General features: G+C 40.9%; 10 protein-coding genes across 11 annotated transcripts; 7 read left to right on the top strand and 3 right to left on the bottom strand.

Moving 5' to 3' along the window:
* Positions 1-8461: 8461 nt before the first annotated feature.
* On the bottom strand, positions 8462-19575 carry arel1 (apoptosis resistant E3 ubiquitin protein ligase 1). The gene is made up of 22 exons (XM_062440322.1): positions 19523-19575; positions 18507-18733; positions 17869-18037; positions 16237-16457; positions 15542-15613; positions 14985-15211; positions 14623-14860; positions 14302-14471; positions 13921-14101; positions 13451-13695; positions 13272-13349; positions 13042-13183; positions 12817-12938; positions 12637-12712; positions 11779-11888; positions 11489-11668; positions 11033-11158; positions 10441-10570; positions 10277-10335; positions 10097-10186; positions 9832-10007; positions 8462-9424 (listed from the first exon to the last, which is right to left on the bottom strand). The coding sequence occupies exons 2-22, from the start codon at positions 18652-18654 to the stop codon at positions 9322-9324; spliced, it is 3063 nt and encodes a 1020-aa protein (XP_062296306.1). The 5' UTR covers positions 18655-18733; positions 19523-19575; the 3' UTR covers positions 8462-9321.
* Positions 19576-19604: 29 nt separating this feature from the next.
* fcf1 (FCF1 rRNA-processing protein) lies at positions 19605-24420 on the top strand. The gene is made up of 8 exons (XM_062440235.1): positions 19605-19681; positions 20291-20355; positions 20553-20624; positions 20737-20885; positions 21007-21079; positions 21174-21261; positions 23936-24030; positions 24160-24420. Exons 1-8 carry the CDS (start codon positions 19679-19681, stop codon positions 24206-24208), a joined length of 594 nt encoding a protein of 197 aa, XP_062296219.1. The 5' UTR covers positions 19605-19678; the 3' UTR covers positions 24209-24420.
* Positions 24421-25048: 628 nt separating this feature from the next.
* Positions 25049-29262, top strand: vash1 (vasohibin 1). The gene is made up of 8 exons (XM_062440444.1): positions 25049-25170; positions 25519-25941; positions 26454-26542; positions 27025-27081; positions 27553-27627; positions 27950-28331; positions 28873-28982; positions 29190-29262. Exons 2-8 carry the CDS (start codon positions 25720-25722, stop codon positions 29260-29262), a joined length of 1008 nt encoding a protein of 335 aa, XP_062296428.1. The 5' UTR covers positions 25049-25170; positions 25519-25719.
* A 2860-nt stretch (positions 29263-32122) lies between these two features.
* Positions 32123-34775, bottom strand: angel1 (angel homolog 1 (Drosophila)). The gene is made up of 8 exons (XM_062440680.1): positions 34611-34775; positions 34437-34506; positions 33910-34352; positions 33578-33719; positions 33336-33515; positions 33201-33234; positions 32746-32909; positions 32123-32638 (listed from the first exon to the last, which is right to left on the bottom strand). The coding sequence occupies exons 1-8, from the start codon at positions 34758-34760 to the stop codon at positions 32478-32480; spliced, it is 1344 nt and encodes a 447-aa protein (XP_062296664.1). The 5' UTR covers positions 34761-34775; the 3' UTR covers positions 32123-32477.
* Positions 34776-37008: 2233 nt separating this feature from the next.
* On the top strand, positions 37009-41029 carry LOC134000433 (leucine-rich repeat-containing protein 74A). The gene is made up of 13 exons (XM_062439773.1): positions 37009-37117; positions 37389-37564; positions 37656-37763; positions 37883-37976; positions 38279-38328; positions 38419-38500; positions 38608-38693; positions 38763-38957; positions 39047-39142; positions 39345-39488; positions 39639-39743; positions 39980-40065; positions 40420-41029. The coding sequence occupies exons 1-13, from the start codon at positions 37009-37011 to the stop codon at positions 41027-41029; spliced, it is 1941 nt and encodes a 646-aa protein (XP_062295757.1).
* A 438-nt stretch (positions 41030-41467) lies between these two features.
* Positions 41468-43246, top strand: LOC134001343 (olfactomedin-4-like). Its single transcript, XM_062440909.1, is given in 6 exon segments — positions 41468-41521; positions 41621-41794; positions 41899-42111; positions 42194-42341; positions 42422-42987; positions 42989-43246. Coding segments are annotated over 6 exon segments (1413 nt in total).
* A 2033-nt stretch (positions 43247-45279) lies between these two features.
* Positions 45280-47041, top strand: olfm4.2 (olfactomedin 4, tandem duplicate 2). Its single transcript, XM_062440916.1, has 5 exons — positions 45280-45336; positions 45434-45601; positions 45711-45923; positions 46020-46161; positions 46248-47041. Exons 1-5 carry the CDS (start codon positions 45280-45282, stop codon positions 47039-47041), a joined length of 1374 nt encoding a protein of 457 aa, XP_062296900.1.
* A 3676-nt stretch (positions 47042-50717) lies between these two features.
* On the top strand, positions 50718-56410 carry rps6kl1 (ribosomal protein S6 kinase-like 1). The gene is made up of 8 exons (XM_062440507.1): positions 50718-50853; positions 51214-51338; positions 51683-51775; positions 51869-51916; positions 52376-52508; positions 55516-55598; positions 55713-55808; positions 55944-56410. Exons 1-8 carry the CDS (start codon positions 50718-50720, stop codon positions 56052-56054), a joined length of 825 nt encoding a protein of 274 aa, XP_062296491.1. The 3' UTR covers positions 56055-56410.
* Positions 56411-57030: 620 nt separating this feature from the next.
* On the bottom strand, positions 57031-64346 carry dlst (dihydrolipoamide S-succinyltransferase). 2 transcript variants are annotated; one of them, XM_062440309.1, is made up of 15 exons: positions 64205-64346; positions 63248-63281; positions 63086-63134; positions 62631-62692; positions 62461-62535; positions 62277-62332; positions 61685-61793; positions 61409-61576; positions 61146-61231; positions 60923-61020; positions 58920-59050; positions 58455-58528; positions 58268-58351; positions 57987-58154; positions 57031-57726 (listed from the first exon to the last, which is right to left on the bottom strand). In XM_062440309.1, exons 1-15 carry the CDS (start codon positions 64265-64267, stop codon positions 57592-57594), a joined length of 1392 nt encoding a protein of 463 aa, XP_062296293.1. In that variant the 5' UTR covers positions 64268-64346; the 3' UTR covers positions 57031-57591. The 2 variants fall into 2 exon arrangements, with proteins under 2 accessions (XP_062296293.1, XP_062296294.1); XM_062440310.1 differs by having other exon boundaries at positions 61409-61561.
* A 2534-nt stretch (positions 64347-66880) lies between these two features.
* Positions 66881-73588, top strand: prox2 (prospero homeobox 2). Its single transcript, XM_062440728.1, has 4 exons — positions 66881-68425; positions 70357-70464; positions 71973-72167; positions 73421-73588. The coding sequence occupies exons 1-4, from the start codon at positions 66881-66883 to the stop codon at positions 73586-73588; spliced, it is 2016 nt and encodes a 671-aa protein (XP_062296712.1).
* The last annotated feature ends 40182 nt before the right edge of the window (positions 73589-113770 follow it).

Below are 113770 nucleotides of genomic sequence, written 5' to 3'. Positions count from 1 at the left end.
CAAAATGATAAGGTCATAATATTGTCCTTCAACTGTTTCTACTTAACTGTGTCGGCCTCAAGATAAGATAACCCAGAAAAATCAATCACAGGGCTTGTATATTAAGACTTGCATGACAGGCCTTGCTATAAGTCTATTCTTTGTGGGACAGATTTCAGAACAAAATTTGGCTTAAAAACTTGCACATTTTGTTCCGTACCGGGTCTTAAGTTTGGAAATTATTGTCAAAAGCTACAGGGGATTTTATAATGGGCAAATGGAGAATGGAATGATAGGGTGTAGTTGATACTCACAAACAACCAAGTCTCTGTTTGTTGTTTGTAGATTGATCCAGAATATTTTAAGCCTCCCTCTGAAAATAAACAGATTTTGTGGTGTTCTTGCAAAACAAAAAAAAGGCAGATGCAGTCAGTGATACTATCCACAAAAGGCCTGGCTAATATTACAGGACATGATGCTTATATTCATATTAGTCCTACCCCTATTTCCAGCCAACTTATTGTTTTCATCTGACCAATTGATAGTATGTGATGAGACGTTTGGTAATCATTTGCTGGGGCCCGACGATCATTTAGCATAAAGACAGATTGCATGTTTGCAGCGAGGAGTGTGATCTTCTTATTAGATCACTGCGTCATCTTTTATGATGATAGATAGTGTCGTGTAGGGTCACTGTTTTATTGGTGAATTGATCAAAAAAATTACTCAGTGTGTGTCTAAGGCAAAACCACATCTGGAAGCAACCTGGGGGCTGTTAATCACAAACCTAAAAAGAAAATAGCTCAAGCTTCTTGTCATAAACACCCAGGAACTCCTTTAGTTGCATAACAACCTTTATTATGTAATTTTTATACTTAGCAAAAGACAGAAAATGGAACATTTTCATATTTATGTGGTAATAAATACAGGGTGTCTGTGAACAGTGACTGAAAACCTAAGTGATACTGTATATCTACTTGAAAGTTTATTTCCATGTGAAACCTCCTTGGAGAAGTCTTTCTGGGTGAAATCTTTGCTGATGTAATGTTTACTTTGCCACAAAAATCTTGCTGTTGCATTCTCTAATGACTGCAACAAGATCGCAGATCAATTCAGTGGATGGAAAATAAACCACAGTCCATGGACAATTTTGCATATCTGACGAAATTTGTATGTCCTTGTGGAGCAGTTGGCCGGTTTCGGATTTGAAACGATGACAGCTGCCTGGAATGGACGGCTTCAAAAATTGGGGGATTCCATCAGGGTCTGCGAAAGATGTTGGCAAATTGGGAGGAGAGATGCTGGGAAAGAAACAAAGAGAACGGGAAATGCAACATCTTAACAGCCAGTTTAATTGGTTATGATGACAGTGTAATGGCAGAAGATGCAATCAGAGTTCTTTTGTGCGTGCTCATACACATGCCTCTCACAGCCTGGACAATGTCACCAGTGTCACCTTCTTCCCTTTTCTCCAGCTTTATTCAAACGGAGCAAACCAATCAGAAGCATGTCAGCATGCTTCTCCTCTATTAGTGCAGCCCATGAATATGTATTTTCTTTGACTGATGTCATGCAGGCATTTCAAGAAAAACAAGCCTTTTCCATTTTAAGAGTCTGTTGCATTTTGTTCTGTTCATTTTGCTTTGATGTCTCTGCTGAAAACTGTAAAGCATAAATGCATTCTTTGTTTTGTCAGCACCACATGACTCTTATCTTTGAGTAATTGTTCAAAAGAAAACCCTGAGTACCTTCTGCTTGTAGCGTAAAAACACAAATGACTCTTCTCTTTGAAAATTACTCAGACAAGAATGAGTCATATTTCCCATCGTGTAAACTAATCTGTGAAGTCATGTGTACAGATGAGGAGGAGAAGCAAAAGGTCTTCAAACTCACATGGTCAAAAGGTATGGTTAAAAATACAGATTTGTTTACATGTTTCTCCCTGATATTCTTGGTGCAGCAGTGCAGTGACCCTTCATGGGGGATCCTTGTTTTAACCAGTCACCATTAAAGAAAAATATACAGGCAGATCCTTGCATAGCTCACACCCAGAGCAAAGCAAACACTCTCTGCCATGTCCGTGGCCTCTCTCATGTCCTCACTTGTTTCTTGTTTTTAATGTCCTCCCCAGAGTGTCCTGGATGGTATCCTCATCATCCCATTTGGGTGGCTGACACCGTCAAACAGGAAGGGACTCCTGCCATGACCCACAATGCTAACACAGAAAGCAGAGAGGAGCCTGGATGAGTTACATTATATCCTCTTTGGGCTGCCTTGCACCTGGGCCCAGATGATAATTTTATGAGAAAGGCGGACCTGCAGTTAAGAAAATATCACGTCGTGTAGCTTATTCCCCCATGAACCTAACTTTTACATATAGCAATGACTGTTAGGAGGAGTAATGTGAATCTGCTATTCATGAGAACATAGCTGGGATGAAATCAGGCTGAAAACATGCAGTTTCTTTTTCAAAGGGTTTAGGCAGCAGCATGCCATTATCTAAACTGAGAGCCGGGCACATTTGTAAGCGGCAGCTGATAGGATGTAGTCAATCTTTCTGTCAGTCTGAACAGAACCTCACCCTGTTCCTCTCTCTCACCAGGGTGGTCCCTACTTTACCGAGCATCTTTGGGATGACTTGGCAGAGACCGCCGCAGCAGACAGGAACTCGCCTCCTCTCAATCAGCAGTTTCCAGCAGGTGTGATGCACTTCTCTTCTCTTTCATCCACATCTCTAAGTCACTGGCTCCTGGCAGTCCCCCTTGAGTAAATTTACAGTATGTAGTGTGGCATGTGGTGCCAGCCAGCACTCATCTGCTGGCATCCCTGAGCCAAGCTAAACGTATGTAACTGCAGAATCCTTTTTTGGCCTGTTTTCACATCCTGTCTTTGATGATTCTTTCAGAAATTGTTTTTCTTTCAACTCCCTTCCTGACAGACCAACTTCACAGCACAGAGGTGAAGGTGATGTGTGGCTCTCTACTGTAAACACACTGTAAGCTGGCCATTGCTCATCTGTACACAAAAATAAATGGCACATGTGCCGGCCAGATGTGGTTACTATTGTTGTGGTTGCATGGTTGTGGTCACTGAAACCCATTTAAAACCTCATCCTCTTACTGGAGAAAGTATGAATGAATGAAATCCCCTCTGAGTTGACAAACTCCATGATGAGTTGTTGCTAAGAAGATGACTAAAGCTCTACAACAACCGCAAACCACAGACCAACACGATGGTTCATTCACAAATACTAAGCCTCAGGTAGTTTGGTGGGATATTGCAATCCTGCTAGTTTGTTAGGATCATACGCTGTGGGACAGTAATTCATCAGGCCGGATATGACCATTCTGTGGGTTTGCTTGGAAACAGAGCTTGGCCTGGTGAGGAGTTACAGTGGGATCAACCCAGAGGACTGGAGTTCTTTAATGACCTGCAGTGGTGTGGTTGGAAAATAGGCCAATGCCAGAATCATTACTGTCTCATGCCAACCAGGCTTTGGCACATTTCAAATCCCTCAGGATGGCAAGCATCCCTTTAAGTCTTGATTGTTTTTCTAACAGCATAACTGTTGGAGTAAGGATTAATGACAGTGACTTCGATGCTGACCCTATAAACCAGAACTATACAGTTTGAGCCATGGGCAGAATACTGTAAACCGCACCGTCCTTCTCCATGGTTCAGGAACTGTATGAAGCATTTTACATGCATGTACAGTTAAAAGGACCATTTGACATGGTGAAGTTTATGAGCAGACATGCAGGCAGGCAGATACAACAATGTCTACAGCTATGTTAGAAGCTCTGTGGGCACAGCTGTGATTTGAGCTAAATGTCATGCTGATGTTTAGCAGGTAACATTTAACATGTCACCTGGTCTTAAATGAGTGTGTTAGCATGTTAACATTTGCCAGTTAGCACCAAACAGCTGAGAATGATGAATGAATGTCAACATTTGGGAAATTGTTCGTAAACCAAAGTTTTGCACAAATTGAATTTTAACATGATGACGGTGCTGTTGATCAAAAGTTGGGTGACAAGAATGTTTAGCAAAACTACCAAATGTACATCAAATTTCATCACAATCTATCAGTTGTAGAAATATTTCAGTCCAAAGTGGTGGAAAAACCAACCAACAGACTGAAAAGAATTTGCCGTCCCTGTAACTGCTAAAAACATTTCTCCTGCACTGACTGTTGGCTGCACTTACACTGTATATGTACAGACAGACATTAAGATGAACCCCACTTCAGAGTCTATTCATAAGGCTGACAGTAAGGGCGGAGCACCACGGGGGTGTTCGTCAAACAGTTGAACAGTCTACATTAGAGACCCTGTCTTTACAGAGGAAATATAAGGACTGAAATGTTTCCCGACACATAGAATATAATACAGCTGCACATCCCAGCAGGACAACTAAACCCATGAATCAAAAGCTTTGCTCCAACATCATATATAACACAGACAGCCATCAGCTGGGGGACACTTAATCTCTGTATGAGCCGTTTTTCAAGACCGCTTGTGGCTGTAAGCTTCTGCTTGTGTCTGACCTCAGCTTTACACACGGACGTTTATATCATTTTCAAAACAAAACATGTGTTAGTGGTTCTGTTTCAGATAGAAAAATGTAATTTAATGAGGCCTTTTCATCTATGTGTGGCCGCCTTGTACATGTTCAGCGTGGATTCGCAGCATCCCAGCCGTGTTGAGAGGCAGGTCTCAGCACTTGAATCACAGAGGATTGATAGGCGCAACAGAGAATCTGTGAAATATCAAGAGATGGGGGAAAAAATTGCTTTAATCAGCAGTAGTATCCCATCCATACATTCCTTTGCTGTACTTAGTTGCCAGACCATTGTCATCACTGGGATGTACATTTCTTACAGCTGTTTTCCCCATAATCGTCAACAACGTCAATTGCAGAACCACACTGTCACCAGGCTTAAGGGGAGCCAATTAAGACCCAGATAGGGCAACTGCAGAATACAGCTGAGACAGAAATTCCAACCAAAAAAAGCCAAAAAGTCAAAATCATTTTATTCAACAGCCATTGCGTAGATGAAGAGAACTCTCGTTCTATGCTCTCCTCACTCTGGAGGAGTACTTTGCATACCTACACAGTGAGACCTGATGCTTGCCAGGGTTTTTGAGACCTGAGGGAGCTCTCACATGTAACATGAAGTCTACATACTATATAGTAAAGAGTAAACTTCCTCGGGAGAACTTCTGTCCAGGCTTGCTGCTGCTGGAGCGACGCTCTCCTGTCCTTCAACAACCCTGATTAAGATTGGCCTCTAAATCGGTCCAATCATCACAGATGATGAATACCCACAGCTAATCCAGTTGGCAGTTAATCACTGGCGTCCAATCAGGTAATGAAAACCTGCATTTTGGAATGGGAAGCAGACAACCCTATGGCTGTTCAGCAGGAAGGAGGGAGAGCAGTCATGTTCTAAAGATAGTCAAGGCGTGCCACATTTGTGTTTTCTGCCCAATGTAGATCACAGCGTGCGGACAATTATCTTTGATCAGAGAGACAGCCGAACTAATGGACATCTCCTAAGAGGCAGGGTGTCTGACTCACAGATGAAATGAGGCACTGTATATCATGTAAATTCTTTGGTTGAGATGAACCACCCATAAATTGACTACCATAGGAACTTGGCAACCCAGAACCCCAAAACCAAGCTGCAGTCAGGTTTGGACATGTTTATGGAACAGTACATGGGAAATTTGTCAGAGAAACATGTTTTCCCAGGGAATTAGTATCATCAGATGAATTTACAAATATGTAGGGTATTGTTGTTGAGCGATCTAGTGCAGGTTCTCTGGGGAAGGAGAGCTGCTCCAACATGGTACATTACTCTTAGTAAACGCCAGAGGATGACTTTCTGATTTGTGGTCCCTCTTTAGCAAGCATTCCTGGGGGAAATTTGAGAGAGCCCATTATGCAAATCCACAGGTGCATGCCAAGACCAAATAACTGGACTCCTGCCTCCAAGTACTTCAAGATGCCTTTCTGCCTGCTCCTGATAGTGTTCAGACCACAGTGTGAGGAAACGCGCCAGGAACATGTGGGTGTAGTGTGGAGAGCCATGGGGCCTGCATGTCCACAACCTTCGAGCAATTAAAAAAAGATTTTTACTTGTAGTCCTTTACAAGATACTGCACGACTCAAGAACATCTTGTGCTGATAAGGCTGTCAGTTGTGCCATCATCTCCATATGGTGAAAGGAGAGGGAGTCCTTGTTTTTCATTTCACTTTCAGCACTTAAGTGTGACACATTCCATACACAGGAGAGCTTTTAAAAGACTGATTTCATTAAGTCCTCAGCTGACGTGAAACCAGCAGGTTTGAATAAATTTTGTTTATTTTCGTGTGTTCATGAGGTATGTATTGTATGTGTGCGTGTGGGGAAATGAGAAAAGTCTCTAATGGAGGGGATTCAATTTGGCTCGCTCCCTCTTTCTCTGTGTGAAAGTGTGGAGGGTCAGCTGAAGACAGGAAAGCCCCTCATCATTTACTGCTGCTAAACTGTCCCGAGGGATGACAGCAGAGAAGACATGCATCTCCTGGTGAATTCATGTCCCATGTAGAGCCACTGCCCCCTTGTGTCTAAAATGTGCACTCTGCATGTCATGAAATTAAGTGGAACTTCTTGATGAGGAAGCAAAGGAATGTGTTCAAAAATGAAAATGTCATTTGAGGATCTTAGTTTACAGAAATGTGGAGAAAAGCAGCCAAAAACTTCAGTTTCTGCCTTCACTGTAACAAATACTGCACATACACAAACGATTACCACACATTCCCAAACTTGCTGTCACCGACCATGAGTGCTTAATGGTTCTTTTTGATTGAAGGTCTGTTTTTGTCTGGATTAAGAAGGCGGCAGGACTAGTAACCCAAGTGCTAGAAGTAATACATCTTCTTCTGCTCAACCCAACTCATATTATTTTGGGTACACCATACATGATCAGGACCACAGGCCACATCCAAGTCCAAAATCCAGGTCTGAAAAAAGTTGTGTCATCACTTTGACCCACCCTGCATAAGACAATACAAATATGCTGCACATACACTTCAGATAAAATGCTAAGAATTGAGTCCATCATTTTTTATTCCCATAAACAAAGGACCTGCAGTGCAGATAATCTTAAAACATTCATCAGCAGAGGCGTACCATTTAAAAAAAAGAAAAAAAGCACCCCAGCTTCAAAGTCATAGGCAAATATTTCACAATATCTACATTGCTAAAAGTTCCAAGTCACACTCAGGCCGTCTAATCTAGAAACCATCCCGACATAAAACAGAGTCATGATGGTCATGAGAAGCAAAACACTAAACACAGAAGATAGAAGAACATAAAACTGTAAGAAAGAGCTCCTTCATATTTGTTTATAACGGTCATATCTACTCAGGGATCCAACTAACACGTTATGATTAAACTACCTTTAGTTCTGATAAATATGTCAGCCATTGGTATTGGTGCTCAATTCCCATAAGCACTTAAAACAGGTCAACATTGCACAACCCAAATAAACACAGACCTATAAACCCACGGACAAACCCTGAAACACTTTAAAAAGGCCAGCTAAAGCACAAACAAACACTCATCACATCCACTTTGCTTTGCTGCGGCCAATGCAATAAATCCCAACCTGGAGCGACGAACGCAGACTCTCAGAATACTTAACGTCTTTGTCTTTGTCTCAGGAATAGATTTCTTCTCTTACTGCCAACTGTGAGACTAATGTGAAGAATATGACTGCATTCAGAGTGCTCTGTGGGTAAAATGAGCATATATTCAAATTTAAATACTACTGAGAGGAAGGATCATCCATTAAGTTTTGCTTCTGCCTTGACATAACTTCTCCTAATGCTCTACAAACAGCAGATGGGCAGCACACACGACTACAAATGGCTAATGAACATGTAAACTCTGGAACAGCAAAGAGACTGCTACACAATTGTGAACAGAAAAAAAGAAGAAATAAAGTCTGTTGGCTCAGGATAATGATGAGACTAACAACATTAAAAATAAATAGTTTTACAATAATGTAAAGAAACAAATGGTATATTCTCAGATGATATAATGTTTTCGTATACGGAGGAGGTGAGAAAATATGGCTACGGTTGTACAGTCAGAACTGGAAGGAGGCAACTATCAACAAACTACGTGTGTCAGAGGATGCATAGGTGGTATAGGAGATTCTGAGGTAAACCCATAAAAGGCTGTGAATGAAAAAGTACACAACATAAATAACAAAACTGCTTCTGTTATATATGAGCTCTCTGCAACTTCTACATCCAACCAATGCTCACATCCAGTTTACCCGCATGTATTTGTGAGTAAAGAAATATCATATATTACTATTATTGTATATATTATTGTTGTTGACAATACTTCTCTCACCTACGCACCTCTCTGGATACAATCAGAGGCAAAGGACATGAATAAGGCAGGTTAAAAAAAACAAAAACAAAAAACATAACAAAAACATTTACTGCTCCGGACAAACATATTTTCATTGGGTCAACACAATTGTTTTTTTTCTTCAAGACACAATAAGTTAAAAACATGTATAAACAATAGAAATTACTTGGCTTCTTTTAAAACCCATTCATCTCTGACAGAAAAAAAGTTTATAGAAATTATATAAACTCTCCACCCAGAAAACGTGCATCAATAAAGAAATCAGATCCCTTCTTCTTAGATGTCAAATCCAAAAAAAAAAAAAAGGTAATAAGATGAAAACCTATGTATACACACTACTATGTACAAGTATTGAAATAAAAGAGTGATATTATATATTTACATACACACATCAGTCCCTGATCGATTAAGGCCAAAGTGCTGTTGATGCACACGTCACCCACATCACACGTAGGCTGCTGTTGCACTTAAGTGTTCCTCAGTTTGCAAAATGCAAAAGAAGCAGTTTATACAGTAATACTCAAGGCCTTTGCTCTAGTGCCATTTGTCTTTCTAACATATAAAACTAAGCAAACTTCAGCATTAAGAAATAAAATTAGCCAAAAGCTCAACTTTTTCAGTAGTTTGTGGTTTCCTTTTTTTTTTTTTTTTTTTTTTTTTTTTTACAAAATGAGATATTTTATGTACATACAGTAGCACAACTGTTCATATGATGAGTCCCGATTCCAGCACGGCTGTCTGGGACTTCCTGTAACACCCTCTCATCCTGACAGAGTACTTAGAGGGAGTCTGGGTATTTTCTCTACCAAGAAGCCCATCTGGTAAATGCAGATGAATGCAGGGAACCAGTGCAGTGGGCAGTGCTGGTCTGGACTGGTACAAGTGGAAACACAGTGCTGGTGATGGAGGAGTCAGAGCATGCCGAAACCCTCGCTGCCCTCGCTGATGGCCAGCTTCAGCATCTTGTGTAGCTCCTCATAGGAGTCATAGGTAGGGAGGCACAGCTGGTTAAAACTAGACAGAGAAGAGGTGCAAACAGATAGTGTGCAGATAAAACATTTATCCAACATTTATAAATACTCTCCATAACATTTATGCAGATGTTAATATTTGAAGTATAAGTCAGGTGCTATTTTATACTTTACTTGCTGTAAACAAATCCAATGAAAACCACACAATAAAATGATCCAACATACAGCACTGTAACACTAAATGTGTATTCATTGACAAATTAAAATAGTTCCCAAAAAATGCACCATTTTCTCCTGTTTGAATAACATTTGTTAAAAACTACGGTGCTCAGCTGTTTTATGAATGTTTGAGGCTTTTTTAAGCATGAAACTAAATATTTGTGGGCAGTTTCTTTTATGTCTATGATAGGAACCAATGTGCCAGAGACAGGGTTGGGAAGTCACACTCACCAGGTGTGTGCGGTGGGCAAGGTGCTGTGTGTGGGAGCAGCGATGATCTGGAATGAGGGGCAGAGGGTGTTGAAACCTCCGGGGGGGAGCTGGGAAGATCCAGTGGTGAACTGAAGCAAACGAGCCAACTCTTCCTGGGTGAAGCTGGACACCACTGCCCAGAACCACTTCATCACCTGTGGAAACAGAAAATTAACATGCTCTGATATTTTTACTGGTACCCTGCTGTTAGACACAGTGGAGGCAGAGAATTTCCATGACTTACTTTCTCTCTGAAGTGCCACGATCCTCCAACAATCACAGCGTGGGCCTTGAAGTCCTGCACGTTTATATCACCAGTACCACACATCAGCAGCTGAACAGATTAAAATAAAAATAAATAAATAAATCGTAATCCAACGGTGTTTTAAAGATCAACAGGATTTAATTTAATCATCACACATACCTCCAACTCGTTCTCATCGAATATGGCTAACAGGTTTTCTGGAACCAGTTCGTTCAAACCTGCAATTGATCAGGAAATTACACTAATTATGCACAGATTACCGGAGATCTCCAATTAGAGGAATTGGCAAAAATGGCAGACTGCAGCTGTGCTGCTTTCCTTACCTTTCAGGAAATGTTCCACCTCATCTCTCACCTGACTAGCCAGCCTGTACTGGGCCAGCAGGTTGAGATAATGCATCTTGTTTTCATTGGTAACAGCGATCTGTGCTCCCCCTGATATCAGCTCCACCACCTGCAGGAGAACACGTGTCAGGACATAAAATGTCAGACAAAATACATAAAACAAACTCCTGTTACTGTGTTGGTCTCCAATAAATGGTCTTACAAGGATGTGTTTGGTTGTCACACACCTGTCAGGCTGATTATAATTACTGGGCAGTTAATTTAACAGTAAAAAAAAACATCTGTATGGTGCACAGCATATGTACCTAATTAAAAAGAAGTATGTTGAACTTGGATTCATCATGGGGTGTTAAACAGCCAGTTTTTGTGTGGGATTTTATATTGGAGCAACAAAAAAAAGGGGACCACAGATGCCAAACTCTACTTGTCCACCGCCACTCCCCCTCTTTAAATTCAATGAAGTGCTTGCCAAATAAGCAATATGGTTTCTTTTGTTTGGTTTATTGCTCCTATCTCTTGTGAAATTACATCAGGGATAAAAGGGGAGGTCCCTTCCAACATGTTGCCTCACCTTCTCCAGCTGTCCTGACTTGCTGTACTTCTCCTCGGCAAACACCAGGTCCATTTCACTCACGTCATTGTTTAGGATGAAGCAGACTTTAGTTTTGTAGAACTCCTGGTCATCCGTCTCAAAGTACTGCGTGTGGAAAATAAAATGAAAACACAGGAAAATGACGTTTTTAAATAAACATTGCATTTCGTCTTCTCAGTGGAAGGATAAAAAGATGATTGGGCCCGCTTTATTTCTGAGCTTTGAAATCTTAATGAGTTGGATAAACAGCAAAACACACTGGCTGGTTCTCCATGAAATAAATAATGCCAAGATCCAAATCAGGTTTCTTGGCTTTATGAGGAATGTTAAAGTGATGACACAGACCGGCTGACACCAGAAAGTAAACAATGAAAACATGATCTTCCAACTTCCGAGGTATAAGTCTTTTTTTTGGGAATGTGCTGTGTTCCATACCTTGTAGTTCATCCTGAGGCCAATGATTTGGGCCAAGAAGGAACGTGTAAAGCGAGCTCGGACCAGCTGTTTGTAGGACCCACCCTGAGCAGACTCATACAGGCACTTCCCTACAACACGGCCCGCAAACTCATACATCTTTAGACGCAAGTGGGGTGGTCGTTCAGCATTTGGGTGCACCTAGAAAATGAAGAGTAGCGTTCTTTGATTTTTTGAACTGTATGTTTAAGAGGACACTAAGCATCCAAAAGATGTTTGGAAAGAGGAGGTGGTTAACAAGACTAACTCACGAGGCCCTGGTTGTTGTCGCTGAAGCGGGTGAATAGCTGGTTGGAGGTGTCAAAGAGGGTCTTGCAAATCAGTTCAAACCACTCCCTTCGGGGTCCTCCCCAGTCCAGAGCTGAAGAGCAATGTCAGAAGGTTATATAAAGCAGTGTGATCACCTTAATGAATTACTGTTAAAAAAATAAAAAACTGAAACATTTCATTAGGATAAAGATATTTTGGTAATTGGTACAGTCCTGAATAGAGCCCGACTGATCTATCAGTTGATATTATTGGTTGATATTGGCCACAGATCACAGATATGTCCGTATCGCTGTGTGTTGTCCGATACTTGCTGATATATAAATGTATATATTTTTTAATGTTATATAGGCAGCATTTTATGAATATTTGATTATGTTTCTTAATTCAAGTTTAATATACAAGTACATTGTTTTTTTGTTCAATTTTTTTTAAACTTATAGTCATTTTTAATTTTTCAATTCCCAGTGAAGTTTAATGTTTCAGTGCACTGATGTAATTATACACAGTACGATTTATTGTTCAACTGTAAAATATCATGCCATCATTACATATCTTGATCACAAGAGTTTGATAACCACATTTGAGCAATCACTGCAAAAAATGTGTGTTCATGTATATACTCTGTATATGACAGCCAATACATCAATGTCAGAATTGTTTTTCCCCCTGTAATATTGGTATCAGCCCCAAAAAATTGATTTATTGGCAGCAGGCCCCACTACTGACAAAACGGAAAAACATTTAAAACGTTAAATGTTGACTTGGAAACTCAAAAATATGACACACACTGAAGACGAGTCTAATGCTCATTCAGTTATACGCTGATTTTTTTTGTTTACCTTCCTCATCCTGAAACACCACCTCAAAGTTCTTACTCCAGTCTGACACAGAGAAGTTCCTTGTAGCCTTCAGAGACTGAACAACAGACAAAAAAAAAGAATGAACTGTCAATGGAGCCCTGTGACCATTTATTATACAAGAAAGTAAATAAATTAGTATTTTTGACATAAAACACTCACTGAATCTAGAATTGAGTGTCGAGTGATTTTTAGGCAGGTCTTGGTGCGAGGTCTCTTGGAGTGGATGTGCCTGAGTTCACGTTGGAAGAAGTTCACCTTGTCTTGGAACGTTTCAGAGCCTCCTGTGGACGATATATCACATCACCATTACTGTCTCCATTAAACCAAATCAATATTCACTAAGTACAGCTGAAGGTCGAGTAATCACATTAGACTGAAACAAACCAATGTTTTTGTGCAGGAAGCGGATGAAGGTGGCAGCCATGATGTTCCTGTCTTTGCAACTGAGCTCCACAGGAGGCTGTATTCCATCATCCACCACTAAAGTTAGGTACTTATGCACAGGGTCAGGACCATGATAGGTAAACTGAAAAGAGAACAATAGATCCGGTCAACCCCCAAGCTACGGCAGGTCTGTTCTAAACGATTTTTGAAACCACAGCAGTTCTACTTACCTTCGTTCCTGGACACACACGAAAGGTAAAAAGGCGCCACGGAATGATTTTCAGGTAGAACTCCTTCACGGATAGTTGCTGTTTGACAAAAAAAAAAAAAGTCTGAGTCAACATCACAGCTTTTTAAATGATTACTACTTTCTCTTCTTATACCTAACCATTACATGCTTGACACTTACCTTTGGCGATATGTAACAATACACCTTTTTGGGTTTCTTGACTTTCTCAGGTTGTCCCTCCACAGGAGAGTCATGCTCATCGTCCTCCTCTCCCATGGAGGGCCTCCTCTGAGGAGCCATTAAAGAGGAGGATGGTAATTGCCACGAGGAACTGCTGTAGTTCCCATTGCTGTAAAGGTACGCTTCAAAGTAGATGCTGATGCCTGGAGTGGACACATTCTTCTCCACGCAGGCCTTCTCATTCTCTGCAAGCCAGGGAATACGAGACTTAGGCTTTAAAGCTTAGAAAGAAAACAACTCTAAATTGAAAAGTGATAACATCTGTAAGTAGCATTATTACTGAAGATGATTGCCTTCCCGCTTAGTTGAAAATGTGGATATAAGTATTAAATGTTAATTAAATGTCCAAATTTTACACCAAACCAATCCCAAGCCTTCAAAATCAATTCTAACATGTAAAAGCGGCTCACCATTGAGAACAATAATGTCAAATTCCCCGTTGCTGAGCGGCTGGTCTTTGTAGGAGATGCGGGCCCTGAAACAGCCAGTCCTCCTCAGCGTCAGTCTCAGCAGAACCTGGCACTGCTGCTTGTTGAGTGAAACTGACTTACTGTAACACCCTTCCAGACTGTCATCATCCACTGTGCCCAGCTGGAAAAAAAGGGGGGGAACAAATATTAATCTAAGCTCAGAAATGAATGATTACTGCTAAGAATCTGTTCTGTCGTAAAGCAAAGTGACTGTGCAATTGCTACCAGAAGGGTGAAAATAAATGCTGGCTTTCATTATTTACAATCATCATCAGGAAATAAATCTTCAAATCACGGTATAAAGGATAATTGTTCCCTTACAGAGTGCACATGGACACTGTAGTTTGCCTCATCTGTGAGAGATGTGGAGTTACTGGTGGGGTTTCCGTATTCATCCCTGGGCTCAATCTGTAGAGTATGCTGCTGGCCATTTGTTAACACCAGGGTAGAGAAATGATAGGCTATCTTGGTTTTGGATGGGACAACTGTACCTAAAATGGAAAAAATAAATAATTAGCCAAAGTAAAGATTGTCTGTTGTCAGTGATAAGTGGCTGAACATTGTTTGTAGATCTTGTCAAATCAATTATTACACCAAGAAAAAATGTAGACTACATCTGAAACCCTTATAAATATATTATACCTGGCTGGAAAATCTTGTAGTAAGGGCTGTACGCCACATTGAGACCACCCAGCTTGACAGCAACCTCATAGCGTCCGGCCTTGCGTACTGTGAAGGCCACTTTGACTACGTTAGACTCTGGTTCTTGTAAAACCTCCTGTGTAACAGGGATGTCCAGAGCCAGTTCAATGTGGGTGATGTTGACCCTCAATCCCACGGGCCGGTGGGCTGGAAAAGGCTGGCCATTCTTATAGAACAGCTGAGAAGACAGAGATAATGAAGGATTAACACTGCATTGTAATTTTTTACTTTTTACATTTCAGAACATTCAAATACTGTGTCACATCTTCAGCTACAACACATGAGGAAACAAAAAAAATTACTTGGACTCTGAAGCTCATAGTCTGCCCCACTTCCTGCGGTTCCTTCCAATCCCAAGACACCTTGCAGGAACGTGGGTCCAGGTAGTTGCCCCGGACATAGTCGTAGATGCTGCGGTCGCCGCGTCGCCCTGGATCCTCATTCTGCAAGAAGCTGACCACCCTTGCCGCAAGCTCACAGAGGAACTTGATTGTGAAGACAAACGCTATGATGGAAACAGTAATTCCACCTGCCACAAGAAGGGATGAAGCACAGGAAACACATTACTGGAATGTGTTTTGCCACAAATGCACGCTTTTTATTTGGTTTTGAAATAAGTGATTTCACTGGTTAGTTGAGAAAAATATTTTAATACAGCAAAGATTTAAGTTTGCAAACAACAAATTTACAAAAAAGTCTTGGCCTATACATATATTATCACGCAATGTGTAAAACCGGTAGTACCTTGTAAGAGTTACAGCATATGCTTACAGAAAGAGTTAGGCTGAGACACAGTTGCACTTCCAGGAAGAGCAATATTAGCCCAACCCCCAAGCCAAACAGTTACAACACGACTCACCAATCACGTAAAACATGAGGTCCCTTATCAAGAAGCACAGCGCCACAGTACAGCCAAATATGAGAGCTCCAGCTGGAAGACAATTCATTAAAATTAATGAGTGAAATAAAGACAAAACACACTTCCTGCATTGAGCCTGCAGGACACATTTTGATAGTTAAACTTGATAATTACAAAACTCCAGAGCTGGACATTGTCACTAGTAAACTGATTTTACAACTTAATTGTGCAATTTAATTTAGTTTTTGGCCAGTTTTGAACAAAGCTAAACAAATTGCAGATGAAAATCCTTCTCTTTGCAAAATTACCAATAAAACCAGGTTATGGTTTGGTCCTGTGAATGCTGTAATTCAACAACATGCATATTCCATATTTATCCTATTGTGAGAGTACTGTGGGAGTATGCTGTGTTTTTGTCAGAGAGAAAAGACAGAAAAACAAACAGATGTTGGACTATTAAAAGGGATGACGGAACACTGAACTTCTCCATTACAACACTTTTAAGCTACTTTCAAAAGATCTGTAACTCTTGTAGTAAAACATTTATGGAAACACATAGCACCATTTAGCATCAGTAAATTCCCCTTTAAGTCTTTTGTCTGGCATTTACATGAACCTTGACAGCATGCAGGTGTGGCATACAACCTGAGCTGTAACCCTTTCACGGCAGAAAATAGTCTTTATGAATATCTCACCAATTGACCACTTCTCATTCAGACGCCTCTCAGCAAGGCTGTGCACCAGCCGGATCTCGTAGTCCTGGTCACGACTCCCCCTGGACGTCTGGAGAATCTTGATGCCTGTAGACAGCTTTATATAATCTTCGTAGTAGTATCCCCAGGCAGCTAACGTGAGCTGCAGTTGATAGTCAAACTGAGAAAGGTCATCGAGATTCATACAACCCAAAGTCTTCAGTCTGCAGTGGAAAGCAAAAGTGAAAGTATAAGAAGTAGTTTACTGACAAGGCAGGCAGCACTGCTTACTTATTTCACTATTATGGTCTGTGGTAATTCACAAAACAAACAGTATTTTTTGCTCAACTCTGCATGAGAGTAACCTCGATCTTATCAGCTAAAGGAGGAGCGTTGAGGTGCTGTGTCACGTTGCATATGGCCACGCCAAAAAGAGTTAATAGTTAAAAAATGGTGTTCATTTGGAAGATTGAATTACATGGATAAGGCTAGATGAGCATAATAGAAATAAACACTGCTTAGTTGATTTATGGTTAGCATTAAAACAACTTTAACAGACGCATATACATTATTGTGGCATTATTATCTCAATAATCACAGAAATAAGAAAAAAGTAATCTAGCAATATTACATTTTAACATGCATTTTAAATCTGTGACTTTAAAGTCTTAAGGTTTGCACAGAAAGATAAATGCGGGTTGTTTTTTTCCATGGACACTGGCTCTGGCATCAAAGTTAAAGCTACATCACTTTTTCCATCTTGCACTCTGTTAAATGTGGATTTGCTGCTGTGTTCAATTCAAAATGAGCGCTGTCTGATATTATCTACCTTGTATTTGCTGTTGATTAGTGTGATAATGATGGTATTTGAAAAATAAACTTTATCCTCATTTTATTGAGGGATGTATAACTGAAGTAATGACTTATATGAGTCTTCACTTCCACATTTACAGTACAATATCTTTAGCCAGTTAATGAGTGCAAGAACATCTTCAGTTACTACAGCTAAAAGCTCAACCATTGTTAGTTAGGATTTAAAATCCAGTCAATCAAAATAGCTATCAAGGCAGTAATAGGGTGCGCTATGACCTTCAGAAATATGAGTCGGTGTCGTTTTACAAATGTTGGACAGTTTTTCATAAAAACATGATAATATATATATATTTTAAATTGTTTTAATAATTGACCTTTAACAATATTACAACTGACTTAGTTCAAATGGGGGCTTGGCAAACAGGAAACATTTGATGAGGCGATAACTACAACCAAACTGGTTCTGATTGCATCTGTAGAGAGCATGCAACACACATACACAAACATCTGCAGTGCTGCAGGGTCTCACAGTTACAGTCTCTAAAGAATACTTTTTACTGCAGTGACCCTCTGAAACACTGCAGCCTTCACAGCACAGTGTCAGCAAACTCAGTTAGTAGTGAATGGAGACGCTGCCCTCAAGTGGACATAAATATAGTCTGTGTTAGCCAGCTTTAAGCATGACCGTAACAACATAACTAATATAAAAAACTCTGCTAGATAAATGTACAATTATGACATGCCAGCAAGTAATTGTCTCTGCAAAAGAAAAGCTACTCACAATTGTATGTGAGAAGAAAGTTAAGACCTGCCATTGCTTACGTATGGTAATAGTGCTCTAGGTTCTGGGAACAAAGCCACTCCTGGAAGGCAAAGTCTCGGAGCAGCTGGATGTGGGCCTCAGCAATTTCCCTCCAGCGCTGCTGTTCCTTCACCACCTCTTCCAGACGACTCAGTACACTCAGGCTTAGTTCCTCCAGTGTGTGTACATCTGGATGACACACAAACAGCACGTAAATAACACATGCACATACCAGCCAGCAAATCAGTAATGACACAGCACATGCTTAAACAATCATTATACTCTTTTATAATGAGAATTTAATGCTGCGCTGATTGTCTATGCATGCCACATGTATCTCATGAGTCTGAAAAGTCTGAATATTCTGTATTGAAAACCAAAATGATCAGGGTCAAATCATTAAGAAAAAATCTCACTGCATTTATCATAGCTAAAACCCAGTTAAAAATGACACATCCCTGGTGTTTCAGTAGAAACTGTCAGGTGCTGGGTACGCTATTTTAACCAGTAAATGTGCCTTGTCCAGCATGCATAACCTGCCCAGCAGAAGTGTCTTTGTGCATGTCACTAAGGCTACATCGGCTTCCTTCATCCTGGAAATAATCATCAACCAAGTTGTATTGGTAATGAAAATCTCATCTGAAGACAACCTGCTGACCTTCAAATAAGTGTCTGTATTGAGAAAGGCTATGTCCTTGGATCCATTCCTCAATCTGACTTTCTTTGCCTTTCTTCCAGCGCACTTCCCAGAAGAAGATCCACGACACAGAACAGAAGAGGAAGGTCAGGAAGAAGCGGCGGTCCATCAGACCATCTTTCAGCCTTCACTCAGACCCCTCTGTGCTCACAGGAAAACTGCCACTCATAAGGGGCAAGTCAAGTCTCCTACAGTGGAAGAAAAAAACTGCTTCAGGCTCCACAGAAGGAAACAGCTAGACACAAGCATTAATGATTCTAGCAAGGAACATTAGTCAAAGAAATGGAAAACAATTAAACCCGTTTTGGGAGCTTCAGCTGCTCTGCCAACTTAGCAAGGCATTAATATTTAAATGTGACCTCGCAGAAGTGTTGGCTGAAGGAAGAATAACATTACAAGTGAACCAAAACACTGAAATATGCATGAACAACTTGGCTAAAGAATGCTCATGAAGGTCTCGCTAGCCTCTGTTAACCCAGGAGACAAACCAACACCACACAGTCACAGAAAAGCACGATACATTACATTAACATTAAAATCCCTAAAAAAACAATGGTCCAGAGGATGCTGATAATGATGAGCTAGACGTGCTAGCCACAGTCATAAACAACCAGACCGACAACTAACTCACCCATCCAAACAATTAGCTTTAGTAAAGTTCGCGGTGCTTGAATAACATTTCAAAACATCAGAGAATACCATAGAAATGCTCAACTGCAATATCATCACTTCTCGCTTGTCTTGTTGACACCTCGACCTGCTGTTAGCATCGCGTTTGGCAAACTGCTACTAGCGGACGGCAGCAACAACAGCTAACAGCTACCCAAGTTAGCCAACAATGTCAGCGGGATATTAGAAAAGCTCGTCGCTGAAACTCGGGCGCTTATCAACATGCACGTCACTACACATTCACAAGACAAGACTTGTAATAACACAGCCACCCAGAGCAACGCTCTGTTATTGAAAAAAAAAAACACCTTTAATCCCGTGCAGTATCTACCTTCGTCTCTAGGCATTAGCTTAACAACCGGGACATGCGCAGAAAACTGGTCGATTTCTCGATGACGTCAGGAGCAATCGACACACACGAGGGGAAGGCAGCTAATGAACTCTGTCTTCTCAATATTTAAAGCATGGTATGTAATTTCTAACTGTGTCACGGCCACAATAGGGTTGTCTTGATAATTGTTACTGTTGTCCGTTAAAGTTTGATATTGTGTATATTATTAACGAGGCGTTGAAGCGTTTTGGTAGTCAAACCACCGAGCTAAGTTAGCTAGGCTAGCCTAGTGTTTAGTAAACTGTATACTGCTGCTCGTATGCACACAAGCATCAGCAGTTAAAATGAGTGTTCATCTAAATATATTTCACAGTTATGAATCTAAAGATCTAGGTCAGAGTTTACATTATTAGTAATATAATTGACAATGAGTAGTCGCCTGAAATTTGTTTTAATCTTTCAGTGTCCAATTAATGAAATTGGTGATTGTTTTGGTAAGTAAATAAGACACATGTCGGCTTCAGCAAGCGTCAGCTGATTGTAATCGAGCAAATTAATTTTCTGTATTTTCTATTTTGTTTCCTCAAAGTCCTTGTGACAGCATTGTGTGATGTTGTGGACTCACCTCTGTCTATCCACTTACACAATGTATATATAATTCCTTCTCCACAGTACACCACTACAGTATAAACTGTTAGTTGTGATCGTTATGTTCTAACCGATTTCTCTGTTTGTTTCAATGTAGGGGAAGCAGAAAACAAAGAAGTTTGCTGCAATGAAGAGGATGATCAATTTAAAAGATAATCGACTGTGAGTTGTACTTTGGTGTAATTGTTTTGTTTTCCAGCTAAAGTCACTTACTGATTAATCGTTTTTACTTACTATGGTCCAACCTTTTATCCCTGCTAATTCTCACCTCTAAATTTAACTGAGCAGATAGTTATTTATTAGGGTTGTTGTGATCTTAAAGACGTGTACAAGAACTAACTCCTTCTTTGTTTCTGTAGCAAAGAGAAAGACCGTGCCAAAGCAAAAGATAAAAAGAAGAAAGATCCCTCAGACCTTAAGGAGAGAGAAGTGTAAGTTGGCCACACAAAAGCTTGTCATAAATAATGGTTGATGGCTCTTTGACTTAATTGTTTGGGTTTTTTTTTTTAACTCTTTGTGTGTTTATTTTAACTCTTTGTGCAGGCAAAAGTACCCGTCATGTCTGTTCTTCCAGTACAATACTCAGCTTGGTCCACCGTACCATGTTCTAGTCGATACCAATTTCATCAACTTCTCTATCAAGGCGAAACTGGACATTGTTCAGTCTATGATGGATTGCCTGTATGCCAAATGTAAGGACTGATGAGCCCTTGTCCAATAATAAATATTTAAACGTTATTATAATAGTGTTTCAGTATGATAATTTAATGACATACATAATTTCCAAATTTGTTTGTATTTCATCCCATCCAGGTATCCCATACATAACAGATTGTGTAATGGCTGAAATTGAAAAACTTGGCATGAAATATAGAGTCGCACTCAGGTACAAGCAGCAGGATTTCACGTTAGCTGTGCATCATGAACATGAACACCTAGGTTGATCTGAAATTGACTTTTTTTTTTCTTTGATTTTGCAGGATAGCTAAGGATCCAAGGTTTGAGCGCCTGCCGTGCACACATAAGGGAACATATGCTGATGACTGTTTGGTCCAAAGGGTAACACAGGTAATTTACTTAAATGTGTATTTGAATCTTTACAATCATGTAACAATGGAATGTTTGACAATACAAAATACTTAAATTAATTTTGTATGGAAAACTAGACAGATGACAGTGAAAGCTTTTAATTTACACAACTTGCATTAACAGGCTGTATTGTAAAAACAGCCCACCTAATAAATGTTATTGGACTTCATGTTACTCATAAATATCTTCTTAACAGGTTATAGAGGTTTTCATACTTTTATTACTGGCTTTAGAATTTATGTGATGACCAAATGGCAGTATAATTTTCCATTCAATTCATTGCACTTTACTTCACTTCACCACAACTTTATTTAGCTCTCTACAGACAATTGTATACAGCAGCCCACCATCCCAGGTCAATAGATACATGCACAGTTCATAATAAATAAAGAGAAAGTAATGTTAATTATGCATCATGGGTGGTGTGCTTTACATCTTTTAAAATGTACCAACTTGTCTTATTCCTTCACCAGCAAGCTAGCAAGTTTAAAGACAACAGTTGGCCTTTATAGTTTTTACCTAAAGTAACTTTAAACAGTATTGGGCAATTCATTAAATGATGTTGATTATAACTTAGAAAAAGATACAATAAATTGGAGTCACACCTTTTGCAAAGATGACAGTAACATTCAAAAATCACCATATGAAGATGATAACAATAATAATAATTAAGTAAACATGCACATAGTCCACATAAGTAACATTTTAAAAGCAGTCAGTCCACCGTATTTTGTAATTTATTTAGACACCACTCTTCTTGGGTTCCAAATAAGTAAACATTACATCATGATGCAAAATAATGTGATTAAAAAGCAATGCATTAGCCTCAGACAGCTAAAATTAGCTTAGTTAAACTGCTGTGGAACTGTGCAAGTAGGGGTTGCTACTAGCAACAGGAAACTAAAATAGTTTACTATACTTAATAGTGAGCCAGCAAATCAAGACACATTATTTTTCATCATCATCATCAACTGTAGAGTCGCAGATTGTAATTTTCACATCTGTAAAATGTAGAGCTTTGCATTGTGGGATTGTTTGCAGAAACGAGTGCACATCCTATGGACACTACTTTATACATTCCTTTATGGACTTTTTGAGGGCACTATATAGTTGTTGTTGGCAACCTTCCGTCTCGGAAGACGATGGCATTTCTGCACTATGATTAGTCATTTGCTGTATTACAACGCCTGCTGTGATTGTATAGTCCAATCTTTGATCGACAGGCTCTATTGTGTTTTGTACAGGTGTAAACGGGTGCAGACTCAGTGGTTGCTGAGTCAGTCCTTTGGCGTCTGCATTCTTTCCTGTCTTTCCACTGCTCCTCTCGTCTCTCCTCGCCTTTCTTAACAGCAGCTGACACAGCGGCTCTCCAGACACAGCGGCTCTCCAGACACAGCGGTCTGCGTTTAGGGCTTCCCAACCTGCTGGGTCAATGCCGCCCGTCCACATGTCACGTTTGCAGGTGTCTTTGTAGCGCAAGGCAGGTCGTCCAGTGGGTCTGGAACCAGTAGCGAGCTTGCTGTAGAACATGTCCTTGGGGATTCGCATTCACATTTTGACCCAATATTTAGGTCTTCCTCAGGCTGATGGTCAAGCCAAAGTCTCTGCATGCATTTGCAAGGCAGTAGATGAGTCGCTGTAGTGCATCCTCAGAGTGCGCTGTAATAGCTCCATCGTCTGCAAAGAACTTCTCCCTTATTAAAACCCTCCGTACTTTGGTCTTTGCTCGAAGGCGGGCAAGGTTGAAAAGGCTGCCGTCACTTCGGGTGTGAATGTATATGCAATCTTTGGACTGACTGAAGTCATATGACAGCAGCAGGGAGAAGAATATGCAGAAGAGCGTGGGAGCAAGCACACAGCCTTGTTTCACTCTGCTCAGGGATCCAAGGATGAGCCGTTGTACTGGACGATTCCTTGCATGTTTTCATGAAAGGAGGATGTATATAAATGCAATGTATAGTGGTTGTCTTTGTTCTCTGCATTTCTCCTGTAGCTGGCGTAAGGAGAATCATGCCAATTGTTGATCTGCCGGCCCTGAAGCCACACTGTGCCTCGGGGTACACTCGTTCTGCTAGTAGCTGCAATCTGTTCAGTATAACACGGGCAAAGGCCTTCCCAACAATGCTGAGGAGAAAGATTCCGCGATAGTTATTACGGTCGCCCTTGTTCTTATAAAGTGTAATGTTATTGGCATCACGCATCTCTTGGGGCACACTACCTTCCTCCCATCACTGCAGGAGAAGTTGGTGCAAGTGGTGTAGGAGAGTTGTGGTCCTCAACCATCCTTTCCTGGTTCTTAGCCACAGGCTAGGTTGTCAATAGCCCCGCTGAGTTCTTCCACAGAGGGTGGGTTGTCGAGCTCTTTCATGACAGACATGCTGGCTCTGGAGTACAGCTCCTGGTAGTGTCCTACCCACCTATCCATTTGTTTGTTTCTGTCAGATATGAACTCTCCACTCGCAGACTTTAATGGTGCACTTTTTAGTGGATACACTGTATTTGCACAGGATTCAAACCCTCAAATCAAATATTGGAAGGTAAATATATAGCACTATGTAGAAACCAGGGAGTGATTTCAGACACAGCCACTGTGTTGTTTTTGCACTGTGAGGAAGATGCACATTTAAAGAATATTAAAAACATATTTTCACAGCACAAGTGTTACATCCTGGCTACTGTGGACAGAGATCTAAAGAGGAGAGTCAGGAAGATCCCTGGAGTGCCCATCATGTACATCTCAAACCACAGGTATCACTATTCCAAATTGTCTTAAATATATGACATGTGTAAGCTCTCTCTAAAATGTGAAGTTTCATTTCTGAGTCATTGCCAGCTTCATGTTATACTAACTTTCTTTTTTCTCTTTTTATAATAAAGGTACAACATTGAACGGATGCCAGATGACTACGGTGCTCCAAGATTTTAATATTTCTACAACCGAGCTGGAGCTGTAAATAGACTGAAGTTTCCTGTTAAATTTCTTTTTTTCTTACTATGTATATTCAAGATATTGCAAAGTTTTGAAGTCTAATTTGGAGAGAATGGATGATTTCTGATATAACTACAAATTACTTTAAGTTTTGTTGTTCTTATGAATTTTTTGTTATTGGAAGTGAATAAATGAATTGTTGCAAAGCACATTGTCTTTAGCCTCTGTTTTTTCAGTACGCCAATGTGTGGAGGCATATCAACAAAGATGCTAATTTTCTATAGGAAAAGATAACCTCAGGTAGGTAAGTATTTTAGCAATTGTGTAACGTTTATAACCGTCTGTCTTTTTAATTATCCTATGTTTAGTTTAATTGTTCACATTTCTGTAGAAGTGTATTTTATTGCTCAAGAAAGAGGGAAGGAAGAGGTTAATATAGAGCCACACAACATTCTAATGTAATGTTAAGAACGGAGCAATATAAATGTAAAATTATGGTAAGAATTCAAATTTAGGTTTGTTTGTTTTGTTAATTTTAAAATACATGTTTGATTATAATATTAATTTAACTATATTGTTTACGTTCTCTGCACAGTACTGGACGCTTTTCAGCTGTAATCGTAAATAAAAACAAAACAAAATGTGTATATTTTGGCACCACTTAAAGACTATAACATTTAAACGGGGAGTACCTGAATGCAGCATTAGTCACAGCTGAGATCATCCCCTTCAGTAGAGAGCATGCGCAGTAGACTGAGGTCTGGGAGTGTCTGAGCGGCTCGTTGGACGTGAATCTAACCCGCAGTCACTGAAGCCAAGAGCATCTTCACGAACAATGAACCGGCTGGCATGAAGGAAATAATTTGCTGAAAACGGAGATGAGCTGGACGTCTGAGGAGGGTCGAGGATATTGGGATTGTCCAGCAGCAGTGACTTGCTGGTATGAATGACCTCTAACGGTACTGGGAGTTATAATTTGTAATACTTTGTTGTCTTGCACAATCAATCCTTTTATATGCTCTGATAGCAGTGATAGCGTTACATTGGCGGGCTTGTTTGCTTGTTGAACACTAACAGTATCGCCACTATAAGAGACTATCCTATGACTAATTCACCATATATATTTATTAACCTGAGTAGGCGATTGATGAATGGCCTGTAGTCAAATTGATTTATGCTGAGGTTATATTGCAAAGTCATTGGATATTCTAAAAAAAAAAAATAAAACATCTTTAAAAATGAATGTATGAAATCATTTGTGCATCTTCACCTGCTCCAACTATAGAGGTGCGTTTTATTCACAGCAGATCGCCTTTACAGTAAAGACACCATCTTTACTGAAGCCTTTTTGAGACACTGATGCTGCTATAAACTGCTGGATGTCATATGTTGGCCATCTGTTGTGGGAACCTACTTAAACCTGCAGGCAGATTAACCAGTGAAAGGTCCAAGGCATCAGTCAGGACATTTCTGTGCCAGGACTCTGCCAGCTTCCTTGCAGAAGAGGGATGCTGAGGGCCACTGCGGGCTCAGTAGAGGAGAGAGATGAGGAGCAGGAGGACGAAGGCGAAGAAGAGTTGAGGGATGGAGGAGTGCCTTTCTATGTGAACAGAGGAGGCCTCCCGGTGGATGAGGAGACTTGGGAGAGGATGTGGCGCCATGTGGCTCGAATCCATCCTGATGGTGAAGCTTTGGGGAAGGGGATTCGGGGCGCCACTGACCTACCCAAGGTAAAATTGTAAATATGTAGAATGTAGTTCCGACTTATTTACATATGACTGGAGTATCTGGTTCTATATTGTGCACTTCACACTTTCCACCTGAAACTTACTCATAGTTGAGAAACAATTTACACCCATGTGTTGTGGAGAAATATGGAGTTCTAGTGCTACTATGCTGTCTGACACGATCACGTGCCTCTAAATCCACTATAAATGGTTATTACTGCAGATTTATTTATTTTTTCCCCCTCCAATATCATTGCTAGTCAAACACAATGCATGTTTTGTCAGGTCCACTCTGTAGAGCATGTTTGTTTGCTACAGATGTTTTGAAATGCAGAAGAATGGTACCATTTATTCCATTTTCATGAGAGAGGCTGAAGAGCAATTAAGATAACCTTTCCATTAGTAACACTGAATAGAATAGAGCGCAGAGGTCAAGAAAAGAAAGACTACATTTTCCAGCTGCAGTGAATATAGAGATTGTATGATGGCAGTTGTTTGGATGCTCTATCCCACAGATTCCAATACCGAGTGTGCCTACATACCAACCTACCACCACTATCCCACAGCGCCTGGAAGCCATACAGAAATACATCAGGGAATTGCAGTATCCTTTGACTTAGTTGGTAAAAAAGTGTCTGGTTAGTACTTCAATGGGCTCAAAACAATAATTATTGAGTATATTTGAATGTTTGTGATATAATTTACACTCTATAGATTTGTGTGTCAGTCACTGAAACATGCCTCAAGCAACATTGATGATTCAGATTCAGTAGTACACTAGTAGTCCAATAATATAATGGCAGTATAATACTAATAGATTGCCTTTTTTCTCATCCCATTGACCCATGTTTTGGCATAGTTTGATGAATATGGGCCACAACATGAGAAAGTAGGCAGCAGTGGATACTATATTCTATATTAAGCAATAGCTTGATTTTGATCTATAATTAACCAACCAGTTATGAATATCACAAAGCACTCTGGTTGTTTTTTCTCCTCACTACATACAGCAGAGTGTTCTCCCAGAGCAGTTTCATGTTGCTTCACATTGTTCTGTTACAGCATGACCTTAACTCTGTCCTACAGGTACAATCACACCGGGACACAGTTTTTTGAAATTAAGAAGAGCCGGCCTCTTACTGCGTGAGCATACTTTATTTTTACTGAAGGACTGAATAACAGTATTTGTGCTTGGCTTGTTTTTTTCCCTGTTTCATTATCTAAATGTTCAACAAAGAGCTGGAGACTCATAAAGCTTTATGGCAGCAGTCATGGGATATCAAGAACCATTTTTGTTGATTTCTTATGGTTTAGCCTGTGCTGCTGATGCATGATGCACGATGCTTTACTTCGGGGCTTTGGGAGTAGGAACAGACGACAAAGCTAGACAAGATCTGTGTTGCCAGCAGAGGCCTGGAACGTTCTTTGCCTGACCTCGCTTTATTAGATTTAGTAGCACACAATTTATTACTGTTGCTCATGGAAAATAGTTTTCGTTTGACTGCGTGATCAGTAACAGCGTGCTCTTGTCATTTGTAGTGCATACAGCAGTGTGTTCTTTTGTCACAGACATACGGAAACAGTAGAATGAGCTTGTTCAATTTTTCTGCATAGGTTGATGGACATCGCTAAGGAGATGACACGCGAAGCTCTGCCAATCAAATGTCTGGAGGCGGTGATCCTGGGAATGTATCTTTACAGCAGCAGATCATAAGCTATGATGTCTTCAAATTGAATTGTTGTAAATTTGCATGATCATCAAACCTATAGCTTTTTTGGACATGTGCACCAAACAGAAGTGGTGGTGAGAAAAGTGTTTTCTGACCAACTTACCACATATTGTATTCCCTAAATGTGCTCAAAATTTTGTTTAATCTAGCAGAAAAAAGCAGAAATGTATTCCACATATGGAAGCAGTAGACTAGTAACAGGCATGACAAGGGGAGCCAAATCTACATTTATTTGACAGGATTCTTTCTCATGTCCATTTCCTTGATCAAGCTTGGTACAGTTACCTCACCAACAACATGCCTGGTGTGGAGCGCTTCCCCCTCAGCTTTAAGTCTCATTTCTCAGGAAACCACTTCTACCACATTGTGCTGGGAGTTCACAGCGGGGGACGCTTCGGCGCACTGGGCATGAGCCGGAGGGAGGACCTCATGTTCAAGCCCCTGGAGTTCCGAACACTGATGGACTTGGTGCAGGAATATGACGGAGCCTACAGGAACTACTGGCACACCTTGCGAAAGGTCAAGATCGGCCAGTACGTGTCCCACGACCCTCACAGCGTGGAGCAGATAGAATGGAAACACTCGATACTAGATGTGGACAAACTGACAAAGGAGGAGCTGCGGAAGGAGCTGGAGAGACACACTCGAGACATGAGGCTGAAGGTACAGTACAGTGGATGTTCAGACAAATAGCATTTAAGTATCTGCAGTCTCACTTAGCTGCTGACACCAGTACAAGCCGATGAAGCTCTTGCAGGACGAAAGACAATCATGAGGAAATATAATTAGTCCTCAGCAGATGGACTGCCCTTCCTGACTCCGTATTAGATTTCTTTTGACATGCTGTTTCTTCAAACCCGATGACCTGCTATCTGAGGAGCTATTTCTCAAATGATCTCTCTCATCACCTCTCACACTAACATAATGAAGGCAGCCTTGATGCTGAGCTCTGCTTGTAATATAACTAATGTGATGGCTTGACTCTGCTCTGCTGTGCTTCATGCATGGCTGGCTCAATCCATCAATAGCTGATCATTTACAGTGAGTGCTCTGCACAATCACATTAAAGACACAGACAAATTTCGGCCAGAGACAGCACACAGTGAGGACATGAGCATAGTTCAGTTCACCTGTGTGATGTTTTAGAGTGATTGGAATCTGGATTAAGATTCTCTTTTTTGTGAATTGTTTTTCTGTTTTGCAGATTGGAAAGCCTGCACCCCCCTCTCCCACCAAAGATAGGAGGAACAGCATGGGGTCACCCCTAAGAGGACCAAGCAGCCCCTTGCGCAGGATCAGCCGTGTTGAGAGACGGTATGATGAATCAAGTGCTCTACATAATTTTATTTTTCACAAAAAATACAAAGATTATAGCAGACAATGAGAAATCTTTGTTGTCAATGGAAAGTATTAGGACTACAGCTGTCTTGTGATCTAAGGCAAAGCATAAGTAGCTTATGAATTAGTCACAGTTTCCTTCTTAAATGAATAAAACTGTTATTTGTGTTTCTTTGGTTTCAGCCCCTCCGGAGATAAGAAGGTTTTGGAACCAAAAGCATCTGGAGACTTGAACGGTTATCAGATTCGAGTGTGAAGAAGAATTTTTAGCTGGTGAAGTTATAACAAGGTACCGCTAATGTGTTTCATGAGGCCGCCGATTTACACACTGGCCTATTCAAAAGATGCAGTGTCGAATAGACAACCAGCAACTTTCCCTCCCAAAACAAAGTCTCATTCTGACTTCCAGTGTCTGTGTTATCAGAGGTTTTTTCTGGAGCATTTACTGTGTGTAGTAATTGGTGCTGGCAATGTTCCTAAATTATAAAAAAAAAAAAGGGGGTGAGGGGTCAGATGTGCAGTAATTTGTAAACATTTTTAACATCTCTGCTCAACTTCCCCAAAGCTGGGATAGACTACCACTCAGTGTAAATGTGCTACAGGACATATCATAGGTTTTTGTGGTGTTATTATGTTCAACAAAAGCTCTTATGGCTCGTCTTCAATCTGTATCGTTATACTGTAAGTGTGCAACATACATGTAATGTCATTTTAAATCCACTTAGGCTCTGCTGGGCAGTGATTGCTTGTGTAGTGACTAGTTTGCAAACTACCATTGTGCCTTGTATGAAAACTCAAAGAAAAGAAAAACACCTTTTTTATGTCCAATCTAATATAGTCATTGCCTAACTGAACACAAAGCAGTGTAATCTCTGCTCTTCTTAATTACTAAAAAATAAACAATCTTAGACATCAACACTCAGAGGCGAGCATGTTTGGCACACTGTTGACCGTGATAAATTAACCGAATATGGGATTGAATACACAGTGTATCTAAGTGTAAGAGTATGAAAGCATCTGTTGAGTGATAACATGAGGAACAGGAGTTATTCTGGCTGCTGAATATAAACACAATTATCATCATGACTGATGGCAACGCAGCTGACTGACCTCATCTGCATTCAATGTAGAGTAATGAGTCAGTTTACTTGTACTGTATAACTGCTTTATATATACATTGTTTCTTTTATTTGTAGCAACTTAATCCAATTTTTCACTAGCCTTAAATGGTATCCAAGCAACTGACTTCCATTTGAGCTAAGGTGTAAAGAAATTTGTTTACAGCACTTTTATCTTTTTCTATTTTTTTTATGGGGAACGGTGTCATTTTATACTTATTCTGTGTTGGTGATCACCAGTAGAGCACTTAATATTTGAAACACGCTCCTCTGAGTACTTTGCCACAGTCAACATTTTTATGTGTACAGTAGGTGTTTGTTTGCATTCCAATATTCTGTAACACAAGTTGTCTCGTACCATAAATTGATTTACAGGATCACAATAAAGGTTCACTATGATCGTGGCAACAAAGTCTTGTTTTCAATGTTAGTGTTGTGATAACAGGGATCGTCATGGTTAAGTATTTAAAAACTGTTGTTCATACCAAGAAATATACAGATTAGGATTTAATTAGTGGGTAATGGGTAATCAGTTGTTTGGGGGTTAAGTGCCAGTTTTCTGTCAACTAAGAATTCAAACTGAGCACAGAGCATCCAAATCTAAAGGGCAGTTTGTGGCTGGCACCGAGTCAGCTGGTGATGAGAGCAGACTGAGGAGATCTCTAAACACAACCCAAAGTTTACAAAAAGGAAACTTGTTGCTAACAACACTATAAATGGGAAGTGTAACCATTTGAGTGCTGCTGAGACTTAACAGCAACAACAGTCTGACCGAGCAGGACAGTTTCAACATGTTCGCCTTCTTAATCTCAGAATATCCACCAAGTTCCATTTAATAATTGAATGTTGAGTCGTTATCAGGATTTGCCGCAGTCATATAAATGAAAGCTATAGTGTGCTGCTCTTATGATTAGTTTTCTGTTAAATGGATCCCCCTATCCACCTCACAGCACAGCAATCAGCTAATGAAGCTTAATGGCTGCTGCATTTGATTAAAACCAGTCAGCAATGAACCGCAGTCAGGTGTGGGCTGTGATGGATCTCTAATAGGGCTGCATGTCATGAAATTTTGTCAGGTACGGTGAGAATACTGCGATCTTACTACTGCAAAACGACAGATGAAGGAGATAGTGGTGTCATGTGTGAAAGCGAGCTCCTTAGAATATGTGTTAATATTGTGACAGTTACCTTGGTAAATTATGAAGGTCTAGAAGTCATGAGCAAGATAAACAAACTCCCTATCCTCCCTTCCAGTGGACTCCAGATGTCGAACACTGACTTTCAGTGTTTGTAAGATATAGAAACAGAAGGCATGCCCTATTTGGAAAAGAAATCTACTGACCCACTTCCTTTACTTGCATACATTTAATGCCAAAGGGGGAATAAATACACACAACCTGACTCCTCTACATATTCAAGGTTTAACTCACAACTGACTGTATTATATTGAAAACATTGAAACAACACACTGAAGAGCCCACTGACAATGAGTGACATGTCTTACTGATGGGAATCACCTTCACAGACATTCTGTAACCCACGCACAACACAAAGCTCTCTTACTGCGCTCTCACGCATGAACACTCAACTATGTACATGAATTATTCATTCATGCATCAACCAGACACACACACAGACACATCTCCCTGACTGAGTGCCTAAGTGCAGTGGGATGGGAGGGGCAGAGCCAACATTCAGGTCACAATCTCAGCAGAGGACCAGGCAGGATACACACAGGCAGCCAGACACAAACTGCACATGCACATATCTCGCTACATCATGAATCCAGGAAAGAACAATAAATTACTTTTTAAAAGGCCAGAGAGCAAAATCAAAATGGGAGTCACAAATTAATGGAAAATATTTATTCAATATTTATACCATCTGAAAAAATAGAACTGACTCAAAATCAGAGAAATACACTTCTAGTTTCAAAAAGCAAGCTTAAATAAAATAAAAATGTGACAGAGCGGTTGTCACAGGCAAAGTAAACCGGCCAGTCCACTATAACACCACTAAGTCAAGTGCTGCTTTTTACACTATTACATCATCAATTATAAGATTTGTCATATCTCTGTCATAGCTCTGCACCATTTATCTGATGAAAAACATGTGGAACAGGGTTAAACACTGGCACTCATTATTTTCCTGGCTCCTTTGAACAAAAATAAGAACGTCCCATTTAGTTAGACAACTATGATCCCCTTTTGCCAGGATTGAACCGCAAATAATGGTATCCATACTAACAAAAACAAAAACCAAATGTGAACAGAGCGAGGCCCGGATCATTTGAAGAGAAACATGCTTTGCCTCTCACATCCATCTTGGTTCAGTTCACCCGCAGTCTGTTCTGTCATGCAGCGTGCAGGTCCAGCTGAAATTTGGCCAGAAGACTGAGATGGTCAGAGGGGAATATGTGGTTGGGAAGGCCTTTCATTGACCATAAAACATCCTCTGATAGGAGGGAGAGACAACTGATCAACTTCAGACCATTGCTCTTAGAGTCGTCACCAGCTAAGGAAAAGAAAGAAAAAGAAAATCAACACATAAGTTATTTACAGAAGCAAATGATTAATTCAGAGCTCTAAAATGTTAGCATACTGTCCTGTTTTGTGGCATACCTTTTTGATTAAAGGGTAAGATGCGTTTTGGGGAATAGAAGATGTAGTCGACAGTAGCTCCCATTTCAGAGTGCAGAGTCGTGACTTCTGAGTTGCCAGAGCCTGGGAGAATGTGTTTATAGACTGACTCCAAGTCCAACCGATGACTGATGGTGTGTCTGAACCTGTGAGACACAAACTCAATGACTAATATCACATCTGATTTCCACTTGACCTGTTTTTTCTTCCACTTTTCTATATGTAGTCCTGTTTTGTACATCATAACGTGACATGTAAAATGGTTGAATGATTAGACCAAGATGAATAAAGTCTGTTAATTACAGTAGCTTTAACATTTATTGTTTATTGTCTTCCTGTTTTCTTGCTGTGAAACTGAATAACCATTGGATTATGTTCATCAATGCATACAATGTCTAAGAAGCAGAAACCTTCGAATGACATGTAGGTAAACTGACCTTCCAACATAGGGCCGGTTTCTCTTTGAAGCATCTGCACACAATAACAATGAAAATTCAGATTCAGATTCAAACCACTTCTGTCATGTTAGAAAAACAGATGACTGTGTTGTGCTTCCTGCAGTATAATGGTACCTGGTGTATGGTCAGTCACGCCTGGGATTAGCTGCATGTCAGGTGGGATAAATGCATGTGGACAGTAGCGCAGCCGCAGTAGGAAGTCATGGCTGTACTGACGCATCCCTACACAAGACCAACAAATATTACGACAGGAAGTCTGACAAAGGAGCTGAAACACAAATCTGATATTTACACCTTGGATCAAGATTACAAAAGTGACAGTATGTACAAAACATGCTACAGCTTCTAACTCTGACCTGGTACCCGACTCTGGCTCTCATTCGTATCCTCAACTGTAACGTACTGGCAGCTGTCACTGACTCCCAGATCCCCAGGCCACAGAGGAGCAAACAGTCTGTGGAAAATAGCCTTGTGTGACAAATCCTCTTGACCTGATATCTGTTGGATATTAGTAAATACATAAATGGTTACAGAGGTAACTGCATCATTGCAGAAACCTGAAACAAAGAGCCAAATGTATCTATTTCACAACAAGTCCACAGACAGTCAGACAGTTGGAGCAGCTAGATATTTTCCAACTATCATGCCAAGCATTGATTGCAGTCAGTTGTTTTGTGCATTGTCTCACCATCCATGCTGGTAGACCCTGGAAGTACAGCTCCCCAGTGGTGATGAACTGGTACAGAGGCATGTAAGGGACAGAGTTAAAGTCCCCACACAGTATAACATTACAGTGTTCGCCTTTTGCCTTGCAGGACTTGACCACACTGTGGATTTCTGCCAGCATTATGGCTAACTGAGCCAGCTTTACGTCACCCCTCCTGGGGTTGAAGAGCAGGTGTGTGTTAGCCACACAGAGAAGTGGGCCCTTCGCTTTGACCTCTGATCCCTGGGGGACCATCGGCCGAAGCAGCATAACAATGCCCACGTTGTGCCGATTCAGCAGCTCCATGTTAGGCCTGAAGAACTCCAGCGGTGTGACTGATACCATAGAAAAGCAACTGCTTCGATAGCATGTAGCACAGCCATCTGTCTTGGTTCCTGTCCGCCGCTTGTATACACAGGTGTAGCCTGGATCAACAACAGGAAGACAATTTATGTGATGCCTTGATCATAATATCCTCCAACATTACTGTTTTGTCTCAGATGACATACCCATCTGAGTCAGGACTGGATACAGTTGTTCATGGTAGTGGTTCTCCTGAACCTCTTGGAGACACAGAACCTACACAAAGCACACAAACAACTCATTAGTGGAGTCCTAAAGATTGGAATTCATTTCTGAAAAAAAAGATGCCTTTATAGTTTATCTTGAATCATTTGACTTACATCTGGTGCCCATTTCTCAATTTCCTGTAAGAGAAGGCTGCAACGGTAGCTCCAGTCCAACACCTCCAGGGGGCAGTGTACATACAGCTCCTGGTTGGCCTCCAGCAGGTCCTGAGCAAGGATGTTGTAGGACATGACAGTAAAGTCCATTGAGGCCTTTGTGGATGGGAAGGGTATCAGGGCAGGCTTTGCTGCAGTGGCACTCTCATCCAGCTCCTCCCATACTCTCCAAATTACTAGGTGGAAGACAAGCACACTCAAACAAGTCTGTGCAAATTAACCAGTAGTTACTAAATACTTAAATGAATTAAATGTAAATGTAATTAAAGTAAAGGGAGATATCAGATTCTCACCTTCAAAAGGAACAGTCAACTCAGCTGGAGGGTAATAGCTCACAGCAGGAAATTGCCACAGCGGGCACTGCACTTCGTCTGCTAGGCCAGGTCCTGCAGGAAAGTGCCATCCAGTTTCTGTATCATGCTGCCCGCTATATGCAATGTTTTGAGTGTTTGCAAGTAGAGAGGCAAACACCAGGTCAGAATTACGTGCCCCGTCGTTTAGAGCCAAATATTCATCCCAGCATTCAGCTGATTCAGCTGCACTTTCAGTGTCAGTCACTAAGTCTTCAGCCCTGGGTATCTGTATTTGTTCCTGTACTGAAGGGGTTGTTTCTTGTATGCTGGGCTCAGCTGGGGTTACTGACTCTTCCAAGCTTTGTATTTGTTCCTCCACTGGATGGATGGTGTATTCAACACTCTCCTCAGCTGGAATTACTGGATAGGTGGTGTATTGAACACCATTCTCAGCTAGAGTTACTGACTCTTGGATGCTTGGTATCTGAGTTTTTTCCTGCACTTGACAAGTAATTGTTGGTATGCTTTCTTCTTTTTGCAGGGACTCAAACTGGGCCCCAAGTGCTTGCTCTGGACTAACATCCTCAGTTGCAATATCAGTTCCATCCTCTATGTTTTGCTTCGTACAGAACACATCATGGTCTATTTCTGCATCCTCTTTCTTGAGAGCTTCTACCTTTATCTGTTGCTGTGCCTCTTGCATCTCTGCTTCTCCCTCCTTCACTGCAGATTGCACCTGACTAAACGTTGTCTCTCTCTGCAGGACAGCCATCAGTTGTTCTTTGATTGTGTCAGGCCTCTTACAATCTTCTTTTACTGGACTTTGTGCTTTCATCCTTTCTTTCGTTTCTCTCTTCGACCCACTGCTTGGGTTGACTTGCTGGTCCAGCAGGGTTGTCTGAGACTGTGTGAACTTCCTGGTTGTGACAGCACCACCATCCCACACTGCGGTGCCATCAATAGCTGCAGGAGGTAGACCCTTCTTTGGGGCATCTGCAAGACAAGCTTTGTGTAAAATAACAGCAATGTATGTTTTGAAAGTTAAAACATATGGAGCTTTTTTCAATATCTGTCATTAAAATTGCCAAATAATGACAATTAGTGTGTGAATGCCACATAAAAAATATCCCACTGACTTGAACTTCACAGCAAAACATTCTCACATGGTAACATTTTGACGTCACGAGGGGCGTTCGCTCACTAACAGGTGCAAGCTAAAAAAGTGCAAGCTAACCCTCATTGCCATTAGCAACAACTGGTGAAATAACTGAAAAAAACACAATTTGCACTGCACTCATTTTCATAACAGACAATAGCATGTACCGGGAAACGTATCACAGTCTCACACGCTGCCGACAAACTGCTCAGTCAGCATCAACTACAACGCCGTTAGCTCCGGACGGCCAGCCAGTCAGGGCAACTGCTCACATAGTCCCTATTTAAGTAAGCTGGCAACAATACTTTCAAAGACTGACACCTTTGCAATGCTGCTGTAAGATTTACCTGAGGCTCGACCGGTCAGGTACCGCGCTAAAGGGTAGAGCCCATAAAATAACAAGGTGCCAATCATGCTGCTCTACTCAAATCAGCGCATGCGCGTTCTGAACTTTTTGGTGTTTTTTTGTGGAAGGTCAGGGGACATAGTCACATCTAACTAATGTTGTCTCCTTTGAGTGTTTTGGCTTTTGAATATAAGAATATTTGTAAAAAATAAAGTGATATTAAATAAGAAAAAATATTAAACGTAAAGCACCTTATAACATGCTTTCCTTGTATGGTGTATTCCAAATGCTACCTTTTATCAATCATATAGCCTATGCTTGGACCTACTAAACACCAGATTGTATCCACACTAATGAATAAATTATCCCCGGCACTACACATGACATGCTACCTGAAAGATAAGGTTACCTGCCGGACAGTACAGGCATTTAATTTCACAGCTCACACAACCCAGACGCTGCATAAACTAAGTGAAGACTGTGAATTCTCCTTGTGTCTAAGAAACGTTTTCAAAAAGGACAAAGGCTTAACAGCAAACAGCAATGTCAACACTGTCTTTTGAGTCCCTCTGCTTAAAAGATGATGATTGTCCATCTCCAACACTGTATCAAGGCTCTGAGGATGAGTTTGACACAGACTTGGAGTCGGATGGTAAGTACATTAAATCATTCTTGGATTCATTCTTGCAATTCTAAGGTTAAAAAAAAAAAGCCATTTTGCTGCTCTGATTGTAAAGCTGTACATTCATGTAAACATATACATATTGTTAATTCATAATATTGAGATAAAATCACTTCCAATGTCCAAAGGCATTGCAATTAATTGGCTTGTTTTGAGTGCTCTTGTAAAACATATGTTCATTACTGTATCTATACCAGGCAAGGGCCCATATAGGGAGACTCACATTCTTACTCATCCCCAGAAAAAGATGAGAGCAACAAGGAGATGTCTATAGCTGAAGTGTACTTGCAAGCATGCAAGTTGGTGGGTGTGGTGCCAGTGTCCTTATTCATACGAAACCTTGACTCTCCCACCATGACACTTACCCACCATGGGCTTGGACACTTGGGGTGCAAGGCACTAGCTATTGCTTTAGTGGTGAGTTTGAAATACAAGTATGTTATTGAATGTGACTTTTTAAAATAGAGCTTTTTTTGATTAGTTCTTTTTGTGTTTGTGTTGTGTTTAGACTGACATGCATATCAACACACTGGAACTGGCAGACAATAACATTCAAGCTGAAGGAGCCAAATACCTTGTGGAGATGTTGAGAGCTAATTTCACCATTCAGCATCTGGTATGTAGCACTGCAAACCTACCACTAGAGGTAGCACAAGTGCTTTTAATGTGACAGTATACTCGACTTTTACAGTGGAGGATTCTGCATACCTGTATTATTCTGTTTTTTTCTTTCAGGACTTGTCCAACAACCACCTGCAGTCTGCAGGAGCTGAATATGTATCTATAATGTTGCTGGACAGCATTTCAATAAAATCTATGAAACTTTCAGGTGATGTGCACATTTACACAACAAAGCTGTACTGGCAGTACAGCGATGTATTGAGACCAAGGTACACAGATATTTTCAAGAAGACAGATTTCAAGAACCCGAAGTGCATAATTAAAACAGTGAATCTCAACCAGCACACTGCTTTTCCCTTTGCTCTGACAAGGGTGAGGGTTGAAAGAGGAAAAAGATAGATATTCTTACAAGATCAGTAAATTTAACAACAACAAACAGGATTGACATTAATATTATATGTATAAGCAAGCTAGTTTTGTATATTCAAACAAGTAATATTTCTCCAACAGGAAATGGATTTGCTGATGATGATGCTAAATATTTTGCAGATGCCTTATCGGTAAGTTATTGTTATGTTTTACATCATTAAGTAATGGTAGGTTATTTGAATATTTTTACTGTTTTTGGTAGCTAATATTTTTACTTTTAGACCAATTCCAGGATAAAGCAACTAGACCTGAGCCATAATGAGTTTTGTGGTAGAGGAGGAGAGCATTTGGGACAGCTGTTGGGTATGTTAAAAGTGTGGTGCAATGATATGAAAAATGGCAACAGTAGTTGACTTAAGATCCTTTTTTTTCTTATTTTTTGTTACTAATCGTACCTTTATTTTGTACAGCAAACAACGAAGGTCTAGAGGTGCTTGATCTTAGTTGGAATCATCTTAGAATGAAAGGGGCTGTTGCTTTTTGTGCTGGACTGAAGGTATGGCTGATAATTGAATATTGAATTGCAATACAACATTTAATCATCATGTACCATCTCCATATTTAGGTGAATATGATGTTAAAACACCTTGACTTATCATGGAATGGTTTTGGGAATGAGGGTGCCCTGGCTATGGGAGAGGCCTTAAAATTCAACAACTCTCTGGTGCACCTCAACCTCAACAACAACCGTCTCACCAATGAGGGTGTCGGCATGCTGTGTAGGGGCCTTGAGGCCAACGATACTCTTCGAGTTCTGCTGGTGGGTGAATGTTGTATTCAGCCAACAACAGACAGACACACATTGTCAGGTGATGTGTAAAGTAATGTTTTATTCATACATGCCTGTAGCTTGCTTACAACTCTTTAACAGTAGAGGGAGCACTGGCCCTGGTTAATGTGGTGAAGAACACACCTAAAACTGCCCTGGAAGAGATCAACATATGTGTGAGTGTGGCACCACCACTGTCATGTAGTTTGATCACAGTTGAAACCAATCATATTAGCTGTTAATACATTTCAGTTTTGTGTTTATATTGATCAGGAAAAGATAGCATTATACAGTATTATTTTCCATCATACCATAACTACCAAATTAAGATTATTGAATACCCCGTATCTTTACATTTTTACCTTGTTATCTGAGCAGAATGTGCTGGTAAATGAGAACTTTGTGCATCTGCTGGAGGTGACGTGTCAGGAGCATCCCAGTCTGGATGTACAGTATGGAGGGGTGGGAGGGTTCATCGCTAAGAAGCCCCCTAAACGCATCGATCCAATGAAAGTCATCCAGGTCTGTTTGGTCACATGATGAAAACAAGTTATTATGAAAAATGTAATCTTATATTTACTACTCACATTTAAATCAAATGACTCTTCATTTAACATTTATAGTCCGACTCTATGTATTTCATTATTGTTAAAATGTCTATTGCTTTTGAAGGATTATCTGGATCAACGCAAATTACGCCTGTGGGATTTCTTTCGAAACATTGACAAAGATGGCACCATGCGAGTCCCTGTTGCTGACTTCAGGAAGGCAGTGCAGGTTTTCAGATACATTTGAATTTATTGAAGTTTACAGAGTCAGTAACATTTGCAGGATGCACTGCACTGATGAATTTCAGTGACAGAACAGTGAAATCGTCCACAATGCACTCTCTTTGACTTGAATCATTAAAAGCAAATTGTCAGGATCAGAGAATCACTGCTGCATTAAATGCAAAAGTAGAAACTTTTTATCTGACTCTTTTTCTTCTCTTTTGTTGTGTGAAAACTTGACAGCAATCGAGCATTCCTCTGGATCGATATCACATTGAAGAGCTGATTCAGAGACTTGATCGTGACAGGACAGGGATGGTAGACTACAGGTGAGCATGTCTCATACTGTATTTGATTATACTCACAGATGAGGCCCCCTTAATTGCTTCACATCATAAACTTATGATGTGTTAAGGTTCATCGTTTGAAAGCATTTAGTAATGTCTTTACTGTGCACTTTATGATAAGGGTTTCATGACTGTTTGACGACCATTGGAGTTGAACCAAGTGTTTTAGCTGTGAATTTGTCCAGATTCCAAGCTTGAATGATGCTTTCAAAATAATGTTGTAAAAAGGGATGTTTATGGCACAGAGAGAGGTATGTAGTAAACTGGTTGCAGTCTTATTTTGGCTCCACAAACCAGTCCCAGAGGTTTATAGGGTTATCTGATTTTTCTGTGCAGGGGATTGGCAGATACGAGGAAACAGATGATGAGGGATCACCGACGCCAACTGCGGAAGGTTGAGTCCCGTCAGAAGAAAGAAAAGCAGAAGAGTGACCGCATCCTCAAGACCTTCCAGAGCGCTGTGGAGGCAGTTACACCACGCAGCTCTATGGTCATATCTCCAGGAGGTGCCAAAGAGGACTCAAGTGGCCCACAGCACTTCTCTGCCACCCCTCTCAGTTCTTGGCACCACATTGTCATGTCTAACAGCAGTCGCTATTCTGTCTCTAACCTGAGCAATGAGCATGTCCACCTGTCCATGATAGGAGGCACCACGCCTTACCGTCCCACCAGTTCTCCAGCAATGCGCTCCTACTCCCAACCCAATTTGCTGGATGACTCCCCTCGATCGGCCCCAGGCAAATCCATCTCTGCTCAGGGTGTACGCTCTGATCCAGAGATGGGCCATAGCAAGCTCAGCCCCACTGCTAACCACCTGACCAGGTCCAGGCCTGCACTTAATGCCAAGCAACCAGAGGTTAAAGCCAAAACCAAGAAAGTGAAGAAAAAGAAAACTAAGAAACATGCAGCGAAATACTCAAAGACTCCTATACAAACTGTCAAGTGAACTAATTCTTTGAGTTCAACAGCATTAGCTGTGGAAGTACTTTGTTAGACGGTTAATAAATAATGATTGAAGAGAGACTGTGTCATTTGTATTATATGGTTTCTAATTTCAAATGTGCACATCATATTCAGAAATTCATTAATTCAACAGGACATTAATCTTTCAGTCAGTCATGGTTCATTCACATAGAGACCAAACACTTGGGAACTCTGTCAGATGGTAGATCCACCCATCATTGATTCTTTAAAGTCTGATGCACACCAAAACACTAAAGATTTAACTTCTGTTTGCTGAAGATAACACTTTTTTTTTTACATGTGCCTTGGCTTGTAATGCTGTGAACAAGGACAGGTGCAACATCCTGCAAGATGCTTAAACAGGTTATATAAACTCGAAAGGTCCAGCTATCTTAATCACAACCAATCTGACTGCACCAGAATGATCAGCACTCTGTATTTCTTAGGACTGCTGAGCTCCACAGTGGCCTGGGGGGTATGTATGGCATGACTTAGATAATCTTATTATCTTTATTCCTGAGACTCTACCCACATTAGATGTAAGCAGATCTCTCTTCATGTCACCCTTTCTTAGCGTGTAGGTCTGTGGAGTGATGGGAGTGCAAAGAATGGGACAGGAGGTGGAAGTGGGGACAGGTGTATCTGTGATGCCTTCCTGCCCAGTTCCACCTTTCCTATAAAAGATCTGGTAGTGGTAGAGCAGAGAGCTGTGGAGATCTCCCACAAACTGGAGCTGGAGATGGGCAAGGTATTCAGGCATATTTCAAGCATGGATTGATAAGTTACTTCAGACAGACCAAAAAGAGTGTAACTAATCTTTTCACTGTATCTTTTGATTACTTTTAATTTCAGCTGGAAGATTATGAGACCAAGATGACTGCATACGCAGAAATGATTGTAAATTTGACAGTGGAAATTGACAAAATGGAGAATAACCCTCATCACTACAATGACGTCAACATAGACAATATAAAGGTGGAGATTAAACAAGTAGAGGCCCTAATTAAAGAGCTTCAGCTTTCCATCAGAGGCTCCACCAGTCTCTTCGAGTCTCTACATTTGCAGGTAGGTCCTGCAGAACTGAAGACTTGATGGCTTGTTGATTTGTGTTGATCAATTGGCAAACTGTGTGTATGTTTACTTTCAGATCACAGTCATGGTGGGGACCCTGACCGAGTTGGAGAAGACCTACGACAAGAACAGGGTTTTGGCAACGCGCAGGGAGTACATCAAAGTGCAACTGCAACTGGAGGAGTGCGAGAGGCGCCACCAGGAGCTCTTCAACCCCAACATTGGTAAGCTATTTCACACTAAGTAAGTTTTACGCCCTGTTTGGACTCATTTAACTAATTTTCCTGTCTCTCTGGCATCGCAGGGTCTTGTGCACACACAGGTATCATCAAGGTCAGCAAGCCCATTGTGAGTCAACTAAATGCACAACTGAATGCTGGCTACAAATATGGAGGGTGGGGGAAAGATTCAAAGCCTATTCCTGACAGAGAGTCCATGTACTGGTACTCTGGTTACGGTAGTAGCTCCATTGTTGACATTAGGTTTTACACTAACTACAAGAATCTCATCTTGAGAAAGCACTTCCAGCATCACAACTTACAAAACAGCTGGACTGGCACAGGAAACAATTTCATAATCCGTGACAACACTCTGTATTATCAGATCAATCGCCCATTCGGGTTAGCCAAATTGAATTTCACCACCATGTCATATGAGTCCAGGGTGATTCCTAGGGCTAGCACCAGATTCTCCTACTCTAACTCCCCCAATCAGAATTTTGACTTTTCCGCTGATGAATCCGGCTTGTGGGTGACCTATGCCACAGAGGAGTCCAGTGGCAAGATGGCCATAGCCAAAATAAATGAGCTGTCTTTTGGGATTGAAGAGGAGTGGCAGACTAGTGTCTATAAACCAGGAGTGAGCAATGCCTTTCATGGTGTGTGGAGTTCTGTATGCAGTCAAAACAGTTGATATCAAAACTGAGGAAATATTTTACAAGTTTGACACCAAAACCAAACAAGAGAGCTACATCAGTATTCTCTTTGAGAGGTTTCAGGATAAGTATTCCAACCTGGACTACAATCCCACTGATCAGAAGCTTTACATGTACAATGATGGCTACTATGTTAATTACCATCTGTGGTTTAATAACACAACTGAAGCCACCGTGAAACCACCATTGATCTGATTTACTTAAGTATCACATTCTATGAAAGAGGCAATGATTGTACCTCCCTTTTTTTCTTGTATCACATCATTTATCCTGCTTCTGCTTGATTGTGAATAAATGATATCATATTTGATTGATAATAAAGGATCTCATGCATTTAAAAAGAAATCTGTCTTCTTGTGCAAATTCTGTTCTGATTTATATTGAAATGATGAAGCTCTGTTACTCCATTTACAAATAATTTCTTTAAACATCCATACCAAATAATGGCCTATCATTCATACTTGATTTCAAATGTGGTAATAATAAGATATTAATATAAAATAATTTGTTTTAAATAAAAAAAAGGCTTATTTTGATTTTTGCTCCATCAGTGCCTTTCGTATATAGCAATTCTAATATTGACAACAGCACTTTTGTCCCACAAATATCCCACAAATGTGAAAAATACAACAGAATAAAAGACACAATAAAACCTAAATTTATAGTATAATACTTCCTTAATGCCCTTTTAAATACATTTTAAATATTATAAGTGCAGGATAAAAACTGCACATGTATTTAATTAAAGGTTTGTGCTGCACACAAACCACTTTTAGTTTAATGTGTTAAGTATAAGTCTTGTTTCCATTGTAGTAGTGAATGTGCATTATCTTAAGTTCTTCACTTGTCTGGAAAAGTCATGTTGTCAAACCTTCATACGGTCTGTGATAGGACCCAACAGGAGAAGCTGTGACAAATGTCTTTCTTGAAACTCTCTTTCTTGAGTCTTGAAACTCTGCTGGAGGAACAAACACCATTGCTCTTCATTTATGTTGTATTTGGATAATGGTGGAGAGTGCTGTCTAGCACGTTGATCCAAAATCTCCCATATGATCCAGTTTGCTTTGAAACAGGGTGACTGTGAAGGCGTATGATTCACATAAATGTCATACTCATCAAACCATTCAGTGAGCGCTCACCCCTGTATTTGTTATGTTTTTCCACTCATTCTTTTTCCTTTAATTCTTCTCTTCTGTCTTAGGTGTAGAGGGAGATACAGATACCACAATACCTGGAGAAAGACCAGCTCCAAAACACTAATTTTCACAACTTTTTGGTCACATAGAAATTAAATCATTTTCATTCAAAAGAAACCATGGCAGTGTTTTGAGTTTATGTTAAATTTTTTTTTCTTACATATTTCAATAGTGTTTATATCAAGGGTTCAGTTTTATAGTTTTCTGTATACAACTGCCATACAAGCAAACGTTTCTTTCTGTTATCTTTTCTTTCATTGCTGCTTCTTATCTGGAATCATAAATAGAGAAAACTATACTGCTCACCCGGTAACAGGTTTAGCTGAGGTAAAAAATATCAAACTGAATAAAAAAAGCATTCACACTCTCAAATCTATGTAAGATAAGAATAACTGAGCTTTCAGTCAGAAACCTTATTCAAAACATGGTTCATGCATGTGCAGATGCTTCTTTCATTCAGTTTACTGCTGAAGTGGAAAAAATGGTCCGTCATAACGTGATTCCCTTGGTGTTGAGTCAGCATCTCATTTAAAAGTTGTTCCCTTGCGGTGCAATATTTCCTCCTTATGAACCACACTATTACTGTAAAGAGCACAGCCCAGGTCACATACATAAGCTTACAAAATGAATGAATCCTGTGCATCAGGAAGCAATACGTTGATGCAAATTAGATTCTTTGTAAGTTGACGACTTCATTAACAAATACACTCTATTGAGGCTGATTAATCATAAAAGACTGGTTTGTTTGAATGAAATAAAAAATAATGTAATACAATGTATCTACCAGACTGTCTGTCTCCTGTTATAAAAAACACTTAGACCGAGCAAACAGACCATAAACATAACAACGTGGTAACAGAAATCACTACATATGTCATTTTTCTCATCCACACCCAACGTTCTAAATGAATGAACACCTGTTCTTGTGTTGAGCTCAAATAGAAGGTGTCTATGATGATGTGATAAGACTTGTCTTTAAAAACCCTCTGACCAAGTCATCCAGGAGACAGTTGAGAGGTAAACTGAGACACGATGCTGCAGATTCTGTTGTTTCTCCAAGTAGCCCTCACTCCTGCTTTGGCCTGGATTGTAAGTGATTCTTACTTTCTATTACTAAAAACACGTTTTGATTGTTACTATCACTATCCTCTTTAATGGTGGTAAATATTTTTGAAACATTTTTCAGCCAGTGGAGGATTGGGGTTCTGGCAATGTGAATGCATCACTGGGTGAGTCAGGTCAGTGTTTTTGTCATGTGTACCTGCCTGACACTACCTTTCCTGTTGACCGGGTGCAGTACATGCAACAAGTGAGCAAGGATCTTATCCTGGAAGTGGAAATTCAAATGGACAAGGTACAATAAGACCTATCAAACAGTCTCACTGAATTCATACACTAAGACACAGACTGTGGTAAGACATTTTTATATTAATCTGTGTATTTGTTTCACCTAACTCTTGAAGATGGTGAGCTATGAGGCTAAGTTGTACGTCTATTTGAAAGAGCTGACAGACCTTACTGTCAGAGTGGCCATGCTGGAGAGCAGTTCTGACAAATACATCAAGCTGGACTTTGAGCTGCTCAGGATTGAGCTCAGAGAGTTTGAATTTCTGGTGTCTCAGCTCAAAGACTCCCTCAACTCCTCCTCGCCCATGTTTGACAGTCTGTTTACTGAGGTGAAAGAGACATCTTTTAAAAGTCCTTGCAAATAGCATGGCTCCTCTCATTGCTAGAACATTACATTTCAATTGAATTTATGTTTTTGATCCTAGATCCACAACATGACTCTCATTGTGAACCAACTGGAGTCTTACGACAAGAGCAACCTAGATGTGATCCGCATTGAGTTTGCCAAACTGCAAAAGAAGCTGGAGGAGTGCCAGAAGGACCAAGAGTTCATCAAGCCAGAAATTGGTAGGTCAACTAGTCAGAATATTTTGGACAATAGTTTAAAAATAAGAGATTTCCAGCCAACCTTTAATATTTTGGTTTCTTTCCAGGCAACTGCAATCAGACAGGAATCATTAGGATCAGCAAACCCACGGTTGTCCAACTAAACGCTCATTTGAATGCAGGTTATCAATATGGGGGCTGGGGAAAAGACTCCAAACCTGTTCGGGGCTATGAATCAATGTACTTCTACGGTGCCTACAGCAGCGCCTCAGTTCATGACTTCTATTTGTACTCTAACTATGAAAAGCTCATTCAACGATCCGCATTCAAACATCATGACTTACCTTATGGGTGGGAAGGAACAGGTAACAATTACATTGTTCATGGTAACACTATATATTACCAGCACAACACACCTCTCAGTATGACCAAACTGAATCTGACCAGTTCCAAGTATGACTATAGAGTGATCCCAGCTGTCAGTGAACAGTTCTCCTACAGTTACTCAGGCAATCAGCACATGGACTTTGCAGCTGATGAAAATGGATTGTGGGTGATGTATGCCTCAGTAGCGAGCAAGGGTAAAATTGTCCTTGCTAAGATAGATGAGAAATCTTTTGGCATTGAGGATGAGTGGAACACCGGCGTATATAAGAAGTTGGCTGGGAATGCTTTCATGGCCTGTGGAGTCATGTATGCCACAAGGTCTGTGGATGTGAACACAGAGGAGATCTACTACGCATTCAACACCAAGACTGGGGAGGAGAAGCACCTCAACATCCAGTTTAAGAAGTTCCAGGATAAGTACTCCAACCTGGACTACAATCCCACAGACAAGAAGCTCTACATGTACAACAATGGCTACTATGTGTCCTATAATGTGGGGTTTAACAAAGAATGATGCCTCCTCTACCGTATTGTGATTGATACGATTGATCTGTATTAAACCTCTTTGTCAATGTAGTTCTATAAAGCAAAGTATTGTACTTTCCATCAATAAAATCACACTGAAGCATTCAAATGACTGGCCTTGACTTTTTAATAAGTAAGATCAGGTATGTGTTAAAAATCCAATATGGCAAGTTGTTACTATGACAAAAATATAGCTAAATAATTACAGCATTCAACACAAAGCCACACTCCACTTTAAATTACTCTAAAGCAACACATGCTATGACAGTTTAGATAAATAGCATGATTAATCGTCTGCTGTGTTTCTGTACCTGTTTCTTCTTCTAAATAAAAATGGACGAAGACATGAGGAAAATACATGTGCCAATACAGTGTATGTCACTTATAATCAGCATGTGTAGATTTGTCATTGGATGGTAGATATAACACAATTTCAAATCCAGAAAGCGTTGAATAATGGATCCAAGCATGTGAATTTCCACTATTGATGTATTAGGAATATATATTTTCATAGTCAATGGCCCTGCCCAAATACTTTACTCACAATAAAGTCATACAGATATACTGTATGCTAAACATACATTAAATGATCACATATATTATGTAAGGTGACAGTATGGTGGCAAACTGGTATAATTAATCCCTGTTTTTGTCATTGATCAAACAAGTGACGATCAATATGAACTTAATTTAAAGGAACTGCAGTCTGCTGCTTGTACAGCACAGTTTAAAGGAAACTTGGACACAAAAATACAATTCTCACATGAATACGTACAATTCTAATATTGAAGAACAGGATGATCTCGGTATAGGACACTTTCTTACACTCATATTTTCAGGTTTTCTCCGGAGCGCAATGAAAACTCAAGATTAACACTGACCCATCTAGCCAATAGTATAATATAAATTCATGAGCCTGGAGAAAGTTGCCTCTAAGTCTCTATTTTTCTTTTGATATGAAGTATGTTCATTCAGGAAACTCTTAAAGCTTGATCGTAATGTGATTAGTCGCCATCAATTGTTTTTAGCTTGAAGTCATCTCAGGTCACATTTTGGTACTTAACATCATAAATTTAAGATAGACCTTCCTCCTGCTGTTGTGCTGCATGAGAACTGTATACGGGATAAAGTGGGACTACTTCTAGGAGAGAACAAACACACAAGCATAAATCATACAACTGCAGTAATACCAGACTCGTGTGTACAATATGCACAGCTGCATTGATCTCAAGGAGGCTAATAAAACTGCTATGACTTGGACTGATGTCACATGCAAGTGCAAGTGTTGTAAAAACCTGCAGATAAGAGCCGCATTCATATCAGACAACAATCAGATAGTCACAATGCCTATAACTGTACTGAGTCCTGCACTGGCATGGCTTATAAGTTATGAATTCTGTGTAATACTGAAATAAAAAAGTTTTCTTGCAGTCGGTAATTATTGTGTTGTTCATGGAAATGCCGTATTTAATATAATATATAATATAATTGCCATTGCACACTCTCATGGTGTGTGTATGCGACCATGCCAGAAGGTCTAAACACAAAGATCTAATACTCATATGACACTAAAATTGGGGAGGAGAAACACATGATCATTCCTCTTCAGAAATTCCAGGAAAACTTTGTGAACTTGCACTACAGTCCCTCTGATCAGAGGCTCCACATGTACAACAATGGTTATAATGTGTTTAACAAAGAATGATGCCTCTTGTTCTTGATCAGCAGTGTTGTGCTTGATACAAAGGATCTTCTCTACTTTCCTCACTCTTTATCTGACACTCATATATGACATAGAAATACCACAGTTTTTCTTTTTTTTCTGCAATAAATCCTCATAATTGAATATTCAAAATAGTGTGTTTCAATTGAAAATAAAAACACTTTTTGAGTAAAAACAAACATTTGACAACATTTGAGAATGGGCATGTGACCTGTGCATCTCTGTAATACATCAGACCCTGTCCATTTGGCTTTTCGGATAAGGTTTCAACATCTGATACATCTTACCCCCCACCCTCTTTTCCTCCCCTGCTCTCCATGGGCCATGCTGGAGCTGCCACCCCCCCTCTGTAAGCTGGCCCTCCCTTGGGGGTAGCGACTCTCCTTTGTGCTATGGTGGGAGCCTGGCTCCATCTGGTACTGAGCACTGAGACCTAGTAGATTATGTATTCTGGGCAGGGTGATCCCTCCATTCATAGTGGATTGCAGCCATCAAAGAAATGCAGTCAATACAGTAATTATTCAAACACATGGAATGTGTCATATGCGCTGTACAGTCGAAGCACAAAGCACAAATCCATTTTGGATGTAGAGTGCAGGGTTGAAAATGGCTCTCAGCCTGTGCACAAAAACAGCACTGTCTCTTTAAATCAGCTAGCATCTGTCAGCACGGGGGCGGGGGTGAGGGAGTCTGTGTGAAATTGTGAGATAGTACCCTAAAGTGACATCACACTCAGCCAATCGGCAGCCTCGCCTGAGCTCTTTCCTCCTCCGCTGCTCCTGGGATGAGTGTGTCCAGGCTGCTGAAGACACGGGCTGCTGCTGATGCTGCTGCTACTGGGGCGGAGGGTCCTGGGGATGCTCGCCTCACATTAGGTATGTGTGCGTGTGTGCACGCACGCCTGTTTTCTCTGCTGTGCGTTTATTTTTCTATTTTGAATTGTTAACCCATCGACTATGGCAGGTTGCACACTTAAGGAGATGATGCATGATAATGGAGGAGACTGAAGATGGCTTTGTGTGTTTCATAACACTCCTGAGATGATGTCGCCTCCATGACTGTAACCAGGATGGGGTGTGTATGTGTGTGTGATGTTTGTGTTTTGATGAATATAGACAAAATGAGCAATGTGTTTTACATGAATTGTAGGTTTGAGGTCAGCATTTGCATTCAGTACCTGACTGATAATAAGTTTGCATAATGTCAAAGCTTTATTACATGATACTAGTGATTTGAAAGATTATTGACAGCAAGGAGTATGCCCCTTCATCCAATTCTTCTCGTGTGATTTATGTGTGGCTGGATATCTGTGTGTCTATAGGCTTGTGTGGCAAACATAGACACGTTTTTACAGCATAAACTATAGGGATAACACAGTATGATTTGGTCTGAACCTTCTCCAGTGATACTGTAGGTTTGTGTCATGCTTTAGGCATAGTTAATAGTATTAAATGCAGACAATATCATGTCTCAGTGCTCTGAGTCATCTCTTTGTCATCTTGGACATTTGCAGCATCCCTTCTTTCCATTCATCAGAAATAGTAGGCAGAAGCTTGTACTCACTTCCTGTACTGGTCTGAAGGTTAACTCTTTGTTTCCACTGGCTTAGATCATCATGCTCTGCTGCAATGACCTGAGCCTTGGAGTCACTGGGGGCAGACACACACCGAGCCCAGTGACAACAGACAGAGATGTATACTGCTGTTGTTAAGAAAAGGGAGCAAAGGTAAGTCACAAGCTAAACAGCAACACTTGACGATTACAGTGTTAGAAAGTAGAGCTGAAAGATTCAGTTTCTGTTTCTAATTTCATGAAACGGCTATTCATACCTCAGCTACCTGCCATGTCTGAATTTAAAACACCTGGACCAGCGTTCATTTCTCATTTTCTGATGCTGTGTTCAGGTCCATCTGGATCTTGACAAGCCCAAAACCAGGCAGCGATGGCAAAGAGAGATTACCTGGTGGAGGCAGCCAAGCAGATCCGCATGGCACTGGACAGCGAGGTCAATGAGGACTATGAGGCCGCTTTCAGTTACTACAAGAATGGGGTGGACTTATTGCTGAATGGGGTTCAGTGTAAGTGGACAACATTTGATCTTGCATGTCGTTATTGTATGAAAACATGTTTATGTGATAACTGTAAATGGAGAGGAACTGAAAGAGGTGTGTCTGCAGCACATGCCAGCAAGACATGTGATGGGAAAATGTGGACGAAGTAAAAACAGGAAGTCCCAAACCAAAGGTTAAACACAGATTTCCTTTCTGGTTAGGCATTACATCCACTGTTTAAACATTCAGTTGTGTTACCAATCTTTATCATAGATTAAAGGTCAGCAGGTTTAGTCAGGACTGTTAAGATTTATTCTATTCACACAGACAAGTTATGAGTGCTATTCTTTCTTTATTGGTGTCTGAGAGAATTTAACTGTCTAACAGTGGACCCAAACAAGGATCGTCGGGAGGCTGTGAAAAGGAAGACAACCCAGTATCTGAAGAGAGCTGAAGAAATCTTCATTACACATCTCCAGGACAACCTAGGGAAGGGGAGCTCTCATTTAGGGGTAAGACCAATCTTGTAACACTTAAAAAAAGAAAGAAAAAAGAAGCAGATCGCATTGATTACTTGAAAGTGTCCCTCCTTTGTTCTAAATGTATGGCATGAATAATTTAAGTCTAGATCTTAGGCATTTTTAGAGCCAGTGGATGACTCACAATAAAAGATTCCTGCATTCCTACACAAAAATAGCACCTTCTGCATTGCCTTTTCTAGATGAAACATTGAATTTTTGTCTGTTTTGTGACTTGTTCTATTTATTACTCTTTTCAAATATCGTGGACAAAAGGCAATTCTCTCTTAAAAAGATGCTTTGCTGTAACTAATATTGTCCTTTGCTTTTATCACCAGGGTTACAGCAGTCTGAGATTCCGTCCAATCAGACACTTGAGTTCACCTGTAGAGGATCTTGAGATGTGTAAGGTGATTGGAGTGACTGATAAGGTAAGACAGACTTTTGCGTAAACTAACACTTGTGTTTTAACATCAGTGTTGATTTGTGTTTTGGCACTGAAAATGTTATTTTTTATTCCACAGGTCCTGATTGTCCAAAGTATGGTCAATAAAGAGACATTTGTTGTAAAGGTGAGTATTCAGTACTATAGGCTCGTAGAGGGTACAAAATGGATGGGCTTTGCTCTATACTATAACGGATAAAAAGAAACAGAGGCCAGTATCTGTACAGTGCACTGAGATGTTTTGGGGTAGTCGTCTGGCAGCGAGCCAGCCTATGTATTCTGTAGCAGGCCAGTCGATGGGGGCTCTCTCCATCCTGTCTCCCTGAGTATCACTCGCCATTGATCTGCCTGATGGTGCTCCTCCTATTGCCCAATGCAACTGCACCTCAAATTTCAGTGATGAGTGAAACATGGTAACGGAGAGGACTGACTCTCTAAACGGGCAATCCAAGCAATCATTAATCATTTTCTTCTGTCAACCATGTCCATATCAATACATTTTTGTTTTAATACATGCATTTTGCTCTTTCTTAAACCAAATTGCGTGCTTCCCTTCTTAAAAATATCAATCTTTATGTGTTTGCAGAGTCTGGTCAAGTCCAGCTGGGAGAGCAGAGATCAGCCAACCATCATTCCTCAAGGGGTGCCATACATGGTGAAGCTGCTGAGGTATTACGTCAGTGAGGATGCTGTGTACCTGCATCTTGAGCATGTCAAAGGTGAGTTGTTAAGAACTCCTCTCAGTGCTGTGGGGACAGTATTGTATTGCTTATATAGTATTGCTTGCAGGGGCGCAACTACCTACTTTCTGAGGGGTATGCAGATACATTGCAGGCGCCCCCTCCCAGCATCTTGCTAATGCAATTTTTCAATATAAATAATATTTAGAAATGAATCACTTGGTATCAAGTGGCTGTTCCTACACTTCCACCTAATATTAGACCAACCTGTCGCCTTCTCCTGTGTGTCCTGATTCTTTCTTTCCATGCTCACACCTGAATAACATGAACTTTGTGTTAAGGAGGTTTCAAAAATACAGCAGTCAAACCACATATAGAAAACATGAAATTTTAATTTTAAATGATATCCTTATTGGATATCAGTTACTGATTGGACGCTGCATCTGATCAGACTTATCAGATACATCACAACAGCACTGTAGTGTTATATCCGAGTGAAGACATTAAACTCAAGTGTATCACTCTGAAGTTCTATAATTTATTTGTTTTATGATTCACCATGTAGTTAAAAACAATGATAACTGTCTGAACAACAAAATAACCACAAACAAGTTCCTTTATTTTTCTTGTCATGATCTATTATATTGTAAATACTGATCAGTACACAGTTGCAAGACAGTAACCTGTCGTTTTATTAGTAGCTTTAGCTAATCTGAATATTTACAAGCCTCCTCTTGATACACTGACATAACTTACCTACTGTATTTAAACCACTTTGAAAAGCTTTTTTTCATCCCTACGAAATATTTCTCTTTCTCCCTCTTCCGTTTTCTGTTTTGTGCTCCCGCTTTATTTTCCTCCTCTCCATGTTATTAGGTCCCTGTCATCAAATGACAACACGATTCAAATGAAAACACTCGAGGGGGCGCGCACCGGAGCGCCTGTAGTGTGGAGAGGTTAACGGAGGGGAGGCGATTAACGGAGGGGCGCCTAATCAGTGACGTGCCTCTGTTATTGATCATATCATTTACTACACATGCACAAACGCTGTTATATACAGAAAATGCCGACTCGAAATAATGTTCCCTCCATCGCTTTGGCGCCCCCTCAATTGTGGCGCCCCTATGCGTCGCATATAGTGCATACCCACTTTTTGCGCCACTGATTGCTTGTAAAGCATCTTGAGATCTTTGTAGACAATTGTACTGCTGCACTGTAGCATTATTTGTCCTTTTCCTGATCTAGTTTTTCTACCCTGGCTGTCCTAGGTGGGAGGCTCTTCTCCAAGCTGCATAAGCTGAAGAACGAGAAAGCCAAGGAACACCCAGAGTGCTTCACTTCTGGCCAACACAGCATCAAGCTGAAGACCAGCTACACCTCACCTACAATCAGCACAGACTACCAGCACAATAACAGAGAGGGCATCAATCCAGAGAAATTAAGCGATGAGAGTCCTGATACAGACTTCACAACCTCATGGGATGAAACTCAGCAGCGGCTTGAGAGCTGCGGGACTCACTCCTACATTGAGGAGACAGGTTGTCTGCAGAACACGCGCTCCGCAGCGTCATTTTATACCAAGCTTGATCGACTAACTCTGCTTTCTGGCCCAACAAGGACACAGGTCGACACTCGCATCCATCTACCAGCTCCTACTTTGTGTTTGCACTCCACTGAAACTCAGGAAAAGCCTGCTCTTCCTCTTGCTTGTGCTCGTGTTAGTCAAGCTCTTGATGTCATGTCAGAACTCAATGAAAAGAAAGCTGGAACTGGACTGATAGAGTGCAGCTCTGATTTTGAGGTAGCCTGGAAAGCTGCAGATCCAGCACACAACTGTGAGAAAGTAAACCCCTATGCAGTGACTGACAGTGATTCACATGGCACATTAGGACAAACTGCACCTCATACAAGTCAGACCTCATTTATAAAAGCAGGGTCACCAAACAGTGAAAATAATGGTTTGAGTTCCTCCCCTGCCATTTTGCATCTTCCTCTCCATTGCCAAACCCAGATCCGTGGCAGGGCATCATGGGATACAAACGGCTCTTACCAAGGATCTGTTTTAAGTGTAAACTCTGCAGACGTGGATACAGACAGCAAAGAAGTAAAGCAGGACAACAGCAGCCCCACCACAGAGGAAAGAAATGGAATGGTAGTCATCAGGAGCACAGACAGAGCAGTATTTTCTGACCACACAGACACAAAGATCACCTCAGAAAGCCCCTGGCCTTTCTCTGCTTCTCTCTGCCACAGCACTGCAAGAACACAGGTGACACTGACAGCTGTGAAATACGAAGGGGGAACACACTTCAGTGAGGCAAGAGAGGGTGTAGAGGAAGCCTGTGAATTGCTGAGTCCCGCACAGAAGGTGGCAACTGCAAAAGACCCTCTTGGAATCCCACCCCACAGTAAGAGAGAGGATGCTTTCCTCAAATCAGAGGGATTAGAGGGACAAGAGGAAGACCAGATTATTGAGGTGGATGGCTGGTGCCACCTACCCAAGTTCCCTGCCAAATCCTCCACACCCACAGATAAGACAATGCAGACTTACTGGGGGCTTCCTGAGGCAGAGGTGCGTGTCTGGGGAGCACAGATCCTGCTGGCCCTGGAGAGTTTGCATCAACAGGGAATCCTGTGTCGGGATCTTAACCCCAGAAACGTTCTGCTCACCAGCAATGGTGAGTTTAACAGATTACTTCAAAACACTACATAAGAAAAAAAATTGCTGCTTTAGATTTTTAACACTGATTTTTTTTCACAGGAAAGGTGTGTTTGACATTTTTTGGGCAGTGGAGCGAAATTCAGTCAGAGATTTGCTCCAAAGCCATGGACCAGATGTACTGCGCTCCAGGTACAACTATCTCAGGGCTGACCCCAGTGGTTGTTCCCTGATGTAAACTGCCACCTAGTGGCAAGATGTAGTTTGTCCACTTTATTCTACATGAGATCAATGAAATGGAAATTTATTTAAGACATTTACAATAACAAACACATATTCCAGACTTTCTGTGCATTAATACAAATTAATATAATTGTTTGTCAGCAGAAATCGGAGGGGTGTGCAGGGTCACAGAAGCTTGTGATTGGTGGAGTCTTGGAGCCTTGTTGTTTGAACTTCTAACAGGAATGGTAAGTGAAGGCTCTACAAGCATGTTATGATCTGTTACTGTGTCATTCTGCACCATTCCGGCAAACTGTGCTATTTGGTTATGGCTTTATACACTCTGCTCACTGTGCCTGCAGCCTCTGTGGCAGCTCCATCCAGCTGGAATCCACTCCCACACCCAGCTGCTCATCCCCGACCACCTGAGCACTGCAGCTGCATCCCTGCTCACTGAGGTCAGGTTTAAGGCTTGAAACACATGCAAGGCTTCTTATCTAAATATTATGCTTATGGACAAAAAACTGTTTAACAAACACAGTGACAAAAGATATGATTTGTCTGACGGTTTCCAAACTCATTCTACTCTACAGCTGCTTCAGTTTGATGCCGGCTATCGCCTGGGCTCTGGAGGTGGAGGTGTGTGTGACATCAAGTGTCATCCTTTCTTCAGCAGTGTTTCTTGGAAAGCACTGAGCTGTTAGCAGGTGTGGCTGCTACACCTTTGATCCAATCATGCTGCGCTGGAATTGAAGATGTGCACTCTCCTGAATCCAAGCATCCTAGTGTGGCCAAAATGGATGCAGCACCAGAACCTGGTTTCCTTTGCATTTCTGTGCTTCCCAAAGAAAAATGACAATAAAAACTGAAACGAGAAAAGTGATGAGCCATGTCCCTTCCAAAATATCAAACACATGGATTTATTCCTTCACTTTCAACATATCAAGAGATTCTTGATATGAAAACTTAACACATTTACATACATTTGAGGCAATTTTGATAGATACATTTTAATACTTTATATCCCTGCATATAAATGTATCATTGTCAACATGCATGATAATTGATGCCACCTAAAGTCTGACAGTGTTTTGGACTGTCTGTCATCAAATGTAAAAAAAAACAAACAAGGGTGTTACGCAATAAATGGTTTCCTGTGTATATCCCTGACATTTTACTCAATTGTTTCAGCATGGGTCACAACTGATTAATAGGCCAGTGCATATGGACTAGTGACTCAAAGACCTTTTTAACTTTATTACTGTAGAAATGGAAATATAAACCCCACACCTGAAATGAGTCATGACCTTGAACAGGCAGCATCAAGCACATCCCACTAAAGGAAAACCAGATTACTGCACGAATAGAGAAATTCATTTGATGTCTTATGATGTAGACACATTTTCTGGTCACTAACTGTTTGAGTTGAGAGGCTCCATCCAGTTCATTGAGTTTAGCTTTTTGTGTATATCTTATCTAACGAACAGGATTTTTATGTAGCAGTTTAAACTTTTCATCTTTTATTTATTGTCCATATCTCACTTATAAAGAGACATATGATCTGTGGATTGTCATTGGTTGAAAGGCCTGTAACGTAATCTCTGTCTTGGGTCTATTCTTGTTCATTTATCTACCCGGATAGTCAATACAAAAGCACAAAAGACCAAAAACAAACTATAGTTGAGTAATGCAGCTTTTATTGTTTAAAACTTTCTTTTTTTTCTTAAATAGTCTTTCTTACACAGCACAGAGATTTATCCTCTTTTTTGTGAAACAGATGGCAAAAAAATCTCAGATTTCTTAACTTTGGACATTTCAGAACATTGTTTCTTAGTTTCTAGACCAGTATGTGCTCATTGTTCCTCTCCCATAATAATGAAATGATACTATGGTTCAGTTTCATCTATGTTTGCCATTCATCTCACAATAAGCTGAACATGTTTCAGTTGTATGTAGAAAATTACATATGGTGCACATGAATTATAGGATATCCTTTTGATCTAGAAACCAGCACCACTGAAACCCCAGACTCCAACATTCCCCCACAACAGTGCCTCAACTCCCTATCACTGCCAGCCTTACATATGTCCATTGCACAACCAACTGATCTTCAAAAATCATTTTTTCTAGTTAACCAATACAACAATACATCAACTGCAATTATGGTCATGTTCATCAGGTAAGTACAGCCACTGTTTGTGACGGGTGGTTTGTTTGGTGGGGCCTGGAATTAATGAGGGTTCACATGTCAAGGAGCAGCACCCTGGGGTCTTCCACAACTGTCTTGATCTTGCGCAGGAAAGTGACGGCCTCTCTTCCATCAATGAGACGATGATCATATGTCAGGGCAACATACATCATGGGACGGATCTCCACCTAAGGAAGAGAAAATCACAGACAATGAAGGTATAATGTAATTTATGAGTATATTCTTTGATACTGTGATACTGGTCAGTGTGAAAATCCTGGGTCAAGACTACATAAAAATACACTTGTGTTTCTGTGTATACACACACAATTATAATTTAATATCTGCAAGTTCCACCTTTCAGTTTCCATGTGTGAACAGTCTTTTGCTAAAGGCTAATTTCTGAACACTATTATGTTTCTGCATGTTGAACATTGAGGAAACAAACCTTGCCACCGACTGCAACAGGCCTGTCGAAGATGCCATGCATGCCTAAAATAGCAGACTGTGGTGGGTTGATAATAGGTGTGCCAAACATGGACCCAAACACACCACCATTGCTGATGGTGAAGGTTCCTCCATCCATGTCCTCAACAGCCAGCTCATTCTTACGGGCCTACAAAGATACATCCACAATTACAATTATTAACATTAATCATTAATCTGAATGACAAACATGACATAATTGTTTCATGACATCAAAATGTTTCAGGATATGTAAAATATTACCTTTTCACCCAACAAATTGATGGTCTTCTCAATATCAGTAAAATTCATTCCCTCTACGTTTCGGATTACCGGAACAACCAGACCCTGAGAGAGAAGTCACATGACTGAATTTTCTACTCTTCACATTAGAGACAAGTGGGCTATCAGGCACTTGCACTCAGCATTATATATAATCCACTTGTCTTACCTTTGGTGTGGCCACAGCCACACTGATGTCGACGTAGTCCCTGTACACTATCTCTTTGGTTGTGTCGTCAATTACTGGAAGCACAAATATTGCACACAGATTAAAATTGTAAATAATCATTACATTTGCCATAAAAAATACTTTCCTTTTCACATGTACTCTTTTCTGTTACACATAAGTAAAACGTTGAGGAAAGTGAAACCCAAAGACTATTTATGTATTTTAGAAACCCAGCAATACAGACCACCCCTGCTTCATTGTGGTCTGTCTTAAATAGGTCAGGGTGGTATAAGGGCAGTAAATAAGTTGCTGTTGGTTTTGAGGTTTGGTGCTGAAAGATACCGAAACCTGAATCTTTTTCTTCTCCACACACACTTCCAGTGACTTGGTACAAAACGTGCAAAGACACACTCAATTGAACACCACAAAGTGAGGCATGACAGTCTTTTAAGGTAACATCTGTACCGGCATTGACAGCAGGTTGGTTAGACAGAGCGTAGGCAGCAGCCTTCACAAACGCAGACATGAAACCCAACTTGATGTTATGCTTTTTCAGGAAGGCATCTTTGTAGGTCTTCCTCATCTCTGAGATGTTGCTGCAGGGGAATGGAAAAACAGATAACTTGGCATTAAGGCAAAACAAGTAGGGTTCTGGCTTCTGGATTTGATAGAAGCTAAAAGATATTCAGCAGGTCGAAAAGACTCTGTGGATTTCATTATACATTCATGCAAAACATGGAAAGTACAGCAGTGCTTATACAGAGTCATTACTTAAGAATGACTCTTGCTTTTAAAATGGCATTTAATCACAAGGACTGGCAAGATTATTTTATATTCCAGATGTCAGTCACACCTGTGACTGTAAATCACTTAAAACTGTAAAGGCAAATAATGTATGCTACTTTAAACTGATGGGTTGAAAATAGCTGCTACAGATTAACGTTTTTTCTTCATATTTTATTAATGTACTTGACAGTACAGTAGTTTAAAATTGGTTAGTTTGTTGTTGTATGTGCAGAAAACACAACAGAAATGTATGATTTATGTATATTAAAAAAATATCTATCTAGCTTTTGCTAGTTAAGTATACTAAACTCTAATTTATACTAAAAAAACTCCATGAAAATATTTTTTCTAATACTGTAACCAATTTATGATGAGCGATAAAGGTCACAGATATGACAATTACTGCTATAAAAAAATGCTGATACAAATTGAGGTAAATTAAAGCTATTGAAATTGGCCTGCTAATCATTTCACCATTGCTCATTTTTCTCTTGTATCTCTCTTTTTAATTGTTTGTTTTCCTGTCTCTAACCCTGTTGAAGCTCTAGGGTTTCTCCGCTAACATAATTAGCCCCTCCCAAGACACGGACTCTCCGAGAAAGGAGAGAAGAAGCGATAAAAATCTTCACTTTCTAGAGCCTGTAAATCTTATTGGGCTGTCATAAAAGCCCATATCGGTTGAGGCAGCTATTCCACTCAGAGCGCAGGTCTCTGTGGGCCCCCACAGATGCTTCAGCCTCCTGTTCTGACTAGCTCCTTCGGCTCCAGATGAGCCCTAGCCTGGGAAGTCTTCCTCCAGACCGTCAATGTCAATCTAATTAGGATACATAGAAAACCCTGAATAGCCGAAAGCTGACACCACACATTTGCGGGGAAAAGAAACCCTCAAAGTGTTCTCTTCAGCACAGGGGGCAAGTGCAGACAATAACATTTCCTTGTAAATTAATAAAAACCTGTTTTAACAATTCTTATCTTCGTTTTAGATGGCATTACGACCAAATATTTACATTCCATTGTTTAAGAGGATATCGGGTTTCAAAAAGCTTTTCTATTGGGCAGATTCCAATCTATAACCATTTGTGCAAGTGTTGTTTTAGCTTTTAACACAGATACACACACATGGGGCTGCAAATGATGCTTATTTTTTTATCGATTAATCTGTTGATTATTTTCTCCATTCATTTAATAGTTGTTTGGTCTGTAAAATATCAGAAAATGTTGAAAATTGTTAATCACTGTTTTCTAAAGCCCAAGGTGACATCCTCAAATGTCTTGTTTTATCTCAACCAACAGTCCAAATCTCAAAAATATTCAGTTTATTATCAGTGAAGACATTTAATAAAGGGAGAATTTGGACAGGTTTTGTTAAAAAACAACTCAAAATGATGAATCCATTACCAAAATATTTGATGATTAATTCAATGGTTGGCAGCTAATTCATTGCAATTCTACACATACAGTATGCATACTGTATGTGTAATGCACACGAATGCACTGCTACAAACATGTTTATAAATACTAGATCAGATTTGGACTTGTTCAATCTATAAAGTCTGTATTTTTTCCTCAGCAGCTTCTATTTATACGTGATCTGATAATGCAGCGGAGCACATTTCTCATTTATAATCGAAAATAGCATTGAGGGCTTAATAATGTAGGTCAACCAATTTAGAATTTCCTACCTCATGTCGACCTCATTAAACGTAGTCAACATCGCACAGGTGTTTTGGGCTTCCTTCAGTCTCTGGGCAATTCTCAGTCTCATGCGGTTCATCTTAACCTAAAATTGGGGGGGGGACCAAAAAACATGAGTTATCGGGCTCAGCAAACAGACTCTTACTTTAGGCTACGAGACTATTAAACACATCTAAAATTCATTCAGGTGTTGTGAGTGTTGCACTTTACCCTGCTCTCTGTCCTGGCTGCTTTAGCCCCTCCCTCTGCTGGGGCTGCTGCTGCAGCTGGAGCAGCAGTGGGCTTGATGGCTGAAACTATGAAAAAGACATAAAGAAGCAGTTAATATCTTCAATAGACAGCAGTGAAGCTGTACTAGTGAAAACCCTGGCCTACAGAAAGAATGATTAATCATGTATGCTAGAGGTCAAGAGCACAGATGTCAAGCAAAAACAGTTCTCACATGATAGACCGTCTGTCTCATGACAACTAACCTGGTTTGGTGGCCATAGCATGTGCTGGCACAGGTGGCACAGGGGGCATAGTGGTGGGAATGGGGCCCACGGCTGAGGGAGGAGGAGGTGGAGCAGCAGACGGTGGTGGTGGAGCTACAGCGGCTGGGGCCTCAGCTTTTGGAGCTTCTGCAGCTTTGGGAGCAACATCTAAAAAGTTACACAGGTGAATAGTGAGAATAATACAGATTTATTCATCAGCTTACATTATTATGTTAATATTGTAATGTTTCTTTATTTAAATAAAGTATTAAAGACCTCCTTTTCGAAGTTTGAAGAGAGGTGTTCCTCCTTCAACCTTCCCTCCATCAGGGACCAAAAGCTCCTCAATCACCCCAGAAGCAGGAGAGGGAACCTGTACTGATGTCTGATGACAAGGAAGAACAATAAAAAGGTCAAAATATTCACAAGTTTCAAACTGTAAAAAGTTCAAGGACAATTTTTTAAATACTGCATGCTTCTGTGATTTTGCTAATGGCAATGTGATGAATGCATGCATTTATTTAAGTGTAAATATTAAATTGTCATCAGGAGCTAAATGTTTTATAGACAATTATTCAGAAAAAAAATCTGTTTTGTTCAGTATTGTGTACTAGCTGAATTTGAGGCACACATGTTCAGTGCTCTAATACAGCCAGGAGGAAAGGACACAGTTTAGTAATAACCTGCCCCTTTTCTTCTAATCTCATACCACTCATCACCCAACAATGAGACAAAACATTTTAGAGGGTAAAACAGGATGTTATTTTCAGAAAAATCAACATGTCCTAATTCTTTCATTAATGTTGTGACCATACCCTGCAGGGTGTTAAACCTTCTTAAGACAAACAATCACAAACATTAGCTTTACCTTATCAGTTTCAATTTCACACACCACCTCATCCTCTGAGACGCTGTCTCCAACAGCTGTAAGGAGAGAACTTTGTTTAAACATTTGAGAACAAACTGATAACCTTTAGTTTAGTTTGGTTGTGATTTGGCTGGCGTCTATATCAGATGCAACTAACATAAGTACTAAGGACATTAGGAGTTACCTTTTTCCCACCTTACGTCCCCCTCTGTGACAGATTCCGCAAAAGCAGGGGTCTTAACTGTAACAACTTCATCTCCTAATAGATAAAGACAAGTTAGAAAAAGTTTTCCTCACTCCACACATCACAGCCTGTGCTTCATATTCACAGAAGTGTAAAAATAAAAGACCTACTGTAGGCTACAGATGTCCTGAAGTACTGGATTTGGAAGACGCTGGACCGGGGATCAGATTTTCTGAAGACAACGGAGGGGGGGGGGGGGGGGGGGGGGGGGGGAATTAAAAATAAAGTAGTATTAGAAATTTGAGGAAAAAATGCAAGCCATGTATTCTACAATTAAGTTGATTTAGATTTGTCTTGGATGAGGTGTGACATTGTCAGTCTGAGGTTTTTCTGTGCATAGAATTAAACATGCCCTATTTGTCCACTTTAGTAAATTATTAATATTGGGGACAACTGCTGGCTGTGAGAAGCATGTCATTCATGACAGTATATATGTGGTAGGGCTATTAAACTGTGCTACACCTGACGACTGAAGGGCTGAAAACTGTCAATGTCACCAAATAAATAACTCATTCATGATACATGTCTCTACAAAGAGTGCTCTTTATTTTATGTGTATACTTACACAGTGTTGTTAGTGTTGTTGAAAGTGATAGAGTGGCTAGCTGATATAGCTGTGGGAAGAAGGACAAGAAGAAGAAGCATGTAAATAACTTCTTACAGCAGGATTATCCAAAAGCAAAGATTGGGATTTAATACTCCTTCTCTTGAACAGAAGCACACATACCTGCCGTGGCCTGACGGGCTAACGCATTATTCCCCTGTTAAGAGACACAGTCAAGCATTACATGATGTCTTTTACTGACTTTTTAAAGTGAAGCTTTGTGCAAAAAACTCTTCAACATTTCACAATCATAAGATGTCTAGACAAAAACATGCACTGGTACATTGGTTAACACTGACATCAGGTCAGAGTAACAATTCCTCCTAGTGATAATAGTTAACTGTGAAAATTGTACATAAATAAACAGAAAGACTTCGGTCAAAGGTCACTACTACGACCTCTGATATAATCAATGAAACTCTCTGACAAACAGGTAGCTTGTATAGTTTTGCACGAGAACTCAAACAAGCAAATGGATGAATCAGATTTTTTTTGTGCAGCTAATAACTCAGCAGTTGCATTAAAGCTTATTACTCTACTCTCAATAACAATCTGACAAGTGGACACTGGGTCTTTATTGACATTTGACTGCACTAAAAGAAAAAGAATATCTTCTTCTTATCTTCTAGCTACAAACATTGCACATTGCACAAATAAGAAAACCTGACTAAATACCCTTACTAAGACAACTAAATATCCACCAAGTTAACTAAACTGGGCGTTGTTTCCTTTCATAAACCACACTTTGACCTCAGTGTGACAGCTACACTACCCGTACATTTAGCATGTTACCATGCTAGCTACATCATATGTGTAAAGTTTGTGTTAACTTTACATGAACCGGTACTTTCCTCTTAGGTCAAACACCTTTAACATTCATGTTGAAGCAAAAGAGCAGGGGGCACCGCTTTTAACTTTAATACAACCTGCACCAAAACACTTGAGGGGAAAGTGTCAGACTGTCCTTGGCTCACAATGTTACGGCCTGGCCGCGGCCTAACGCTAATGCTAACGCTGATGCTAGCCTGGAGACTTGTTGCTATTGGCAACCGTAACGTTGTATTCGCGCTCGTTTCCTACCTGGCGGATAGCAGACAAGGAGCGACCAAAATTCCTGGTGAGACACCGGGAATGGGACAACATGGTGGCTGTGTGACTGCAGCCTGTCAACGGAAAGGAAGCTCCGGTCACACCGACAAACGAGGCACGGAGCAGGAATTGAGGAAGCAGTGTGGGATGAACCAAGTGCAGCGACCTGCGAGGGGGAGAGTCAATGTGGAGGGGCCCACATTGTCCTCACTGCCTATCTGCAGCGACAGGCTACTTAGAAACTATATGAAGAAATAAACATAAACAAATGAGTAAACACGGTAAAACTAAAAATAACTTTAATTACAGATAGCCTAAAACAATCTATATCAAAAACATGGAATAGAATATAAAGTAATACAAGATAATGCCTTCAAGTATATATTAGTAGTATAGTAGGCTTTAAATATATAGCCTTTATTAAAAAAGAAAAGAAAAAGTATACAATAGAGAAAAGAACATTTTTTAAAACTAAATAGGAAATAGATATATTTTTTTAAACTGGTAAAGCTAGACTGATTTTTTTTTAAATAGACTTTTACCTGCTAAGATGCTGAAAGAGAATACAAAATAGGATTTAAAAAAAATCAAGTCATTTGTATATTATTCATAATTTAAGTTGTTGTTTTTTTAAACTTGCTTTAACTTTTGCACTTTTGATTTTCACTCATTTCTACTTTGTTTATATACCTAACCCTAACCCTTTGAAGTACCTAGGGGCAATAAAATGAGGAGGTAACACGTGCATCTTGTATGCATGCAAAATGATTCATAACTGATAAATGATGCATGCACGTAAAATACAAATTCACTATTTCCCGGAGCATTACTATTTTTATGATATTCAACTGTCACTGCAACACCTTACCAACACCTTCCCCCGGTTGACATTATGTGGGTGATGTGTTCATGGCCACCTCATTGCCTTTGCGTAGCCACGCCCCAGCGGCTGGATGCATCGACTCTGCTGCACTGATACTGTTCAACTCGCAGTGTACAGCAGGCCATCAGCTCGGCAACACGTCCCGGCGCAACAGGTAAGGTCCCATCACCGCCGCTCAGCCTGTCTCTGTTCAGCGTGGTTAACCTGCAGCACTGTGAAAGTGTGACAAAGTGCATGCATGCAGATCACTGCGTTTCAAATCTCATCTTTTCAGTGCAGTGCTTTTTTTTCTCGGTTTGTTTGGTTTTGTTTTTTTTTTTTTTTATGTTTTCATGAGATTGATTGTTTCTAACACTGTCACGCAATCTTTGGCAATACTGTAAAAACTGACAACTATTATCACATGTTTGGTAAGGTTTTTGGTTAAACTTCTTTAGTGTAAAATTAATGTTTCAGGGTTTTTAACTCCAGAACATATGTTTTGCTCGTTGGGATCATGTTATTTCTTATAGGATAAATAATCACATCACTTTATACCTTCATTTGTTTCACAAGTTAATGCCTAATTTTTTAATTCTTCTTCTTGGGCATCAAATAATTCCCCATTTAAGATAAAAAGGAATAAAGCCTATCTTGCTGGAAATTTAAAGAAGCTATAGTATGGTAGAATAAACTTTGAAATTACCACTGCTGCCCACAAAACTATTACTTTATTAAAACGATTATTGTAATAAATTATCCAAAACCTTCCCTTAGTGAATTATTTTATCCTCATACAGTAGTGTGATCTTCCTGATTTTATGTTTATTTATAATAAAACTAGATAATAAAAAAAATACATAAGTGGGCTTCTTAAGTTTTGCAAATTGCTGGAATAGAATCCAATAATGTAGAAATAGAAAGTAGAGTCTTCTCTTTTCAAATCAATCTATTGAATACTTGATGTATTTATAATAAGGTCAACATTGCATTTGCAGCCCAGTGTGTTAGTTAATTCTGTGTTATGGCACAAAAATGTTTAAAAATACACACTCAAAGGGCGTAAAAGCCAGTGGCTACACACTCAAGCAATTTAGGTTTTTTTACGTCTTTTTTTTACCATTGAAGATCATTTTGGTCATTCTTTAAGTCAGTAGTAGTTTTTCTTGATATTTTCTCCTCTAAATAATGCATACACAGTGCCGTTTCTTGTGCATGGCCCATGGCTTTCATAAGATAAAATTGCCTACCTTTCATGACTAAATCACAATTGTTCTTTTTATGCTTTGTGTTAACCATTATTGCAACCCCAAGATGAAAGGATACAGAAGAAGGCACTCCCTTATTGCTTAAGATCAAGGATTCTTTTTTGATTTTTTTTTTTTTACCAAGGATCTTGCAAATAACGTAGGGTTCTTTGATTTTCTATCATATGTTACAGTAATTTTGCTTGTTAAAGTAACAATTTGAATATCACAAATCTAATTTCAAGTTACAGACAAAACATTACCTGTGAAGGCTCTATCTATTACATTCTGATTAATATACTTTATCTTTGCACATAAGCAAAGCATTAAGAGACACTACGTTCTACTGTTGTAGCTGCACACAGCAAATAATAAAACCATATATAGAAATGTATGAATGAGGACTAGGGCTTCACATTTTTATTATTTTTTGAATGTTGTTTTTCCCCATTATTTATTATCTTAACTGTGTTTGTTTTTCTTTCTTTTCAGATTCTTGCATTTAAACAGATTTTTCAACGTGTGTAGCTGAAGCATTTACCAGTCCTCTCGGTGAGCATGAACCTCAGTCTTCCCGACCAGAACATGCATAGCTCCAGCGAAGGCTACCTAGAGGACGACAAACCTGATGTCATGTTGCCTTGCTTTCGTAGAAACATGTGTGATGAGCCTCTGGCCTCGTACTCAAATGGATCCATCATCTCTCAACTCCTCCGCAAGACCATCCACAACAAGAGGGCACTAGATGAAAGCCATTTCTTCCTTTCCAGCTCCACTGCCGCTGACTCGGGTCAGGAGGACCAAAGCAGTGTCTCCTCAAAGGACAGCACAGCAGAAGCTTCTTCCCCTGGTGGCCATGTCCCTACAGGGTGCAGCCCAGAGGGGGAACACCCCATCACAGACCACCTGCAGGCAAAGAGGGCCAGAGTGGAGAACATCATCAGGGTCATGGCAGGCTCCCCCAACAGCAGGCAGCACGGTGACAGTGAGAGGTCTGACACGGAAGCCAGGGAGGCCCGAGAAGCGTACAGGGAGAACAAACGCAAACAGCGGTTGCCTCAGCACCAAGAACACAGCGTTGGAGGACCGGCAAGCAGAAGACCTGGTAGCAGCAACAGTGATAGCTGCAACACCAAAGATGAGGAGTGTCACAAGCTGAAAGAGCAGCTCCACAGCATGCAAAGGCTCCTGCGTCAACTCCAGGAAAAGTTTCTTCAAGTTTATAACCAGGAAGATCCTGAACACGATGACCGAGATGAGACAGCTGCAGCCATTGAGTGTGACACCCTGGGGGAAAGCACAGAGTCGCATTACATCAACACTGAAGATGATTTTGAGAGGAAGAATAGCAGAGTGACCTCAGAGTGTAAGGACAGAATGAAAGTAGTTGGTTATCTTGTGCACCAAAGAGAAAGTCAGAACCTGCAGGAAACCTTGAAACATGAGCTCTCCAGGGCTGTGAATGAGTGTGTGGACAGAGTGTTCAAGAAGGTTTCGTCACCAGGACTGGATCTGTCCCCTCAGCAGCGCATGTGCTCATCCCCAGAAATGCAGATCAGCATGGGTGCAGACAGGAAGAGCCAGCAGGCCAGCTCCATCCAGGAACAGCCCCAGGCTGAGGAGGCTGCAGTCAAATCCCGCTCTTTGGAGTATTATGAAAGCTCCGAGGCCCAAAGCTCACAGGACCAGACAGAGGCGCTGTCACTGGTGGTCCGCAAACCGACAGTGACCCCTCTGGGCTCAGTCACGCCGACCGTGAAGAGGCCCTATGCAGTGCACCAGACACCATTTCAGTTCAGCTACAGCACCCCTCTGCACGATAGCCAGATCCTGGAGCACCTTCTCAAGTACGGGCCCCATTCTAACTTTGGCGGTCTCCCATGCATGCCCCCATCAATGGACAGAACCTCCCCAGACTCAGTGGACCTGCCCTGGGAAACCATTGCAATGAGGTCCAAAGTGACATCCAGCCACCTCGGCCACCATGCTCGTCCCTCCGCCCTGGGGCCAGTGACGGTTGACAATCTGTGTCTCCCTCATGTGAAGATCGAGTGTGGTGAACTGCAGAGCATGGCTGAACGAAACCCATACATGTCTCTCAACATATCCTTTCACTTAAAATGATCAGTTAAACCAGAGAGGGTTTGCTTTTCTTTCTTTCTTTCTTTCTTTTTTTTTTTTTTTTTTTTTTTACATTTTCCTGATGCAGGATTTGACCACACATAGCTGTTACTGTGTTTAAAATGAAGAAGTATCTCAAATAATACTCTTAGATAATACTGTTTTTTCACATAGGTCCAAAACAATGTTCAAAAATCCTCTGACTTAGTTGTGTAAATATTTCATTAAACTGCGTACATCCCAAGAAAGAAAATCTACCTGCACAAACTCTGAAGTCAAATCATACTCTTCTGTTTTCAACACGGTATGTTTGGTTCTATCTTAGATATACTGTATTTACCTTTTTATTATATACAGACTCCCTATATTTCAGCCCTTCTATTTGAACAATGACTGGTTGAGCTTCATTGCTGCATGGGCAGTTCCAGTAACAAACTTCAAGGAGAATTTTTTCTTTGATCTTGCTAACCCCATAGAAAATTATAGCATCTTCTTTAATCTGAGCAGAGTAATGACTTTAAGTCTAGAAAAAGACAAATAAAAAGGAATACTAGGCTTTGATAAGAATTGCCAGGAACAAAAGCCAATTTTTCAAAGGCAGAGAAAGCATCGGTTTCTGTTTCAGGAAGCATCGTTTTTTCAGACTTGAAAAGGTGCAGGATCTATTTCTCCATCATCAGAGTGATAGGGGTGCATCTAAAAGGTCACATCTGAGTGCTGGTGGAAACCACAAGTGCCTCCCAACCATAACACTTGAGCTCTTGTCTTGAGCATTTGTTGTTGGATACCTTTGACAGAATGTACATCATTGAAATAGAGTACAAGATAACAGTATTTTTCCTCATGCTCAGAAAGAAAATCACTCCGTGACATGTTGATTAATTCAGGGACCATTTTTTGTCAAATTTCTTGGAAAGTCGAATAGCATTTTTTAAATTCTCAATTCAAAAAATCTCAATATGATGTAAATATTATCATAATAATATCAACATTATATCAATTAAATTAAATTATTTTATTTTCTGTCGCTTGTCACAGAGAAAATGATTCTAAACAAATGATCCTAAAATAGTCCTAGACGTGTTGTTTTGTTGATCCTCTGTCGCAAGGCATTAGAGAGGAATATTACATGGTGCCTCTCAGGATTCGCTTTATCTTTACAGTGCAAAGAGCTCTGCTTCTCTTTGAACAATACCACATAAATCTTTCATCCCAACTTCCTTATTTCAAAGGTAGGGTTCCCTAATAAATGTATGGTGTGGTGACCTGATAAGGAAATATTATGACCTAAGGCGTGCTGCTGCACTACAGAGGAAATTCTCCTTAGCATCTTCATTGCCATAGGGGAAAAACTTGAGAAGGAATTGCATTTATTAATACTTGTAGCAATAGAAAATATATGTTGTAATATACGTACATTGACCAAATGATTACAGCATCCTCCGTTAAACCATTGAAATTAATTTTAATATTATACACAAAGGTGAGACACTATAATTACTAAAATATGTATGATCTGTAACATAATTTTACAGAGTTTCCCATTTTTGCAGGATTTGTCCATGGTAAAATATAAAGCAACATATGTTGTCTTCAGTTCTGTGTAACTATATCTGAAAATCAGCTCCATTTTTTCAAAACATTTCCAAACAAGCTGTCTTAACTGCCAGGCATGAAGTGCTTTGCTCTCTAATTAAAAATCCCTAATCTAATTCGTACTTCTGTTTTGCCAATAAGCACATGTTCGAGTCATTATTGACTCCCTGGTTAATGCCGAGCTGTTCTTTAGTGAAATTCGATTTAGCTGAAGATCGAGGCAACACAATACTCTGGTCTACTATCACTTTGCACAGGATTGTATGCGTTGTGTTACATTTAATTGTCAGCTCTTGTGCCTTAACCTAAACGTGAACATCCAGGAGGGTCTCACCCCGAGCCATCTGAAGAAGGCAAAACTCATGTTCTTCTACACCCGCTACCCCAGCTCCAACGTACTGAAAACTTTCTTCCCTGACGTCAAGGTAACTTTACATTACGTATATGAAGAAATTTCACTTTTTAATTGAACAAAACAACCTGCGGAATTGTTTGTCCTGCTTTTTAACACCCCGGTATCTACTTGTCAGTGTGTGTTTGGGACAGAAAAATCAGCAGTGTGTCGGAGGAGAGAAACAAAAACGCAGAGGGTTTAAATAACAAAGCCACTGAGCTGCTAGTATGTCCTGGGGGCAGAGGGAGATACAGGGGCATTCTCTCTTTAAAAAAGCCACTCCAGTCAGCAAATGGAGTGACAAAGGACTCTGTAGGCAAGGCATTGCTATTGAGTGTCAACAGAGAGTTGGTATTAGAGACTTGCAACCAGGCAGTGAGCTGTGAGTGCTGGCCCTAAACACAACATCCTGTGTATTTTGGCCTTGGTCTCGTGTCATGCCTCCTCTTCTATCTCCTCTTTTATGCCATCTCTCCTGTCTCCTTATCTGTGTCCTGTTGTTAGCTCGCTTCATTCATCCTTTTTATCTCTGTGCCGTTCTTTTCACTCCTATATAGGAACATTATATCCTTCCTGCTCGTGGCACATAACCTACTCTCCTGCCTCCCTTCCAATTTTTCTCCAAACAACTCTCCTGTCTCGATTACCTCTCTACTTTCCCTTCCATCTCCTCTCCTATCTTGTCTCTTTCCACCACGGCCCTGGATCCGTGCGCCAGCGTGGGCCCCTGCCTCCCAATCTGCTCTGACCCCCGGGGTCAGGGGGGAGGATGCTGTCGCTGCAGCCTGCGAACGTCTCCTCCTTGCTTACAGTCCCGTGGTGGGAAGTGGCACTGAACAAAAGAGCATCTAATCCCAGTGTCTGATTCCATCCTATCAGCCCGAGTCAATGAGAGGGAAGCTTCCTTCTGTCCTTATGCTGCCGCTTTCTCACCCACCACACCAGAGGGAAGAAGCGTCTTTGATGCCTGCCCAGCCCTTAGGCATTTTTTTCGGTCTTTCTGGATGACGAGATAGAATAACAAGACTAATGTCAAGACTGAGTTTAGAAATACAGAGCCCTGACAGATGTTTTTTCACCCCGGACATTGGTGGGAAAAGATCAGAGCAATTAATGGGAAAGAGTGACAGACCATTTAGGTGGAATTTTGCCCCACAGGTATTAAATGTGAGTTTTCAGTCAATCATGAAAAGGGTTTCTAATGCCACAGCCTCAGAAGGCCATTTGATTTTTTAATTGGAAAGCATCGAGATAAATATTTTTTTAATTTCTGTATGCTTTCATTGAAGTCTAAAATTGAAATCTCAAATTACTTACTTCATTTATCCCCTAATGGATTATCTTTGTTTTCATTTGCTTTCTTTATATGAAGGTCAAAGGTCAGAACAACACAACTTCTTAGGGATTCATTATCGAGACCCTCCAGCTAGACAAATTCTTATTAAGGCACAGGCTTCATTTGGGCGTCCCTTTAATCCACTGCTGTAAATGTATGAATATGATATTAAAGTCTGTTGCTTTTTTTCTCTCTGTTTCTAGTTCAATCGCTGCATCACCTCACAGCTCATCAAGTGGTTCAGTAACTTCAGAGAGTTTTACTACATCCAGATGGAGAAGTTTGCCCGCCAGGCCATTGTGGACGGCATCAGTGATGTCAAAGATATTACAGTCAGCAGGGACTCAGAGCTGTTCCGGGCACTCAACATGCACTACAATAAAGCCAATGACTTCCATGTAAGTGTCACTCATTAGTCATTCCGGTTTTGTGCTAAAGTTTATATTGTTTGTATTATTCAGGTGATTTTTATTCAGCTGATAGGTCGGCTTAAATTATTTTCATTTCTACTCACCGTCCTTTTTCCACAAGGTAATGCACCTTGTTTTTTATGTGTTTTTTTTTCTCTCTCTGCATAATTCGAGAAAAAACATTAGTCAGACCCCATATCTTGGAGCTGAAACATTCATCCCAGTAGTTACTAACCTGCTATGTCAGACCTACTGCATGTGTCTGTGGTCACGTATGTCCTCGTGCTGACCTGTGTGTCACACTGCACCTGTGGCTGGCCAGCCTTTACTGCCATTATCTAAACTCCAGAGTGATGCTTTATCAAACTGTGGGAAGAGGAAGCCGCAAAATCCCACTAAAACAACTCAGGATTAGAGGACCAGTACGCCTGAGCGAGGCCGAGATTGCTACTGATGCGGAATGCTGAGAAAGACGCTGTGGATTCCGAGGGAGAAGGCCGCTCGGTGGGAAAGGGCCGGGTCCGTTTTCTTTACCTTGGGACCAAGACATTCCTTTCCCAGGGATGCTTTGTGTCAGGAGATGAGGGGAAAGAAAAATAACTTATGCCAACAACTGTTGTGTTAACTGGCCAGTGGATGGGAAACAAGGGCTGCGGGGCGGTTTTCTCCCAGCATCCCTTGCATCTAGACCTCATTTGATGATGTGTTTTTATTGATCCTGCTATAGTTACGGGCAGAGATGGAAGTCACGCACAGATTTTTACCTCAACTTTAACCACAACACACCCTTATCTCACCCAAACTCTTTCAAATTTTAACCATTTGAACTTTTTACTAAAAATGTAACCATCTCTTAGTTTATCAACCAAAAATAATTATTTTAATCTTCAGTTTTTGCCCAAAATCCCAGCGTGCTGTTGTGAGGAAAACTCACTCTTCTTCAGTTGTTAGTTTAGGTTCAAGAAAACAAAACTAGCTAATCAAAGAGGCCTCTAATTGAAAGTTAATGATTGCAGCATTGCATGTATCGTATGTGCGCAGAGAACAAAGCGATGAGCTCCCTTTCATCAGTTTGAGTGTTTGAAGAATTGCACTACAGGTCTTCATAAATTTCATAAATCTTTGACTTTGAATAAACTGAAGACAGAGCGCTTCAGTATGTCTGTAAAACAGCATTACATCAAGTGGTTTTTCACCATTTACTTTAATTCTAAGTCTCCGTGTTTTCCCTCTCTTTCCAGGTGCCAGACAGATTCCTGGAGGTGGCTGAAATTACCTTACATGAGTTTTACAATGCCATCTCTGCAACCAAAGATTCAGACCCCTCCTGGAAAAAGGCCATATACAAGGTGATCTGTAAACTGGACAGCGACGTCCCAGAAGAGTTCAAGACATCTTCCTATTTATAGGTTGAGGTGCAGAAACACAACATAAAGGTGGATGAATTGGTGATATCCGAAGTTAGTTACTCTACAGTATTATTTCATCATTTCTTGTAGTGCATTTGAGGTGAAATGTAGATGTTGGATTATGAACTATTTTGTAAATCTGTAAAAAAAAAAAAAAAACAACAACAACAACGCACACACCATTTTAAAAGTTAAGAAACAATCTACAGTCTGATATACTCTGTGTTCTACTTTTACCAAGAAGAAAATATTGATGAATATTAAGGCTCTTGTGGTTTATTTTATTGTTTAGTGTTTACTTATATAATCTGCCTCAACGCATTTAGAGAATTATTGAGTTTGTAGGTGTGTAAAATGTTTACAAAGATGTACTCATTCTTTTCAGTATTATTATATCGATAGTGTAGCCTGATTTAGATTGTTGAACTGGAAGAGTTTTGTTTTTTTTCTTTGGCAATTACCGTCAGTATTAGTTTGCAAAGTTTTTGCATTTCATTTCATAGCTGTGTGTTGTGTAAATGTACATGCGCTGGTGTTGTATGTTGCATTATGTTCTTTAATTATGTTGTAAACTATTAGCTTGACAGAAGGTGCATGTGAAAATAATGCAAGTGACTGTCATGGGTTTTATTATTATGTATAAAGGTAAGGCCTTTGCTCATGTAAAGTACAATCATTTTCAGATATTTCAGTTGCAGACATTGTACTGGATGATTATTGAAATTAAAGATGCACTAAATTATAATATAAAACTAGTGTGTTATGGGTTTCTTTTGCAAAAATGACATTTAACATGTTTTCATGTTTATGAAAAACAAGACACACCAGGTAAATGCTTTATTTTTGGTTGTAAATGTTGTACTCTCCAGTGAAAATACTCTGTCCCACTGCCGAGCCCCTAAGGTGCCTCTAATCCACGTCCAGCAGCCAGCTGTTAAATGTCCCCCAAACTATGCTGTTCACATTGTTCACCGAAGCCAATTCAAGTCAACTTTCTAAGGCCTGCATTCATTGTGCGGCCGCTGCGGATGCGGACAACTGCCATGTCTTAAAAACAGCCACAATGCATTCCCTCCTAATGACTAATGCCCGAGGTGACCTCATATCACAGTTGTGCCACCAAAGCAAAATTCCACAAACCCGTTGACTCTTTCTTCCAGGCACCCACTCAAAGCACAGTGATCGCAAATGCACACACACACACACACACACACACAAGTTCGGTGACATCACAAAAATCACAGATGGACAACTTTTGATGCCTTGGGGTTAATATAGACCAGTCAATCACAGCAGAAAATTAAATGTGATAAATTGTAAAAATTGCTAAAAGGTACCTTTAGAATAAAGACAGGAATGCACTGTGCACAATAACAGGGACCACTTTTATAAAAGTACACAGTTTCTTGTCACTGTGTTACAATGTCAGTGCCCAAAACCAAACATTTAATTGGAAAACCTGTTAGGCACCCAAGCACCAATTACATCAGAAATGATAACATTAAGGAAATTAAAACATTAGTTGGATTGGTTGATGACAAAGACTGGAGACAATAAACCTCACTAATCTTTTAATAGACATTTCTTTTCAATTAGATCTGTCTTCTTCAGTAAATTGATTTACATTCTCAACTCAATTAAAATGCCTCTGGTTGAACCAAAGTGCTTTGCTCAAATTAATTTGTACGTGACATTTTCTGAACAAGACTTGGTAACCTCTGATATAATGAAAGAAAACAAAGAAAATACCTTCAGTTGTTTAACTGCCTCTGGCTGACAAGGCTTCAACTTCAACAGTACAATATAAAATTATGTTGTTAGATAGTCTCGTATATAACAGGCCGTGCTTTGTAATGAAGATGGAAAAGGCAGCGGAACAAGATAAATTTAAAACAAAAACAGAATGTCAAACAACAATTTATAAATGTACATTTATATGAAATGCCGATGTTAATGAAGCTGTAGTCTTCACACTGAGATAGAACAAGAAGGAATCCTGCTGACTGAGAAAAGTACAGACAGATAAAAATTTTTACGCAAAACTATGACTAGAAAAGCCAAATCCAATTATTATAAAGAATCTCTTGCTCATTTTAAAAATCCTAAACAATTAAGGAATATAATCAAAACTGTAAAGAATGCATCTGATAAAACTTCACTTTATCAGTCAAGAGTTAACAATGTTTTATTGCATGATCCACTTTTAGTTGCTTAAGCAATAAATCAGTATTTCTCCTTTATCATAATGCCTGACCCTTCTTTTGGTGGCGATTTTAACAATATATTATCTAGCCACAGCTCCTTCACTTTCAGTTGAATAACAACTGTGAAGGTCCAGGGTGCTATTAACAATCTACAATTCAGTAATAGTCCTGGGTTAGATGGCATTGAAATCAGTTTCTCAAATGATTGTCACATTCTCATGTAGCCTTTATTTCCTCTTTATGATCTTTTTAACATGTCTTTATACACTTGTGAAATATCTGCCATATGGAATTTCTCATGTATCTTCCCTTGCACAAAGTGGGTGATGTATTTGAACTCAATAACCAATTTCAATCATTTGTTCTACTGCAAAAATATTTGAAAAACTAATTTATGATCACTTGTCATATCATCTCAAAAAGTATAATATCGTATCACCTTTCCAATCTGATCAAATTTCTCCACAACAACAAATGGTATTTTCTCTGTGTCCAATGAAAGTAAATTATCAGGTGCAATTTTATTGATTTGACCAAGGCTTTCGATCTGGTCAGCCACCATCATTTTTAAATAAATGTCACCCTCAGTGCTTTACTTTGGTTCAATTCCTATCTTCATAACAGAAAAAAATGTGCTTTCATACAAGGAAGCCAATCTGATATATTAGCACAACCACACGGTGTGCCTCAAGGCTCAACTCTTGGTCCACTTCTCTTTTCCATCTTTATAAATGACATCCCCTCAGTTTTGTCTGGATGTTGCCTTCAATATGCGGACAACTCAGTAGTAAACACTGCTAAAACTAATTTATTACAGATTAAATCAGTTTTGCAGACCGATTTTTAACATCCTACAACACTGGCTCACAGCTAATAAATGAATCCTCAATAAAAAATCACACGCTATGCTCTTTGGTACTGACCAAAGCATTAAATCTAAATCCAAAGCTTATTCATGTGTTATTTCTTGTATAGATGGTACACCACTGCAAAGAGTTAAACACACCAAATACCTAGGCCTATTACTACTCCAAACTTTCATTAAAATGTCATAGTAATCAAACTCTAGTATTAGTGTTCTTTAACAATCCAGAAATTGTTTTTCTTTTACTGTTAGAAAGAAGTTTGCATCACAACTAATTTGATCAATATTGCATTATGCTGTTGTTATATATCAGGCCACATCCAGAACTAATCTTCTTCCTCTCTAATAGACTATGCGGATTTGCTCTTGCATGTCCTTACATTACTCATCATTGTATAATGTATTGGAGCGCTCCAATCATAAGAAGACAGTGACATTGGCTGCAGTTTATTTGTAAATGTAAACATTTCAATTACCCTAACTATTTAAAACAGCACATGTACCTATCTGCTTCAATTATCAAATGAGACATTCTACACAGCTCTTTTCTCTGTCCAGTTAATTTATGGTTTAGTCTATAGTTAAGAAAGCCTTTATGTTTAAAGCTCCATCTGACTGGAATAATCTACCTGTAAATATTCTATCCTTATTATCTTTCCACTTGTTCAAAAATGCCCTGTTGTCTTCATATGGGATCAGTCATATAATAATACCTCTAATCATATTTTATACCTTCATTACTTAATGCTATCACAGACTTTAATTCTTGATTTTGTATGTCTTATCATTTGATATTTTTTTATGTAATATTTGTTAAATGTTTTGTCTAATTGTGCTTTTTATTGTATTATTGTAATTTAGGACCACCTCAAAAACTAGATGGTACATCTCAAGGGGTTAGTTCAACTAAAATAATTCCTCAAAAAAATGACATCAGAGCTGTTAAATAACTGAGTAAAGATATGCAACAGTAGATGGATGCATCAGATCACAGAAAAGAGTAACAGCATCATCTAGTGAATCTCTGCTGTAATACACAGTGCGCAGCATGCCTCAGAATCAGATGACTCATCTTTGACAGTGGAATATGATATTCTTTGGTGTGTATACTGAAGACTGAAATGCATTTAAAATCATTTACAATTCAGACAATACAACATTTTTAAGGGAAATCCACAGTTTAAATCTGTGTTTGTGTCTATTAAATATGCAGCATCAGATTGTGTTGTGTACAATAATCACCACACAGGGGTGCACTTGTCAGTGTAAAGAAACTGAACAGCTGCCAGGGGAATTCAGTTTTTACTTGAAGCACAAAGTCAGGGAATGTGAACACTGTTAAATCTATTGTAAAAGATTTTTCCATCACTAATATCGCAGCAACAAAAAGTCAAAATCATGTTGTATATATTTTTGGATAAGAAAAGTGTGGCTGATTGTGTGATTTTCTGTTCATGTATGGTGTAATACTGAGCGAAAAATGAGGCAGTGTCTCTTTAGCAGGGTCCTAAAAAGACAAAAGCAGGATCAAACACCCCTGAGCTGAAGATATAAGGAGCTGGTGGACTGGGAGCACTGGGACAGTCTCCCTGTTTAATCTCCAGTCTCATGCTCATAGATATGGTTTTTTTGGCACAGGAGGGCGCAGGGAGCAAAAGGAGTTTAACTTGAGAATGGAGGATGCTGACTTTAGGCTGCCCTTCAGACAACCACTTCTTGGTGTAGTTTGGTGTGATCACCAGTAAATCTTTATTAATTTTAATTGGAGCCCCCATTTAAAAGAGCAATTAAAGCGGATTAATCGAGCCCATCCCGTATAATGTCTTCTGTTAATTAGTTTGTCAGCACTGTTTTAATATCGCTTAATGACTTCATATTTCAGGGATGACATTAAAGGGATGCTGAAGGAAAAGAAATGGCCTTATCACAATGCACTGCTTTAATGGGAGATGTCCCCCGCCAGCGGGCAAGGTCAGGCCCGGGTCCGCTGGGGAGGAAGAGGCTTCAGGGTGGCATCAAGCAGCCACCTCCAGGGATACACTGCCTCACACACACTGCCACACAGACAGTGTTGTATATGCAATCTTTCTCATGCACAAATCTCTTTGGAAAAGGAACAAATTGAGCACTGAGGATGTTTGTCAAATCATGTTATATTCTGCTTATCATGACACTCTGATGAAGGTGTTTGGTAACAGTGGATTAGAGCTGCAACGATGTGTCAATTAATCTATTAGTGGATGAGTGAAAATTAACTATTTTTATAATCGATTCATTGTTTTGAGTCTGTTTTTTAAAGAAAAAATGACAACATTGTCTTATCCAGCTTCTTAAATGTGAATATTTTGGCTTCTTTAGTCCTCTATGAAAGTGAACTGAATATCTATGGGTTATGGACTGTTAATTGAAATGAAACAGACAATTTAGGCTGTATATTGGGCTTTGGGAAACAGTGGTAAACAATGTTCACTATTTTATAGACCAGACAACAAATCAATTAATTGAGAAAATAAGATTAACCAATAATGGCAATAACCATTCATTTCAGCTCTACAGTAGGGGAGTAAGGTTGCAATTTGAGACAGCTCCACAGAATTTGGTATTTTTCTTGATAAAAATCCATTTATATTATTTTTGCTTTTTGCCTTTATGTACTATCATGAAAAGAGACAGGAAAGTTTGGGAGAAAGAGAAAAAAGGTGATGTAACTCAAAACTCTCAGGTCAGATTGTCAGAATGTTTCATTCACACAAATTGCTGCGCAGTCAACTAAGAAATGCTGCATGGGAATCATAAGGATTATCTTCAAATCCACACTGACTAACAGGTACAGCTGTGACACACTGGTGCTCATTAGGGACAGAGCAAAAGTGCCAAAGTCATTTCTGTTTTTTATACATTTTTGCTACTTTTTTGACACAGATATCCATATCATATTTCACAATAAGTGGCTATTGCTGTTCCCAACATCATATCTGTATGAGATGGTTTTCTCATCCCTGACATACATGAAAACTGAGACTAGGAATCACTTGTCGTAGCTGCTCTCTCTTTTAGTTATCTCCCTTTTTATTTTGTGTGTATTTAAGTTCAATATTTATCTACACACTCTAGGACAGCAGCATAGTATAAAACTGTTTATTTCTTTTTTCTAATTGAAGGAGAACATCCATATTTTATTTCACTTAATAGTGATGTTAGTTCATATAAGTGCATATTTTTCATCAGTGTTATTTGGGGGAGGGCATGACAGGGTGCCATTGAAAATAAATCTCTATGAAGGGGTTTGAAAAAGCTTGGGTGCCACCAGAAAACAAACCAAGGTAAACATCCACAGAGAACTGCTGTTTAAAGGACCTTGGTCATTCTCTGCTCTGCATTAATAGTTTGGTGTTGGTGTTCTGTATATTCCTTTTGTTTGAAATGCCAGATGTTTAAGCATTGAGAATCTGAAAAATGCTCCTCTGATGGATGTTGACACAAAGTTCAACTCCCTTTTAAACAGAAATGTGATGTACTTTAACAATGCTTGTGCATTAGCCTGTGATGCTGCTGTCACAGTCACACTGAGCCAAAGGTGGCAGCAAGAAGTTGATAAAAACCAACAGCACATCCTCCTTATTGCAGCCCTGGCTGGCGTGCATCCCTACTAATTTGAGTGTGCCCTCGCACCTCCACTCTCCTCAGCAGATTCATAAATCTCATTCCCATTATCCCGCTAATTAGCCGGGATTACAGGAGCATGTAATGCCCCCGCTTCCCAATAGATTGATTGGAGGACGGTCTCTTTGTTTTGAAATCACTTCCTGATTGATGTACAGAGCCCTAGTTTGCAATTGTAATGGCCCAGATGTTAACAATCAAATGCGTTTCCGCTCCAGGAAGTAACAGTCTGTCATGGAAGAGGAGCCAGCCGAGCGTGTAACGACACATCACAGGAGTGTGGGAAGGAGGGACTGCAGAGGAGGGGATGGTGGGGATGAAGAGATGAAGGGTGGGGTGTGTGTGTGTGTGTGTGTGTGTGTGTGTGTGTGTGTGTGTGTGTGTGTGTGTGTGTGTTTGGGGGGGGGGGGGGGTTATGTACTGGAGCCCTGGCTTGTATTGCTATAGGGAGAGGGCATAAAGTCTATGCCCATTCTTCCATCTGAGCTGAACCTCTGCTGTATCTTTGCTGTGTTTTTGGCCTTTCTGGTGCTTTGTTCTGCATTAAAATGTGGTTCTCTATTTGGTTCTTTATTAATTCTCTTCAAGTCCCCCTTTTGGTTTAGTTATTTCAACAAAAATGAACATATTTAAATGTTTGTATAAACTGATTTTGGATTAGAGGACATACAGAATGCTTTTCCAAAACTTCATCTGCACATCAGTAGTGAAGATGTCAAGGGGCCACAGTTTTCTCAGTGGCCCCTCTCTGGAAACGATCCACTTTGCAAACAGTAGAGGGCACTATTGTCTAACCAAACCGACTTGTTCGCTTTTCCCCCTTCATTTCTTTTTTCTTACCCTTCACCAATAAATCACTTTCCCGGATAGTTAATGGATATAGAAGCAGATCATGAGTGAGCTATCTGTGGGGCGATAATTTAAGTGAAGATCCCCACACTGATTGCAGTGAAAGGTTATTTATTTCAACAATAATGCAGGACACAAAGGGGGGAATCTGGGCAAGATTACCAGCTAGGGTATGCTAGAGTGCTCTTCTCCAATGGAGCAGCGTGTAAATTGGGTTCACTTTCCCCAATGAAAATACAGACTGCAGTTTATTTCAACTTTATGCACATGGAAGGCTGTGCTTCCCTCTCAAGGGTGACTGGGGAGTTTGAGATGGCTGTGCATAAGAGGGGAGGGTGAGTTTAGACCTTGAAAAATGCCCCTTTTGTCCCTGAGTCTCTAGAAGGCTGAACTATTGAGGTATGGTCCCCCATCCACAAGTTCACAGTCTCCTCTAATTAAAAAGCATGATGACAATACAGAAACGGTCTAAAGCATACTGGCCTGAATAATGGACGGAATAAGCACAGACTTCTAAATGGGAATGAGGTAAACTGCCTGTCTTTGTGTATGCATGAGTATTATGTACACAGTGATGCTGGACACTATTGATTGGCTGTGTTGGTGGAGAACCGCAGGGCACAGGAGCCAGCTCGGCACAGATACTCCAGTTCTCCCCTCATGCAGAAAAATGCATGATTAAGGCCCAACTGACATGTCTAAAAAGTCCTGGAGAGAGAAGAGGAAATAGCTCCATATGCTACCCCATGTGGTCACAGCATCCCGAAAGCATGGCACCGCTGACTGTCGGTGTCTGCATCACGTCCAATAGTCTCTAATCACTGGGGACTACAGACAATGCCACTGGTAAACACATATCACAGCATAGTGTAGGAACTTAAAAGCCAAAGCTCAGCACACTTGGGTATGCAATGTATACTTTTACATGTCTGTCATGCTCCAGGCTTTCAACTATGCTGTCAGCCAAGATATGCATCAGACATGGATCCAATGCTGTGTGAGATATAACCATTGGGTAAGGGATGGGAGCCCTTGAGCTGCATGATAAGCACTGTCACAGAGACATAACATATGTATCTATGCTATGCTTTGCTTAACGCTCCAGCAGGCTTTGGTTGGCTTTACCTGGGGTGTCAGGTGAATTCCTCTGCTTGTTGCCAAAGCTCGGGAGTGAGAGGATCAAAGCGGCAGTAGCTGAAGCAGTGCATAGAATGAGCAGGCACACATAGCCAAAAGAGGTACAGTGCAGGGACTCCAAGGAATGAACTCTCCAGGGGGATCTCTATCCCCAGATGGGCCTTCAGATCAACAGACTCCTTCCTCAGGGTGAAGGAAGCTAAGCAGCCCTCCCAAGGAGGCCTTCCACCCAGATGGGTGGATCACAGGTCAAATAGTCCCAGACAACTGACTGGGGACATTTGGGAGGCTGGTCCCAGGGGGACAACATGGGACAAGAGGGAACCTGCCTGGGATTGGCAGCTGCAGCACTCCGTCCTGGCCTAACACACCCGAGGGTGTACCTGCTGCTCAGCTTGTGCCCCAGTGGCATGTGACAAATGGTGACATGCTTCTGCTCCCCTGCTTTGTTAGATCAGTTGCCCTGATTGAAAGCAAAGCAGCAGGCATCTTTCAGATCCATATGTCTGCAGAGAGATGGGCAGAATGGAACGAGAAAGGGGGCAGATTCATCTGCAGCTTTAGCGAACGCTCAGATAAATGAAAATAAAGTGATATCATTCTAGCGCATAAACATATGCAATTTTTTTTGCAATAATGGGGTAGTGGAGACGAGCATATGCGCTGCCATCATTTTATTTACATATGGATGAGTCCATTTTTGTTTTTATGCACACCACTCTTTTCATTAAAATGTACGGCTCAAGTCATTCAAAGAAGGATCATATTTCATAGAGGAATAAGGAGAGTTCCAAAGGATTTTGAGGGAATAAAACAAGAAAGAAGACAACTGAGCCAGGCGTTCCACTGAAGTTCCAGCAGCCTTTATTAAAAGTGTGGCATGATTGATAACCTGTCAGTCATCAGAATAATCACGACCAATCCCGTCTCTCACAGCCAGCTCTGCTTCCCGCCCTCATCCTTTATGCCCCTATCACCCCCAACACATCCACTTGCCATTGAAAACCTGTAATTGAATGAGTTTTTGTCATTATTGTGATTAATCATATTAATTTGAACTAATTAAGAGATGGTTCGAAGTTATGACAATTAGATTAATGAAATTAGTTTTAACTTTTTTTCACCCAACCTAATAAAAAAGGGAAAATCAGACCAGGACTGTTATGAAACAGTTGGCAATCTGGATTTTGGGACTAATTGAATGTCTGATTTTATTAATGATGAAATTTATAAAAGTCCTTGAGGGGGAAATTAACGCAGATTCAGCTTCTAAGAGTGGAAAATTAATTAAAATTCCTGGAGATATTCCTGTCATTAAAGGCACAGGCCCTGTTAACCCTGGTCCTACTGTGAGTGGCTAGTGTGTACACACAGGGGTTCTCCACAGTGACTGCAAGGAGATATGTGGGGTTTTAAAGGATGACAAATAAGCTTTAATTATCCCTGATGTAACTGAGGTTTTTAAAGGTTCAGTGCTGGAACTTGATTGTACAGTATTTGTTCAGGTCTTCTTTCCCTGGAAAACAATCTATAGCCTTTACCTTACTAGTAGGTCTTTTGGGATCTTCTGATCAGGACACGTTGGTTGTTTCTTGCTCCAGGCTTAAAACTAATTTGGACTTTGTAGTGGCTCACTACTGGTACCATTACTTGTCTCCTTGCACTGTTGCACTGAGCACTGTTGACACATTTAAAATAACAGCTCAAAAAATTTACCATTGTTTAGTTTTATGAATGATCAGTAGCATGGTGCTATGGATAGCAATGGCAGTATGTTGGTCTGTTGGTTGACCACTTTGGTCCAGACTGAATACTTGTCAACTGTTGGATGGATTCATGGATTGCCATGAAATTTCAAACAGAAATTCATTGCTTACGGAGGTTGAGGTCTAATGACTTTGATGACACCGACCTTTTCTCAAGCACCGCCATGAGGTTCTGTGTAAAATGTCTCAATGACATATTGAATAGATTGTCATCATATTTAGTACAGACATTCTTGTTCATCTCAGCATGACTTTGATAGCATAACTTTAATTTAGCACCATCATCAGGTCAAATTTAAATTTGTCCAATACTTTGTTTTATCAATAAATGGGTTACTGCACTGCATGTAAAGAACACTACCTACTAAATGAATGATTAGATATACAATTACCAGCATTCATACTGAAATACTGAAACAAAAACTTGCTAATGCATGATCAGAAATTCTTGCAAATCTAGTATTCATATGGGCATTTGTTGTATATACAAAATCCACATTCTATCCCAGCTGGCACTGCGCATCAATTAAATGACAGAAAGACGTAGAACAGACATTAAATTCTAGTTGAAAATGAAAATTGGGTTTATGTCAAAACCCAATGTTGGACTGACGCCAAGCTCCAATATTACACAGACGTTGATTTTTGGTTGAAAATTTAAATTTGGTTGATGTCAAAGCCCAACATTGGACAGATGTTGAATTTGGTTGAAAATTAAAACAGGTTGACATTAAAACCAAACATTGAATCAACGTCAAACTGTAATGTTACACAAACATTGAATTTCGGTTGGAAATGAAAATTGGGTTCATATCAAAACCCAATGTTGGGCAGATTTTTAAAAAATTGTTGGAAAAGTGACGTCAAAATCCAACATTGGATTGAAGTCAAGTTCCAATGTTACACAGACATTGAAAGTGGAATCAACAAAAGTTCAGTGGTTTAAATGACAAATACATGCAACAGGTTATCAAAATAGCCTTTTATTTCAACATTTTTAAAGAACCTGCTAACCTGCTTTTTTGGATTCAGAAACCGTCAAGCTCCAATGTTACAGTGGAGATGAATCTACAACATTTTGAAAATGAATGAAAACAAAATTAATTTCACAAAAATTAACAAAACTTTAAGGTACTCAAACCATACTTTTGGAAACAGCGAACACATTGAAATGTTAAACTTAGGAGAGTCTTTCAGAAAAGTCTTTTACAATGTTTGTCTCTCTGTGAGTAATATGGGATGAGATAGGCTACAACAGTAAGCAGTAAAATACATTAGGCTGCTGACATTCTTAAGGGCCATGCATATTTAACACTTTTTTTTCTATGTTAATGTATAATGTTGACTTAAAACTAAATTTCAACCTCTGATGATGTTAGAATTTCACGTTGTGTTGACATTAATATTATGACATGCAGATTGATTTTGGTGGATGGATTTTGGTCATATTCCTGATGTTGGCATGGGATGTTTTGATGACATTGGATTTTGATTACCTGAAACCAACAACGTATCAACATCAACTGTCGTCACCTGTCACAACCTACATAAAACAAAATATCAGTCTAAAAATGATGGTTGCCAGCTGAGATGCAGTTGGGACACACTACATACTAAATTTGACATCATATTTAGTATGAATAGTATGTTAATATGACATTCCAAACACAGTCATTGCCTGCTGAATATCAGTATATTATGTTATGAGCATGTTAGCATTTGCTTAAAGGACCAATTTGCAGTATTTAGTGGAATCTAGTGGTGAGGTTTCAGATTGCAACCAACTTAAACACCCTCACCCTTTTCTTCCAAGCATGTAGGAGTACAGCTTCACAAAGCCTCTTAGTCTAGTTATTCTAATTTTGACCCTTATATAGTGTATATATTTCATGGGTGATGCTATTGTCTGTTAATATGAAGCACTTTTGTGATGTCTGCTCAAGAAATATTGCTTTTTTAATAAACTTCACTCACTTTCTTCTGTAATGATCTTGGCTTCCACATCATGTGGATCTACAGCAGGAACTGCAGAAGTTGCATTTTGTTGTTGGACCATTAGCCAGGGTAGATGCAAATGAGTGATTGACAGGTTATCATATCAACTAAAATAACATTAGACATTGTGCAGTGATGGGATGATTCCCATTTTGACTTGTAACAGTGTGTGAGGGTTTTTGTTTTTTTAAAATATACTAATATCATTATTATAATATGGCACAAGTAAGAAGTGATACTTAATTTTCTTGCAATACCATCAAATAAAAATAGTTAATTTCCTTGTGAGTCAAACTGCAGTTTTTTTGGGTCAATTCCAAGCAATCCCTGTCCTGTTGCTTGGCCAGTGCTAGTGATTGACACCCAGGTCAACCCCTGCCACTCCGGGTGCAGTAGGGGTCTGACACTTGTGTTGCATGGGCTCTGCGCACTCCTTCAGCTCTGCATATTCACCAGCCTGTCTCCCTCTCTGCAGGCCAATTCATAATTAACAGCTGTTGGCTTGTCAAGAGTGGCCATGGCCGTGGCACACACACATATATTTATATTCACTGTGAAGACCCCCATGCCATGGATGGATTTCAGAGGCCATGAACCCATCCTCTTTCCCTGAATGATGGACACTCACCTGAAAGCTCAAATACATACTCAGTCAACCTGCTCTCACCATCCCACCACCTTCCCCTTCTCTCCCTCGCCATCTCTCTCGTGTTTTCTCACGCATTCAGTTTTTCTCCCTCTTTCCTTTTCTCTCCCTCCTGCGCAGTACCTTCTGCCACCATGTCAGGAACTTTTGCATTAAGTCCAGTCCGTCTGGCCTGCGAGGAGGCAGTATGAAAATGAAGTGTGGCCGTGGCTGGCCCTTTGCTATGTGTTTTTGTCATGCCTGTTTAGCTGAAGTTGAAATGTAAATATAGACCACGGGAGATCTCAGCTGCGATAGGCTGCTTGAAATTCTAATAAACAGGAAGCTGTCCACCTGTAATAAATGATACCCATAAAAGGGGGTGATTCCTTGAGCAGATAAAGATGAAAAGTAATTGTTTGTGCTCACACAAAATTAATCAGATCAAAACAGGGGCAATCATTTTAAAGAGACACCAGACCCATAAAAAAGGCAAAAGCTGTGATAAAGTATTGGCTATCAGGCATGCAGTCTGGAGGTTAGCATTACAATAATATGGAGGGCCAGTATTCATGTGGCTGGAGATAGGATTATTGCATATATTCAAAGAGGGGAAAATGTTTATGGTACATACAAGCCGGTTCACAAAGACATTCAGGGAACAAGGTCATAAGCAGTGGAGAATTTTACATGGTGAATATTATAATTTAATTCAAACGGATGCCACTAAAGTGCAAAATTATTTCAAATGTTTAAACACTTTACAAGAATAATATATTATTCCCTTCAAAGAGTGATTATAAATGACAATTCAATACATAATAATATGGTACCAATAAATAATGATCTGGGAATTGCAGAAACTTTTCAATAATTAATAGAAATACTAATTTGTCAGGTCAATTACTGTATCAATAATTTCTAAATGAATAAAAGACAAGGACATCTTTGCAATGCATTGTACCTGATGGCATTTGCCTATCACCATTTTCACATTTGTATAAAACGAAGCCCAATATAAATGAGGTTTGTATCTTGTTTGCTTTGCCATGGCTGCCATCACTCGTATTGAAATGAACACACTTGTGGTGCCAGCCAGAGGTGTTCCCCTTACCCAGATGCCACAGTGATCAACACACACAGCGCGTGCCATCCTGTCTGAGGGCCCAGATATGATAGACCACCTGGAAATAGAAGAGGCAACGCAAACATGGTTATTTTCACAGCTTTGATATGCTAAACACACAAAACCCACTCCGGCCAAAGGGCCAATTTCTGTTGCTCGGTGTTTAGCCATACGCATGGCGAGGACATAGAAGAGCTCTGTTCAGCTCTTATGCACTGGCTGTGGTCCTATGCAATGTGTTTACCAGAGAAGTGGAGAGAGACCCTGATGCACACAAACAACAATAGAGCTCAGTGCCCACTGGCCACCTTGGAGGCCATCCATACTCTATTTCTAGCATGAGGACTGTTCATTTGTACAATAATGACCATTTGCATACTTTCACAAATCTTCCTTTTTCCTTTTCCAAGCCCAATGTGATAACTAAATCCTTGCTCATTTGCATCTCATGTCAGTGATATATTCTTGTAGTATTTGATATGGTAAGAGATCAGTGTTGGAGGGTCAACTTGACATTTCCAGAGAACTTAGATTAAGCTCAAAATGAAACACAGTTCGCAAGAACAAGTCGGTCCTGTCAACTGACAATGACCTGCTTTTCTGTTTGAGTGCAGCGCTGCCAAACTAAAGTACAATGAACTCTGAGGGTGTCAAATAGAAGAGATCAACAATCCATTCAGCAGCTGTCCTAATTGAGTGGGTGATGAGGCAAAGGCTTTTCTGGAGGGTATTGTATGCTTTGGCAAGTGTCTCATCTAGTTACAGGCAAAAGATTGCATTTGAAAGTGAGGGGTAGCCAGCAGCCGAAGGCAGCACTTGTGTGAAACTCTTAACACCGACCAAATTCCCTGCTCTCTTTATTCTTGTCTGGCAGGTTGTAATGGAGTTAATTGTACAATAAAAGCTATTCTCTAAATCATTTCCTCTCTGTCCATACAAGATTGATCACGGAACCAATCCTTTCTACTGCTGTAATTTTCATATTTAATGAGCGTGACTCCAAAACTATTACACTAATTAGTCAAATCTCACATATCGGTAATGATGCTCGCAGTAATTAATATTGTATTTAATTAAAAAATGACCCATTTCAATGGCTTGCATACAGGCGTTGCTGGTTGGTTTGCCTGCGGGTAGGAGGGGATGTTGGAGAGGGGGTGTGTGCGGGGGGAGGATGGGGGTTGGGCTGTTGGACAGCACGGTGGAGATGGATAGAGAGCTAGAAGAGATGGGGAGAAGTGGGGTAGGGGAGTAGACAGGTGTAGGTGCTGTGAGTGTCTCTCTCTCTAGCTGTGCCACTGCAGATTTCCAGTTTCCTGCAGCATATGTCTGTGTGGTTAGCATGTGCTCGAAACCCCCTCTTTCTTTCACTGGAGGCAGTCAGCCTGTGTGATTTATGTGGGGCCCCTGTTCCACTGTGCATACACTGGAAAATCTCCAGTTTACACAAGAATTGCCTGAAAAATGAGATCTGTGACTACATTCTTTTCATTAGCGGCTTACGCTAGCGTGGAGCCTGGGAGCCTCTGAGCTCCTAATGATGCGCACACAGGCCCGTAGCCTCCCAGCTGCTCTCAGGCTCTCATTACCTACAACATTCGTGTCACAAACACTCTTATTTAATTTCCACAACAATTAAAAAGGAAAACAGTTGCTAAACTTGTGCTGCTTGAGGCAGCTCAGTGCTGCACGTTCAGTGGCTTAAACAAAATGTTTGTGCAACACACACACACACACACACACACACACACACACACACACACACACACACACACACACACACACACACACACACATACACACACACACACACACACACACAAACAGGCATTTTGATGTTCAGGTATAAAGAGAAGCTATAAACTACAGCTATATTTTGATATTGTATTCCATGCAATACACAGCCAAAGAGCTATAAGATAGGAAACGACGTTAGAATGGATATACTACAATGAAATGTTATTACCAAGGGACTCAGTTAACAAATACGCACTTAGAAAACAAAAAACATTTCTGTCTATGTGTATAGTGACAGATATTCTTTGCATGTGGTCTGTACGCCTGCGCTCTCACAAACACCACACAAACCTCTCCACCTCTCCAGCCATCAGTAACAAACAATGATGCTTTCGTCCCGGGCAGCAGTTCAGTTCTCTTATCTAAATAAGATTTAGCCTTCATTTAAACGGGGCCTCCATCAGTTTAGAGAGATGGCAGAGGAACAGTCAGCGGGATAGAAGACCTAGGGCACCTCATTTTATCTTTATTTATGTCTCTCTGCCTCGCTCTTTTCCCAGCAGCAGGACTGGGTGTGCACATGCCACCGCCGAGACGCACTCAACAATGTAATTGGGGTGATGAAAAATTATCGTGATTGGGGGCACTGCTTCTCTCCCTCTCAAATCCCCACCCCACCCCCACCACCCTGTGCTCCCCAGCCCACACCCGCTTCTCCCAACACCCTCTCCTCCCTGCCTTCCCCGACCAGTAATAACATCTCTGGGCCCATCTGTCACCATCTAATGTGACAAAGTTTTTATCGCATGTATTAAGGCGGCCAGATTAAAAAGTAAATACGGCAATCTCACCAGGCCCCTGCGCTGGCAGGTTATGGCGCATTTCACGGTGGCCTGAGCACCTCATCAGTGTTCCGCCGCCTGTGCCCCTGGCAGGGAAACAAACAGGCCCCCAGGGAGCAGATCCTGAGGGGGTGGAGGTAGAGGGGACCACGGTGGGGCTATGAGTGGGTTGCGGTTGGCTGCAGGGGGAAAAGAAGGGGATGGGAGGTGCTCGCCAAGCAAGGGGGATTGGGGTTAAGGAGATGTTAACGGATACCATTAATGTTATATGTCTTCTTCCCCAAGAGGTTGACGGCAGCCTATATTGCCCCTTTGTTCCCTCCACGTTTTCTCCTCTTGCTCTCCGTGGGTTAAGAGTGTGGAAGAAACCAGGAAGCTGGGTGGAAGGAGAAGAGGCATAGGGCCAACATACCCTTCTGAATAAGGATGTCACATAAACTAAACAACTAAAGCAATAAACTGGGTATTGATTCACCTAAACTTCATGCCCTTACCAGATGATTCTTTTGTGGTGTGACCATGCTTCAATTAGAAGCATGGTCACATTGTGACGTCCTCTGCTTCCCTGCATCTCTCTGCATCCGTGGTCAGTGGCTTGCTTCTAAAGTAGGGTGTTTTCCATCTGGCCCATCCATCCCGGCTCTGCACTCAGGAGGAACACACTGTGGCTCTCAGCACCGCAGCTGGCAGATGGGGAACTGAATGCAGTGTGCCTGTCAGATTAGCTCCTGTAATGGCTCATTTGGGCTCCTATGAGGAGATAATAGCACATGTGTTCCATACGTCTGTGCTGAGCTCCATTACACCACCAGGAGAACCCTTCATAAACACAAAATGCACACCTAAGGAGTCATCTTAACAAGAGACACAGAGTGGAACAGGGTAGTGAGTATTCTCTGGAAATGTATCAGCAGAGTACAAGATGACTTAACAACATCTACTCTGGAAGACTTTGAACAGCACTCTAAAGCATTAAAAGTGGTGTTTATTTGTGTCCCACACACTCTTAGGTGTGTTCATAATGAAGTGGCTGAGCCCGCTTTGAATAAAGCCTTAATGAATCTTAGCGGCAGCAGGCTTGGCAGAGCAGCCGACAGAACAGGGTGTGGAGATTGTCAGCAGAGCACCTGGGATAGCTGGGCTGCGTGCTGGGCTGCATGGCTGACAGGCTGGCTGCTGACAGCTTTGTGACAGGTCAGTGTCTGTGCCGGAGCGCTATCTGTAGCCTCCTCCAGAGGGAGAGCCAGCGAACATGTGTAGCTGTCTCTCTGCCTGTCATTAGGGGCTGCTTAGCGAGAGGGCCCCAACGCGCCACTCCAGTTCACAATTAACTTTGCAGGGCGCCCGGTGTGACAGACAGTGGATAGTGCAGGATGGTGTCGGGCCAACAGCGAGGACAGGGCGGCCGCTGTGCTGCTCCCGTCTGCAACAGATGCTAGTTCAGATGCCCGGGACCTCTGTGTCACTGACCAGTCTCATTGCCACTACACTCTATGGACCTGAGATGGCATTTGGACAAAGACCAGAAAATTCAATGGCAGCAAATACTCTATACACGTGTCTCACTCTGCATAATCTCTTCTTGTAGTGCAATGGATCACTGACAGGCTAGTAGAACTATATCTACAGTACAGTTTAATAGACTACACACATGGTGTAGGTCAACAAAGTAAAATGTCATGTGCTGCTCTCATGCAACATCTTGTTTTCCATCTGCCTAGACTGCAAGTCTGAACAAAATGCAGCTGCATGCATTATTGCAGCCTTAAATGGACACACTGTTCTGCACTGAGGCCTTCGCTGTCATGTCTCAGCAGTTCAGTGCGCATTTCCGTATGTGTTTGTGTGTGAGAGCGAGTGCATTTGCATTTGTTCGGCTGGACGTGATGTGCTGACAGGCTGCTGATGTCTGCCAGCCAGGCCACACTGCAGATGGAGGACACCCATGGTGCTGAAAAGGCCAGGGCCAAACACTTAGGAGTCAATTCACCAGAAAGGAGCCCACCAAGAAAGGTCAAGTGGACACATTACTGCATTCAGTGAGGAAGACATGGGCTTTATAGGGCGGAAGAAATCAATTCATAATCTTCTAACAGAAGGTTTTTCTGTGTGTGTGCGCGCGTGTGTGTGGACCGATACCTGCTATATCTCTTTCTTTCTAGATGTGTGTATCACAATGCTGTATTATTGAATGACCTATTGTGTATCAGGTCTTAACACACACAAACACACATTTTCAGTCACAACACTCACCTTATCCAACTCTAGAGTGTTGCACTGAGAATCTAAATAGCACAGTTCAGCTACTTGACTTACAAGCATTGACTATAATACCACAGGAAGGAGAAACAAAAAGCAATCTCTGAGCTTCTTAAAGGTTGAAAAGAGATATTTTACACACAGTAATGCAACACGCGCAGGTACACAGTACAAAGGGGGAATATCTAATAAAGCCTTAACAGATTCAGTTGGGTTTTTTTCTAGCACCTCAGTATTTCTGCCAAGTGGCCATCTATCATTGATCCCTGTAGCCATTGTGATCAGATATGTGAATGACCTCTCATTAAGTCAAATGCAGCAGATTAATCAGGGCCAATGGGTCCTGTTCAGGAGCAGGATGGGAGAAGGGGGAGAGACATAATGACTGGGGTATGAAATGAGATTGAGAGGAGGAGGAAAGGAACGTAAAGACAGAGGAGAGAAATGGATCATCCTTCTGAGGCAGAGAAAGGCGAGAGCAGAGCTGTGAATGAGTATGCAAACTGGCCGACGGATGTTACTGAATTACTCTCTTCACTCATTCAGTGTGTTATAGGAAACATATTACCTCTTTGTATTTATTCATTTCTCCAAGAGGTTCTTCCTCTTTTTTTGTTGCAACAAGAAGTCATGTAGAAACATATGTAAAAAATAATTATCTGATCTTTAATTAAATAACTAAGGGGAAAAAGTAGAGTTAAAACACAATCTGTATCAGTGCTTATTAGCTGTGATAAAAGATGATATGCATGAAGACCTTCATTCATATGTTATCTCAGTAGGAGAAATAGTGAACAATCTAAGTAGCCCTTATTTTATTTATTTGGATAGAGTATCTTTGCATTGAGACAGGTTTTGCTTCACATGTCAGATGTGATTTATCAGGCAGATTTATCAAGCAGATTTCACTTAACATCTATCCCCCAAATATACAGAACACACACTTAAATATATATATATATATATATATATATATATATATATATATATATATATATATATATATATATATATATATATATATATATATATATATATATATATATATATATATATATATATATATATACACACATATATATAGAGAGAACATAATATCAATAGCCCACAAAAACATTTCATAAATGATAACCAAGAGGATGATGCTTGGATGTTGGAAGGAATAACAGTAAAACCACAGCATCTGAAACAAAGGAGTTATGAAAATCAATGAGGATCTAACTTTTCATCTCAAAATGATTATAGAATATGTAATGTGTAAAAAAAAAAAAAAGGAAAAAAAGAAAAATGTGTATCTTATATATTTTTCACAAATTCATCAGTATAAAAACTTGGATTTTATGTTCTGCAGCTATTTAAGCCAAGAAAAAGGGTTTCAACTTCTAATATGTTCATATATAATATAAATGAATAAATATATATACTTTGACTTTAACAATTTATTCAGGTTTTCATGTAGAGATCCCATATTGAAAATAATATGAGTCAATTTCCTGTTCATTCCAATATAACAATTGTGTAAAGTGCTATCAGCTAATTCTGAGAAAATAGGCCATAATATCTTTTATGTTATGTTTAAATGCTGCAAAAAACATTATTTGAGATAAATTTAAACCTGTCAGACTTTGCTAACTACACCTGTTCAGATGTTTTATAACGTGTTCTGTCTATCGGACTGCTGACTACTTATAAATCTTTGTCTCATGCTTGTGTGTTTCTGGTCACCTGAGCTCACCCTTGCCCAGACTTGCGTGGATATTGACGGGTGGACAAGGTCAAAAGCCAGCGGCCTCCCACCTTCTTGTGCATAGCAATTAACATGGAAGCAGTGGGAGGGAGGGGGCCTGATTTCGCTACCCAGTCAAAGTGCCAATCAACTCTGATTGGTTCTCCTTCCTCTGGTGTGAATGCTGCTGGGGAATGGGCGGGGTGATGTGGATAGGTGGGGGAATTATGATTTGAAGGGTACCTACAGTGATGGCTTTTGGGGAAGGATGCATTCAGTCTTTTAGCACAACTCCCACTATTTAGCGTCTTTGTTTCGCAAAATGGTATTCCTGATTTAATTAACACTTCAATTAGATGTGATTGCATAAACACTCTGCTAATAACAGCAGAAACCCGCTTGTAAGCAGTGCAACATTTGAAGGAGTTTTTCTCATTATGGCAATGAGAGCAATCTTGTTACACAAATGATAATTAGGTGTCATTAGCACATACAAACTGGGTTAATTAGGGAGCAAGAGCACAAATGGACTGATCAAAGTTGCAGTCTGACATCATTAAGAGTAAATCCAGCTAAAGGTAAGGCTACAGAATTATCACTCATATCAGCTATAGAGCTGGACCAAATACAACTATACACAGAGAACCATCCATTATGGAATGTATTTTATCATACTCTCAGGCGCCACCTTATCATCCCAAGTTTTTTCCTTTTTATTCATGGAATATTCCTGTGGTAATCTGTAGCTGCTCAGAGCACTGCTATAGCAAGATGGTAGACTCACACCTGAACTTTGATACTCTTTAGAATAATTGCATATCAGCATACAGCATCACCGTAGTGCACTCCAAACATTCTCTTATGCATGGCAAAACCCCCACTGTTTGCATAAGCCCATTTATTATGAGTGATAGCGCTGCCTTCACTGACATTTCGTAAACTGGAAGCGCCTAATCTTGTTTGGTCTTGATACTTATTAAAATACCAGAATAGTCAGGCAGCCGATGTCCAAAGCAGCGCTGGCCATGTCCTGATAGGCGTTGTGTTTTTGGTTACAAATATAAATACATTTGTCTTGTGGCGGGCTGGCTGGGTGCGTCTATGTCGCTGTCCGAGGTGAGAGGAGCCCAGTGGCTGCCTGCCTCAGTCACATGATTTATGATCTAAGAGCAGCAAGCAAGAAGACATTGCTGAATATGAAAAAGTTCACAATGGCTGGCCAGAGAGGAGGCCTGTCTTCCAGATCCATAACCCTCCACGGTTGGCTCAAACAGCAGGCCAGGGGGAAGTGCTGTCAATATCATACGAAGATGATCAGATGTGTGCTTCTGTGGTATAAAGGCAGGTGGAGTGAGCCTGTGATGGTGGTGTAAGGTTAGCAGCTGAAGACAGGTGGGGGTAGTGTTGCCAAAATAATTGAATTCTACAAAGGCTGGCAGATATCTGAATGTGACTTTGTGCAGCTCCAATCCTTTATCCCTTCCCAGTCCGAGTATTGACAGCTAAAAACAACAGCCATTATCTGTTAATTACATTAACATTTTATCAGCGGTGGGTTGCTGGGGTGCATGTCCCGCAGCTGGAAGATAGCTGTCAGTCAGCAGCACAAGCATGGAGGGGAGTCGAGAGGGGGGCTGGAGGAGCAGGCCCCGGAGATGCAGCCCTGCAGGAAAAAGGGCCTTCTCTGCGAGCTGCCCTGCTGCCCCCATGCCCCTGCCCCCTCCAGGCCTAACAGGGAGGGGGCTGACAGGGGCTCATCACCACCTCCTCAGTTGTCCTGTCCACAGAAGACAGGCCAAGATAACCACTGACACCTGCCAAGCTATCCAACCCCAGGGCCAGAGACTCACCGATTCAAACAAACTACTCAGGACAATGGACTTGAGACACATGCAGACATGTGATCAATGTCACACTGCAGCTCTCGGTTAGAACTAAAGGTGGAGCTGTTGGCTCTACAGCCTCCTGCCACAACTGTAATTGTACTGGACTCTGTTTGAGCTGTCTATCTGTGTATATCTATGGACACTGCTCTCTGGCTCTGTTGGCCCTGCAGCTCTTTTCTCATTACAGCTCTCATATGTTTTATTTATGCTGTCTGTAGAGTGTCCAGCTCTGCCTGGGCACTGGCAGGGATGGCAGTGCCAAACAGAGGACAATAAGAGAGGGTGCCAGCTAGCGCTGCAGGACTTGGCAGTGGACTCTGTGTGATGGCCTCACTCAGAGACAGTTTCGGCTCTGCCTGTAGGTCTTTGGGGTGATCTACAGACCTCAATCGCATTACCCTCCAGCTAGTGGGGCTTCTACCATGGGGACTTGCCCCCCCCCCCCCCCACACACACACACACACACACAAACACACACACACACTCCTGGCTCTGTTTATTGATTGGTTGCTGACTTATAACTTAATATTTCACCTGCTTATTTCCCCCACTGAGGCTGCTTCCTGTCAGAGGGGCGACGGGGGGATCAATGGGAACCTTGTCTGAGCAGGGGAAGGTCCTGGCAGGGGTCGGCCACTGATTGACAGGAGACCTGCATCCAGCTGGCAGCAGGACAGCTCACGGTCAATGAGAAAAGCCATGTCACTCTGGCCATATTGGGTCTTCTCACAATTAATAACGTTACCATGTTTTTACATCGGAGGGTCCTGCAGTGTCCAGTCACTGAGGGGTTAAGGACCACTAGCTGGGCTGAATACACACAAACACATATCCCGTGCACCAGACCATATACAAGAAATGCTAAGAACCACTGCTGACAAAGAGGGAGTAAGAAAGAAAGAGATATCAAGTGTAGTAATCAAAATGAAAAATGGGTCTCCGGCTACTTTAAACAAGAGCTAATTTATCACCAGAAAGTACGGATAAGTAGCCGAGTTGTTGCCGTTCAGTAAGTACCCGTTCTGCACCAAATTATTCCACCCCTGCCTGCGTGCAACCATAAATCATACACTTCCACACATCTTTTCCTATTAGCAGCCGTGCTAGGCATGGGCGCGTGCTCAGCTACCAAACACAGACTAATAGGCTACAACTTTTAATTTTGAGAATGCAACTCCCCCTTCAACGCCCCCCCCCCCCCCCCCCCCCCCCCCCCCCGCTGCTCCTCACACCACAACATTCACATTATCACATACAGGAGCATTACACAATCATGTTTATCACCCCAGTGCCAGCCATTCAAGGACCTGATTGTAAATGCTGTCCTCTCCCCTTATTCCTCATTTTCTGTAGTGGGCTTCACATTACAGACAGGAGCACAGCTCACCACTATAGATAGAGCTGATCTTTTTGTTCTGGATACAGGGGAAACACCTGCTAGCACTGTGCTCTCTCGATGTTGACTTGACCTATCAATGAGAGGTCCGATACAGCTGGGACAAATACTAAAAAAGCACAAATTAGGATTGAGTTGCTCTGTTTAAAAGTAATAGTTTTTTTATAGAAAATAACACCTTGGTATCTCAGATGTGTATACTCAGCTAATGAATTTGATCCACTTTAATGGGTGCACACTGTAGGAAGAATATACTGCAAATGCAACTGCAAACACTGAGTATATTAGATGTCTGACGTCAGTGCCTTACACTGTCTCAAACCACCTTAAGGAAATAACCAGATTTATTTCTGAATACATACATTACATCAAAAGCCGTACACCCCCACTCACAACCCTCTCCTCAATGGAATAACAACAACAGCAAAACAATGGCCATTGCAATAAATTCATCACACGGACTCATGAGTTAGACTGGGAAGTCCCAGGGAAGACAGCAGCGCCAGCCCCAGTCAAATGCTAAGGGGACGTTATACATGATGGATGGAGTCTTTGACTTCCAGTAGAAGTGGCATGATGGCCTGGCATCTCTCTGAAGTGCTCCGCTCGCATTGTGACCAAATCCTGTTATGTCCCTGTTTCATTGTGGTGACAGCATGAGGAATGCTTGGTTTTGTTCTCCCCACTGTTGCTATCCATCATCTGTGGAGAAAGAGAAAGAGAGTGCAGTGGCACTTTCCTTTCCACCTCCAACCCCCCCTCCACGTGCTCGCACACCTTTCTCTCTCTTTCTCTCTGTTGAGACATCCTATCTTGGCGACACCCCCCCCCCTCCTTTTCGTCTACACGTGTGTTAAATTATCCCTCCTGTTTTTCACATACTCCTCACTCCATTCCAGGGGAGCTCTCTTTATGGGGCATGTGAAAGGACAGAGGAGGAGGTATGTGCTGCAGCTCTATTCAGAAACACTTAGCTTGTAAAGACAGCCTCTCCTTCCCCAATCAATCCACTACTTAAAGGCGGATGTAATTTGAGCTCAGTCAATGTGCTTGGTATTGAAAGCATCCTGTCTAGTTTTTCTAACGAAAAAAAACACTAATGTCCAAGCATATAATTAAAGCTTGATTCTCACTTTATCACATTCTGGAGCGGTCAATGGGTGGGAGGGTGGTGGTGTAATAGTTTAATTATTGCCCCCCAAAGTGGTTAAAGCTAATATTTAATTAGAAAATAAACAGGAAACGGAGGCCTTGGTATCCAATCATGATCAATGAAGCAGAGCGAGGACCTATATCGTAATAAGGGGGGAAACTCCCAGCTTGCCACATAAAAGAATCATAATTAGTCAAACGTAATTAGCAGAACATTACAGAATTACTAGGCTGTACAGCAATGCCTTTCATGCTTGTGTGAGGAGAAAGCAAGGAGACGACTAATCAATGAGCCTATCATTCCACTGATATAGATAGTGTTTATATACTGAAGCAAACCTTTCAGTTCTTTTACTGTAACACGATACAGTGCTTGAACTGAGTGATGATTAACAATGGCATAGTCATTTTTCACTCATTTTTATTCACTACACAAGCTGATTTATAGGCGCTTGGTAAAGCCCCATCTGAGTAATGTCATCTGTAGGACCCTTGCCCCTTAATGAACTCAATTTCCCAGAGTCCTCAGATTTGTTCACCTCCACCTGAGCACTGCCCACGGACACCCTCCTCCAATCACCATTTGTCAGTGTGACCTTTGACCCTCCATGATGTCACCAGGTCAATAAAAGGGTCAGCTGGCCTTTGTTTTTTCTCTTTGTCCTCATTACTGTTGCAGGGGCAGCAGCAACTCTCCTTTTTGCCAGCTGCTCAGTTTGCAGGAGTTGAATTTCTCTATCTCAACTGTGGCCCAGCTGAAGCTCTGCTCTCTCGTTCCCTCTCTCAGTGTAGCCCTCTAGGACTAGACTACCAAACATTTTTTTATTAACGATAGAGATGCGATAGCCTGCCTAGTTAGTGAGGTTTGCTGTGCTAAACAAGCAACAGGAGCCACAAAGCAAGTAACCTTGCAAGTCAACCTGTAACCTGCTAGTTCATCCACAAGCAAAGAAATCACCAGTTTAACAAAGCTACAAGCCAGAAATCCTTCTTACTTCATGGATTGGTAACTTAACTGGGCATAGCACAGTATACCATTGCAAAAGCACATGGCTAAGGACAATTATGTCATTGTACATGTACTGATGTGAATAATGTCTTTACTGCACACACAGTAACCAACAAGCAGAATGACCTTTTCATTGTTGTTAAATGTGCTGCAACAACACATTTAACAACAATGACAGTTGCCATTTCTCTTTAGTTGACTTGTGCTTGATAGAAGTGTTTGCAAGCATGCAAACTACTCCTCCCATCTCTTTTAAAGTGTGCTAATCTGAAGGTTCTCAGTAGATGCTTGTTAAGTTCAGAGACTTGCCATAAAACATAATTTTGCTGTGGGCATCCACGTTTCCCCATGCAGATGCATTTAGATTGAAAATCGGGAATACCAACTCAGAACTATCGACCTCCAACTTGCAATGGATTGCAGCATCAGTCGCAATTTTTGTATCAAAGTCACCCCTTAGTTTTTGTCTTTCCCTTTTTGCAATTAATACACATATATGTGTGCACACACACCTGCATAAAGTCAAAATCATGCTTTTGAATGTAATGTTGTACAAAAGTGACTACTGTCATCCTCTTCGCTATAGAACTTCCAAATTCTTCAATCTTCACTAGCTATCGAGATGGTCATTTTGGTTGTAGTTAAATTACATTAAATTAATCATCAGAATTACAAATTGACAGTTTAGTACATTTTATGAGACAGAATAAGTTTATTGGGTATCTTTTCCCCACTTTTAGGGTGATGACCGGAGGTGGATTTCATGTAAAGTAAACCCTATTACTTAAAAATAATTATTGATAATTTCTGATAGACATGCCTCACAAAAATGGAGCATGCTGCCCACATATCACTGTCAATAAGGATTAATAATAAAAACCTGCATGTGCATTTTTATTGAGGAATATCCTGTGGCAAAGTATGCAGACATGTTGTCTAATAAGCTTCCAGGCTCTGCATGTGAGTGTGTCAGTGTGTATGACGCAAACTCAAGTGTTGAGATCTTATCTCATAAAGAGGCTTATAAATGTACAACTATCTCATGTCACATAAAGGAACCCACTGATTTATTCCTATTGATCAACTGCCGGGGGCTGCGACAGCCTTGTAACGGAAATCAACACACCCTCACAGCCAAGGCAGTCTGGCTGCACTGAGACATATGCACACAAGTCGTCTGCTGAACTATACGGATTAAAATGGAAATGATGCATGATTTATCACGCTTCACTTGAAAGTAACTCCATGAGAGGAAATACAGCGTGCATTGCGGAGAGACTGGCGGACAGGTGGACATACAGAAACGCATGAATATTGCAGTAGGAAACTGCACAAGAGCTCCATCCCCAACTTTTGGCGAGCTTTTAAAAAACAAGTGGAGGAAACTGACACCCAAGTTTACCAAGTGTTTATGTGACATCACAGCTGACCAGTGCTAGACAATGACCCTCAACCTGTCTCTGTATGGTGCCCCAGAGGTGTCATAAAACCTGGGCAGGGAGCTTTGCTTGGGATGACAGAGTGCCAGGCGCTCTCCCACCAGGACCTAATTTCCCCCTGTGAAAATGGATAGCACGTCCATAGCGTAGCTTAGTTTAAAATGCAAAATGTGGACATTATCTGGCATGGAGATTCAGCGGCATCCATCACACTATGCTAATGCAGCCCAGTGGTTAAGATATTCTAATGTAAGCCACCCTGGAGATGTAGAGGAATTAACACAAACAGAGCAGGGCGGCGGGAACACAGAGGGGTCAGGAGATAGGACAGGGGAGCTACTCCTGAGACAGGCGCTGCCACACACACACAAACACACACACGGGCTAAAATAAAATCAAACACACAATAATGTGTCTGAGCATGTGCACTAGCAGACATACTCATACAGGCACTTACACTCATATGCATACACACATGCATTTGCAAGCACACACTAACATACACCAAATTAAATAAACTTACAAGTCCAAAAGTGCTGCCACACTAGAAGCCAATATCATCTTAGACAGGTATACGATGGTCAAATTGACAGCAAAACCATTCAAAGAGACGTGATTTGTAATGTTAAAAGCAGTTTCAAACCCACCACCCATTTGCAAATTCCAAATCTTTACACACTAATTGTCTGACAGCATCGACTAGTCGCTACTGCGTCCAATTCATTCTCCATTCAGACTTTTTCTCCCATGGCTGGAGTAATGTTTTCATTCACATTTACACCTGGAGTAGCTTGTTTTCCCTGTCCTGCAGGCTGTTGGGGGCTGTGCAAAGTCCCAGCAGAGATCCCCTCCTCAGCTTAGCCGTGCTCATGAAAGCCCTGTCCCAGTCCCCTGCTCTGCCTGCCAGAGCTGTAAGGGAAGGCATTATTATCATTATATTAATGTGACATTAATTGCTTTTACTTTTTCACTCCATTAAGTGTGCTCTATCTCTTTGGGAGCCTGGCCAGATGGTTTATCACTTCCCGTGCTGTTGGTAGCACCATTAATGGGCTAAGACACTGGGCTATAAAATAATTGTGCCGCAGTGTTGGAAATGTTCATCGCGCTAATTGAAAAGTAATTGCAGAGGTATAGTGCAACTGTCACGCCATAAAAGCCTGTCATAGGAGAGGAGGAGGGCTCACTAGTAAAAGGCTATTGTTTGCAGTCATACAGTACAGCAAGTGGTCAAAGCAATGGAGTAACAGCCTCTATGCAAAATGTTAACAGGGGAAATGATCCATTGAAAACATGACTCTTTTATCCCCTGCACCTCACATATTAATGTAATAAATATATCAAAGCAATTCGCTTTAATACTATAGTGATTTACATTATCTTAGTGTTTTGTTATGTCTGTAAACCATGTCTACATATTGTAAAATTAACACTGTGAGCAGGAGTATATGAGTCAATTAAAGGGGTAAAATGGCAATGCATGACCTGTGATATGACACTGGAGTGCCAGTAATACCTTCACGTACCTTCATTAACAGTCGAGGGGAAAAACCTTCAGTGCAGGAAGGTCATTTTTTAAAAAGGAGATAAGTATAAGATCAAACTGGGTGTATTACAGCAGAGCAGTCACATTGAGTAACATAAGAAACTGTGTGCATGTGTGTGCGCAGTATCTGTGTGCCTTACTGCATATGCACTCTCATGGGTAGCCACCTCAGATAAAACATTTGGTGCATCCCCTGATTTCTGCTATGCTACATATTTTGTTGAGATATAAATCAGAATTACAATTCCAATAACCACAGCACCATCACTAATGAGATATGATTTACTTCTAATGAACTTCGGATATTACATTGCAGAACCAAGAGTATTAAATCGTTAGTGTTAATGTAACAATATAAAATGCGATTAAGCTGGCAATGAATCAGCATGAAAAATAAAAGGGAGGGATTTTTACTGCTCTGAAACCTATAGATTTCTAATTTCTCCACAATACTAAAGATTGGGCCTGCAGAGTTGAGATTTTTAACTTTACTGTGGACATTGTAGATTGTCTGAGGTGACTACAAAACGTTTGAAACAATGCAACATGAACATTAAAGATTGCAACATTTCAAGGATCAGTTTTCCTGAAATTTGGAGCTGCGGGCACAAATGCAGCGTTTGTGTCTGTCCTTTATTGATGAAAGCTTGTTGTTTGAGGTGATGCTGCAGGTGAACGAAGGGTCGGTGGTCGTTCGTTTAAGCCGTCATTACTAAAACAAAGCAGCCTCTCGCTGCTTATCAGCCCTTCATCGACTTCTCTTTCAGCCCCTGTCGCCCAGCCAATCCAGCGTATCGACACCCATTGACTGGGACTTGAGAAAGAACAGGATGGTGAACCAGTCTAACACAGATCAGGGTCAGGGCAAGGGACAGGGGATGGAGATGTTTGTTATTGTGTGTGTGTTTATGTGTGTGTAAAAGAGACCCTGCATTCTCCTGCATGGATCCAATAGTGCTGTGTGTGCTCCAGATCAATGACATGGGGTGAAAATGAGGCCTGAAATTGGAGTGATTGATTCCAGCAGTTATGATGCCATGTTCATTGATGCTTTTTGATTTTTTACTCTTACTACCACATATAACTACAGCATACAGACTGTGTGTTTGTGTGTGGGCCTTTTGCTTTGAGGAAAATAAATTCTCTGTAGGTCAAGCTACCAGCATGAACTAAGAGCCACCCCAACCCTTCACCCAATTTCCCCTCCCTCCATCGCTCTCTCCTCCTTCCCAAGGTCAATATCCTCAACAATTAGTCCAAGGAGGAGGAGGAGGAGGAGGATTTGAAGCATGGTCGCACCCTCAACAAATGCCCCCTCAAGGGCTTCAGGGGGCAGCAACGGTGTGTCAGACTAAAGTGAAAAGTGTACCCATTCCCTCTTTATGTCTCCATTTGCCACCCTCATTAGGACCATTCATGAGCACTTAGAAGCCCCCTGCACATCCACACATCACCCCAGTCAGGTCTGCCCTCTCCACGATGCAACTCTCCTAATCAAATAACTATCATTAAAAGCCTGTATGAGGAACAGAGACAGAGAGACAGACAGAAAGCAAGGGAGGCATTCACAAGATAGTTGTATCTATATAGTGCGATCATACTAATGTAATATTGATTGGTCCCTGTCACCATGGCACCAGGACAATACTCCAGTCCTGCTGGCCACTGGTCAGTCTCCCAGCAGCCTCCTCTGTCTGTCTCCTCCCCCACTTGGCTGGCTGGATGATCCATACTGCAGCAGATTAAAAGTCAAGTCTCTCTTTGCATGCCTTTGCATATAGCTCTGTAACCTATAACGCACAGGACAGCAGCACCAGCCAAACCAGAGGACAAAATCTAAACGTATTCATAAATTCATCCTCAAAGTGGTCGGTCCATCCAGTCGTAAATCTCCAGCTCATCCCTTCTCGTCTCTCTCTCTCTCTCTCTCTCTCTCTCTCTCTCTCTCTCTCTCTCTCTCTCCCTCTCTCTCTCTGCCAACGCCGCTGGCCTGTCAAGCCTCAGAGGAAGAGAAAACAAGAGCGGGGCAGTCGTCAGGGAGGAAGAAGAGTGTGAAAATACAGCGAGGTGAAGCAAGTACAAATGTTGAGCTCAGAGAAACTAGTCCCCTGTGAGTGCATGTGCTGTGCTACAAAGCCACGAGAAAAGAAGGAGAAAAAAAAGACAGAATCATTACATTCAGCTCAGGATTTGATGTTTGTTCTCACAGTCGCCCACTTTCTTACATAAGGAGAAAATTAGTTTCTCTGCCACAAATATTTTTCTACAAAACACAGTGTTGTTGAGTTGACGTCATTTTGAATTCCAAATATCTGAGAGTTTTTCTTCAGTTGTTTTGTCTGGGCAGCTGTCTGCTTCCATCCAGCAGACCACACACACTCGCACACACACACACACACACACACACACACACACACACACACACACACACACACACACACACACACACACACACACACACACACACACATTCAGAAACAGAAGCAAGGGCTTCACAGCAGCGAAAATGCAGCAGAAGAGAAATGTGGTCGATGACAAGAAAGGCAGAAACAGTTCACTGATTTTCTTGATGTCTCAGCTGCCTGAAAACAAAGAGCGCAGGATTCCATTTTTGATTCAAGTGAGTGATTTGCATAGAAAAGTTCATCAGCACAGGACATAAGGATATGGCCATAAAAGAAGCCAATAAAAATTTTAACTATGACAGAATATTAAAATTGGCAGTAAATTGAAGGCAGGCTGCAGAATGACCCTTGTGGAGTGACTTCTTCGGTTGGGACTGCTAATCTCAGCGTGTGAGAGGGGCGCTCACTGTACACAGAGAATAAAACAACTCCTGCCGACCGCTGACAGATATGGTTGTCTCTCACACTTTCATCCTGCTGGATAGTTAAGATTTAAGATAATGACACAACGACTTTCACGTTGATGCCGACATTGAATCTTTTTAAGAGGCCTCCTGCTGCCGAGCCGGGACGGCCTGTCAGCCACTGGCAGTGAAAGAGTTGAATGTCTTGCGCATACTCGTTTCCCGATGTCAGGAAGAAATTGTTCGTAACATCGGCCCCTCACACTTGTCTCAACTCATTTATTTCAGCCAAGGTCTACGGATATAAATAAAAGGAAATGTTACTGGAGCATTTAAACTCAGCGCCAGCCTTGAGACCAGTAATGTAACCACATATCATCAAAAGTGCTGAATCTCCCTTTGTCACCACACATGACATGCAATTCCTCCAAACATATTCACGTTTGTTGCCATTCATACAAATAAATAATCACACAAAGCCAGGACAGCCCTTTAAAGCTGACCTCTACAGTAATACTGAGTGTCCATCAGATTTATCCTGTGGCTACTAAAAATAGATCTTTGAAATTATTTATAGCCCACAAGCATTTCTTTTTAATACTGTCTTCCTTTAACATACTGTAGCATCAAGCTTCTCAGCTGGATCTGAGGTTGTTTTTTTGTTGTTTAAAAAAAAAAAAAAAATCATAAATGCAGTTCAACAGGTGGTCCATAGATGGAGCTCTTTTCATTAGAATATACATTACATTACATTACAAGGCTGTCCTCGGGTAACTGTGCGCTGTCCTTCATTCTTCAGCAGCATGAAGAGCTGAGCTGCAGTATGGGCTCTACCTTTACCTGCCCTCTGTGTAAGCAGAAAGGAGGCAGCTGGAAAACAAAGCAAGGAAAAACAAACATGCTTCCTTAAAGCGGTAGGGTGTTTAGATATTAAACTTCCTGTCTTAAATGGGTATAGTGACCATTTAGTAGTTGTGTTTCTCTGCTTTACTTAACACACTGGACCCCTTGTGAGTGAGTGTCAAACCACAAACCACTGGGTCCCCAGAGCGGTATGACTTAATTGAGCTATCCTGGGAAATCTAATTACAATAATGCACAGAGGATTGTGTAATATTCCCTCTGCTTCTGCTCTAACACCTATCCCTCACTCACACGCGCACTCTCGCTCACTTGCTCGGGCACACACACACACACACACACACACACACACACACACACACACACACACACACACACACACAGAGAAAAAAGGGTGGGAGGGTGAGATGATATGTGCAGACATGGATGCGTTGGGAGGTTGTGGATACACGCACAAACTGCAACAACCGTAAAACATTTCACAGGAGATGTTTTAATCACGATTCATGGGCCAGTAAAGCTTTGAACAGCAGTCAGTCAGCCCTGCTGAGTCCGGTGAGGACAAAACAACGACGCTGTTATCAAAGAGTGTGGCACGCGGACAAAAGTTGCTTCTTCTTTGTTTGTTCAATTTTTTTTATAGCTCCTCATAACTTCATGCATAAGAAAAAAAACTGTTTATTTGAAGGTAGACAGGTGACAAAGAAAAACAATATTAGCACAAAAGCACACTTAATTTGCTCATGTGATATTGCACTGTACAGCTGGGCAATGATCATAGCCATATCACTGTAGAGAGTTATTGAGCAAATGGCAGCAATTCAAACACAGTCATTTGCAATGTATTTCAATGCTGCTGGGGAAAAGAGACAAGCTATAGGACACACACACACACACACACACACACACACACACACACACACACACACACACACACACACACACACACACACACACACACACACACTCCGGTGTGGTTATTGGGATTTCCAAAAGAATCTATCCTCATTGACAGTGTTAATTCCACTGAATAGTGTCCTAAAATGCCTGCCGATATGTGGGGTTTTACTACACAAAGACAATAGGAAGAGTCCTGCAGCTGCATGCTGGAGGTATTGATGCTTGTCAGGCATCGACAGAGGCAACCTTTGTGTGTGCTACACACTGACAATGTAAGAGGCAGTTTGGGTTGCTGCATTTTTCACTTCCAGGAGTGATACTAAACACTGAAATAAATGAAAGAAAATATGTGAATACACATGTCTGACTGTGCAAGATAAAAATGTATCTATCTCGACGTTAGGCGCAGAAGCATATCAAATGCTGGAAAGCAGATGTAATTTGTGTACGGTTTCTTATAAAGTCAATATGTGTGTATGTGTGTGTGAGTATGAGGTCTGTTTGTGATTGAGTGCAAGGTCAAAGGGACACAAGGGAGAGACGGGGGGGGGGGGGGGGGGTGTTGGTGGGTGGGCTAAGAGGGGGTTGCCACTGTGCCCAAGGCCATACCCACACAGACAGACACCATATTGAAATTAGCAAATGGACTGCATGGTGTCGCTCGCTGCCCCATTTGCCGTTCCCCTCTTCTCCGGGTGATATACAGATGCATCCAGTGAAGGGACAACACTGTTTGAAAGGGGCAGCAGGGTGGAGTAAGGGGGAGGTTTGATGGTGAGGGGCTGACTAATCCCCCCCCCCCCCCCCCCCAGTCCAAAAATGAAATGGGTCGGCTCTTATTTATTTACAGCATGCTTTGCGCTCATCCCATAACACTGTAAATTACCTGCATGGTCAAGGCTCCTTTCTCAGGCAGAGCAGAGAGGAGAGAAAATGACATAAAGCATGTGATCTATATGATATTTAATTCAGGAATCACATATGATCTGTCAATTTCCATATATCACACTTTATGAGTCATATTTTAAATACAAAATCACGTTTATGAATATAAAATGTGAATTATGAGCGGTCATATGTATTATATGATGTACAATACGTCTATAGGCTCCAGACAGAGTGTCTTCCAGTATTTACGAGGTTTCTACAGTATATCTCGTAAGAGGATAAAGGATGGGTGATTTTCTTACAGAGGTCTTACTGTAGGTGGTTGATCATATATTTATTTCTTAGATCATGCTGTTGACTGTTCCTGTTCATTTATTTCTGAAATGCAAATGACACAAAAGTCGCCGTAGGGTCATTTTGACAAACATGATAACCTAAAATACTGCATGTAATTTATTGTTATGAAACCTGTCAAGTTTGGTTTGTTTGAAACAAGAAAGCTTGACACTTTGTTGAACTTATACAGCAAACCAGGCTGCAATGGAGACAGTAGAATGTCTGTCTCTATATGTGTGTGTGTGTGTGTGTGTGTGTGTGTATGTGTGTGTGTGTGTGCGTGTGCAGAGAGAATTCCATCAGAGGGAAGTCTCTCGGGACCAGACCTGGTCTCTAGCTGAAAAAGGCAGGGGCCTCCTCCATTATGGCAAACAAGTGCATTTGCTTTAAGGCCAGTGGAGATTTCTAACCTTTGCTTGACACGCCGAAAAGGTCAGGCCCATCCGTGGCTTCCCTCTGGAGTTGAGACCTGACCATTTCCTCCAGTGCTCCTTTGGACCCTAGGAAAACCTGGGGATCCATGGTACCAACAAGAAGGCATCCCAATCATTGTGAGGATAGTCTGTAAATGAAACATGACAAACTTTGTCTTTCTGCTTAAATCACAACTCACTGAATTTGAAGGTTTGGGTCACAATATTTAGCAAAAATGTGTGATTAATATAGATAAACCAAAAACCTGTAAATAAATAATAAATAATAAAACTGCAAAAATTAAAAAGTTAAACGCATCATTCTTAATTATTTAAGTTTAATATTTTGAAAAAAATGCCAAAATATGCAACAATCCCAGATGATAACACCTGCACACTCAGATGAAACTAATGTCTTAATATAATTCAAAACAGGCCCGAGCCACAGTAATAACACAGTAATTGTGTTAAACGCCTGTGGGTGAGTACACACAGCACCCTGTGTGCGTTTTTCTCCATTTGATGGACGTATCCGTGCTTATCAATGCTCCTTATCTCCCTTCATTATTTCCAAACCAGTGGTTAAATTGGAAAAGCCCATAAGAACGTGTGAATACATGGCAGAGGCAATAAAACAGTGGAAGAAGAGCCCCTCCACATCCCACAACAGTGTTTTCCTTGGGTGGTGGGAGATACATTCAGCAGATAGTTGGAAATATTTCTGCTCCCCCACAGCTTCATATCAGTGAGCAGCACAGATAAAGATACAGTTGGGCAAATAAATCTCAAATGACGGAACAAAACCCTTCACATGCAGTTATCGTGTGTGTGTGTGTGTGTGTGTGCAGTTTATAACCAGACCGTTCTCTTGCAGCGCCTCTGTTCCTACAATATTTAAGTGCTCAGGAACCCAAATGCACTAAAAGCAGGGTTTCTCTGCAGCATCGGAGGGTCACTGTGGTCTCATCCTAACAGGCGTCCTGTGTGGCGGCGCCTGATGGTGCGCTTCTCCCTGCATCCTTTGGGACCTGTTCTCAGGGGATTTTGTGGTATTCGCTTAATTTCTGTAGTGCTTATCAGCTGAAACAGCGAGGCTTGTTCACGCAGCTCCTTCTGAAGGAACCACCGTTTGTCCCAGAAACATATCTGCACACAGCGTGAACTCAACTCATGGCACTTCTGAAATACAAGACCTGATATAATATTTCACTTCCCATTTTTTGCAGTCCTTGTTCCAGATATTTCTCTGACACCTGCAGCAGATTGATATTGAATCAGAATGGGTATTTAAACTGCACTTATGCCAAAGTCTCACCTTTCACTGTATGATTGCATAATAGTCTGATGAAAAATGTAACTAGAGTAATTTGACAAACTGGGACAAAGGTCCGCTGACGGCCATTAGGTTTTTTAGGACAGCAGCTCAGCCATGCATTAAGTGGTGAGGAGAGCAGGCATGTAACCTGATAAATGCACTTAAAACAGTGAAGATGGACAATGAGAGTGCGAAATCTCAGATGGCCTGGTCTCTGTGCCTGCTAGGCACTTTGACAGCCTATTGATCAGCCAAAGGGAGTCTTGGGCAGGGTCAGAGGTGTGGAGTGCATGGCTCATATACTGCTAGTGGGACAGGTACAGGACAGCAGTAACCAGGATATATTAGGAAATAGATCTACTCTTTAGCCATTTACATTGTTCTTCTATTGTAGATCAGAAGATTCCACTTTAAATGACGTGTTGCTGACTGCCAGCATGAGATGGGTGAATTTTTTTCTCCACTATAATACACAACAACAATATTGCAATCCGTCTGTTGTTTGAAATTGATGTGAGGTAACGTTTCTGTCTGGGACATTGATAGCCCCCGGTTGTGAAAATGCCCAGCTCCTGTTATTGAATAGTAATAGGCTTGTCGGCCGGTGCCTCCAATTTCACAAATGGAGCAATAAATACACATAACAGAATCAGTGGAACAATAAGAATCCCTATAAAAGATGGTTGTGCCTCAAAAACAAGGAGGAGAGTGCGAGGAGGGGAAAGGAGAAGTAGGGGGGAGTCAAAAGAAAATTTGACAAAGGAAAGAGATGAAGTGTGTGTGTGTGTGTGTGTGTGTGTGTGTGTGTGTGCGTGTGTGTGTGTGTGTGTGTGTATGTGTGTGTGTGTGTGTGTGTGTGTGTGTGTGTTTGTGTGTGTGTGTGTGTGTGTGTGTGTGTGTGTGTGAAACAGAGAGAGAGAGAGAGAGAGAGAGAGAGAGAGAGAGAGAGAGAGAGAGAGAGAGAGAGAGAGAGAGAGAGAGAGAGAGAGAGAGAGAGAGATGGTGGCCCACTCTTCATTTCTGTGCCACAAGCTCTCCTGGGCATTTGCGTGCTCCGTTTTCAACCTAAGTGTAATTTGAGCCCTGGGTTGATACAAAGTGTATGCAGCAGCTCTGTTCAAACCCAATCACTCACCCTGACGTGTAATCCTTTCCCTCACCATCATCAACGTTGCTTTGGGAATAATGAAACACACTTAAGCAATACACAGCAGTCATACAGCTGCGAGCGGGGCCGCATCTTGATGAGATGCCTCGTAACTCTAATGAAAGGTGTTTTGACCTGTCAATGGAGGTAAATGATTGCCTTACTGTACCTGTGAGAAACTTATTGATGGCAATATCTGGTCCAGCTGGATGATTTGCATTAACAATGAGGAGCTTGTTGCTTTTTGAAAAATACAGCACCTGGCAACTGTGCTCTACATTTTATGACGTGTGAGCCTCCTTTTTCTCTCCTTTCATCCTCAAGTCATCTTGTCTTTCGTCTTGTGATGCCATTGTTTCCATGTCGAGGATTATTACAATTAATTGGTTAGCAAGACATTATTTCAAAAAGGGAAATTGGCTCGTATAATTATATAGAGAAGGGAATACTTTAACTCCCTGGAATATCAGCTTCCTGAAATAATGGAGCAACAGCCCCACACTTCCCCCACCTCCATCAGTGTTAGCGTGTCTGTCTGCCTGTTTCCTGTGACGGATCCATTTTCAACAGCTCCTGGCCCTGCAGTGGTTGCGGTTGCTGGCTGGATGGTTGGTTGGGTGGGTGGCCTACGTGAATCTCTGACTGGCTCGCCTCGCTCACTGCCATCCCATCTCTGGTCTGCTGGGAGCTGTTTTTTGTTCTGTCCCGTTGCTGAATTACCAGTCAGTGTGAGTGTGACTAGCCATAGTAGAATAGGTAAAATAAACCGAGCAGAGGGCAGAGTTAGGGTAAGGGTCGCTCCATGGGGTGAATGACTAAGTAGATACAATATACTGATGGTTATCACAGTAAGAACAAATGTTTGCAGTAAGGTAATTATCGCTTGCTAATAGCTACTACAATAATTCTTGTTCATTTTAGCCATGATAACAGTTTGGCTCAAGGGACAGCAATGCAGGTCTGATTTTCTAACCGCAACTTTGGCTCAGACTGAGATATCTCAACAGCTATTGGATGTCTTGCCATGATATTTGGTGCACACATTTTTGTTCCCCTGAGGATGAATTGTAATTAACTTGGTGAACCTTCAACATTTCATCAGGTCAAATATCTATTTGTGCAATACTTTGTTTTAACTTGCAACACTAATGACATCCCTATCAGTCTCAGCTGTTATTTGTGTTTAATGCTAAGTAGTTAGCATGTGAATATGCTAAACTAAGGCGGTGAACACGTTAAACATAATCAGCATCGTCACTGTGAACATATTGGCAAGCTAATGTTAGGGTTGTTAGCTCAAAGCACTGCTGAGCCTAAGTACATCCTCACAGAGCTGCTAGCATGGCTGTAAACTCTTAGTGTTGCTCTTTATTCTGTTTCTGTAAATATTGATTTGTGGCTGAATGTGATTTATAAAATGTTTCATGTTGGAAGTTTGTTTTCCAGCAAATGTTTAGTTAGATGACAAAAGAATCACAGAGTTCAGGGAGTATTTAATTCATTGATCCTTTACCTTTTTGAAAATCAAAACGTAAAATTTACACAGATATTGGTGATTCAACGATCAGAGATATCAATGTACACCATTGCCAAATGATATATTTCACACCATAAATACTCATAAACACAGGAGCAGGAAATCAGTTACCTGCCCCTGTCTGCAATTTATCATCAAGGGACCAATTCTGACACACTGATGTTCATAAAAACACATACCCGCTTAGTAACCAAAATGGGGGTCACACCCACTGATGGCAAAGTCATGTGGTCAACATGAAGCATGCTTTACCTTTACAAACAGATCTATGAAGAATGAATGGGAGGAGAAGATTACAATTACAAATATTTTGGCAGGAGCACTGAGGGACAGAAACATTTTTTTGATAAAAACATGGATGGCTCAGGTATGTCACAGACATGTAAAGATGATAAAGAGCAGAACGTGTGAGAAATATCGACAATATGATAATGAGGTAGTAGTCAGCAGGGCGCTGCATACTTTATTTTCAATGGTATTTCGGCAACCTACTGTATTGATGATATATTTACACACTTAGACACAGCTTGTAATGTAAGACATGTTCTCTTTTACTTAACACAGTGCCATATTGCAAGTAAAAAGAAAAAAGGGAGATGAGAGGACTCCCAATATAATGATTCTTACGGCTGATCATTTTGGGCCACTACAAAATTCTATTTGTAAAGATTTTCTGCAAAAGTTTTCATTTATACTGCTTTTTTTGCCAGTTACGCAAATCAAATATAGTTCTTCTGATATACAGGATAAATGT

This window comes from Scomber scombrus, chromosome 19 (genome assembly GCF_963691925.1).
Source record: "Scomber scombrus chromosome 19, fScoSco1.1, whole genome shotgun sequence".
In the NCBI taxonomy this organism is placed as follows: domain Eukaryota; kingdom Metazoa; phylum Chordata; class Actinopteri; order Scombriformes; family Scombridae; genus Scomber; species Scomber scombrus.
This window is presented reverse-complemented; position numbering and strand designations above follow the sequence as displayed.

Excerpts from the sequence above, each read along its gene's own strand:
- arel1 (XM_062440322.1), bottom strand. The coding sequence starts at position 18,654 with ATGGACCGCCGCTTCTTCCTGACCTTCCTCTTCTGTTCTGTGTCGTGG. Across the intron at positions 11,159-11,488 it reads GCCTCAGGATGAACTACAAG|TACTTTGAGACGGATGACCA; the intron begins GTATGGAACACA and ends TTCCACACGCAG. Across the intron at positions 10,187-10,276 it reads TCGATGAGAACGAGTTGGAG|CTGCTGATGTGTGGTACTGG; the intron begins GTATGTGTGATG and ends TAATCTGTTCAG.
- fcf1 (XM_062440235.1), top strand. Across the intron at positions 20,356-20,552 it reads AATTTAAAAGATAATCGACT|CAAAGAGAAAGACCGTGCCA; the intron begins GTGAGTTGTACT and ends TTGTTTCTGTAG. Across the intron at positions 20,625-20,736 it reads GACCTTAAGGAGAGAGAAGT|GCAAAAGTACCCGTCATGTC; the intron begins GTAAGTTGGCCA and ends CTCTTTGTGCAG.
- vash1 (XM_062440444.1), top strand. The coding sequence starts at position 25,720 with ATGCTGAGGGCCACTGCGGGCTCAGTAGAGGAGAGAGATGAGGAGCAG. Across the intron at positions 27,082-27,552 it reads AAGAGCCGGCCTCTTACTGC|GTTGATGGACATCGCTAAGG; the intron begins GTGAGCATACTT and ends TTTTCTGCATAG. Across the intron at positions 28,983-29,189 it reads ATCAGCCGTGTTGAGAGACG|CCCCTCCGGAGATAAGAAGG; the intron begins GTATGATGAATC and ends CTTTGGTTTCAG.
- angel1 (XM_062440680.1), bottom strand. The coding sequence starts at position 34,760 with ATGGACTTTACTGTCATGTCCTACAACATCCTTGCTCAGGACCTGCTG. Across the intron at positions 34,507-34,610 it reads TTGAGAAATGGGCACCAGAT|GTTCTGTGTCTCCAAGAGGT; the intron begins GTAAGTCAAATG and ends TGCTTTGTGTAG. Across the intron at positions 33,235-33,335 it reads CGTGACTGACCATACACCAG|ATGCTTCAAAGAGAAACCGG; the intron begins GTACCATTATAC and ends TATTGTGTGCAG.
- LOC134000433 (XM_062439773.1), top strand. The coding sequence starts at position 37,009 with ATGTCAACACTGTCTTTTGAGTCCCTCTGCTTAAAAGATGATGATTGT. Across the intron at positions 37,764-37,882 it reads ATTTCACCATTCAGCATCTG|GACTTGTCCAACAACCACCT; the intron begins GTATGTAGCACT and ends TTTTTCTTTCAG. Across the intron at positions 38,694-38,762 it reads CTTTTTGTGCTGGACTGAAG|GTGAATATGATGTTAAAACA; the intron begins GTATGGCTGATA and ends CTCCATATTTAG.
- olfm4.2 (XM_062440916.1), top strand. The coding sequence starts at position 45,280 with ATGCTGCAGATTCTGTTGTTTCTCCAAGTAGCCCTCACTCCTGCTTTG. Across the intron at positions 45,602-45,710 it reads TGGAAATTCAAATGGACAAG|ATGGTGAGCTATGAGGCTAA; the intron begins GTACAATAAGAC and ends TAACTCTTGAAG. Across the intron at positions 45,924-46,019 it reads TTGACAGTCTGTTTACTGAG|ATCCACAACATGACTCTCAT; the intron begins GTGAAAGAGACA and ends TTTTGATCCTAG.
- rps6kl1 (XM_062440507.1), top strand. The coding sequence starts at position 50,718 with ATGGCAAAGAGAGATTACCTGGTGGAGGCAGCCAAGCAGATCCGCATG. Across the intron at positions 51,917-52,375 it reads AAGAGACATTTGTTGTAAAG|AGTCTGGTCAAGTCCAGCTG; the intron begins GTGAGTATTCAG and ends ATGTGTTTGCAG. Across the intron at positions 55,809-55,943 it reads CTGCATCCCTGCTCACTGAG|CTGCTTCAGTTTGATGCCGG; the intron begins GTCAGGTTTAAG and ends TCTACTCTACAG.
- dlst (XM_062440309.1), bottom strand. The coding sequence starts at position 64,267 with ATGTTGTCCCATTCCCGGTGTCTCACCAGGAATTTTGGTCGCTCCTTG. Across the intron at positions 63,135-63,247 it reads AGCCCGTCAGGCCACGGCAG|CTATATCAGCTAGCCACTCT; the intron begins GTATGTGTGCTT and ends TTCTTCCCACAG. Across the intron at positions 62,693-63,085 it reads AACAACACTAACAACACTGT|AAAATCTGATCCCCGGTCCA; the intron begins GTAAGTATACAC and ends CGTTGTCTTCAG.
- prox2 (XM_062440728.1), top strand. The coding sequence starts at position 66,881 with ATGAACCTCAGTCTTCCCGACCAGAACATGCATAGCTCCAGCGAAGGC. Across the intron at positions 68,426-70,356 it reads ACCCATACATGTCTCTCAAC|ATCCAGGAGGGTCTCACCCC; the intron begins ATATCCTTTCAC and ends CTAAACGTGAAC. Across the intron at positions 72,168-73,420 it reads ATAAAGCCAATGACTTCCAT|GTGCCAGACAGATTCCTGGA; the intron begins GTAAGTGTCACT and ends CTCTCTTTCCAG.